The sequence below is a fragment of the Musca domestica genome, unplaced genomic scaffold (genome assembly GCF_030504385.1).
Source record: "Musca domestica strain aabys unplaced genomic scaffold, Musca_domestica.polishedcontigs.V.1.1 11, whole genome shotgun sequence".
Lineage (NCBI taxonomy): Eukaryota > Metazoa > Arthropoda > Insecta > Diptera > Muscidae > Musca > Musca domestica.
The window spans coordinates 12757350-12901528 of record NW_026712133.1 but is presented as its reverse complement, the minus strand read 5'-3'; the positions used below and the strand labels follow the sequence as shown (position 1 = coordinate 12901528).

At 36.2% G+C, this 144179-nt stretch overlaps 12 protein-coding genes and 2 long non-coding RNA genes across 17 annotated transcripts; 7 read left to right on the top strand and 7 right to left on the bottom strand.

Moving 5' to 3' along the window:
* The first annotated feature begins 21307 nt into the window (after positions 1-21307).
* Positions 21308-30242, top strand: LOC101887482 (probable cytochrome P450 6a17). Its single transcript, XM_005175852.4, has 3 exons — positions 21308-21488; positions 26736-27842; positions 29369-30242. Exons 2-3 carry the CDS (start codon positions 26897-26899, stop codon positions 29797-29799), a joined length of 1377 nt encoding a protein of 458 aa, XP_005175909.3. The 5' UTR covers positions 21308-21488; positions 26736-26896; the 3' UTR covers positions 29800-30242.
* A 269-nt stretch (positions 30243-30511) lies between these two features.
* On the top strand, positions 30512-31952 carry LOC101900412 (derlin-1). The gene is made up of 3 exons (XM_005175842.4): positions 30512-31207; positions 31264-31374; positions 31440-31952. The coding sequence occupies exons 1-3, from the start codon at positions 30705-30707 to the stop codon at positions 31585-31587; spliced, it is 762 nt and encodes a 253-aa protein (XP_005175899.1). The 5' UTR covers positions 30512-30704; the 3' UTR covers positions 31588-31952.
* Positions 31953-36046: 4094 nt separating this feature from the next.
* Positions 36047-43625, bottom strand: LOC101887316 (uncharacterized). The gene is made up of 5 exons (XM_011295778.3): positions 43398-43625; positions 43046-43220; positions 42716-42971; positions 37400-40892; positions 36047-37339 (listed from the first exon to the last, which is right to left on the bottom strand). Exons 1-5 carry the CDS (start codon positions 43456-43458, stop codon positions 36930-36932), a joined length of 4395 nt encoding a protein of 1464 aa, XP_011294080.1. The 5' UTR covers positions 43459-43625; the 3' UTR covers positions 36047-36929.
* A 2536-nt stretch (positions 43626-46161) lies between these two features.
* On the bottom strand, positions 46162-47698 carry LOC101900241 (peptidyl-prolyl cis-trans isomerase E). Its single transcript, XM_005175841.4, has 4 exons — positions 47378-47698; positions 46905-47309; positions 46664-46836; positions 46162-46469 (listed from the first exon to the last, which is right to left on the bottom strand). Exons 1-4 carry the CDS (start codon positions 47576-47578, stop codon positions 46325-46327), a joined length of 924 nt encoding a protein of 307 aa, XP_005175898.1. The 5' UTR covers positions 47579-47698; the 3' UTR covers positions 46162-46324.
* A 1272-nt stretch (positions 47699-48970) lies between these two features.
* LOC101900066 (uncharacterized protein KIAA2013 homolog) lies at positions 48971-52264 on the top strand. The gene is made up of 5 exons (XM_005175840.4): positions 48971-49266; positions 49676-49967; positions 50367-51473; positions 51538-51662; positions 51730-52264. Exons 1-5 carry the CDS (start codon positions 49104-49106, stop codon positions 51915-51917), a joined length of 1875 nt encoding a protein of 624 aa, XP_005175897.1. The 5' UTR covers positions 48971-49103; the 3' UTR covers positions 51918-52264.
* Positions 52265-53427: 1163 nt separating this feature from the next.
* On the bottom strand, positions 53428-69888 carry LOC101899900 (aspartate aminotransferase, mitochondrial). Its single transcript, XM_005175839.4, has 4 exons — positions 69728-69888; positions 54799-54955; positions 54386-54736; positions 53428-54317 (listed from the first exon to the last, which is right to left on the bottom strand). The coding sequence occupies exons 1-4, from the start codon at positions 69811-69813 to the stop codon at positions 53622-53624; spliced, it is 1290 nt and encodes a 429-aa protein (XP_005175896.1). The 5' UTR covers positions 69814-69888; the 3' UTR covers positions 53428-53621.
* Positions 69889-74004: 4116 nt separating this feature from the next.
* LOC101899566 (pre-mRNA-splicing factor CWC25 homolog) lies at positions 74005-76042 on the top strand. The gene is made up of 3 exons (XM_005175837.4): positions 74005-74159; positions 74217-74433; positions 74496-76042. Exons 1-3 carry the CDS (start codon positions 74142-74144, stop codon positions 75992-75994), a joined length of 1734 nt encoding a protein of 577 aa, XP_005175894.1. The 5' UTR covers positions 74005-74141; the 3' UTR covers positions 75995-76042.
* A 12-nt stretch (positions 76043-76054) lies between these two features.
* LOC101899728 (phosphoglycerate kinase) lies at positions 76055-77706 on the bottom strand. Its single transcript, XM_005175838.4, has 2 exons — positions 77521-77706; positions 76055-77460 (listed from the first exon to the last, which is right to left on the bottom strand). Exons 1-2 carry the CDS (start codon positions 77580-77582, stop codon positions 76275-76277), a joined length of 1248 nt encoding a protein of 415 aa, XP_005175895.1. The 5' UTR covers positions 77583-77706; the 3' UTR covers positions 76055-76274.
* A 4690-nt stretch (positions 77707-82396) lies between these two features.
* Positions 82397-98368, top strand: LOC101899394 (multiple epidermal growth factor-like domains protein 8). Of its 4 annotated transcripts, none has more exons than XR_002194987.2 (8): positions 82397-82958; positions 83025-83610; positions 83678-83911; positions 84421-84603; positions 84670-85262; positions 85318-91562; positions 91683-93098; positions 97607-98368. XR_002194987.2 is itself a non-coding variant. In XM_011295757.3 (8 exons), the coding sequence occupies exons 3-8, from the start codon at positions 83227-83229 to the stop codon at positions 92912-92914; spliced, it is 8871 nt and encodes a 2956-aa protein (XP_011294059.1). In that variant the 5' UTR covers positions 82397-82679; positions 82787-82958; positions 83025-83226; the 3' UTR covers positions 92915-94183. The 4 variants fall into 4 exon arrangements, 3 of the variants coding, with proteins under 3 accessions (XP_011294059.1, XP_011294055.1, XP_058987248.1); XM_011295757.3 differs by lacking the exon at positions 97607-98368 and having other exon boundaries at positions 82397-82679; positions 82787-82958; positions 91683-94183; XM_011295753.3 differs by lacking the exon at positions 97607-98368 and having other exon boundaries at positions 82397-82679; positions 82782-82958; positions 91683-94183.
* A 12913-nt stretch (positions 98369-111281) lies between these two features.
* LOC131806699 (uncharacterized) lies at positions 111282-111648 on the top strand. Its single transcript, XR_009344143.1, has 2 exons — positions 111282-111418; positions 111475-111648. It is a non-coding gene; the product is annotated as an uncharacterized LOC131806699 (long non-coding RNA).
* LOC131806700 (uncharacterized) lies at positions 111377-111967 on the bottom strand. The gene is made up of 2 exons (XR_009344144.1): positions 111672-111967; positions 111377-111599 (listed from the first exon to the last, which is right to left on the bottom strand). It is a non-coding gene; the product is annotated as an uncharacterized LOC131806700 (long non-coding RNA).
* A 569-nt stretch (positions 111968-112536) lies between these two features.
* On the top strand, positions 112537-114044 carry LOC101899215 (probable ribosome production factor 1). Its single transcript, XM_005175835.4, has one exon. It carries the CDS (start codon positions 112685-112687, stop codon positions 113924-113926), a length of 1242 nt encoding a protein of 413 aa, XP_005175892.1. The 5' UTR covers positions 112537-112684; the 3' UTR covers positions 113927-114044.
* A 1596-nt stretch (positions 114045-115640) lies between these two features.
* On the bottom strand, positions 115641-116984 carry LOC109613467 (uncharacterized). Its single transcript, XM_020038311.2, has one exon. It carries the CDS (start codon positions 116569-116571, stop codon positions 115846-115848), a length of 726 nt encoding a protein of 241 aa, XP_019893870.1. The 5' UTR covers positions 116572-116984; the 3' UTR covers positions 115641-115845.
* A 6712-nt stretch (positions 116985-123696) lies between these two features.
* LOC101899046 (peroxisomal biogenesis factor 19) lies at positions 123697-126400 on the bottom strand. Its single transcript, XM_005175834.4, has 4 exons — positions 126217-126400; positions 125865-125973; positions 125499-125802; positions 123697-124477 (listed from the first exon to the last, which is right to left on the bottom strand). Exons 1-4 carry the CDS (start codon positions 126266-126268, stop codon positions 124073-124075), a joined length of 870 nt encoding a protein of 289 aa, XP_005175891.1. The 5' UTR covers positions 126269-126400; the 3' UTR covers positions 123697-124072.
* Positions 126401-144179: the final 17779 nt, after the last annotated feature.

Here is a 144179-nt window from a genome sequence, read left to right as displayed (position 1 = left end):
ATTTAGAGTTCGTACAGTCTATGGCAGAAAATTGTCTATGCAGGTCCAGGCCTTCGTACAAGCCCCATATATCAGTACCTCCCTATATTCGGTATTTTGATGATTTTAGTATTTCAATATTGTAATGGCTTATGACAAAAGTTACCTATGCAGGTCCACGTCTTCGTATAGACCCCAATATAACCGCTATATTCGGTATTTTTAAGATTTCAACAGAATTTTTGGCGAATGTTATTTTTTTAAATTTCCCAGATCGTTCCAAATGGTGGAAAGTCGGCCCGGTCGAACTTACTGTTTTTTACTTGTTTTGAGCTGCATTTCTGTTGCTATTAGAAGGATTCAAGGTAGCAATACAGCTGAACCTACATTCCGACCCGTAAGAATCGTAGCCTCAATTAAATTATTGTGTAGTTTTTTTACTATTAGCCTAATACCATTGCAAAGGCGTGGGGGTCTATATTTCCTAATAAAATAACATCCAAACCTGAACCGATTTTAATATAATTAAAAAAATAGACAAACGTCCGTCACACATTCCATACTTCATTGACATTTGACACACATAACATGTTCCGTGCATCAAACACATGAAATCGGCCGAAGAAATATATGGAGCTATTTCCAAATCTGCACCGATTTCAATATAATTTGGCAAAATAATTTTTGTGCCAAATTCCGTTACAGATTCGAAATTTCATTGAAATGGGGGACACATATCGTATTTAGAGTATTAAATACATGAAATGGGCCGAAAATACAGGGTGAGATAAAAAAACTGCAACAAAGTCAAACGGTATAATTTTTACATTTTTTAAAAAAAACTTTATTGAATGAATGCAAAAAATGTCGGAAATAGCATCAAATTTTAGAATAAGTTTAGATTTGTTCGAATTAGTCACCTTTTGCACGAATTATGGCCTTCTAACGGCCAATGAAACCGCCACAAGCTGTCCGAATGTTGCTCTGCGGTATTTTGGCCCATTCCCGGCGAAACGCTTGCTTGAGGTGATCGACACTTTGGTATTTTTTTTGTGCCAACCTTGCTTTCCCAAATACTCCAGACACAACGGATCGGTATCCGGAGATTTTGGTGGCCATTGTGCGCTGAATCCTGTTGGAATGTCCAAGGTCTGCGGCAAAAGGGTTTGCGTGCCCAAGGCTTTAGTACACCCACCAGAATATTTTCGCGATAATATTCGGCATTTTTTCTGATGCCACGGTCGATTAATACGAGCGGAGAGTGACCATCGGCTGTTAGGGCGGCCCACACTATCACCGGCCGGCCGGCGCTTGAGTTCTAGTGGCCAACCGAAGGTACACATTTTCAGCTGACCTCTTGGCAAGTAAACACAATCATTTTGTTTGTTTACAAACTGCTGGACAACGAATGTTTTCTCATCGGAGAAAACCTAATTCGGCAGTTTACCACTTTCGGCCAAGTCTATGTTCTTTCTGTTGCGGTATAAGTTCTTGCACATTTTGGAATTTCAATGGCTTTACCCCGAACTCATTTTTCAATATTTGCCGAATGGAATATTGCGATATGTTCAGCTCACGAGCCATTTTTCGGCCACTGCCACGCGGGTTTCGATCAAGTCGCTTCTTCACTTTTCGAACCATTTCTGCTGATGTTGCTCTTTTCTTCCATCCACTTCCATGACGTCGGGCTACGCTACCAGTATCACGGTAACGAGCGATGGTACGAGACACAAAATATTTATTCACATTTAAATGCTGGAGTGCTCTAACGATATCCACTTGTGGTTTTCTAACCAAATATAAAGAAATCACACTATCACGATTGAATTCCATCACTAATAACTTTTTTACTGGAAAACTCCCACCAAAATGCTTTTGTACGCTTGTAAACAATATAATGAGCTGTCACTGGAATAATTTTAACAGCTGTCGGACGAGTGGCTCAGAAATGGCAGCAGTCTGAAGTTGGTTTCAGTTTTTTCATCTCACTCTGTATATTCTAAAAATTTTGCGAATGTGAAATTGCACTATTTTTTCGTATTTTACGTATTAGCGTTAACGTTTTGAGAGAGCCTTGCCAAGTGTATGCAACTCTCGATTAATCAAATTTTAGTTTTGAGCTGTCGATTTTTCATTACAGCTGACTCGCTTTGTGACAATCTCTTTCACAAGAAAGTTTATTTATTTCTATAACACCTAAGATCCATCCAAAGATAGCCAAACTAAGAAAAATAATAGCACTTGAATCTTGGATATTAATCAATAAATAATATTAATACCGGAAGCCGGAGTTGAATTATTTTTTTCCGACTCAGACTCCTATACTCCAGCAAAACTGTTCTACTCGGATACCCTGATATTAACTTATTTCGCAAGAATACACAATAAAATTTTATCTGTTTTGATTATAGATCCTATTCAGCATGCATTGAGATATTAAGGTAAAGAAATTTAAAAGTCTAAAAAACTCGTCAAAATGTCATTACCAAATTATGCTTCATTTATTTGCATTTTACCAGAAGTTCGCTTTCTATTTTCATATTAAACCAACAATATCCAACTTACCTTTTATATCTATCCAAATAATTATATATTTTTCCTTGAAATATAAATCCGATTGATATTCGTTCGAAAGAAAACCGGAGATAATCCTTATTTATGAGAGACATTCGGCTTTAGAGCCTCTCACTTATGTGCATTCGTATGTACATAAATGTATTTCTTTAAGTCGTCAACAAGTCAAACGAACTCGTACCGTTCTTAATTTCGCTGAAATAAATGCAAATAACGACATTAACGGCATACGCTCAACATCTCTTTCTCTGAAGCATGTTATTAATATACAAAGCACTGCGCCTCAAAGCCCAACTCATTCCATCACCAACATAAATATGAGTTAATATGTATAAATGTAAATCGTTGACACACACGCTTAGATGATTTCACATCTAGTTTTGATTTCGTTTCACATTTGTTTTGATTTATTGAGCCCGATTCCCACACATACATTATCGTGCTCACAAAGCACAAATTTATTTGTTGGCTAGTCTTTGTGTGAACTATTGTCACTCCATTTCGTTCTCCTTTTCTCGATTTCGCAATGCCAAAGGATACAAAATGCGGAATAAATCGCCGTTAATTTGAACCGCGTAATGACAATGTCAATTTTGATATGTAAATATTTGTTGCGATACGTCAGGAGACAGTCGAATGCAGCAGAGAATTCTCAGAGAATTTTCTTTACTCAGAGATGGCGCCCAACGCAAATGTAGGTAGGTAGTTTTCCTTTTTGTAGAAATAACAACAACGAATCATCATCGTCCCCACGATACCAAACAACTTCGTTAAATAGAGATGGTGTGTTGAATGTGTGCGTGAGTGTATGTGTGTGTGGAAGGCTAACTTTCTCCCATTTGTTGTTGACGATGCGGCTGCTTACATTATCCTTAATTTCATTTGGAGCAAAAAAGGTAACACAACGTAAGATGTCAAATGCAAATATAAGGATATGTGCGTGAATATTTGTCGAATGTGCCGATTGAGTAGTAATTCCATTTGTGTAACAAGACAAATGTCAATACATGAGAATATTATTCCCTATTGATTGTGTGGTTAATGCTGTGGCAGCTGCTTTCTAAAGAAATCTTTTTAAAAAAAGATTACATTGATCTACTTCTTTGGAGCCTACCTCACTAACAATCATATTTTGGAAAAGAAAACAAATTGAAATTAATCAAAAATCAATGAAAAAAAAAGGATTTGAGATTCACTCCTCATGATTCTTCCCACACAAAGGACTAAGGTCTACTCAATTTGGTATACCTTACACATGGTTGAGATTGTGGTGTTTTAAACATATAAAAACCGAAATGGGGTAAACACCTCGGACGCACAAATTTTAGTACCTTACCTAGAAACATATTTTGCATAAGACCCTACAAAACTATAAAATGTTGGAAGCCCCTTAGGACCAGATCTATTCCCGGCACAAATTTTAGTAGGGGTATTTAAAACAATTACACACGAAAATTGTGATTCATTTTATCCGATAAATATAATCCAATGGTTATAAATAATCCTAGACTTCTGCCCTGTCATTAACTCTTTCCTCATGCAAAATTCTATGTCGATTGATTTTCAGTTGTGACCTGAAGAGCGACTGCAATATCAAGAAAATTTCAATTTTTTGGTCCATTTGAACCCTTAAATGTACATATTCAAAAACAATAGACTTCAAGTCTAACCCTAACCCTACCTCAATGCAAAATTTCGTGTGAATCGGACGATAATTACGACCTATATGTAATACCCCTAAACACAAAATCAAATCAAATTCAAATAATCGCATGTGCTATTATCCTAGGTTCTACCCTTTTCTGGCAAGAGGCCATTGCAAATTGCAAAAAGTTATGGTTTACTTTACCCGCTGGGCTTCTGCCCAGCCCTAAACCATAACTCGATTGATTTATAATTTGGGATCATACGCGATCATCTCCAAAAACAATAGGTTTCTATTCTAACCCTAACCACACCTCCATTTTCTGTTTCACAGTTTTTATAACAGTTAAATCCAAACAGTTGAACAAATTTCTACCTGAACCTGGTTTATGCAGGCCACGCACGTCTCTTACTGCCGAACATATTCAATTTAACCATTAATCGTCTTACAAACGAATAACGTTTGCAAATCGTAGACTTTGGACAAAATGCGTGCTCTGTTAAGAAAGTCGATCGCACTCTTCTTTCACATATCGATGAAGCTCATTTTTGGCTCAATAGATACGCAAATAAGCATGATTTTCGATTTTGTAGTGAGGATCAGCCTGAGGCATTGCAAAAGCTACAAGTGCATCCAGAGATTATATCCAAAATGTAACAGCTTGACTTACATGGCATGTGATTTCAAAAAGACGGTGTCACATGCCACATTAAAAGGCGAATTCGGTGAACATTCTATTTCATATTCGGTCAATTGACCTCTAGATGGTCATGGTCTAGATGGTCGTGCGATTTAATATTCGGTGAATTGACGCATTGGAGACAACATTTGGCTTAGCGGGTTGAGCATTTAAGCCGCAGTCGCGGTCAACATTTGCATGAAATAATTTTTAAACATGAAATCAGGAGATGGTAGCCAATATTTTGATGGTTAGCCTCTTTTCTGTCATGCGCGAATTTGCAATAATGTTACGAATTTGCAATAATGTGCCTAGAATCATTAAATTACCGAATATTTGGGGGTACCTTTATACGGGGGCTATAGGAAATTGTGGGCCTATTTAAAAAAGTTTCTTTCCAATAGGTTGTTAACCATTAAGGACTTTAAATACCAAATTTCATACAATTCTGTGGCTACAACTATCAAAATACCGAATAAACTTGGATTTCCAAATTAATTGGCCCTCAAAATGCATGAAACTAAGAGTATTTGAGAACTCGGACAATTCCAATGCAGGAATACCAGAAATATTGTGCAGAGCACAGATTTTCTTCTTCTTCTCTTTAATTTTTTATTTTGTGTGGGAGTTAAATCTGTTTCGAAAATTACCGTTAAACCTACCAAGTCAGACCCAACAAACTATATATATTCTTGATCAGCGTAAAATTCTAAGTCGATTTAGCAATGCCCTGTGTCTGTCTGTCTCTTTACATCTTTGGAACGAATTGAGATAGAAGTCTAAATTTTTGCACACATGTGTATTCGGTCAGTAAGCATGTTAAGTTCGTATATCGGTCCACGTTTTCATATAGTCCCCATATAACGCTACCTCCCAATATTCGGCACGTTGATGATTTTAGAGATATTTTTTACCGAAATTGTTTCAAATTTCGAAATTAAAGTTCGTAATGGGTGCTAGAGCCTATGACACAAAATTACTTATGCAGGTTCACGTCTTCGGATAGCCCACATATAACAGCACCTCCCTATGTTCGGTATTTTGCCAGAATTGTTTCAAATTTCGAATTTAAAGTTCGTAATGAGTGCTAGAGCCTATGTCAAAAAATTACTTATGCAGGTCCACGTCTTCGTATAGCCCCCATATAAAGATACATCCTGATATTCGATATTTCAATGATTTTAGTGGCATTACTCACCGGAATTGTGTCAAATCGGAACTATAGCCTATGACAAAACAATTACTTATTAAGGAGAGGTAAAATTTGAAAAGTATTTTTCTACGATTTCATGTTCCTTCAAAATGGTGGAGGATTTAAAAGTTCGGCCAAACGGAAAAGGAAAAGGTACCAGTTTATATGAGCTATTTCAAAGGTGACCCGATAAATTTCATTCTCAATCCCAAACATCGTAGGAACAAACGGATATGAAATGGTGTTTCCGACAAACATTTTAAGATTTTACAAACGGAATTACTAACTTAATATAGCCTCCATTTTATTGTGGAGAGTATAAAAAAAATTAAGGATCAAATTTTACTCCAACTAAATCTTATAGAATTATATAAGGGCACTTGCTTCCAAATTCAGTTTCAGTTTGGTTATCAGGAAACCGTTTAGCATGCTTCATAATTAACAGAGTCGACCGGTATTGAATACAATGGCAATTTTCCTCATTTTCCAATCAGGATTTCATTGGGTATAAAAAGTTCCTTGCAGAACTTTACCAATATTTACTCTTATCCATATCCTGAAGGAAAATTGGTTATCGAAGTAAACAATATTACATTCTTGCAGTTCTGGAATGAACCTATTTATTCCTCCGTTTGATGTATGATATTATCAGTTTTTTTTCTCCTTCAATAACTGCTCCAAATTATTATTTATCATTTGTCAAATATTCTAGGCACTTTTGGGACCATTTGAGCAAAAGGTATTTGCTTGACAAACTTTTTATCAACCCAACAGCGATTCAGTATATTATATGTTGCCACAATTCGCATAACACTAATACACTTCTCTCAAACGCATCCTGCCGACGGCATAATAACAATTTCGAACCGTCAACGGCGGCATTTCCAACATTTCAATCAAAGTTACGTATAAATGGGAAATTTCTTCACAACAGCGGAGTTTGGCGCAACAAAAAGATACCCAGAGTACAGAATTGTACTATTGACGACCGTACACGTACTCCTAACTACTGCTGCTGTTGCTTGCTGGGTGGGAAATCAAGGAAATCAAAGCACAAATCAGTTGTCGTAAAGAGTAATGGGAGACGCGAAATTAAATGGTGAGTAGCAAAGCAATAACAACACAACAACAATACGAAGAACAAAATACAGTTACAAACATGAATGGACGTCAAATGTCAGAATATTGAAACGATACCACCCCAATTCGCTCAAATTACAAAATGATGCTGGAGCACAGCCGAACACACACACACGCACGCACACATGACAAATTGGTCAAGCATCTCTTTCACACATTCCCCGGGAATGCACAAAATTCACGCTCTCTCTCTCCCCCAATATTTGTGAACTTATCTTCTCTTTCTCACTACTGCTGCGCCTTTTGGTCTTCTCCTTAATGGAAGGGGTGTTTCTTTCTCACAGTGGCAACAAAAACAACAGCAACTGTGTGATTCTGTGAGGAACCCATGTTCTTGCTCTGTGGCATAAATTGCATCATATGTCTGCCATCATTAAGAACAGTGGCTCGCTCGCTGGCTGGCTGGTTGATGTTCCGCTGTCCTTGTTTGTTGTTTTTTTATTTGAGGTTCTATTGCTCATTGTTCAAGAACAGCCACCGTTCAGTCAGCAGCCATCACCTTTCGAATGAAGGCATGGAATATGGGTTGTATGGGTTCGTTTCAGGCGGCCACTGTTATCGTCATCGCACCTCAGCACCCAACGGCACCCATTACTTACTTATTCTCAAAGTATGCGCCGCTTTGCTGGCGACAATGATTTCAACCATTTTGCTGTAGTCCGCGTGTTCCCCCTCTCACCGTCGTAACCCATTACTCTTCGATGCTTTTAATTCCATTCTTTTTTTTTTTGTCAAGCTTTTGTTTTCCATCCACAGCACAGTAGGGTTTGTGTGCACATAGGTGTGTACTTATGTACGTTCGTACGTTTGTGTGCTTCTTTGCACATATTTGTATTGCAATTTAGTTGATTTGCTCCTTTTTTCGGTTCGCTTCTTATTTGCAGGTGGTCTCTCCTTCGTATTTGTCGATGGCACAGATGGGTGCAGGGAACTGACGGTCGCAATGTCTACACACTTGGGCTATGTGGAGGACACTGACTGGCTGGCTGCCTGGTCGACTGCTGTTTGGTAATGTGGCATTTTATGTTTCGCCATACAATAGGCCTTTTGTGTTCTCGTCCTCCATTAGTGTACCTTTCTGTTGGGTTTTATGGTGATAATGATGGGTTCCTTTCAGGTCCAACTGTTGAAGGGAGTAGCGTATGTATGTTTGCTTATAAAAATAAACAAATGAAAATGTCGGTGTATCACCGGGGAGTTGTTGGTGAAGAAAAGTGTATGTGAAGCTTAGCTCCGACTCCATGGAAAAAAATAAATTTTAATGCATTCTGTTTAGTATTAAAGATTGGAAATATAAAACAGCCCGATGAAACCTACCTTTAAGTTGACAGAACAAATATCGAAGTTAAATTTAGGGATGAAGCTTACACATTTGGTGCACAATGAACTTGGAATCGGAAAAAGATGTGTATTTTTAAAATCTGGACCGATCATGACAGAATTTGCCAAAACGTTTGCGGGATGTATTTTATATCTTGGGTACTAAAATTTCAAATAGGGTGAAATATATATGGGACTACAGCCATACATATCTAGACTGATTCTTACCAAATTTGTCATATTTACTTCTAGGCTTAATACTGTTGTATGCATCAAAATACTGACTGATATAACACACATGGCGCACAATAAAATTGAAATCGGACGAAGATATATTTGGCAGCTACATCGAAATTTAAACCGATTATTGGTTACAAACAAATACAAAATGCAAAGACATAATATCCTATAAAAGCATGAATGCTGTTCAGACTTCGACTCCTAAGTAGAATTTGTAGTTGACATGTTTTGTTTATAACTCCTCGAAATACTCATGTTCAGGTGGGATTACATAAATCGCTTATTTGGCTGGCTTAAGTCATCGGTTGACTTCTTCATAGAGAAACAAAGGAGTTTTAGGGAAACTTAGTTCAAATTTGGCCCTAGGCTACTTTGTTCATTTCCGAAGGCGCTAGCCGATGACATAAGCCAGCCAGCCTAAGTCGATTTAACCATGTCCGTCTTTCAGTCTGTCTATAGTAATTACGTTATTTGGAAAGAATTGATATAGAAGGCTAAAATTTTGCATACATGTGTATTTTTTAAGTAGGCAGGTTAAATTCGTAAATAAGCCATGTCGGTCCACGTTTTCGTATAGTCCTCATATAACGGTATTTTGATGATTTTAGCGACATTATTTACCGAAATCGTTTCACAATTCGTATTTAAAGTTCGTATTGGTTACTACGGCTTTTGACAAAAAATGTCGTTTGCAGGTCCAGGTCTTCGTATAGCCCCCATATAACGGTACCTCCCTATATTCGGTATTTTGATGATTTATGCAACATTATTCAGTGGAATTGTTTCAAATGTCGTATTTGGAGTTCATTATGAGTATTACAACCTGTGACAGAAATTTGCCTATGCAAGTCCAGGTCTTTGTATAGCCCACAAATAACGATACCTCCTTTACTCGGGATTTTTATGATATTACCAACATTATTTAAAGGATTATCGTATTTCATGATCTTAATGTGTGCTACAGACTACGACAAAAAATTACATATGCAGGCACAAGTCTTCGTATAGCCTCCATATAACGATACCTCTCAATATTCGGTATTTCTATGATTTTAAAGACATAACAGACAGTAATTTTTTGTAGTATCGTATTTAAAGTTCGTAGTAGGTATCGCATTTAAAGTTCGTAGTCTAAGACAGCAAATTGTCTATGCAAGGCCTCATCTTTATATAGCCCCTATATAACGGTTTTCATTTAAGAAGAATTTTTTGAAAATTTTCAAATTACTTCTAAAAGGTGGAGGATATTCTTTACTTGTTATTTTGTTTACTTGTTATGTTGAATAAATCCAGATTAAGCAATAAATTCTGAAAATGTGGCTTAGATAGGTAGATAGAAAAAATGTTGTATCTAAACACGCTATTAGTGATAAGTGACTGACTGATTCATTAACGTCCAGGCGAAACGGCAGAAACTATGATCTTAATATTTACAATATCGGTTAATAAAAAGTAGTAAAAATTAAATCCATTGTATTTGCCAAACGGATGCGGCTAGAATTCTGAAATGTTAGGGTCGTGTTGGGATGTGGGATAGATGTGCCAAAGATTTTTTTCAATTCGAACTAAAAGTGTATGAGTAAAGTTATTTAATATACATTCACATAACTTAAAAGTTTTCTATTTGGGATACCAATGTTTAAAGAAGATTGTAATCTGATTTCACATTTTATTAGAGATATTATTGTTCATAATTTTACCTTTTGGTACAAGAAGCAGTGTGTGGAAAGGTGCGAAAACATTATCTTCATCTTCAGATTGATTTTTGATTTATTATTCGAAATGTTGACCTTTTGCGGTTGAAGTACAGATATGAGTTTTCGATTTGCTTGACTGATTATGTTTTCCAGACTCAAAAACATATAATTCTGAATAAAACCGGCGATTTTACAGATTTACTTACAAAATTATTTATAAAATAACGGTAAGACACCTTTTAACTGGCCAGTTGTTTTAAACACATTGATTGACTTCATATTCCAAATCCTTTGTGTAGGCAACGTTTTTAAACTCCGGGCAAATCATTTAAGTAATCTGTATTTGGTAATTGACTTTTCTCCAATATCGCCGTTCTGGGTGGAAACAGCAACAGACGCACTAAGAGCTCAAATAATTTGTCCACACTCTTGACGTATTTTTTCTCTTTTTCTCCGTTAAAATATTGCTCGGCAGGGTAATTTCTTGTCGTTGTGCGGAACAACCAGGTCAGTTTTCGGCACTTCCTTGGATGATTGATACACTGCCTGAATATCTTATTAATAACAAGTAAAAAAGCTGTAAGTTCGGCCGGGACGAACTTTGAATACCCTCCACCATTTGGTACAGATTTGGCAATTTTCAAAAAAAAAATCCGTTAAAAATTCTGTTAAAATCTTAAAAATACCGAATGTAGCCGTATATAAGGCAACTTTTGTTATAAGCTATTACAATATTCAAATGCGAAACTTGAAAAAACTGTTTATAATGTAGCTAAAATCATCAAAATACCGAATATACGGAGGTTCCATATATTCAAATGAACTCGCGAACCTGTACAGACAGTTTTGTGTCATATGCTGTAGTATCCATTACAAACTTCAAATACAAAATTTGAAATAATTCCAGTAAATAATGCCGCTAAAATCATCAAAATACCGAATATGGGGGCTATTCGAAGACCTGGACCTGCACAGACAATTTTCTGTCATAGGCTATATTATTCATTACGAACTTCAAATAACAAATTTAAAATAATTCCAGTAAATAATGTCGCTAAAATCATCAAAATGCCGAATATCGGGGGTATCGTTATATGGGGGCTATACGAAGACGTGGACATACATGGCCCAATTTCTGTCATAGGCTGTAGAATTAATTACGAACTTCAAATACCAAATTTGAAATAGTTCCGGTAAATAATGCCGCTAAAATCACCAAAATTCGTGGACATACATGGCCCAATTTCTGTCATAGGCTGTAGAATTAATTACGAACTTCAAATACCAAATTTGAAATAGTTCCGGTAAATAATGCCGCTAAAATCACCAAAATACGTGGACATACATGGCCTATTGTAAATTAGAATAGAGTCCAATCTCCCTCTTCGATTGTCAACTCTATCCCTTTTTCTGTGAGAAAAGAAACACGACCGCTTCGTTAGGGTGTTATTTCAATTTTGATTTTATTTAAGAAATATGTTCCTTACGTACTACTGAAACTAATCTAACTTAACCTAGTCGCAGCCACACAATTGTTCTTATCTATTCCAATATTGAATGGAGAACATTGCAGGGCTGCTTGTAATTTCATTCAAGTGGTCTTGCGCATGTACTGAGCGCATTGATATCTGTGCCTGTGGGTCATAACCTTTATTATCTCACACATTATCGTATGCGTCAGCGCACAAGATCACTGAATTCTTCATATGTGATATTTTATGGCGGCTGGGAAATATTTAATTTTAGACCATTTATTTTTATTACTACTTTTTCCCAGCGCCTCAATCGAACTCAAAAGTATGTACAAAGTATTTTGTACACCTATTTTAAACCAAAAGTAATACATAATAATATATATTTGAGTAAATTTTTATCAACTTACTAAATTTCGTTCGGAAGCTAGAGTGATTTCCACAGACAGACGGACGGACATTGCTAAATCGACATAGAATTTTATGCTGATCAAGAATATATGTACTTTGTGGGGTCTAAAATGTATATTTCGATGTGTTACAAACGGAATGACAAGCTTAATATACCCTCCATACTATGGTGGAGGGTATAAAAACTTGCGAAAACCCTCAATTTTATAATTTCCTTTACTGCCCTCTATGAGAGTAATGTCCATTTTCGATCATTGCATATGAATTATCTAAATATTACGATGTGCCAAGTTTGAACTACAAGTACTCCATTCGCTCAATAAGAAATTAATATTTTATGCCAAATCTTGAGAGGTCCAGAAGAAGTAGGCCGTTGTTGTCCATCTCCAAACTCGGATTAAGTTTGGTAAAAATATTGGCACAAATCGGAGTACTCTTCGAAAATTTTCGTCTGCACGTTAGTGTTAAAGTGCCTCACATGCGTAATATGCTCGACCGTGGCATCAGAATAATTGCCGAAAATGGAGGGTGTATTAAAGCCTTGGGCACACAAACATTTTGGCTGCAGACCTTGGACATTCCAAGAGGTCTCAGCACTATCGCATTCAGCACGCGCCGCCAAAATGAGGTTCCTCGCTTTATTTCCAGCGTACAATGGCCACCAAAATCTCCGGATACCAATCCATCCATCTCCAAACTCGGATTAAGTTTGGTAAAAATATTGGCACAAATCGGAGTACTCTTCGAAAATTTTCGTCTGCACGTTAGTGTTAAAGTGCCACACATGCGTAATATGCTCGACCGTGGCATCAGAATAATTGCCGAAAAAGGAAGGTGGATTAAAGCCTTGGGCACACAAACATTTTGGCTGCAGACCTTGGACATTCCAAGAGGTCTCAGCACTATCGCATTCAGCACGCGCCGCCAAAATGAGGTTCCTCGCTTTATTTCCAGCGTACAATGGCCACCAAAATCTCCGGATACCAATCCGTTGGACTATTGTGTCTGGAGTATTTTGGGAAGCCAGGCTGGCACTTAAAAATACTAAAGTGTCGATTACCTCAAGCAAGCGCTTCACAGGGAATGGGCCAAAATACCGCAGAGCAACATTCGGTAGCGTGTGACGGTTTCATTGGCTTTTTAAGGCCAAAGGTGACCAATTCGAACAAATCTATACTTATTCTAAAATTTGATGCTATTTCCGACATTTTTTGCTATCATTCAATAAAATTTAAAAACAAATGTAAAAATTATGGGGTCTAACTTTGTTGCAGTTTTTTTTATCTCGGAAATAACATTTCGTGTGAAACTTTTAATACATTTAAAATCCAGACCAAGCCAGAATGTAATTCAAATACGAAACTCTCTAAATTCAACCATTTTATTAATTTATACAAAGGTTTTTGAAAATCTGAAACAATATTTCATTAATAACTCTATAGTCAATTAAAAAAAAATCATGTAATTTAAACTCGGTATGATTTCAAACTGAGATTTCAATTTTGAAAAAAGGTTATTATTTGGGTACCATGGTAAAATCTTGGATTTGTCAAAATGTTCACACAATTAACAAAGTGTTCACAGGAAATCAATTGACAATAATTACCAATTAAAATTTCCCATGATATGGGCAGACATACATATGAATACATACATACATGTATACATACACACATACGATTGTCTGTAACGTAATTATTTAAAAAGCAGCAATTAAATAAATCCTGCAGGCCATAATATGCCAAGATAACCTAATTGCTCGATTGTCAAAGTTCACTCAAAGTGGCTACCGCGCCAGGCGACCAGGTGTGAGAGTAACATTCTTTAATTTGTTTATACAAAATAGCAATTGTTCTTCGCGCTCTCTCTCAGAAACAAAAAAAACATAATGCATTGCCAAACAATCGGGGTATTGAGAATCCATAACAGCGCGCCAAAACTAATCGAAAACAATTTCAACTTCTTTTCAATTCTTAAAGCGGTTCCAAGTCAAATGACTTCCTTAAATGTTTTGAATACCGCAACACATTTAAGAAAACTATTGCCGACTTCTGCCATGCTATGGGCATGTCGTCGTCATCGTCGTCGTGGCATGTGAGAATTAAGATCCTGTAAATATTTAATATTTCCACAATGTAGTTCTGCTTTTATCAAATATTAAATAATTGTTCTTTTCTTCATTGTTCGCCACCACTCGACCAAGTCCTCCTCGACTACATCACCAGCCATCGCTGTCGTTGCTCTTGTTATTCTCTCGTCCCCATTATTTTTCACAGTAGCGAGTGCTACGAATTAAACAAATACGATCCTTGGCCGGGATAAAGGCATCGAAACGCACACTCACTCACACATCCTTGCTGGCATACGGAACAATGCGAAACCGAAGCAACAGCAACAACACCAGCAGAGAAAATTAAAAATTTAAAACACCACAATTGGTACAGCAGGGGGGCTGAGACGACGGAGAACAGACCCATCAACAATGGCCCACTGAACAGGCAAAAGTTGGTAGAACGTAAAAATTCCAACGTCAAGAAGCCAAAGAGGGGAAGATGCGTAACCGCCCGCCCTCCCGGCCAGTTATTCAGAACGAATATGAAAGGATTGCTTGGGATGTCGAGGTTGTTTTGTTTGGTACCTCTAAAGTAATCATTAAATCTACAGGAATTTTTTGCAACAGATATTCTCATTCAAATGTAAAACTGTTGGCAACGGGAACGAAGCCAAGAACACACGCACACAAACGCACGCCAAGATGGCATGGATACACCAATGGAGAATTGTTGTCGAACAACAATGGATTCCATTTGCAGAAACGAGGCATATCAAACACACGCTCGTTAGCATAGATAGGATTTTGTTTGGATGTAAATATGTGGACAAGGAGAGAGTTGCTGTGAATATATTTAAGCCATCAAGAGGGGCCTAACAAAGCACAGGCCTTATTCCAGAAACAATGGTGGAGGAAAACTTCACTGGTTTTGAGATTTTCTGCAGAAGTTGTGAAATAAAAACTATTGCGAGATATTTTTTTCTAAATTCTGAATTTTGGAAGAAAGTCGCTGATGGAGTGCAGGATAAATGTTCCAAAGGGTTTTCGGAAATTCGAACTTTAAAGTTGCGAACATTTCTAAAGTGACAATAAATCTCTAAAATTGTATTACTGGGTATTATATGAACAGATAAACCTAAAAACTTGAAATTTGATTTGAGAATCAAATTTGAAACTTAAAGTTGAGAATAGATAAAACTTTTTTTTGGCTGTCTTAAGTCATCGGCTTCTTCGGGAAAAGAACGAAGAAGATAGATGACAAAGTAGGGCCAAAACAAACTAAGTCAACCTTATATCAGTCAAAAAAGCACTATATGCCCTCTCACCTTTACAAGGCACAGGCCTTATTCCGGAGAATATGGTGGAGGAAAACTTCATTGTAATTGAGATTTTCTGTAAAGATTTTGAAATAAACGTGAAATTGATTCAGAGATAATTATTTCTAAATTCTGAAATTTGAAATAAGAGTCATGGATAGATGTGCCAAAGGAATTTTGGAAATTCGTACTTTAAGGGTACGAAAAGTTCAAAAAACTTCTAAAATGGTAATGGAAATTAGCTATGAGAACCAAGAGAATAAATAAAACGCATTTTTGAGTGGCTTAAGTCACCGGATGGCATTTTCGGAAAATAACAAAGGAGCGTAGGGCCAAAATCGAACTAAGTCAACCTAAAACTCTACGACTTAAGCCAGTCAGCCAAAGACTTAAGCCAGTCAAAAAAGCGTTTGTATGTATTGTTACCTTAAAATTGGTATATGAAGGTGGTTTTGGGGATTTGTACTATATTTGAACGAAAAGTACCAAATATACCAAATTTACCAAATTTGATATTAGGTGACAGGGCTGAAATCCTAAAATTTGATATTGAGGTCTCTCTTGGTACTACAAGTACACAAAAAGTTCTAAATGTTGCATTGAATGAAGGAATATAACTGAAATCCTGAAATTTGATATGGCGACATCTATGTCTGTGGTTGAGAGAAGGAGCTCGTTTTGGATATGCGTACTATAAATGTACTAAATCTGGTACTGGGGAAATTAGACAGCTGATATCCGGAAATTTGATATTTTGGTCTCTGTTGGTATCTGAGATTGAGATATGGAGATTGTTTTGAAAATGCGTATTATAATTGTTCGAAAAGTACTAAATTCTAGTAATTTGGTATTAAGCTGGAATCCCGAATTTGATATTGAAGTCTCTGTTGGTATTTGGTATTGAGATAAGTCGATGGTTTGGGCATGCGTACTATATTTGTACGAAAGGTATTAAACAGTACAATACAGGGTGAGATAAAAAACTGCAACAAAGTCAAACGCCATAATTTTTCCCTTTTTTTAATTTTATTAATTGAAAGCATAAAATGTCGGAAATAGCATCAAATTTTAGAATAAGTTTAGATTTGTTCGAATTGGTCAAACGGTTCAAACGGCCAATGAAACCGTCACACGCTGCCCGAATGTTGCTCTGCGGTATTTTGGGCCCATTCCCGGCGAAGCACTAGCTTGAAGTGATCGACACTTTGGTATTTTTTAGTGCCAACCTTGCTTTCCAAAATACTCCAGACACTATAGCCCAAGGGATTGGTATCCGGACATTTTGGTGGCCATTGTGCGCTGGAAATGAAGCGAGGAACCTTATTTTGTAACCATTCTTGGGTAACGCGTGCTGAGTTCGATGATGCAGAGTCCTGTTGGAATGTCCAAGGCCCGCGGCCAATACGCCCTCCAAAATATTTTCGCGATAATATCCGGCATTTATTCTGATGCCACGGTCGATTAATACGAGCGGAGCGAGCGACCATCGTCTGTTGTGGCGGCCCACACCATCACCATGGCCGGCGCCTGACTTCTGATGGCCAACCGAAGGTTCACATTTTCAACTGACCTCTTTGGCAAGTAAACACGATCATTTTATTTGTTTACAAACTGCAGGACAACGAATGTTTTCTCATAGGAGAAAACAAAAATCGACAATTCACCACTTTCGGCCATTTAAAGGAATCTTTAGCTCTTTTGAGTCTGTTTTCTTTCTGTTGCGGTGTAAGTTCTTGCACTTTTTGGAATTTCAATGGCTTTACCCCGAGCTTATTTTTCAATATTTGCCGAATGGAATGTTGCGATATGTTCAGCTCGGGAGCCATTTTTCGGCCACTGCGATGCGGGTTTCAATCAAGTCGCTTCTTTACTTTTCGAACAATTTCTGCTGATGTTGCTGTTTTCATCCGTCCACTTCCTTGACGTCGTGCTACGCTACCAGTATCAAGGTTACGAGCGATGGTACGAGATACAAAAGATTTATTCACATTTAAATGCTGGAGTGCCCTAACGATAGCCACTTGTGGATTCCAGCCAAATATAGAGAAATCACACTATCACGCTTGAATTCCTGGAAAATTCTCACCAAAATGCTTTTTGTACGCTTGTAAACAATATAATGAGCTGTCACTGGAATAATTTTAACAGCTGTCGGACGAGTGGCTTAGAAATGACTGCAGTCTGAAGTTGGTTGCAGTTTTTTCCATCTCACCCTGTATTTGATACAATTTGATATTGGGAGAAAAAATAGAGTTGAAATCCTGAAATTTGATAACTATTTCACTGTTATTGCCTATGATAACGATTGGAGGTAATTTTGGAAATATCCACCATAATTGTTCAAAAAGTACAAAATTTTACTTAATTTGGTCTTGAGTGAATGTATAGAGCTGAAGTCCCGGAATTTGATATTGAGGTGTTTGTTGGTATCGTGGTTTTTGAAAATGCGTACTATCTTCAAAAAGTACTAAATGGTACTAATTTTGGTTCACTGTTGGTGTCTAGGATAGAGAGATGTGAGAATACATAAAACGATTTTTTGACAGACTAAAGTCAACGGCTGGCTTCTTCGTAGAGGAGCAAAGGAGTTTTAGGTTGGCTTAGTTCGATTTTGGCCAAACGCTCCTTTGTTCTTTTCCGAAGAAGTCGTCCGATGACTTAAACCAGGCAAATAAGCGCTTTATGTATTCCCACCTTAAAACGCTTTTTTGATTGACTTAAGTCATGGGCTGGCCATCTCGTAGAGGAATAAAGGAGTTTTAGGTTGACTTAGTTCAATTTTTCCTACCGTCCTTTGTTCTTGACTTAAGCCAAAAAATAAGAGTTTTATGTATTCTCACCTTAAGAGTGCCCGACTTCTGCCAATTTTGTGTATGTATTTGTTTTTAAAAATAAACTCTTTTCAAAATCAATGATCAGAAGAAACGGAGATTACGGGGCGCGCATTGGTTCTAATAACGAACTTTGCCGTGGAATTGAAAGAGTGAACAGTTTACATCATGTTTTTGACAGAAAATGCAGGCATTTCATTCATTTTTTTAACTCATTTTAAAAAATATCAAATAAATGAAAACAACTTGTTGCACATAATTTTGAATAATTCTCACATTCAGCGGGCTTTAAGTATCAAGCTGTTCTATCTCCTTATTGTGCCATGATTAATAAGGCCCTACTGAACGGCATTTTTTCAAGATACCCCTCTGCCCACTAACGTCTGTGCGTAACGTCAAACATTACTATGTCAGTAATTTAGGATGAAAAGGATAATGGAATGTTTGCATACAAAATCTAAATTCACAGAAAAATGAAAGGTAAAAGAATAGTAAAACATACTACCGGAACAGAGATGAGAACGTAATAGCATGACAATGACAATTCATATCCAGCAGGGTTACCACAGCTACAGTCAGTTGCATTTACGCTTTTAAAAATGAGACAGCAGAAAATTTGCAAACTAATTAGTGCAATTAACAGTCTACCAAACACGGTCGCACAACACCTGAAGTGCAACTACGACTAGATTCCACATGATGTAAGAGTCATATGTAAATGACTTTTTCCGCAATTATCATTAGCACTATTTATAGCATATTTCTAGATGCTTTCCAGATTTTTTAATCTAAAAAGAAACGCTTTAAAACATATTATAAATCAATATGAATATACTACAGGTATAGAATAAACATGCTACAAGTGTATTAACATGGCATAGCGTTACATTTAAGTTTCTTCAAAAATTCTTGGGAGCTCCCTAAAGTATGCTATAAAAAATATAAAATTCCTACCTTACCTTTTAATTTTATCATGCTTCTAACATACTTTTATTGGTTAAATTAGAAAACATATACCAACATATATATTTATTGCTGGTTTCACCCTGTCATTATTCTTATTGGAACGAGTTTGTGACACATGCATTCTTTAATGCCAAATCTAATTAGGACATACAATAGATTTTCCAAATATTGACTGTAAATCTTATTTGAAATATCATCGATCAAATTATATACTCTTCTCTAATTGTAGTAGAATTTCAAAGACTTAGGGTGCGAATACCTAAAACTCATTTTTGACTGGCTAAAGTCATCGGCTGGCTTCTTTGTAGAAGAACAAAGAAGTTTTAGGTTGACTTAGTTCGATTTGGTCCTGCGCTCCTTTGTTCTTTTCCGAAGAAGCCAGCCGATGACTTATTCCAGTAAAAAATGCGTCCATCTGCTTTGTTCAGTTTTGAAATACTCATTTAGGCCGGTATCTCGCAAATGAACGTGAGAATATACAGAACGCTTTTTTACTGACTTAAGTCTTCTTCGTAAAAGAGCAGAGGAGTTTTAGGTTGACTAAACTCAACTTCTTTTCTTATTTTATACTACGTTCCTTTGTTCTTTTACGAAAAAAGCCAGCCAATGACTTAAGACAGTAAACAAGTACAAAAGCAGATAAGTTCGCCATTTTGAAAAAACTTGAAACATTTCCAAAAAAAATCCCGTCGATCAAAGGAACACACATTAAGAGCTTCAAATACGAAATTTGAAAAAAAAAATGCCGGTGAATAATGTCCCAAAAGTCATAATAATATCGAATATGGGGGGAAGGCATCATTGTATGGGAGCTATTCGATATCGTGGACCTATATAGACAATTACCTTCCAGAGGATAAAGTACTCAGAAGCATTGAAAAATTTGGCTACAATAATCAAAATACAGAATATCAGGAGGTACCGTTATATGGGGGTTATACCATGTCTCAATAAGAAAGGTTTCTCAACTTCAAGAAAAAAATGCAACTCTGTGCTGGAGTCTTAAGGTGAAGGTACAAGGTATAAGGAGAAACGACGGCAGGATTCGAGTGCGGCTCTGTAATCCCTTTATGAAATGTCACAAAATATGCCTAGCCATGACTTCAAGCTTCTTATGTACTTACACCTTTATAATGTCAAATAGACTTTAGACTTTTTTTCTATTGAATAATAGACAATACAGTTTTATAGAGGAAGTTTTTTTTCTCTGCTTAAGTCATCTGGCTGGCTTCTTCGTAAAAGGAGTAAAGGAGTCTTAGCTTGTTCACCCTACGCTCCTTTGTTCTTTTACGAATAAGCCAGCCGATGACTTAAGCAGAGAAAAAAAACTTCCTCTATGTGTTCTCACTTTATGTTACCCTATACACCAGCATTGATGCATATGTAAAATTTCAAGATTCTAGCTTCAGTCGTTTCACTAACCCACTGAAATATTTCTAAAATACATGTTTCGAAATGAATACATGTTTCGAATATGAAGTTTGCAGAGACAAAATCGGTTCATACAAGTCAACTTATTTTCATATGCCAGGCTGACACTTGTCTTAAGCGAGTAGTAAACAGTGCATTCACCCAGTTCACATGTTGTAATTTAAATCTAGTTCAAATCTTAAAGTCATCCTCCAATTGTCATAATACAACCGACCCTATTAACAACAATAATTTCATTTAAATATACCAATTAACCTACACACGTACATAAGTACGTATTTGTGTCACGTTCTTCTCGAATATTATAATTAGACAAAATAATGACAACAAAAATAATAACTTTTTGTTTGTTTTATTTTACTTTTAGCTTTTGCTTCGTTTAGACCGACCGGTTGCTTGATCGGCTTGGCTGTTGTTTGAAATTATTGGCAAATTTAAATGTGTCGCAACAAAGAAAAACAAGTGCTGACTAACCGATTTTAAGTGTGGTACATTTGAGTGATTGAACTTTGGCTGTCAGTTGTTTTTGTTGACATTAGATGGTAAATATATTAACATATTAAAAACAACATTTAATGTTTTGATCTCAATGTTGGTTAGTAGGTCAAATTTGTGTGTGTGTGTGTGTGTGTGTGTGTGTACATTAGGGCGGCTGGCTTTTATTCGTTTGTCTATATCTTTAACTACGTGGAATTCTAATATAAGAATTAAGAGTTTTGAATCAAAAGACACAAAAATAGAAAATCAGAATATAAAAGCTTTATGTCGTTACATCCAATCTTTAAACACGAAACAAATCGTTATTCCCCGGCAAAAACCCGTTAATGTCTAGAATTTTTATCGCGCCATTAATTTTTTTTGTTTTATTTCGATGACATTGAATTGTTAGATTACCTTTCCTTTTTCTCTGATAACAATAATCTTTTGCTGCAATAAAAACAAAAACAGCAACATCAGCTAACGATCATTCGATATTTAAATAAACAATTACCAATGACGTGATTAGAGCGCACGCCCATTGTAGAAGAATACAGGTAGATGCAATAAGGCTTGGGAACATTGATATATCAAAATTTTTTAAAATGTTTCTTTTTTTAAAAAAATTAGTGTATTTTTATATGTTTTCTTATGCGACGCCAATCGGAGTTAGTTATGATGTACCTTTTCTAAAATTTTTACAAATTTCAATAATTTTTCATTCAAAATTCGTTTGACAATTCATTGTTCTAGCAGCCGTGTTGATGTGAATACCCGTATTCTTCTACCATGTACACGCCGTTAAAACACACCAGGTTCTTGTTCTGTGAAAATTCTTCAAAAAATTATCTGTTCGAGGATATGCGAAGATGTTTTTATAATAAAAGAGAAGAACGGGGCTACTTAGTGTAGAAGAGACAGAGAGAGAAATAGAGTTTTTTTTATTAAACTAGCATCTGGTTTAATGTAGTTCTCATTAAAAAGGATAAGAAAATGTGGTGAATAGAACTTGGAGTCAGTTGAAATAAATTAGACAGTATTTTCCGTTGCTACAGGTGGTATGTATGACTGATAAGCTTATGTAGCATCTTGGCTTGCCACATGTGAGATAACTATACGTGGACCTTCATATCGGAAACCTTCAGAAAGAAGGGGTGAGACTTAAGTCCATATTCTCAGGAGGACGATTCGGTTGAATGCCACTAACGAAATTCGAGAAAAGGCTCAACCATGGTACAATGAAGAGAAGGTAGGTCAACTTTGAAAAAATTGCAAGTATAGAGGTCTACCTGTTTGGCTTGTAATGTCAGAAGTACTATCAAAACAATAAAAAAGCAAACAACTTAAAACCACGAAAACTGAATGAATGGTCAAAATTTCTTTTCAATATCATGTTCTATATATCTCTTATTTCGCGACAAAAACTGTAGATTTTGTCGATGCATTCGTTGCAATAAGCATTTTGAAAACACCCGAATTTGAATATTTTCTGGACAATTTATTTGTTATTGAAAAGAAAACACATACATAAACAAATAAAGATGACATATTAAGCCAAGAAAATAAAAAAATTAAAATCATATGGTATCATAGCCCTACCTTGATATCATTGTACCATGGGCTCAACCATGTACTGGAGTCGTACAATGCCAGCAATGAAGTTAGACACAGGATGACGGAATAAGAAAAATTATTTTCTATGGCACAAATTGAAAGAAAGGTCAATGCAAAAAAAATTGCAAATTTGATGCTCCTATCTAAAACACACGGCAGATGTGCAATGCAGGACTACGCTACTGCACTTGAACGAAATGAACAAAGGAGCCTAGGGCCAAAATCGAACTAAGTCAACCTAAACCTCCTTTGTTCATTTACGAAGAAGCCAGCCAGATAAGCGCTTTATGTATTTCCAGCTTTAAGTCATCGGCTGGCTTCTTTGCAACAGAACAAAAGAGCGTAGGATGAGCAAGTAGAACTTATGGACCGAACTCAAGACATTAAAAAAGCTCATTATGCACTTGCACCATTATTTCCAAGGTTCCAAAGTTGTTTTCGAGAAGGGTTTCTTTAAACCATAAGAGGGTCTGCAACTTCATGTCTAGAAGGAAGATATACTGAACAAAAACCTTAGTAGTAAGCCAAAAGTAACTTACTAGATAACACGACGAATCACGAATTTTAACAACGAAATCCTACACATATCTACAGGTACCTCTGCCAGATCTACGATCTAGATAGATTACTTTATCTGTAGCAAACCGCTTGCCTATATACTGAATGTGAATCACTTATTCACCCTACGCTCCATTGTCCTCTTACGAAGAAGCCAGTCGATGACATAAGGTGGAAGCACATAAAGAGCTTTTCTGATTTGCATAAGTCATCGGCTGGCTTCTTCGTAGAGGAGCAAAGGAGTTTAAGTTGACTTAGTTTGATTTAGGCCCTGGGCTCCTTTGTTCTTTTACGAAGAAGCCAGCCGATTACCTATGCTGTATACCACCTTTGAGCCAATAACAAGATTTCTATGTACGTGCATCTTTATACTTGCGCCATGGTTCCGAAGTAAGACATCCAATAAAACGGGGTCCACATTAGTTAATTGCCTTCCTTTCTTATAACAAAAGTTAGCGATTGTTGGTAAAATTATTCATACGCATTCTTAAATATCCAGTACAGCAGTCTGAACACGGCAACCCTTTTACTCATATAGTTACACACCTATATCTCCTATATCCATCATCGCCAGCTCATCATCATCTCCTGTGTACATACGTGAACATTATAAAGTATTTACAGAGCAAAAATAAAGAACCCAAATGAACGAGCAGCAGTTATAGTTTTGAAATAAACGGAAAAAATGAACAAAAGAAGATGAACAAGAATCTCTCTACATTGGCTTTCAAATGACAAACGTCATTTCAGAAAATGAAATTGTTCACTACAAACAGTATCCCCCTCCACCTCCTTCCGTTATTTAAAATATACCAACACATACATATACTATTATGTATATACCTACCTACTGTGAATTATAAAAGTAAATAGTAGCATCAAAAGAACAAAAGAGAAAGAGATATCAAGTGGCTGGCATTTTGTTGCAAGAAAAAAAATTTCTGTTGAGTAAATAATAAAAGGCGTGTTTATTTATCTCTCTCTCCCCGGTCCGTTATTCGTCAGGGAGAGTGGCAATGCGATTGCCTTTTGACATATAAAAAAAGAGGGGAAATCAAGTGTAGGAGGATGCGCATTAGGAATTTCTATGTCTCTCACTAACACTCTGTGCAGTTTGATAGATGTGATCAGAGATGGATAGCGTGAATTTGACGTTGAAGGTCAATTTAAAGTGCAGGTTCATAAAGATTTTTTTTATTGGCTTAAGTCATTGGCTGGCTTCTTCGTAAAAGAACAAGAACTCGTAGGACGAAAAAGTATAAATAAAGGACCAAAATCGAACTGGTTCAACCTAAAACTCCAGTAAAAAAAAAAAAAAAACTATGGCTGGAAATACATAAAGCGCATATTTGGCTGGGTGGAAATATATAAAGCGCTTATCTGGCTGGCTTAAGTCATCGGCTGGCTTCTTCGGAAATGAACAAAGGAGCCAGCCGATGACTTAAGCCAGCCAAATAAGCGCTTTAAGCTGGGAATACATAAAGCGCTTATTTGGCTGGCTTAAGTCATCAGCTGGCTTCTTCGGAAATGAACAAAGGAGCCTAGGGCCAAAATCGAACTAGGTCAACCTAAAACTCCTTTGTTCATCTACGAAGAAGCCAGCCAAATATGCGCTTTATGTATTTCCAGCCTTAAGGTGGAAATACATAAAGAGCATATCTGGCTGGCTTAAGTCATCGACTGGCTTCTTCGGAAATGAACAAAGGAGCCTAGGGCCAAAATCGAACTATGTCATCCTAAAACTCCTTTGTTCATCTACGAAGAAGCTAGCCGATGACTTAAGCCAGCCAAATATGCTCTTTATGTATTTCCAGCCTTATGTATTCCCAGCTTAAGTCATCGGCTGGCTTCTTCGTAGATGAACAAAGGAGTTTTAGGTTGACCTAGTTCGATTTTGGCCCTAGGCTCCTTTGTTCATTTCCGAAGAAGCCAGCCGATGACTTAAGCCAGCCAAATAAGCGCTTTATGTATTCCCAGCTTATCTGTTCTCACCTGCACCTTTAAGGTAAGAGTACATAAAAGGCTTTTTTGACTTGCTTAGAGGTGGGAATTCATAAAGCGCTTATTTGGCTGGCTTAAGTCATTGGCTAGCTTCTTCGTAGAGAAACAAATGAGTTTTAGGCTGACTTAGTTCGATTTTGGCCCTGCGCTCCTTTGTTATTTTACGAAGGCAGCCGGTGACTTAAGCGAGTCAAAAAAGCCTTTTATGTATTCTCACCTTTAAACCCCAAATCGGATAAAACATATATACGGGAGCTATAGCTATATTTGTCAAGATCGGTTTAGATTTGGATACAGCTTCCATATATATCTTTATTCCGGTTCAGGTGCCCCAAATGGCTAATTCAGCTCAAACGGACTGAATTTTGGGGCTTCCGACGGAATTCAGCCTAGAAGCAGCCTAGAAGGTGAAAATCGGTTCAGATATATCTAAACCTCCCTTATATATTTTTCATCCGATTTGGCGTTAAAGTCCCTTAATATGCACTGCTGAACAATGATATTTGATACCGGACAACAGATACAGCTCGAAAATACATATGCCAGATTTCGAGATCCGGGCAGATTTTTATATACCGTCGATACACATCTTCATCCGATTTTACTGTTACTGCCCGCCATATATGTAATATCAGCCCAAATTGGATAGATTTCTTCATATTCAACCGAATTTTTCCATTTGGTGAAACTCGGCCCGGTACATCTATTGATCCAATAAAGATTTTTAATGTAATCCTGACGATGACATATGCTACTCAAAAAAGCGTTTTATGTAATCTCACCGTAAGTCAATGGCTGGCATTTTCGTAAAAGAACAAAGAAGTTTTAGGTTGACTTAGTTCAATTTCGACCATACGCTCTTTTACGAAGAAGCTAGTCAAAAAATATTTTATATATTCTCACCTTTACAATGTGTTCCTCAACTTTACAGTGTTATAATAGAAGAACGACAGGGTTTGAGCCTCGGTCACTCTAAATCAAAATACCCAATATTCGCCTTGGGTATTTTAGTAGCATTTCGTCTGCATTTCTGATGCAGAGATCAATGCTGGCGCCCAATGTAATCAGACCATATACCACTCTTAATTTATGCCCATTACCTCGCAAATAGTTTAGCCTAAGATATTTTGTAATTACAGATAAGGCAGTTTTAAACAATAAAATCGCAATGGGAATAGCCACGACTCTTTTAATACTGAGTTTATTTTTGATCCTCTTGTTAGTGGCTATAAATTACTGTCGCATTTTACTTTACTGGAGACGACAAAATGTAGATTCTTTCAGTTCCTTGAAAATTAATATGGAATCTAAAAAGAGGCACTTGGGACTGGTCCTTAGTGAATTCTATCACGTCATGTACCGGGAAAAGAAACCCCTCATGGTTTCTCCATCGTTTTTACTAACAACGGTAATGATACAAGATCTGGATATCATACGTGACCTCATGATGACCAACTTCGAATATTTTTCGGATCGAGGAGGTTTTGTCAATCATCAAGATCCCTTAAGTTATACTATCGTAGCCCTGACCTACAATGTGTGGAAACCAACAAGGCAAAAACTTAGTCCAACCTTTACGCCGGCTAAACTAAAAACGATGTTTCCCACATTGGTGCAGATCGGTGAACAATTTGTGAATGTTATTCGAAGCCAACTTGATGCCGGTGTTGAAGATTTAAATATTGATGATTTGTGTTCGCGTTTCACCACAGATGTTATCGGCAATATTGCATTTGGCATTGAATGCAACAGTCTGGTCAATCCTTCCACGGAATTTCGCTTGTATGGCGAAAAGGCAACCGACTTTAATATACATCCCATATTCAATATTATCGGTGGAAAATATCCCACATTATTTCGTCTCTTAAATTTGAAAATGTTCAATAAGGAAATGACTAATTTCTTTACACGAATTGTACGTCAAACTATAGAATACCGAGAAGCTAACAATATTCGCCGAAATGATTTCATGGATTTATTAATTGAATTGAAGAAATCGGACGATGGCAGTGACGGATTTGCCCTTTCGTTGGAAATGATTGTGGCCCAGGTGTTTTCATTTTTTATAGCTGGATATGGTACGAGTTCTGCCACGTTGTCATATGCCCTTTATGAGTTGGCCAAAAACCCGGCGGAACAAACAAAGGTCCGTCAAAATATTGAAGAAGTCCTTGTCAAAAGTAAAAATAACACAATAACCTATGATGGTCTACAGGAAATGACATATCTGCAACAAGCTATTCAGGGTAAGTAGGAGTAACTCGATGTTGGTATAGTATTGTCATATTTAAAATTTGCGGCTTTTTTAAGTGGAAATAGATTTTTTTTTTGCTTAAAGATGAGAATACATAGAAGGTTTTTTTTTTTTTTTGATTGGCTTAAGTCATCGGCTGCCTACTTCGTAAAAAACAAAGGAGCGTAGAATGACCAAGTATAAATTATGGGCCGAAATCGAACTAAGTCAACCTAAAGCTCGTTTGTTCTTTTACGAACAAGGCCAGCCGATGATTTAAGCCGGTCAAGAAAGCATTTTATGTATTCTCACCTTAAGAGTTAATTTCAAACGCTAAAGCTGAGAACACATAAAACGCTTTTTTGACTAGATTAAGTCATCGACTGACATCGTAAAAGAACAAAGGAGGTTAAGATTGACTTAGTTCAATTTCTGTCCTTAATCTATATCTGTTCGCCCTATTCACCAAGAAGCCAGCCGATGATTTACGTCAGTCAAAAAATCGTTTTTAGGTGAGAATATATAAAATGTTTTATTTTTTTTTTTTTTTTGGTGGCTTAGGTCATAAGCTGTCTTCTTCCGAAAAGAACAAAGGGGCGTAGTGTTACCAAGTATGAACTATAGGATGAAATTGAAATGAAAAAAACGTTTTTTGAATTCTACCTTAAGGTGGAAGTACATAAAGAGCTTTTTTGACTGGCATAAGTCATCGACTGGCTTCTTCATAAAAGAACAAAGGAGCTTAGGGCCAAAATCGAACTAAGTCAACCTAAAACTCCTTTGTTCCTCTACGAAGAAGCCAGCCGATTACGTATGCCAGTTAAAAAGTTCTTTATGCACTCCCACCTTTGTCATCGACCGTTTTCTTTGTAAAAGAACAAAGGAGCGTAGGGTGAACCAGTTACGGGCCGAATTTGAACTAAGTCAACCTAACACATCTTTGTTCAAAGACATAGAAGTATAAAGATGGGACAAGACAGAGTCAAAATATGGCAACCCTGTGAAAATACATATCTTGTTATGATATCGTAACAACATAGTTAGCAATGTTACGCGATTTTAACCGCTTTGGCAATATGCAATTAATTGGGAAGGTCTATGGAATAGAATATCTAAACCCAATATTTGGAATTTTCCAACTTTTATTTGTCATTTGTTTCTATAAATGTGTTTTTTATATTAACATGGTCCTGTCATGAGCTGTTATTCCAGATATTATAGACATAAACCATCTGCTCAGAATGCATTTTGTCTAGTCTTTACCATTTTAGGTCTTTGCTTTGTTATTTTATGAAGAAGCAAGACGATGACTTAAGCCAGTCAAAAAAGACGTTTTATGTATTCTCACATTTATGCTGGCTGGCATCTTCTTTTTAAAACAAAAGAATTAATGCACTTGAGTCCTCTGAAACGAAAGAGATCAGTAAAGAAGTGAATGGGCAATCAGACGTGAACTTGACATATTTTTACCTCAAACATAATGGATGATGTTTTGTTTTCTACTTACTACGACAAACATTTTTATTTTCTTTTTTACAGAAACTCTGAGAAAATATCCCATCGTACCCAATCTGAGACGGATGTGTCGACGCCCATGCACATTGCATGATTCCAATGGCAGAGTTGCGTGTGAAATTCCAAAGGACACTTTTATTGGAATATCGGTGTATGGTATACATCACAATCCAGATTACTACCCACAACCGGAAATCTTTCGACCTGAACGATTTAGTGATGCAGAGATAGCGAAACGACCAGCTTGTTCATATTTACCATTTGGAATCGGACCACGAGCATGCATGGGTCTTAGATTTGCAAAAATGCAAGTTGCATTTTGTCTGGCTTTACTATTGACCCACTTCAAATTTTCATTTTCCAACACCACACCAAAAGATCTTAGTTTTGATCCAGGAAATCCCGTATTTTTAACCGTCAAGGGTGGAATAAACTTAAAAGTAGAAAAGTTATAATTAATTAAAAATAAACAATAAGAAAATACTTTAGTAATATAAAGTCGAATAAAAACAACTTTAATAACAATTAAAAAGTTTCTTCAAAACATACATAGAACCATGGCTCAATAAGAAAAGTTGCTAAACTTCAAAGAAACCAGAAAAATGCAACTCTGTGCTGGAGTCTTATGGTGTCAAATAGACTCTTAAATATGCAACAGTTTCGGGCTTCTGTACACAAATGAATCAATGATAGTAGTACAAGATTGTTTTATCCCAAAGTATATATTTTGCTGTCCGTTAACGTGGAAAATATGCATTTCTGTTGTTTCTAAATTTAAAATAAGAACCTTCATAATCTCCAAATTAAACCTTGGCCTAAAATATCCTATTCGCTTGAAAGCTGTATTGAGTAGTAAAGACTAGACAAAATGCATTCTGAGCAGATGGTTTATGTCTATAATATCTAGAATAACAGCTCATGACAGGACCATGTTAATATAAAAAAACACATTTATTGAAACAAATGACAAATAAAAGTTGGAAAAATCCAAATATTGGGTTTAGATATACTATTCCATAGACTTTCCCAATTAATTGCATACTTTGCTGAGTAAATCGTCCCGGGAAGAGTTAACATTTTATCCCGTTTTAAGTTTTTACATCTGGCAACTTGAATTCTCCAATGTCACACTAATCGTAATCTATTACAAGTGTCAAAAGACACGTAATGTTTATGTTTTCGTTGTGAAATGTCAAATCATTCTACCAGGACGGAGACCGCAAGAGACTGATATCAATAGAAAAAGAAAACACAATATTGAATAAATTTTCACCTTAAATTGTTAATATTTTTGAGCGGAAGTGGTGACAATTTTTCTTCTGGCCATTTAAGTCGTGTCTATTGAAGAATAACATTCGCAATGGCTGATGCTGGGCAATGGTTTAAGCAACTGCCAAGATTTACCAGATATTGGCTGGCGGGCACAATATCGATGAGTCTTTTGACACGATTTGGAATTCTACCCCTGCAACACATGTATCTGGCCCGTGACTTGGTCTTGGGCAAATTACACCTGTGGCGCTGTGCCACCAGCCTGTTTGTCTACCCCTTGACACCATCAACAGGCTTTCATTTCTTAATCAATTGCTATTTCATTACACAGTACAGCGCACGCTTGGAAAAAGACCAGTTTGGTCGTAGCCCGGCTGACTATTTGTACTTGCAGTTGATAGTTTCGACCTTAGCCGTGTTGGGTGGTCTTGTTTTTAATGTAGCTTTTCTAATGGATTTACTGGTTGTTGCCGTCACTTACATTTGGTGTCAGCTGAATAAAGACGTGATTGTTAACTTTTGGTTTGGAAGCCGTTTTAAGGCTATCTACTTGCCTTGGGTGTTGGCGGGTATGGAACTCATTTTCCAGGGGTAAGTTGAGGAAATTCAATATTGAAACTCGTAACTAACTATTTTCTAAATTACAGATCCATTGCCTCATTAATAGGCATTTTCATAGGTCATTTTTATTATTTCCTCAAATTCCAATATCCCCAAGAATTGGGTGGCAATGCTTTCCTAGAAACACCAAGCATACTGTAAGACATTTTTTCTAATACATGCTTCAATTAAATACAATTGTCAATCATTTATTTTCTTGCAGCAAACAATATGTGCCCGATGTAAGTGGCGGCATAAGCTATTTTGGTGTACCACCAGCAACTAGAGCTCAACAAAGACCAGCTGCTGCTGCTGGCGGAGGTGGTGCTTTTCCCAATGCCTGGGGTCGTGGCAATACATTGGGCCATTAACTGTATATAAAAAGAATCTGTTACAACCTCTGGTACGAGTACTAAACACCAGCATGCATACATACACATATATATTTTTCTATAAACTGTTGTATATTGTACTGAATTTGTAATTTAATATTACTATATTTACTTTAGTTTCTCCTCTTACTGTGCGAATAACTTTATATAAATGGCATTATGTCTTTAAACTAGCATTTCCAACAAACAAAGGCCACGAAAATGAATGATGTGAAGGTGTAATTTGTATAAAAATATAATTAAAAAAAGTAAAACTATTTTCAAATAGGGTTAGGGTTGACCATAACTCGAGAGCGAGAAAAATTAGTTTAATTCAAATAAAAATAAATTAATTATAAAACCTATTTGTTGAAAATGTTCAAAGAATTCCTATTTTGAAGACATACGTAAAAAATTAAGCACAAAAAAGGATTGTTTAAAAGTTCATATTTTTAATTTCTATATATTCTTCATCCGTGTGAAATCCTATATTGATTTTGCACAATTTCAGCCGAGGTATTTCTTCATGTTAATCTCTTGCAAAAATTCAATCCAGCGCTACTATACAGTACCATCAGATGTATGAGTATGAGAAGGTTTCACACTCATTTCCCAATTTAGCGACAGAGAATATAACCCCACACTTTTGAAAATTGTTAATTTTCGAAGGTTTCAGTATTCGTTCCTCAGTTCTCGTTTCATTAAAATTGCTCATTTGTTTATTATTTGTCTACAAGTTGAGATAACCCCTATGCAATAGTACGGTGCTAATTTAAGTGCTTTTGGTTCGAATTGAATAGAGAACAATCTTCACAATTAAAAAAATTTGAATTTTCCATCATTGATTGTGACCCAGAACTGACCATGAATTTCTACTTTATAAAACTTTTTCTAAAGACAAAATTTCAGATTTAGTCAAAAAACGTAAAACTTGTTTTGCATTTGTTTAAGTGTCATTAGACCTTAGGTATATGCCTTGGTCAAAACATTAGACGTATTTTTTGTAAAGCGGACTTGCTCCATCCTGACATGGGACATGGTCCATCCGCTGAGTCCAGTCTTGGCCGATATCTCACGAATCCAATGGGTTAATTGAAGTGGGTTTTAAGTGGTTTAAAGTAGCCACTCAAAAAATAGGCTAAAAGCGTTAAATCGCACGACGTAAGTGGTCAATTATCGCTCCCGAACTTGAAATAAAATGTTCACCGAACTCGCCTCTCAATAAGTTCATTGTTAAGCGTGATGTGTGGTATATGACATCATCTTGGTAGCGTTCACGTTACGATTGACAGCATTTTTGCAGAAGTATCGACAATTTTGCTTATTTACGTATCCAATCCATTGATCCAAAAATGAGCTTAGTCGCTGAATACAAGAAGCGAGCGATGAACTTTCTTAACGGAGCACGCATTTTGATAATAAAAGTTTGTAAGACGATTCGAGGTTAAATTATAGACCAAACTGAAGATTTTTGACAGTGAAACAAAACACGAAACGTGCATGAGTTGTTTAAACAAGTGTTGGCAAAAAGATAATAGCTGAAAATCACACTTTTTCTTAAGAGTGTTTGGATCCGAAAAAAAAAACATTTGGAAGAATTTAATCTTTTTTAAACATTTGCCTTGTCTGACTTGAAGATACGTACGGAACATTTTACCACAGTGGAGAAGGTAACTTTCAAATACAACACTTTCATTTTCGTCGCTAACGTACCGACATGGTAGAAGAATACAAGTAGTCGCATCGACACAGAAGTTACCGAGGAAAAATACGATTTCTTCTTCTCTCGAGAGAGAAAAAAATTCAAAAAGTAAATGAACTGCATCCTGAAAAACATTTGTAAGATAACAGTTGATTCATCAAAACAACTTTGGCGCAAATCTTAACAGCAAATATATTTTGATGCAGTCATTTTTACATTTTTATTGCAAAGATGTAAAAAAGCTGTAATTTCGGCAGGGCCGATATTTGAATGCCCTCCAGCATTTTGGCAATTTTCAAAAAAAATCCGTTAAAAATTTTTAGACCCGAATGTATTAGGGTCTATACGACGACGTGGACCTGCATAGGCAACTTTTGTCATAAACCATTACAATATTCAAATGCGAAACTTGAATAAAAAATCGGTGAATAATGTATCTAAAATCATCAAAACACCCAAAATCGGGAGGTACCGTTATATGGGGGTTATACGAAGACGCGGACTTGCACAGACAATTTTCTGTCATAGGCTGTAGCATCCGTTACGAACTTCAAATACTAAATTTGAAAGAACTCCGGTGAATAATGTCGCAAAAATTATCAAAATACCGAATATCGGGAGGTACCGTTATATGGGGGCTATACGAAGACGTGGACCTACATCACCCATTTTCAATGCCAAAAGTCCAGCAGACATAATGCACATTTGAGTAAAATTTTATCAATCTACTTCATTTCGTTCTGAAGCTAAAGTGGTTTCCACAGACGGATAGACGGACGGACATCGCTAAATCGACATAGCTGATCAAGAATATATGTACTCTGTGGCGTCTAAAATGTATATTTCGTGGTGTTACAAATGGAATGACAAACTTAATATACGCTTCATACTATGGTGGAGGGTATAAAAACAAATTAATAAAAAAAAACAAACCGTTTCTATGCACAAAGATACCGTCTACAGCAAATACCTATTATTCCAGCAACTCCAATTGATTTGACACCTAAATGAACAAAATACCTAACCATCTAAGCCACCTAATGTGGTGTTTCCACTGCATTTGATTCGCTCTCTATTCGTTGTTTGACCCTTAACCATAGACAAATGAAGGTATAGACTAAAAAGTTTTAAAAATTTCCCTTGTTGATCTTGGGCCAGTCAAGTCACTCAGGGCTAGTGAAGTCACTCGACTCCGAAAACAATTTATTAATTTTTCTGCTATTTAAGTTCTATATTTCACGACATATTTGGATAATGTAAAAGTAAACAAAGTCGATGTTTCGTTTTTAATTGATAAATAATAAGGAATCATAAAAATATTTAATATTTTGAGAGAATTGAGTGAGTCTACTGAACCTCCCTCACAGCATGAACGACATCTATTGAAACACTTTCTTCAGAGATAACAGATGAGACAACTTTTTAGTCTATACCTAATTTGTCTATGCCTTAACTATGAAAAACTACCTAATTCTTCACACAAAATTTCCTGAGCGAACACTCATATTTGTACATTGTTCAAATCAGATCACTCTCTGAACAACGAAAAAATATGTCCCATCCCTAACAAATGAGAGCATTTATCGAAAAAATAAATTATGACATTTAAAAATTAAAAATAGAAAACTTTTATGAAATTGTAAAAATTTTTGGGAAGACTGAAAATTATGAATGAAAACTACAATGTTGAATGGCGTATGTACATTCAAACGAAAGTACATTTTTTTCTCTCATTCGAGGTACTGCAAACAAAAAAGGCAATATTTTCAAAATGTTTGTATCGGCAGAAAAAATGTTTGACAAGTGTCTCTCCAGCAGAATTTAAAAATAGAAAAAATACAAAAATATGTTCAAAATGTCAACATTTACACAAAAAGTTGAAAACGTGAGTGAAAATTGTAAAATTTATGATATAATAAATTTTTGGGAGAAAAACAATAATTTCTTCTATTCATATTAGTGAGAATTTCATGTATTTTCGTATAAATTCCCATTAAAATCAACAAACAAAACTTTTGAAAAAAGGAATTATTTTACTATGAATTACGAATCGTGCCGTATGAACGGGTTAATTCGTGTACCTAATTCTGAGAGCGAACAACGTTGTTCGGTTTTCAATGGAAACATGCTATAAGCTCTTAAATTATTTATTTTTCATCTTTACTTACATTTTTGCATAACGTTTTTCTTCAAAAAAAGATTGGTTGAATTTGTTTGTTTACAAAATAACTGATTACTGAACAGCTGATGTTACTGGGGAAAATTTCCCAGTAAGAATGTGCTAACTTTTAGTAACTCAAACAGCTTCCAGTAAACAATTGTACATATTATCGAGTAAACGAACCCTCCTATCATCACCGACCATATAAGGTCGGACAGGAAGACTGTAATTTCTGTGAATTTCAAATCACAATTATGTATTTTGACAGGATACTTAGTCATAAGATGGACTTACTGGCTGAAATTATATTTCTTGGTTATTATTGAAATTTCATAAAATTTTTCAAAATTTACAATTTGACCCAAAAGACCTATATGCTAAAGAAAGAAAATATTGCCTTGTTTTTTTTATTCAACTTCAAAGATATTTTATTTATTGAAAAATCCAAGAAAACAAAAATTGCAATTTTTTATATAAATTTAATTTATATTACGTTTCTTTTTTGTTTGTTCTTTTTTATATATAATAAAAGATGATAATAATTATAATAGTAATGCCAACCAACAGTGTTATATGCTAAAGAATTTACTACTAACTTAAAGAAGATTGTGGTTTTTTTATTTATTTATTTCTTGTTTTATACAAACCATTTAATGTTATGTTTGTGTAGCTAGGTTGTTGTTTCCTCTATACATACTTACAATAAAAAAGGGCGGGGGAAATAAGAAATACATATTTATGTATGTATCTATGTAAAATTTGTATTATTCAGCTATCCTATAATCTCGCTTTGATTCACATTTTTTATGATGTTGCTTCTCTTAAGATTCATATTAAGAAAAAAAATAAAGATATATTTAATTAAATTCTTAATTCATTCACAATATGCACTGCCATCCCCATCAAATAAGGATGACACGACGGCAATAGGTGAGTGAATTTAATATTAAAATGAAAAACGAAAACAAATTTTAATTAAAATTTACAATCTTATATAAAACTGTTATAATATATACAAACTTTTGTAAAGTTTTAAAATTTCATAAAACTAATCTAAATTAGAATTAAAAAAAACGAAATGAAGCAATTAATTTTCAAATCATAACATTAGATGAGTGGAGGATTAGGTGGGTGGTTGTAAAGAAATAATAAAATAAACTTTTGCCATGATGAGCAGAGCGGGTTGATAAAAGTGCATATGCAACAAAGTGATCGCGTGGTATGTTTGTATGGATATCGTAATGAATGTTAGCTAATGTGCGTTATGTTGCTGCATTACAATATCAATGAATTGATGAGAAACTATGTAACAAATGTTTTAAACGAGTATGTGTGTGTGTGTTGTCGTAAATGTAAAAAATGTTATACATTATGAAAAATGCTTGATGCGTTTGCGAATAGTTGTACAAATGAAAACAAAAACAAAACAAACCTTAAGATTATAGCTTAATATTAGAGAAAAATTATCGCAAAACATTTTTAAGGTTCAACCTGTGTACTACCACTGTTGTTGGCTTGTGTATCTTGCTGTAGCTGCTGAATTTGGGGGTTTGTTGAGTTATTTAACACTGTTTCAGTTGTAATGTTTAGCTCTTTATTGGTTTTGTGGACCGAGGTGGTGGTGACAGATGCATTTATTCCAATATTGCTGGTCTTTAGGGAGGATGATTTGGGGTTTGTGGTGCTACTAACACCACTACAACTAAGAGCTTTGGCTAAAGTTACTGATTCGGTTGATGGTTCCTTTGCTATAGATTGTGTGGATTCATAGGTTGTTGTCACTTTTGGCAACGTAGACGATGTTGACGAAGATGTGGCCAGTGTCGACGAAGTAACAGCCCCATCTTCTTCAATGTATTCTATTGCGGTGTTTTCATCGATTTCTGAAACTTTAAAAGAATCAAAATTAATGTTATATTTATTTCCAAGTAGTTCAACATCACACTTACCTATTGTTTCGTCAAATCCAGCATCTACTTCACATTCCATTTGCTGTTGACGTTGTCGTTCCGGCTGTTGTGATGCCGTGAAATTCGTTTGCACTTGTCTCTGTCTACTCTCCGACTGAATGGGAGACACATTCGTCGAACCCTGCTGCTGTTGTTCACCTACATTTTCGGCAACAATGGATATTTGTGACTTAACACCATCAACACGACCGTCATGATGTTGATAAATTTGCATATCTAAGATTTTTGGTTGGTCGTCTTCGTTGGTCCCAGATGCTACGGATTCAGAAGCGTTGGCCGCTTGTTCCACGGTTGTAGAGCAGGACGAAGTCAAATCATCTTCGTGTTCTTCCACAATGACATCATCAAAGCTATCAACAACAATAATGTTGTTGGCGTTGTTAGCTAACGCTTTCACATGTCCAGATGAGAGGTTCCTACTCGATTTCAATTCAATGGAAATCAATTCACTGTTTAGACGTTTTGCCTTATTTGCTGATGCCACACAGAGCGCTGAGGAGGCGTTCGAAGTCGATGATGTTGATATGGTTCTTTTCTGTTTAGTTGTTGTGCCGGATTTTTGGTACTGCACGGTGGCGTTATTGTTATTTGCCGCCGTTGTTATTGCCTGGTCTAATTCCATTTCCCAGTCGGTTGCACCCAAAATAACCGTTTGTTGGGTGGACGTTGACAATGGCAGGTGTTGGGAGCTACCCTGCTCAACTATAATTGGAGTTGTGGATGTGTTTGTTGAATTGCTATCTATTATATTTCCTGCGGATAATACTGTTACAGTATCTCCACCCTCACCCGTAGCTACACCTACACCTGGATCCATCACTATAGGCATATTTAATATATCCAACGGCGCATCTTCGTTCATAAACGATGAAGTGCTGCTGCTCATTTCAATTTTATTCTGAGTGAGGCTTTCTTTAAGAGCGGATGTTGATGTGCTAGAATTGGCATTTTGTGTCTGTATGGAGGATGGTCCCAAAACAACTATATTTGTTTTCGCTGCATTATTTCCGTCTGGAGAACTGACCAGTTGGGCACTTGCGGACGATTTTAACAATATGTTATTGCCCATTTTGGATAGTGTTACTGGTCGGACGACATTCGTAGTTGCTGATGAAGGCATAAAGATCATATTGCTTTTACCCGTCAGCGTTGTGGTCTTAGTTCCCAAAGCGTTTGTGCCGCCCTGAATATGGGTTGTTCCAGCTGGTGATCCCAGTGGCGCCGGAATAATTTGTACTTTTTGTATGGCAATGCGCTGACCCGTTCCCGTTCCACTGGAAACCGAGGTACCCGTTGCTGAATTGCCGGCACCAGCATTTGTCAGTATCTTGTGTGACAGGGCGGAAGTATTCATCTTCACTTTTGAGCCATCCATTAAACTTGCAGGTTGTATGACCACTTTTCCATTGGGTGATTGACAAATCTTGACACTCGTTCTCATCATACCCGATGTGGTAGGCAAAACATTCTTAAACGTTGAATTTGCTGAGCAAAGTGGTGTCACAACGGCGTTCGTTGTGCTTACATTCATAGGAGTTAGCTTTACATTGCTAATAATATGAGGAGCACCGGAAACTGCAGTTGTACTTTTGGAGGTGGACGTGACGGTGGCAACAGATGTTTTCAACAAATTTGGGGGTTTACGGAACACTGTAGCTCCGGCGCCCAGCGTGGAGAATATAGTGCCCGTAACGGTAACTGGCGTCAAGCTGTTTGTGTTGGTATTTAACACTACTGTCGAGGGAAGATTCTTAATAAATGTGGTAGTTGCAGTTGTTGTTGTGACCGATGTCGTCACAACGCTACCGGGTGTTGAACACGTTGATCCGCCGATTATGATCGGCGCATTACTTATGGATGGAGAACTACCGGAGCTGCTAACAATGTTACCAGAGCCACCGGATAAAACCAAAGGTAGAATTGTTGTTGTCAATACCTTACTCTGTGACGTGGCCGCTGGTGCGGGAACAGCGGCAGCATTATCGGGAGAGGAAGAGACAGCACCGACACCAGTTGTATTACTCTGTATTTGAATAACAGCAGGTGGCGTCTGCAGCGACGTAGCAAACGATGTACTATTCGTGGAATTCGTAGAGCTGCCACCTTGCGAGGTTTCGACGATGTGTAAAACCTGACTCTGGGTACTGGCCACATTCGCCAGCTCATGCAACGCCCCTGCATTGATTGGTGACAGCGGAGACGTTATGGTTGTGATTTTCTTATTGGTTGTGGGCGAAATTTTTGCTCCCGGAGCTATAAGCGTAGTATTCACCGCCCGTAATTTTGTAGCTGCTGCAGAAAATTGTGGCAATGCCATTATTTGGGAGGTCTGGCCGCTGGCGCTCGATACCTGTATTATATGCGTGGAACCCGAAGCATTTATCGCTGTTGGATTTTGAGAATTTTGCAGACTAACAATAGTGCCGGGAGCTGTACTTACACCCGGCTGACGTTCTTCCACAATATACTTTTGCACTGGCGTGGTAGAGATCAAAGATTTTTCCGTAGATGGCTTAATCGCAGGCGATTGGGAGGTTAATATCGTACTTATACTGCTTTGCATGTCATGCGAGGATATAACAGAAGGCGTACCGGAGGGGAAGGAAATGGGAACATGATGCTGAGTCTGCTGTTGCTGTTGCAGGTGGTGTAATTTATTATGATTTTTCGAGACATCACGCTTGGAAGCTGCAATTTGTGGGGTAGGGGTTGATGGCGGCATTAACGATGGCGTTGATGATATTAAAGGCGCCACAGATGGTGGCTGATTCGTCACAGTCGCAGGCAATACATGTATTTGAGTTTGAGCAGCAGATTGTTGTTCATCCATTAGAATCTGTTGTGGTGGCACATTCTGGGTAGCATATGTCAGAAACTGTAGATCGTTTTGTTGTTGGGTCAATACAGAATTCACGGCAATTGGTTGTGGTGATGAGGACGATGTCAGATCGATGTGCATTGATCCGCTAAGTGCTAAATTCTGTGGTTGCTGTTCGCCCATTTGTTTAAGGGTCAATTGCTGTTGTTGCTGTTCCAAAAATAGCTTCTGTTGAGCTCTTCGACCACTTTTTGCAGGCGTTGCTTGCCTCTTGTTTGCATTACTATTGGCCGCAGCAGCAGCTGCCTTCTTAGCCATTTTCTGTTTGGTCAATTGTTGTTGATGATGGAAATAACGTTGCTTTTGTAAATGTTGTTGTTGAGCAGCAGCTGCGGCAGCAGCTTGTTGCTGTTGTTTCGTCTTCTGTTCATGGCTGGTGGATGTCGTAACGTTGTTATTCACTTGAGGCGAATTCGCTGTAATATGTGGATATAGTTGTCGATTCGCCGAATGCTGATGATTCTTCTGTGGAGAATTTTCACTTATAGCTCGTTTTTTACCCGAACCAGAACCACTAATATTCTGATTTTGATCATTAATATTGCGTTTTAAATTCTTCTTGCCGGTACCGGATGGTATTTGTGGTATTTTAAACTGAAATTTAGAGAGCAAAACAAGACACGTTATTGGGTGCTGGGGTTGGTGGAAGAACAAAAATTAGGCATAGCTGACATAGGCATACTGAATGAATTACATTTTGAAAGAAGTGAAAAAGAAGAAAATCAAAGACAGGTCTTTAGGAAACAATCCGGTATACATTAAACATCGATAGACCAAAGAACAAACCTGAACAAATAGCAGAGCATAAAATGAGACTATTTAGACGCGGGTGTCAACATTCTAAAAGCAGGCAAGGAGGGAAACTTTATGTAGTTAGGAACACATAACCATTTTTGTGCGCAACATTGAAATTTTTAACCTACAACACTCTGTTATAAATTCGATTTGCCGAAAATTTTCAACTCCTAGAAATATTGAACATAGACCCAGCATGTATTATCATCATATACGAGCTTCATATTTTGCACTGGGTTCAAGTTCAGAGTATGATATAATTTTTAGGGATCATCCCAAAATTAACTTATTTTTTACTGATTTTATAGTCGCTCTACAGGTTTCAAATCTTGAACAATCGGAATATTTCTATAACTTTGTAAAGTTATCGGATAACAGTAAACGAATGAAATGCACTAAACCAAATTGCGAATATTTTTAATGCTGAAATTCATTAACCAGCGAAATTACATATACAAGAATATTAGTGTTCAAATATAGCTTTGAGTTTCCATTAGCACGAAAAGGACGTAAATGTAGGACAAATACCACGGAATTCGCATGTTATAGAGGATCCAGCTAAAACCTTACTAAATTTAATTTAAGTTTTATTTCTACATTTTTAAAATGATTTTGAAAACGTTATCCTTTTCTCTCCGTTTGCAAACAGCTGTAACAAACAGTATTTTCTAGATATTGTATTTTGTACACAACAATTTAAATGGTAGGATTAGGAAGATAACCCAGTACAATCACATGTAACCCAGTGTATATAAATATATTTTGTCACAGACAATTTATTAATTCAAATTCTTTTATTTGAGTTTAATCAGTAAGTGTAATTTTTAATATGAATTGTTGTGGTTGTGGAATTGCTTGGAGATGACGCCATAACGGCTAATTTAATAATAAATATAAATAAAAAAAATTGTGTGTCGGAACTGGGTATGCATAAGTTTACAAATAACGCTGAATCGAACAAAAAACAGGTCGCCAAAAAACCATTTCAAAAATAAAACCATGTGACAAAGGTAGTGAGAGCCAATGAACCGAACCAACTCAAATCGAGAAGTGGTTTGCAACCCTGATATTTGGAATCGTAGGGAAAATAGCCCAATTTCTAAACATGCCACTGAAGAGATATATTTAAAAAATCTCTAATGTACCGAATTTGACCATATATTAATTGTACCATTTATTTATTTCGTATTGTGTGTATAAGAAATATGTTAAATAAGTTTTCAGTTTTATGAGTTGCAATAAAAAAATAGCAACAATGCAATATGTACCCATTTTTACCCAAAATATTTTTCTCCCTCGATTCCATTCACAAAATCTGGCAACTCTCGTACTTACCCGTTAACTACTTTCCAAGTACACAAATACAACCCTGTCTTAGATTGGTAAACACCAATCTATTGTGAATGATTATCGCATAAGCAAAATACAATTGCTTTCGCTAATGTACATCAACATTTCCTAACAAATATTCCAATACATGCATTGCTCGGAATAAAACATAACAGAATGAAAAAGTTTGGTGAATTGCCCAAAATCCATCTAAATTATTTCTTAAAAAGACTTATATAACATCGGTGAGTGGGTAACCAATATGAAAGGTTCATATATATCGAAGTACTCACCGGATCACTGGTTACTATGTAGTTATTACGTTCCACTGTCTCTGTTGGTCTTTGCTTCTCTATGTGTTGCTGTTCCTCCTTGATGGCCTCGCCAGTTTCAGCGGGATACGGTAGCTTTTGGTTTTCACTAGCAGTTTCCTCCGCTACATTATTGGCTATTAAGGCTAAGGCTGTTTGGGGAGCCACACGTGGCAACATCGGATAAGGACGTCTACCTTCACGCGACCATTCTTGCCAAGTGTTTGGGCCAGATATGCTGTTAAAACAAACAGATCCACCAACATTTCTTAAGAATAGTCTACAAGAAAATATTTCATGCACTGGACTTACGCTTCAGCAATTGTAGCCAATTGTTCATCATTGGCAACACGTCTGGCTTCTGCTCGGTGTCGCTCTGTTGATATGTGAAATATACCACGCAATTCCTCTAACAATTTAGCCTTGGCTTCACTCAGACCTCCTTGAGCGCGAAACACACTTATTACTTGAGAATACGATTCCAGCTCTAAAATAGATGAAAAATGAGCAACATTATTTGTGTTTGAATGGACAGAAGGCCAGACTGCAATGTTTTATTCCATAACCACATTTCTTCCAAAGTTATCGTTGATGGCAGTTCACTTATTTTTGTTACAGTACCACTTTTTCTCATGCAGTGTACAGCACACGAACGACAACCTACCAAGTCTCCGTAAAATGCCTCGACATTCGTCTCTGGTCATTTGTAGTGCTTGCGGCCACATAATGCCTATATTCGGTATTCGTTTCCCTTAAGAAACTTGCACTTTATACACTGTTTTGTTTACTTTAATCTTAATTTGTCAAAGTTTGCAAATTGGAGCGAAAATGAAAAATTGGAAAAAATCCCACTGCTTCGTTGAGATTGGCAGCCATTAATGTTTATTTGTCAAGATTTTTAGGAAGTGTTTTGAAAAATACTATTGGCAGTGCTACCAACGTACTCACCAAACATATTGAAATTCGTTCCAGATTAAGAAAGGGACAGACTTCATGGTTGAATCAAGAAAGTAAAATCAAAAAAACATATGTTTACAATTTTTTCAAAATTATTTTTTTGACAGCATCTCACTGTCAAAATATATATTTATAAATTCAAGAAGATCCAGAATTTTATGAAAGCCTCATATACGCCAAACGTGCTTCAATAAAACGCATTATTTAGATTATTAATTTCTTATATATTTTATTTTTAAAGGAAAACATCTCATCCACTATAATAAAAATACAAATACTTACAAACGAAGTTAAGGTGAGATTATATAAAACGCTTTTTTGATTGACTTACATCTATTTCTATAAATTTACAAAGATTTATTTGTCAATATTTGAACCTAGGAAGGAAAAGTTTGTTACCATTTTTTCAAAATTGTTAATTTAACAACATCTCATTGTAAAAATGTATATGTATGAATTCATTGTATGTGTACATATCACAGATGGGAACCTGTTTTCTATGCAGTGAAAGTTGAAAAGGTAAATTAAATAAAATGTAGAGAGGGATACGCTTCTTTGGAACGACTTTAACTTCTTAATTTTACCATGCAATCAAAAGAGAATCCAAAATTACTGTAGCGAAAAAGTAAATATGCAGATACTTTGTGTTGAAAAATAAGTGTTTATACATATTGGTAAGAGTATGTTCCAAATTATTACCATGAGCAATACAGTTTTAGTTTGATTTGTTTATTTCTCAGATTGCTTTTACACAAGACTAATTACCTCCAACGATTGTTGTTACTAACCATGGTAGAAGAATATAGGTAGACGCATCGAGACTGCTGCTGGGACAATGAACTGTCAAACCAATTTTGGAAATAATAATGTTGAATGAAAAATTATTTAAAATTTGTAAAAATTGTTGAAAAACTCGAATAATTATAACCTCCGAATGACATCGTATAATAAAACACATAAAAATCTACTTATATTTGAAAAGACATTTAAATTTTTGACATATCAATGTTCCCAAGCGTTGATGCATCTACCTGTATTCTTCTGCCATTTTACTAACACATTAGCTGTGTTCCAGTACTTTTTTAGTAGTAAAACTAGCAGAAAAGAGAACAGTTCGAAATTTCATTCTCATTTAGGTGTGCTCAAAAAATAAGGGAACGGAAAATTAGCAGAAATGCGATAAAATGTCAAAATTCCAAAAGTAAACTGTCTAAATCGGACTGGTGAAACCTTACTGAAAAGGACGCCAAAATTTAAAAATGAGTATTGAAGACGATAACTTAGAATTAATAATTCTAAATGTCAAATTTACAATATGCATGTAGCTAAAACAAGCAGAAATGTGCACCACTCAGCGCCATTTTAAGAAGATTGCTGTAGCCATTGTAGAAGAATATAAGAAGACGCATCGAAACAGTTAATAGAAAAATTAACAGTGAAACCACTTTTGGAATTGAAAAAAAAAATAGCTCAATAAATGACTTAAATATCTGGATTTACTTTCAAAAATATGACCTAAACAGTTTGATCTTTCAAATCCATGGCAAAACTGGCGAATAGCTTGAATGCTCGTCCCGCAATGTACGTTTCTTCCAATCATTAAATTTGAAAATATTTTGTTTTTATTTTTCAAAACAATAAATACATACATACAGGAGTCGGGCACACTTCAAAAAATGTAATTAGCTGGTAGCTACCTTACCTTTCTATTGTACCAAGCATAAATCCCTTTTTTGGCTGGCTTCATCAGAAAAGAACAAAGGAGCGTAGGACCAAAATCGAACTAAGTCAACCTAAAACTTTTTTGTTCCTCTACGAAGAAGCCAACCGATGACTTAAGCCAGCCAAATATGCGCTTTATTTATTTCCAGCCTTAAGATGGGAATACATAAAGCGCTTATTTGATTGACTTAAGGTGGAAGCACATAAAGGGCTTTTCTGACTGGCTTAAGTCATCGGCTGGCTTCTTCGGAAATGAACAAAGGAGTCTAGGGCCAAAATCGAACTAAGTCAACCTAAACCTCCTTTGTTCATCTACGAAGAAGCCAACCGACGACTTAAATCATCCAAATATGCTCTTTATGTATTTCCAGCTTTAGTGTAGAAATACATAAAGCGCATATTTGGCTGGCTTAAGTCATCGGCTGGCTTCCTTGGAAATGAACAAAGGAGTCTAGGACCATTTCCGAACTAAGTCAACCTAAAACTCCTTTGTTCCTATACGAAGCCAGCCAAATATGCACTTTATGCATTCCCACATTTAAGCCAGTTTTATGTATTCTCACCTTTAGGCAAAAACAATAAAATGCTCACGTTGAACAGCAGTGCAATTTTATATAAAAAATGTATACATACTGTATATCATGAAATGAATTTAAATTATAAAACGTCATACCGAATTTAACACTAGTGTTACTACCGAGTCAAAATAGTTGGAGATTGCTGCTTCTCGTAATAATTATACCATGGTATCATGTCAACAATTGTTTCCTTAATTTTTCCTGTAACAGCAACAAGTATTTTATTTGGTTGTGCGTAGCACTTTAATTCTTCTTTTAGACCTTAACATATGATTTTTTCACATAAAATGTTTATAAAATGTTCAATATGCCCCTAAATATACTTCTTTATTGATTATTTTAATTCTCCACAAGCATATATGACAACTTTGCTGGCGGTAGCGCCAGTTTTTGAACCGACTTTTTCTATCTTCCGTACCACATCTGCTCCACTTATTACATGACCGAATACCACATGTTTATTATCCAGCCAATCCGTTCTGAAAAAAGAAAATAGATAACACGAAATTATATTTTGTAGTGAAAGATTAAGGCTTTTGTTAAAATTTGTAATATGTTGAAAAGCAAATTATTACATATTCTACACACAGTCTTGCCCCCAGGAAAAATATGACAAAAATGCGATTATATTGTTTGTTTACAACATTTTCGATCAAAATGTTTGGTCACTTACTTTGTTGTACATATGAAGAATTGCGAACCGTTTGTGTTTGGACCAGAATTTGCCATGGATAATGTCCCAAATCCATTATGCTTCAAATTGAAATTTTCATCAGCAAACTTTTTTCCATATATCGATTTACCACCAGTTCCATTATTGTTTGTAAAATCTCCGCCTTGACACATCTAAAATTAATGTATTCGAATCATCTCCATCAATATCGTATGTACTCTGAAATAAAAAATTCACTTACAAATTCCGGTATAACGCGATGAAAGGTACTGCCTTTGTATCCAAATCCATGTTCATTTGTACAAAGTGCTCGGAAATTTTCAGCAGTTTTGGGAACTACATCAGCTCTTAGTAGCATTACAATGCGACCCACGTCATTACCTCCTATTCTTATATCAAAATACACCTGTGGATTCCTTTTTTCACTTTTCTCTATTACCGCTGGACCACTTGAAGGCGTTTCCGGCTCGTCTGTGGGTGCCTGTCCATTAGCTGCGTCTGACTCATTTTTCTCCGCTAATGTTGCTCCAGCATGTTTCTGAAGCCAGTCATCATCGGCCCAAACTGGTTTGAAGCTACCTTCTTTGATGCGTACTGGTTTAGCCAAATTAACCCGTATTGTTCGTCCACAGAGTTCAGCATCATTCTAAATCATGTAAGTACGAAAACCATGTTTACATCACTTCCTATAAAACGATGTCATATCCAACATACCATATTATCTATTGCAGCAGATGCATCTTCGGGGGATTCATATTCAATAAATGCAAATCCTCTGTGTTTTTGTGTCTCGTAGTCGACTGGCATTTGTATATCAGCAATGTCTCCAAATGGTATAAAGGCATCATTTAAAAGCTTCTCGTTGACTTCATCAGCCAGGGAACCGACATAAACGGTGCGTTTGTCATTAGACATGTTTGAGTATCCAACTGTCCCACTGAACGAGACAATTCACGGAGCACAAAAAAAAAACAAAAAAATGCCGGGTTGAAAGCAGGGGCGGTTGAATGTCGGCGTGTAAGTAAAATTAAAAACAATAACTAAGGGCTCTATAAGAGCGAAACAATCGGCCTAATAGCTCGTTTACATTCAAATATTTATTCGGATTACCTTTAATATCGGCATTTATTTGCTTAATCCGGATATTCTCGACCAGAAAAAGCTAAGGCTGACACTGGGACAATTTTGAAATTCAAAAAAAATTGAAATTTGCAAGAAATTTTTATAAAAACAACGTTTGCTTATTAGTGAAGAACGATGGCAATATTTACCAGGGGTGAGGCAGGGTATACATATGTTTCGGAAAAAGCCACCAATCCTCATCAGTCCCTTGTTTATCGCTGAAAACATATGGATAAGGGATATCTCCTAGAAGAAACTACATATCGAATATTTAATGTGGCGATCATATACAATACGGGAAAAGAAACGCCCCGAACGACGAAATGTTTAAATAATATTTGATTGCAATAAATTTCCATTCAATTGTAATAACGACTATACCCGCTTTTCGGTATTTTGAGTAACGTGCTCTATTGAGAAGTATTCTTTATTCTTAAATAATTATTAGATTATATTACATTTCACTGATTTACATTCAATACAAAGAAAGCCATTGAAGGCCAATTATACATGTATTGGAAGATTCACTTAGATTAGTGTTAAACTATGATAGAACAGATAAATTTAAATATTTTTCCAATTCCCATTTTTTTTTTTTGCATGTGCCCTACAATAAACGAAAAGTTATGTCACAGCTCCTTTTTAAATGTTTTTTTTTTTTTCAAATATAAGTAGATGTTTATATGTTTTCTTATATTGTGTCATTGGGTGATTATTATAATTTGCGATTTTCAGCAATTTTTACAAATTTAAAAAACTTTTCATTCAACATTTATTGTTCCAGCAGCTGTGTCGATGCGTCTACCTATATTCTTCTACCATGATTACTAGGACAGTGAACTGTCAAACCAAATTTGCAATTGAAAATGTTGAATGAAAAATTATTTAAATTTGTAAAAATTGTTGAAACATGTGTATTATAATATCCTCCGAATGACGTCGTACAAGAAAACATATAAAAATCTACTTATATTTGAAAAGAAATTTAAAAAATAGTGACAGATCAATGCTCCCAAGCGTTGATGCATCTACCTGTATTTTTCTACCATGTTACACTTTATTAAATAAACCTTGCATGCGCCCAATATATCTGCCTTAAAGACTCCATTGTAAAAGTAGCATTAGCATCGCATGTCACTTTTGAATTTCACCTTCACCAAATAAGGTGAAATTGGTTTGTAACATATGTCAAGGAAGAAAGTCATATGTTTGAGATTTGTTTCAATCTTCAATCGAGAGATAAACAATGTTTTTATGAGTTAAGTTTTCGAAATAAACAGTGGTTGGATCCAAAAATAAAAATAATTTACTATAAATTATGTCGAGCAATATGTTTCGCACAGCTAAATACAAAATAGATCTTGTAAACTTTTCGTCATATCGCCGGCTTTTTGTGGTTCTATTATGTGTTTGTGTTTTCTTTTACCTGCTGCCGCCCATTTTTCGTTATCTATTTCTTGGAAGGGCAACGGAGAATAAAGGTAGGTTGTTGTTATTATATCCTACACCACTCTGCGGGGAGAATATATTGAGTTTGTTTTTGCCAAAAAGTTTGTAACATCGCGAATTGTAGAACCATAAACTAGACATAGTTCATAACATCTGGACGAGGATGTTAGAGTTGAGGACAAGAAAAAATCCTTGCATTTTGGATGTTCATCGGATTAAATTTATCATATAACGATGGTATAGCTACCTACATAAATAATAATAATATATCTAACCCAATATATCCCATTATGGCTTCGAACTCCTATTAGAATTTGGAATAGTTCATTATGGTCTAATTTCTTTCAGATCTACAAATTATGGTGGTGTAGGATTTCACATGACAATAATTTCTGCTTACATATTTTTCAATATAACTGAACTACAACAAATATTTTCCAGATCCTTTGATGCAGTGCATGGATGATCGCTTAACACCATTCTTCTTACAAAATTTCGAATATGATGCCAATATCAGACACGTCCCACCATTTGCGGATGAACGCAACATTATACCATATGTGGGCAATGGATACATTGGTTTGGAAGTGGCACATGATGCTCCGCTGAATATTAAATATGGAAGAGCTATGCAATTGCCCACACAATTTCATCCGGTTGTATCAGTGTTGCAAACTGCTGAGTCTGGTAGGGAAGCTACTGTTGTGGAGTATCTTTCAGGAATAGTATGGAGGTAAGTAAAAGGGGTTTGCATTATAACTGAAACTTAATTCCTCAAATCCATTCGCATTGTGATCCAACGCCGGAAATTGTATAAATAGCATTGGGGCTTATAACAAAGGCTTGATTTTATAAAAGGAGACTTTGTTTCATCGTCGCGTGTTGAGTTTGATGAAAATAAAAAAAATATAAATAACAAGGGCCTAAGTCTTACAAACAAAATCTCATTGAGCCAAAAAATCACATTTTAAATTTTGTTCGATGGTTCCTGCAGTCGCCATAGCTGATATTGTTTGCCTTGCATTCGTTTCCCCATTGCCAACTATTTTAGTAAACAAAAACAATTTCTACCTTCCCTGAATTGTCAATAGTCTTAATTCTAATCCCTCTCTATCTTTTATTTTTCTTTCAGATTCCAATGTTTCTCCAATATGTTCATATCATATTCTTATTATGCTCATCGCACACACCCCAGCATTCTAATGCAAGAAATCAAAATTACCAATACGCGGAATACCATGGAAGAGGTTGAGCTTATACTACCAAGGGTACATTTCCAGTCGCCCAACACTCGTACAATACAACTTGGTTCCACTGAATCTACAAAGGAGTTTCAAATTATCACTGGGACTCTGAGTCCAAATCAGGAGGACACATCTTTAGTTATCATTGTAACCATCGTTATACCGAAAGTAGCAAGAAGTATACAGCTAAAAAAGCGCGGCAGTATTAAAATCGAAATACCAATAGCAGTACACTATTCCAAGCCAGTGAAAAGAGACAACGAGGAGCAAATAAGAACCACTACTACTGAGACAGAGCAAAAGGCGACATTAGCCATGAATAAAGTATTACAGAGCTTGCAATCTAAAACGGAGTCTGCCAATGCAGCACTACACAACTTTCGACAGGCCCATGTTAATGTATGGTCTGATCTATGGGCTACAGGGTTTACGATCAGTACTTCGAAAGCAGAAAACAGTTTAAATGGTGATCGCATCAATGCCACCATGTACGCCGTCTTATCACAAACACGTAGTTATGAATTTGAGGAATATATATCAGTGTCTGCACCATCCAAACAGGATATAGCAAAGGCCTTAACATATGCCGAAGGTTGTTATGATTCATATCATACTTTACAAGCCGATAATTTATGGTTGCCCATGGATTCATTGGAAAAACTTAACAAAGTCGTCTCATCCTGGATGTTAACACTGGAAAAGCAAGGTTGTCATAATCTCATTCGAGCTGGTTCATCGGGCGTAATTCAGGCAATGGTTCTAAGTTTCGGTAGTTTTCGTTTTAGTAATCAACATTTAGAGTGCAATATGCACCCAAAATATCTGCATCGTGATTTCCACTTTCGCCGCCTGAACTATGGCAATCGGACACATGTAAATGTGACAATAAACGTAACTGAAGACAATAAGGCTGTCATAAATGTGGCATTAGATCGATCAGATCGTTCATATTATGCTTGTGATGGTGGTTGTATGGATGAGCCAGTTTTATTAACGTGAGTGAACTTATTTAAATTGCTTAATATTTCAACTTTAAAAAGGACTATTTTAATTTTCCAGTCAAAATCGCAGACAATTTCCCGTAAAACTCACAGAGCCATTGACTGCCATTCTTTATATAACCGAAGACAAACAACATATGGTTGAACTCCATCAAGCTATACATGTTAAAGAGGTTGTAGAAGGTAAGATCAATAACACAAATTGTTGGTAATTATGCACATTTAACTCTACTTGTCATTTATTATTTAGCTCCTGCGCATGAACAACATATAATATCCCTCCATAGACATGGTCACCAGCTGGGCGGCTTACCCACATTATTTTGGGTATCTGTATGTGCAATAATTATAGTATTCCATATATTTCTATGTAAATTAATAATTAAGGAATATTGCGAACCATCAGATAAATTAAGATATCGTTATAACAAACCGTGATTTTAGGTTCTAAATTATTTTAACCATTAAAATATTTAGCTTTTTTATTTTCTTTTCATTTCAATGTAATAACACAAATTTTTAGAATATAGCTAAGATTTGTATGTATCCAATATTTAGGATTATTAACAAAAGGGAGAGAAAAATAATAATGATAATATGATACCTTACTCTTAAAGCTTTACGCGAAGTAAGAAATGCATACAATTTTCTTTTTGTGAATGAGAAACCCAATGTTTAAGAAAAAGCAGACAATGTATATACCTAAAACAATTTATTTAAACTTTGATTACGCCGTATTTTTCCTTTAGAAGAAAATAAATTGATGTTGGCCTTGAGTAATAATATTTAATATGTTATTTATTGTGTGATGGATTGCGATATTTGTCTACGCGGGTATGGAAAACTTCGTAAGTGTAACTCAAAAGAGAAATAAGAAAATATAATCAGGGTACAAATTCTCGACTCTTCGATCGGAAAGGATTTGTGCATGCGCACTTTAGACTGATTATAATTAATTTTTTGATCAAATCAATTGGGATCTAACATCTTTTTTATGCATTTCGAAAGAAAATGAATGCAAATAGAATATTTTTTAATTTGCAAAACCAAACATAGAATGGTTTATTCCTTCGCAATTTTTTCCTTTCAACATACAATTACAGGGTGACATAAAAAGCTGCAACAAAGTAAAACACCATAATTCTTTTTTTTTTAAATTTTATTGAATGAAAACAACAATTGTCGGAAATGGAATCAAATTTTAGAATAAGTTTGTTCGAATTGGTCATCTTTGGCACGGCCAATGAAACCGTTATACGCAGCCTGAATGTTGCTCTGCGGTATTTTGGCCCATTCCTGGCGAAGCGCTTGCTGAGGTGATCGACACTTTGGTATTTTTTAGTGCCAACCTTGCTTTCCAAAATGCTCCAGACACAATAGTCCATCGTGCGCTGGAACGTAATTGCGCCAAAACTACCCTGGTTTGTCTGACGTTCTTCGGCTGAATTGGATGGGGGCATTACATGAGGAGGCGAAAGTCCTTCCCTTACGTCAGCATAATCTTATGCTTTCGTTACAGTACCTGCTTGGATGTTACCGTGAGAGTCATCCCAAGGAAGGACATACATGATCTAGAGAGGGAGGTTCAACGCTATGAGTAAGAACCTCTAGATCAGGAAGTCTATGAGGCAGGTTTGAGTGGCATTCATACCGATACAGTCGCACATGCTATCAGCAATTACAGAACTCCTGGTGAAACTAACTAACGTCTTAGTGTTTAAAGTCAACTTTCTAATGTTGTATAAAACATGTGTAATCCAAGGAACAAGGTGTACTGAAAAAGCACACTAGAATTGGAAAGAATTGAATTTGGTTTGTGATAGTTAATGCCACAATAACATCAACATTAATACAACATCGATGTATCTGCTACGAAATAAATTAATTCTTCAGTAAATTGCGAGAGAACGCAGATATAACAATACGGAAAAAACTAAAAGAAATCAAATATGGTTTTAACTACAAAATTAAATTTATTTATTTATTCAGCATTAAAATAGATAACAATAATTTTTTTCTGTCCATTACTGTCTTCGGTCGGTGCAAATTTTATAGAAAAATAAGTGCATTTTAGTCTTAAAATTAGGTATTTTTTACAATAAAGTAGTATATTGCATTTCAATGTACTTTTGGAAACCCTCTTTACTTGGTGACTTCGTGCATGGCCTTGGCTAAGTATTCCACATTTTTGGTAGTAACACCAGCCATTGAAATACGACCATCTCGTGTCAAATAAATGCTATATTCCTTTGCTAAGCGATCAACCTGTTCGGGTTTCATGCCAGTGTAGCAGAACATACCAATTTGATTGGTAACGTGATCCCAGGAAAGTTTCGAGCCATTCTTAATCAAATTATCCTTTAGTTTAGAACGAACACCAATAATACGATCAGCCATAATCTTGACATCCTTCAACCATTCACTGCGCAATTGATTGTCGTTCAAAATTTCTGCAACCAAACGGGCGCCATGAATTGGAGGGTTTGAGTAGAGGGCGCGAATTAAAATCTTAATTTGCGATGTAACACGGTCAGCCTCCTCTTTGTTGGCGCAGGCAACTGTGAACGCGCCAGCACGTTCACCATAAAGACCCATATTCTTGGCAAAACTTTGGGACAAACAGTATTGGTGGCCCTCTGATTCGAAAATGCGAATGGCTTGAGCATCACGATCGATATCACCAGAAGCAAAACCTTGATAAGCCATGTCGAAGAATGGATACAAATTCTTTTCCTTTATCAATTTGGAAAGTTCTAACCACTGTTCCTTGGTGGGGTCAACACCAGTGGGATTGTGGGCACAGGCGTGCAACAATATAATGGACCTGGCTGGAATTTTCTATATAATAAAATATTTGAATTACATTTGTGTCTTTGCGCTTGAAACAGCAAATCTACAATACTTACGCTAATATCATCCAAACATCCCTTAAAGTCCAAACCACATGTATTGGGATCATAGTAACGATATTTCTTAATAGGCAATCCGGCGTGTTCAAAAATGGGAACGTGGTTGCCCCAAGTTGGATTGGGAACATACACTTCGCGATTGCCATCCCAGAACTTACTTAAAAAGGCCGAACCAATACGCAAACTTCCAGTTCCACTAATACCTTGGGCCGTAGAATTACGTTTTTCATGTAAAACCTGTGAATCATTGCCCAAAGCCAATTCAATAGCCTTGTTATAGAATTCGGGAATACCTAGAATGGTGGCATATTCTTTGTTCAATTTTTTGCCAATGACACGTTGTTCTGCCTAAAAAGAGAGGATACCACTTACATTTACATCCGACTCTATAAGATTTTGTTAAAACTCACCTTAATTACACTAGGCAAAACCCAGGGATTTCCGTTGTCGTCCCTATAGGCACCGACACCCAAGTTGATGCGATTGGGATTTGTGTCTTTTTTGTATGCCTCCGTAATACCCAAAATGGCATCGGGTGGACCCATTTTCACACCATCGAACCATGATCTGCAAGTATTTGAAATTTATCAATGAAATATGGACACATGTGTTCAAAAAAAAAAAATTAAATAATAATTGTATTGTATTCAATAAACCAACGAATGTCAAGTTTGCATGTACCCAATCAAATCTACATGATTTGTATTTATTAACATGCTTTAGGTAGCATATCTTGGTACTCGGTGCACGAGAAATCCACCTTAATTGATCAACGTATGGAAACCTCTGACTTTACCTTGGCGACTTTTCTCAAAATAGAGGGAGCTATTCATGATGCTTCTTATATCATACTCTCTTCACTATACAAAGTATGAAGAGTATATTATGTTGGTCACTCGGTTTGTAACTCATTGAAAGAATCATTGGCTTAACTCTAGTTTAGTAAAAACTCTTCAATTTTTCGAAAATTTTTCTAGTGGTAGGTATTTTTACCCTGATCCCGGGACCCCAGGTTTTTGACCCCAAAGTCCGGGTTCCAAAAGGGGACCATTATGGTGGTCAACAAAATTGATGCCAAATTATAGCTGGCACTCTTACCTTTCCAAAATGCTACAATTTGTGCTAATACCTTTACTGAGTCCAGAGATATGGATCTTTCCATCCGCATAATCCGATTCTAACCAGTTCATTAAAATTATGTTTTCAATAAAAAAGGCTTATTTCACTTAGCCGTTGTTGGATTACAAAAGCACCACATTTAGAAAACTTTGGTTCGCATTAGCCGGTGTGGGACATACCCAGAGGAGAAAATCTCAAGCCCCGACCGAAGGCCGTCTATTTAAAAAAAAAGTGTCATATTTAGAAAACTTTGGTTCGCGTTAGCCGGTGAGGGACATACCCAGAGGAGAAAATCTCAAGCCTCGGCCAAAGGCCGACTACTTACAAAGGGTATCAAATTTAGAAAACTTTGGTTCGCGGTAGCCGGTGTGGGACATGCCCAGAGGAGAAAATTGCAAGCCCCGGCCGAAGGCCGGCTATTTAAAAAAAGTGTCAAATTTAGAAAACTTTGGTTCGCGTTAGCCGGTGAGGGACATACTCAGAGGAGAAAATCTCAAGCCTCGGCCGAAGGCCGACTACTTACAAATGGTATCAAATTTAGAAAACTTTGGTTCGCCTTAGCCGGTGTGTGACATACCCAGAGGAGAAAATTGCAAGCACCGGCCGAAGGCCGGCTATTTAAAAAAGTGTCAAATTTAGAAAACTTTGGTTCGCGTTAGCCGGTAAGGGACATACCCAGAGGAGAAAATCTGAAGCCTCGGCCGAAGGCCGACTACTTACAAATGGTATCAAATTTAGAAAACTTTGGTTCGCCTTAGCCGGTGTGTGACATACCCAGAGGAGAAAATTGCAAGCACCGGCCGAAGGCCGGCTATTTAAAAAAAGTGTCAAATTTAGAAAACTTTGGTTCGCGTTAGCCGGTAAGGGACATACCCAGAGGAGAAAATCTGAAGCCTCGGCCGAAGGCCGACTACTTACAAATGGTATCAAATTTAGAAAACTTTGGTTCGCGTTAGTCGGTGTGGGACATACCCAGAGGGAAAATCTCAAGCCCCGGCCGAAGTCTTGGTATTTAAAAAAAATGTCAAATTTAGAAAACTTTGGTTCGCGTTAGCCGGTGAAGGACATACTCAGAGGAGAAAATGTCAAGGCCCGGCCGAAGGCCGGTCACTTACAAAAGGTATCCAATTTAGAAAACTTTGGTTCGCTTTAGCCGATGTGGGACATACCCAGAGGAGAAAATCTCAAGCCCCGGCCGAAGGCCGGCTATTTACAAAATGTGTCAAATTTAGAAAACTTTTGTAATTCCAACGACGGCTACGCGAAATAAACCTTCTTTTACTGAAAACATAATTTTAATAAACTGGTTAGAATCGGGTTATGCGGATGAAAAGACCCATATCTCTGGACCCGAAAAAGGTATTAGCACAAATTGTAGCAATTCGGAAAGGTAAGAGATGCCAGCTATAATTTGGCATCAATTTTTTTTTTATAAAAAATCCGGGTACAAAAAATCGATAATTTGACTATAACTTCCGAACCGTGACCACATCATGTGACCACTTGTTGGATAAGTATTTTCATAAGCTTTCCAACATTACCTACGTTGTAATAGGGTCCGTGTCCAGGCCGGGTCTTGAACCCGGATTTTCGGGTCAAAAATCGGAGGTCCCGGGTTCCCGGAATCTGGGTAAAAATACCTACCTCTGGGAAAATTTTCGAAAAAATCGAAGAGTTTTTACTAAACTAGAGTTGTTCCAGGAACTTTCTAATTGCGGCGAAACATTCATGGTTGGTAAGTTAAAACAAATTCATGGCTGGTAAGTAAATTTTTGATGCAATGTATATGTTAACAAGAAAAGTTGCCGTATTTGGAGCAAAGATAATCCACACGTTGTTCAAGAATTACCAATGCATGCCGATATATACACTGTTTGGTGCCGTCCTTTTCTTTAAAAATAAAGAAGGTCGTCCTTTACCGTGAATGGTAATCGATAAAGACAAAATCATAATCAATGGAGTTTTGTTGCCAAAACTTCAAGATATGGAGGTAAATGAAATGTTGTTTCAACAGGATGGTAGAAACAATGATAAATATTGAAAGAACATTTAAGTGACAACATTATTTTGAGAAATGGACCGGGAAAATTAGCCTCTGCTTTAGTGTGATTTGATGTCACTCGATTATCTTTTGTGGGATACCTAAAGCCACGTTTTGGAAACCTATATTCAATGCGTGATTGCTGAAATACTCCCTCAAATGCTTGAAAAGATGGTCAACAATTGGACCTCCCAAAGCCAAGCCAATAAAAAAAAGCGAATTAATTTTTTTTTTTTAAAGTCTGTATCTGTAAGGCAATCGAAATGCTTTGTTCACTTCCTATTCGAAAGAAATCGAGTTGGGGCGAAAGCATTTTTCATGCAAATGTTGATGTGTTAAGAAATGTTATACTACTTTATATAACCAAGTTTCTGTTTTATCTATAGTAGTCTTTGATTTACTATTATATTACAATTCATGTTGTACATACTTAAGTTTTTCATTCCTAATAAAACTTCTACTACAAAAGGTTATGAGCCCAGGAGTCTCTGAGAAAAATAAAAATTATAAAAATATAGAACTTCAAAAATTTATGAAATGGATTTTGCTAAGCACATCAAGCCTTTGGAAAACGAAACGGACTATCCAATATGGAAACGGAAGATGCGTGATTTATTAGACTATCACGAAGGAGCAATTGACGTTATTGAAGGTAAACTAAAGAATCCAAATCCACCATCCTCTGATGCCACGAGTGAACAAAAGAAGCTGTACAAGGAAAAGTCGGACTTGTATAGAAAAGCAAACAGTTATGCAAAATCCATGATAGCAAGCGCAGTAAGTGACAATGTGTATCAAAAGATAATGGATAAAGAAACTGCTGCTGAGGCTTGGGAATCGCTAATGGTTCAATTTGAGGCTAGATCGAAGGATCAATTATTCTTCTCATTTACATGGAATTTAAGTGAAGACGTGAGCTTACATATTGCAAAACTCAAAAGTTTGTGGATAGAACTCAATAACGGATTGAAAGGACGTAAGGAAAATGAGCTCCCAGAAGTTTTATTAGTTTGCAAAATCCTTCAAATTTTACCAAGTCATTTTGATACTTTTAAGTCAAGTTGGATGCTTTTAACAAAAAACGAAGAGAAGAATTTTGAGGAAATGACCGCACAACTCTGTATGTATCAAAGAAATTGTAAAGGTGCTGATGTTAAGGACGAAGAAGCTTTAATGCTTAATAATGTCAAGAAAAAATTCCCACAAACCAATAATACAAAAACAAGCAAGAAAAATGGTGCATGCAATTATTGTCATAAGAAAGGTCATTGGATACGAGATTGCAGAAAATGGATAAGTGATGGTAAGCCTATAAAAGAAAAGAAGGCTGAAGCAATAACTCCTCAACACCAGATTTTACCTTTAATGTATGAAGAGATTAACACAATTAAGGAGGATATTTCAAAGAATTGGTGGATTGATAATGGCGCTACACGACACGTGGCAAATAATAGAAATGTATTTAAATCTTTCGAGAAGTTCAAGGAATGTTGCAAGATTAAAGCGGCCGGTGGTGAAATGTTAGATGTAATTGGGAAAGGTACAGTTGATATCAAGTCTTATGTCAACAACAAGGTAATCCAAATCACACTAACAGATGTTTGGTACGTTCCAAGAGTGTCAAGGAACTTATTTTCTGTTTTATCTGCACAAGACAAGTGTTCAAACAGTGAATTTAAGTCAACAGCAACTGAGTGTGAACTTTGGGTCAATAATAAGGTGATATTAGTTGGTCATCGGGAAAAAGGAGGCACATTGTATCTAGCGGATATTGAAACAGTCATCTCAAATTCAACAAATGAAGTAAATTTAACGGAATCTGATAACACATTGCAACTATATCATGAACGTTGGGGACACCAGAATAAACGCCATGTACAGAAGAAACTAAGGGAGGAATTTGGTATTAATGTAAAACTTGATATGCAAATTTGTGAATCCTGTATTTATGGAAAGTCACATCGATTACCTTTTGGTACTAGAGAGGTTTCTAAAAGACCAGGCGAATTAATGTCAGCTGACGTATGTGGCCCATTCCATATGTCTTTCAGCAAAAGGAAGTATTTGGTCATATTTAAAGATGCATACAGTAAATATTGTTTTGGATATTTCTTGAAGGAAAAATCCGAAGTTAAAACTGTATTGAAGGAAGTTCTAGCTTTTTCAGAAAATCAAGGAAATCCAATAAAAGAATTTTTGAGCGATAATGGTGGCGAATTCGATAATAATGAAGTAAAGCAAATTCTAAAGAAATATGGAGTTACACAGAGACTAACTGCTCCCTACACTCCGCAACAGAATGGTGCAAGCGAGAGGGAAAATAGAACTGTAATTGAGATGGCCCGTACTTTTAAGTACTCGAATAAGAATGTCCAATTTCCTGAAGCTATTTGGGCTGAGTTAGTTCGTACCGCCATATATATTTTAAATCGTACTCGCAAGACACCAGTTGATGACAAAAGTCCACATGAACTTTGGTTTGGAAGAAAACCCAGAATTACTCATTTGAGAATAGTTGGAAGTGAATGCTATGTCCATGTTCCAAGTCAGAAGAGGAAAAAGATGGATTCAAAGGCAATCAAGGGACATTTAATTGGATATGATACTGAAGAGCGTTATAGAATTTACATCAAAGAAAATCAGAGTGTAATTTTGTCAAGAGATGTGACATTTAATGAACAAATTTCAAAATGTGACGATCAAAAGCAAGAGATGAATGAAGAGTTTTCAAATAAGAGAGCTGAAGAAATAAAATTGCCATTTAAATCATATGAGATATCTAAAGAAGAAGTGTTAGAAGAAGATCATATTCAGCCCAGTACACCAAGATATATTCAAGAGATTCGTTGTGATTCAGATTGGGAAGATGAGATGTTTGAAGAATGTTCGGAAGAAAATGTATCCAATGAGAGTGATTTCCGTGGATTTGATACGATAGAAAATACAATTAGAAATCGTTTAAGAGATCGATCAACGCTACATAACTCGAAGTATGATGACTATGTTATGGCTGCTCAAGATTTTATGTGTGAAGTACAAACACCTACCAGTTTTATTGATGCTGTCGAAAGTACAGAAAAATATCATTGGATAAAGGCAATGAAGTCAGAAATGAATTCCCTCAGAGAAAACAACACGTGGGATTTGATTCAACTTCCAAAAGGAAATAAGGTACTCCCATCAAAGTGGGTTTATAAGATAAAAACTAACCCTGATGGAAGTACAGACAAATACAAAGCAAGATTAGTTATAAAAGGATACAAACAATGCAAAGGTGTAGACTACAATGAAACCTTCAGTCCAGTTGCAAGGTTGGCAGTGATACGAGCTATAATAAGTATAGCTGCAAGTGAAAAGATGCATCTATCTCAATTTGATGTATCCACTGCTTTTCTTTATGGCCACCTTGAAGAAACTATTTTTATGAAACAACCAGATGGTTTTGATGACGGCACAGGAAGAGTTTGTAAGCTTAAAAAGAGTCTATATGGATTAAAGCAAGCTCCGCGGTGTTGGAACCGAAGATTTGGAAAATATTTATTAAAAATCGGTTTTATAGCAAGTGACGCCGATCCCTGTATATACATACGAAATCAAGAAGGGAATAAATTAATACTAGCTCTTTATGTAGATGATGGTCTAGTAGCTGCCACAGACCCCGGCGAGCTGGAAACATTTTTGGAAGAGTTGAGAAGAGAATTCAAAATAACCACAAAAGATGCAAGTTATTTTTTGGGTCTGGAAATAAAGGCAAATGAAAGTGGAATATCAATCAGTCAGGAAGCATACGCAAAAAGAATTCTGGGAAGATTTAGGTTTACTGATTGCAGGCCAGTTTCATCGCCTATGCTGAAAGGAGAAAATTTCGAATCGGGGAAAGACAATGTGAAGTGTTCTCAATTTCCATACAGACAAGCCGTAGGAGCCATTATGTATCTTATGTTGGGAACAAGGCCTGACTTAGCTTATAGCATTGGATTCCTTTCAAGAACATTAGAAAATCCATCCAACGAAGATATTACCCGAGTTAAAAGAGTTTTTCGTTACATATCTGGAACAATTAATTATGGAATATTTTACAACAACGAACATGCTCAAGAGCTAGAATGCTACAGTGATGCAGATTTTGGAGGATGTTTGAAAACCGGAAGATCTACATCTGGTGTTGTTGTAAAATTTGCGGGAGGGGTTGTATCATGGTTAAGCCAGAGACAAGCTATGGTAGCAACATCTACAACAGAAGCAGAAATTGTTGCAGCTTCTGAAGCAACAAAAGAAGTAATTTGGCTAAAACGTTTATATTCTGAATTGATAGAATTAAATTCCACTCCATTGTTATATGTTGATAATTCTGGTGCAGTACGTTTGGCACAAAATCCTGAATATCACAAACGCACAAAGCATATCAACAATAAGCATTTCTTTATTAGAGAAAAAATTTCTGAAAATGAGCTTCAAGTAATACAAATACCTACGCAAGATCAATTAGCTGATTTGATGACAAAACCTTTGCAACCCACAAGACTTAAACTTCTTTGCGATCATATTGGATTACAACAAACAGTCTAACATCTCTTAACAAGGGAAAGTGTTGATGTGTTAAGAAATGTTATACTACTTTATATAACCAAGTTTCTGTTTTATCTATAGTAGTCTTTGATTTACTATTATATTACAATTCATGTTGTACATACTCAAGTTTTTCATTCCTAATAAAACTTCTACTACAAAAGCAAATGGGTTTCATTAAAAATATTTATAAGAAATCGGATGTCAAATTCGGTCCCTTACTTTTGAGTTGTCAAGTGGTGAAAAAACCGCGAAATTATACCAAGTCCAGGTTAATCACGATTTTTATTCAATGTAAACATTTTTGGTGAGCTTTTTACACAATTTCAACAACATTTGGTCTGTTTCAGAACCTGCAAGATGCAATTTTCTCTGATATCACAAAGGGAAAATCTGTTATCGTAGTAAAAACAGACAAATTTTACTCAAGAAATCATAGTTTATGTTTTTCATGTAAAACCTGTGGAAGTTTTTTGCTGCAAAAACACACTTTCATTTTAGTGGGAAATCGTACTATGTAATGCCAGCCGAAAGAAACATTTTTATTTAAAGTAAGTCCTACATAAGGTCGGCCAGGAAGACTACTTTTGACAATGAACTTAGTAGTTTTTGAACTATTGTGATTTATGAATCCCTTTGAATTTCAAATCAAAATTATGTTTTTGGCAGCACCCTTCGTTGTCAGATAAGCTTTCTGGCCGACCTTATGTAGGCCTTGGTTTAAAGCATAACCTGTAAAGGGTCGGCAAGTAAGCCCATCTGACAACTGCCAAAGACAATATTGTGATTTGAAATTTAAAAAGAGTCAAATCACAATAGTGTAAAAACTACTAAATTTATTGTCAAATTGCTGTCAACAGTAGTCTTCTTGGCCGACCTTATGGAGGCCTTGGTTAAGAGAACCCCAGTCTTACTCGACTTCGAGAAACTGCCTTCGTTCAGTTTTCATTATACCCTACACCACACAGTGGTGCATTTGTTTGTAACATTGAGAAGAAAGTGAGATAAATCCATAGTTGATTTTGATGATCTGCATAAAATCACATTTTGAGTCGATTAATGTCTCTCTGCCTGCCTATGTATTTTTGCAAACAAAGTACAGGTAATATTTATTGCCCGATTGAGATACAATTTTACCCAAGAGCGAAGCCTATAAAATTTAGTGATAACCGGGCTAGGTTCACATATGCCTCCCATGTGCGTACATAAGCAACTTGAAGTCTTGGCATGGCATATTTTGTGACATATTATAATGGAATGTCAGAGCAGTACTCGAATCCTGCCGTCCTTTCCCCTTATAATTCCTGCTTATGTACCCTCAACCTTTATTCCATTCTTTCAAGTTGTTCCGATTTCAAGTCGTGCACCCCATCCTGAATTGAATGGATTTGTGTACTTACCGCCGAATTCAATCTGAAAAAAGTCAAATTTGTTAAAAATCGGTTAGATATAGCTATAGGTCCCACATATGCTTTATCCGATTTAACTCCCCGTAAAATGCAACTCAACCTCATAGAAATTCCTCCGCCACATTGCATAGAGGTCGGTTCCGATTATTGTGCACCAAAAGTGTAATATCTACTCAAATATGATGGATTTCAGTGAAAAGCGGATCAGATATTTTTTTAGTCCAGATATAATGTTAAAGTTCTCAAAGTCGAGAGATACTAATGCCTCCGTCAAATTAAGTGGAAATTGATTGATTTGAATAATACTCACATATATTAGTTCCATTTGTTGTTGCAAAATGGTCAGGATTAATCACTTTATTGCTGTTTTTATAAAAACAACGTTTGTTTATTAGTGGAGAACGATGGTAGTGTTTACCAGGTGGTAAATTTAGCAGGGGTTTCAAATTATAACTGCTCTAAAGCCACAATATGCATTTAAAAATGATCATGATTGGTATTATTTACTTCACATAAATGTCCAATATAAACATTTATATGTTATGGTTAGCTCTACTAAATATACATGGCGGTGTAGGGTACCTTCTTTACTGGTTTTCGATTGCCTTAGAAAAACTGGGCATAAATTCTTTCCAAATATATGGAAGCTAATAAATTTAAAAGTAAGGAGCTATGTTATTTGGAAGGAATTTGGATCTGCCCAGCCAGTTTTCGATCATGGAAAGTAGTACCCATTACGAACTCCAAATGTTAAAGAATTTCGGTGAAGACTGTAGCTAAAATCATCAAAATATCGAATATACTTTGGTACCGTTATATGGGGGCTATGCGAAGACTATGACCTGTATAAGCAATTTTCTGTCAGTGGAGGTAGTGTCCATTTCGAACTCCAAATACGAAATTTGGTATAATTGTTGTAACAAAATATGATACATATCAACAGAATTGCGAATATCGGCTGTACAGTTATATGGGGACTATACCTAAACTTGGACCTATACGGACAGTTCTTTGCAAAGATTTTTCACATATAGGGGGCATAATCTATCATTTTACACCAAATTCTGTTCAAAAATATAACAAAAAAACCAAAACCAACTTAAATATGGCGGTACAGTTATATGGGAGCCATATGTGGATGTGTTCCTGTATACTCCATTTTCAATTCCAACAATTCTACGGACCTAAAATGCATCTCAACAAATTTTAATTTAACCTATTTCACTTTGTTCGGAAGTTATAGTAATTTAAAGTGACATAAAATATTATGCTGATCAAGAATGTATATACTTTGTGAAGTCTAAAATGTTTATTTTGAGGAATTACAAACGGAATGACAAATTTAATATACCCTCCATAGCAAGGCATAATTAAAGAAGATAAAACAAAGGTACCTCCTAAATACAATTTGTTTCTTTTGGTGCCCTGTCAGAGCATAAACACAGTTTGTATATGTGTGTGTATTGTTTTGTATAAACAAGATAAAAATTGGATTTTTTTTCGAATTTATTGTCCCTCTATCTTAGTTTCAAATTTGTGAAAACCATATCCCATTCATGTTTTGTGGATTCTCCCCAATACTTACTATTTTGTGAAATATGTAACATAAACAAAACCAATTGTTGCATGTTTAAAAGTCTACCTCACTCTTTAAGATTCCAGCACAGAATTGCACTTTCCTAGTTTATTTGAAGTTGAGTAACCTTTCTTATTGAACCATGCTCCAAAATATGGTGGAGGCTATAAAAAAAGGAAAATCTAAACAAAAACAAATTTGACTTGAAAAATGTTTTTTTATGGTTGCTTGGAAGGAACAATAAAGGAAGTCATGGCTCCAAAGTCCTAAGAATACTGTTTGCAATTGGAAATTAAATTATATTGGCAGTGAGTTCGCTTTATGTTGAATTGTTTTCTTTTCGATTGGTATTGAAATTTGAACGTCTGATTAAAGAGACGCCAAAAATTGACCAAATTCGTGTTCCGATAGATAAGTCAATAATCATACAAAGCATGTTTTATGCAAAAGATTATATATTTCTTCAGAAGCGATAATAAAAATAGCAAATGATAAAATTGACCCATAAAAAGGCACACTTATTGGTGTGTTATACGCCTTAATCCAGAGTTCATTTTATACGTCACATAAACAATGATATAATTTTTTGAACTTACAGAGTGAGATGAAAAAACTGCAACCAACTTCAGACTGCTGTCATTTCTAAGCCACTCGTGCGACAGCTGTTAAAATTATAGTGTGATTTCTTTATATTTGGCTGGAAAACCACAAGTGGCTACAGCATTTAAATGTTAATAAATCTTTTGTGTCTCGTACCATCGCTCGTTATCGAGTGGACGGAAGAAAACAGCAACATCGGCAGAAATTGTTCGAAAAGTAAAGATGCGACTTGATCGAAACCGGCGTCGCAGTGGCCGAAAAATGGCTCGTGAGCTGAACTTATCCCAATATTCCATTCGGCAAATATTGAAAAATGAGCTAGGGTAAAGGCATTGAAATTCCAAAAAGTGCAAGATCTTACACCGCAACAAAAAGAAAATAGGTTCAAAAGAGCTTAAGAGTTGCTTCGCTTGGCCGAAAGTGGTGAACTGCCGAATTTGGTTTCCTCCGATGGGGGAGCATTCGTTGTCCAGCAGTTTGTAAACAAACAAAATGATCGTGTTTTCTCGCCAAAGAGGCCAGCTGAAAATGTGCACCTTTCATTTAATTTCCAGCGCACAATTTCCACCAAAATCTCCGGATACCAATCCGTTGGACTATTGTGTTTGAAGTATTTTGAAAAGCAAGGTTGGCACTAAAAAATACCAAAGTGTCGATCAACTCAAGCAAGCGCTCGCCAGGAATGGGCCAAAATACCGCAGAGCAACATTCGGGCAGCATGCTTCATTGGCCGTTTGTGTATTTTGCGAATAGAAAACTAAATTAAAAATTTCGGATGTAGGAGCTCAATTTGGTTTGTACACATTATCAGTTGGTTAATATTAATATTTTGTCTAATAAAGAAAAAATCGAAAATAGTATTTTCAATACAATTACATTCGGACTACTGAGCGTTCAAGATAAAAAACACGTTTTAATTCCCATAAAATAAAATATGTTTGGCACGTGTTTTCTGCTCATAGGAAATAAAGTATGACAAAACATCAGGAATTCCAACATCTCATAATTTATACTACGCACATGTGTAGATATGAAACAATTCTACAACACATTGTATAATACTGTTTTATTAGATAAATTAATTTTTTGGTTAATAACGTAATATATTTTTGCGGGTCATTTACAAATTTTTACGGAATTCTGAGATTATTGATAAGACAAGTTACCTATATGAATTTCATTTTTAGCTGCACATATCATATGGGTCAAAGTCATCGGTTTAAAATTGTATTATTTTAGATTTTTTATAACTTGTAAAAAGAATTGTATAAACTAAAAAAATTTGAATATATTTTTCAAATTGCAATAGCTTTAGTACAGCGACAATGAGCGATCTATGATAACAGTAACACTCCAGACCATTAAAACTGATAGCAAATAAAAAATACGTGGTCGTCAACATGGTTCAATAATGTATTAAAAAGCAATAACAACATGATGTGACGTATGCAATATTTGCACCATTCAACTTTTGAAAATATTTTGCTGCTTTTACATAGATAATGGAATATTTATTTGTAATTGTTTTGAATGCTGTTACTATACCCTAGAAAAATGTGATAAGACGTCTTAATATTTTACAATACCAGTTTTGCAAAAATATACACAAATCTGGTAGAAACCAGTCCATAAATTTACGCACGATTTTGATTTTCTTCAGAGGAGCTCACAAAATACCGTTACGAATATAGAAATAGGAAGTACAACGTCGTCATGATTAATAACAACTATATATTGTAATACCCATATTACATCAAAGCTAATAAAAAGCAAGAAAGGCTGTGAGCAAATGAGGAAAATGTGCACAAACCCAAACCAATAGGTATATAATGTTAAATTAAAGCGTTTTTAATCTATCCTTTTAAAGTATTTTCGTTTCCTTTATTTGTAGTGTTGTAAAGATAGTTTAAGATAAGTACCACATTCTGGGAATATTTTATAGAGGAAATAAAAATATTGATGACGATAATTTTATCTTATCACAGTACTTTCATATCCTTCACAATTAAATGAAGGTTACATAATAATTGTCCTACATAAAACGTTACCTCAATTTATATCGAATAGGATGTATTATGGGATGGTCTACGTTGTGACATAAATCTTATATAGCAGTATCAACCGATTTGAGGATTTCTCAAGGTCCTGGTCAACTTGTCCAGTTAAAATCTTAAAGGGTAGAACACATCCTCCAAGAAATGTTCATTACATTTTTAAAATATTGTATATTTTTATAGAATTTGGACGGATAAAGGATATTCTAAGCGCTAACGGTAAAAAAAAATAAACTTCTAAAAGCAAATATGTATTATTACTATTGTAGACAAGGAATAAAAAGTTAAAGTTGTGGATCTGGGCACAATTAATTGAAGGTAACTTCACAATTCATCTGATCTGATTCTACTGTAATAAGAGTGTCAAATTCATTATGACGTTTTTGTGTTTGAGTCTACTATTTTGAATTTATTTAGTTTTATTTAGAGATCACTATACGTTCATGCATTTAGAAAAATTATTTAAAAGCATTTTAAGAATAAAACATTAAGTGAATTTTCATTCATGGCCTAATGGAACAAAAGGAGGTCAAAAAAATCCTTAAAATTTCCGTTTCTATATTGAAATTGTTAGTGGTTAATCTACCAACAGAAAACGCGATACATAAAATTACAGCTGAACTGGTTGTAAATTGGGGCCTAAATCTCCAAAATAGATTACTTAAAAATTCTGTCCCAAACCTATATATTTAATATATTACTGCAATAAATCACTGTCGTGATTTTAACCGACGATTCGATGACTAATTCGACACAGAACTTAACGCTGACCGTCTCCTACAAATCTTTCGAGTTGTTTCAAACGTATGCTCGGCTCCAGAACCTACAAAAATTCACTAGTTTTATAGTATTTGCATTTTTGCTTTAAAAACTTGAAACATTTTTGGTCTGATCCAAAACTTTCAAGAATCTACTAGTTTTGCATTTTTATTTCGATGTCATAAAGGGTTATCGTAGTTATCGTAGTACAAAATTGTACATTCTTGTAGTTCTGGAACATACCAATTGTTATCTGAGAAGCTTAATGTTCTTGGCACATTTTATTTTATTCATAAAAATGGCTTAACCTTGGCTATAAAAGAACGAGCTCCTATTATACATATGTATGGAAAATGTAGCTGAAACGCAGTTTAGCTACTGGAAGAATTAAATATAGGTTACCATTCTATGGTGACCAAAGAAACTAAAGGATGTTTGAAACCGCCTCTATTTGCAAAGATTAATAAAAATTTTCAGAAATAAATATTACAAATAGAGACACAGAAAATAATTATTTCAGCATCAATATACTATAATATATATACACTTCGTTGATACGTAGTATATGATTTCCAAAGAGGCACTGTGTTTCTTTTTTATTTCAAAGATTAGTAATTTTATTTACTTTTAAAAGCTTTGCCAATTGTAACACTGCCATACCTCGTCTGTACCTGGAAATATTATTAAAACAAACTTCTCTCCCTCTCCATGAAAATGTTTATCTTAAAGAATTTAAAAATAGAATGTTCTATCAGCTAAGCTTGTCTAGGAAAATTGACATTTTTATAATAGATAAATTTCCTCAATATTTATGCAATGTTTGCAATTTTGTTCCAAAACAGATCTCTATGCATCCGCTGCCCAAGTTTCCCGTCAATTTGCACTTTGAATGACCTTGTGATGAATGACCGAACACAACCCATTGGCTTATAATTTTTGTGTCAGTTCGTGGAGGAAAAAAACATACACCTTCCACTCACAACAACGTCAAATTGTTTTTGTTATGTGACAATGAATGTATGCAAAATCATCCATGTACATGGAAAAAAATTCATCTCATTAGAACATTACTTTTTTGCAAAACCAAAAGACAATTATCCAATGCCAAAAATAAAAAAAAACAATATCATAAATATCGATATCCAACCATAGAACTATTCCAAGTAGGTGTCCACTTAACTTATGTCTTACAATTAATGGGCTAAAACTTACTTGGCACGTTGGCTGCAAACGGTTGAGGTTGTAGCCCCCAATATACGATTTGCCGGCAAAAGAGTTTTCACACAAATATTGGCCATGCTATTATATTAAATGCCACCGAACAACTTAGCACCTGCGACTCTTGTGGATGTAACGTACAAACTGAAGAGGGATACATAAGTCGGATTTTGATTAATCGATGTTGAAAAATCTGAAAATTGCTAATTGTAAAAATCGCAATGCCGACTATTTGTAATCGATTTTCGATTTGGATCATATATTTTTACGTTTTTAAGTCAATAGTTGTGTTCCAGTACTTTTTTAGTAGTAAAACTAGCAGAAGAGAGAACAGTTCGAAATGTCATTCTCAATTAGGTGTGCTCAAAAAATAAGGGAACGGAAAATTAGCAGAAATGCGATAAAATGTCAAAATTCAAAATTCCAAGAGTAAACAGTCCAAATCGAACTGGTGAAACCTTACTGAAACGGACGCCAAAATTTAAAAAAAATTAGTATTGAAGACGAAACGTTAAAATTAATAATAATTAATAATCTGATTTATCATTCAGCCAGTCCTCTTCACTACTGGAATCATCCAAAAGTGCTCCATATTTTCTCTTTTTATTTTTTTGGACTACAAATATTAGTTTTTCCTTTAGTTGATCATTTCTTTATTTTTGTTATGACGCGGGAACATTGAAATGTATCAATACATTTTTCAACCTTGTTAGCCCTGCCAATTAAATGTCAAATTCACAATTTGCACATTTCTGCTCGGCCAAATTCATGTAGCTAAAACAAGCAGAAATGTGCACCACTCAGCGCCATTTTTTTCTCGAGAGAGCTGCAAGTTTTGCTAGTTTTTGCAGTACGGGAACGCGTTGTAGCAGAATTAGTACTAATTAGTACTAATTTGTAGGTTCTGGAACACAACTAATAATAACGTGTTCTCATCGTAATATTATAAATTTTGAATGAAAAATTATTCAAATTTGTAAAAAACTTTTAAAAATGCACTTATTTAAAAGAAAAAAAAACATTTTAACATTTTTGACGTTTCAATTTTCTCGAGCGTTGATGCATCTACCCATGGTACAATGATATCAAGGTAGGGCTATGATACCATATGATTTCAATTTTTTTATTTTCTTGGCTTAATATGTCATCTTTATTTGTTTATGTATGTGTTTTCTTTTCAATAACAAAAAAATTGTTCAGAAAACACTCAAATTCGGATGTTTTCAAAATGTTTATTTCATTGTATGCATCGACAAAATCTAGAGTTTTTGTAGCGAAATAATCCTTTAAAGATATATAAAACCTGGTTTTGAAAAGAAGTGTTGAACTTTCATTCAGTTTTCGCGGTTTTCAATTATTTATTCAAAATAAATGCAACAAGTTGATTGATTTTGTTATTGTTTTGATACTATTTCTGACATTACAAGCCAAACAGGTAGACCCCTATACTTGCAATTTTTTCAAAGTTGACCTACCTTCTCTTTATTGTACCATGCTTCTACCCAGCGAATAAAAATAAACTATTGGAAACGTTTGCAAACGAAACGAAACAGACCCGTTATTAACATAACGGGACTTGTTTCTTATTTTGTACTGTTTGCGTAGATGAGCGGAAACAAAAATAAAACTGAAATGTACTCGGCTGGATGACGCAACATTGGAAACGAAACAGTATAATACACATTGCAAACGTTTCCCTATATATTAACTCAATACAAATAATGTACATACTAATTTATTGGCCATCATACAATGTAAAAATGTACAAAAATCAATATTAAAAATAACAACTCCTAATGTACCAGTCATCATCTCGTACAGCAAATCTTTGCAAACGTTTCCCGGCGATTCGTTTGTAAACGATACAGCTCGGCAACTCACAGCGGCTGTGAGTTCTGGAAGAGAGCAATTGTATTATTATTTACACCCTTTAGTCATGATTTATAATATATTTTTGTATTTGCCTATTTTACAATTCAATTCATTCCCAGCTATGAATTTTCTGTAATTTACCTTGTCAAACTTCACTTCCTAAAAAACAGTACCAATCTCTGGTTTTGTGTATATACGATGGATTTTTGAATATAGATTTTGACAAACAGATGTTGACCCTTGACAACGTAGTTTAAAAAAGTGTGAGTAAATGATTGCATGACTTTACCTTCTTAGTTCTATCACAATTCAATTGAAGAGAGACACATACTAGTACCTGCAAGAATCTACTATTATTGCAATTTTCTTCGTTATCATAAAGGGAACATCGGTTATCGTTGTAAAAACTTTACATTCTTGCAGTTTTGGAACAGACCAAAAATTTGTTGGTCGATGCACAAATTATTGACTAAATATGAATGAAAATTGTTATATAAAAAATAAAATAAATCTTTGGGGAAAAACAATAATTTCGTCTATTATTAGTTGTGTTCCAGTACTATTTTAGTAGTAAAACTAGCAGAAGAGAGAACAGTTCGAAATGTCATTCTCATTTAGGTTTGCTCAAAAAATAAGGGAACGGAAAATTAGCAGAAATGCGATAAAATGTCAAAATTCCAAAAGTAAACAGCCTAAATCGGACTGGTGAAACCTTACTGAAAAGAGCGCCAACATTTAAAAAATGAGTATTGAAGACGATAAGTTAAAATTAATAATTTATAATAATAATTAATAATCTGATTCCTCATTCAGCCAGTCCTCTTCACTGCTGGAATCATCCAAAAGTGAATACATCAGTTGCTCCATATTTTCTCTTTTTGTTTTTTGCACGACAAATATTAGTTTTTCCTTTAGTTTTCAAGTTGATCATTTTCTTTATTGAAATGTATCAATACATTTTTCAACCTTGTTAGCCCTGCCAATTAAATAGTTGTGTTCCAGAACCTGCAAATTAGTACTAATTAGCACTAATTCTGCTACAACGCGTTCCCGTACTCCAAAAACTAGCAAAACTTGCAGCTCTCTCGAGAAAAAAATGGCGCTGAGTGGTGCACATTTCTGCTTGTTTTAGCTACATGAATTTGGCCGAGCAGAAATGTGCATATTGTAAATTTGACATTTAATTGGCAGGGCTAACAAGGTTGAAAAATGTATTGATACATTTCAATAAAGAAAATGATCAACTTGAAAACTAAAGGAAAAACTAATATTTGTCGTGCAAAAAACAAAAAGAGAAAATATGGAGCAACTGATGTATTCACTTTTGGATGATTCCAGCAGTGAAGAGGACTGGCTGAATGAGGAATCAGATTATTAATTATTATTATAAATTATTAATTTTAACCTATCGTCTTCAATACTCATTTTTTAAATGTTGGCGCTCTTTTCAGTAAGGTTTCACCAGTCCGATTTAGATTGTTTACTTTTGGAATTTTGAATTTTGACATTTTATCGCATTTCTGCTAATTTTCCGTTCCCTTATTTTTTGAGCAAACCTAAATGAGAATGACATTTCGAACTGTTCTCTCTTCTGCTAGTTTTACTACTAAAAAAGTACTGGAACACAACTAATGTCAAATTTACAATATGCACATTTCTGCTCGGCCAAATTCATGTAGCTAAAACAAGCAGAAATGTGCACCACTCAGCGCCATTTTTTTCTCGAGAGAGCTGCAAGTTTTGCTAGTTTTTGGAGTACGGGAACGCGTTGTAGCAGAATTAGTGCTATTTAGTACTAATTTGCAGGTTCTGGAACACAACTATTATTAATTAGCTTCATTTACTTTCGTTCAAATTCCAATAAAAATCAACATTTTTTTTTTTTTTTGAAAAATGAATTTTGTTACTATGAATTACGAATCGTGTCGTATGAACGTATTCGTGTGTATTCGTGTATCTTATTTTGAGAGCCATGGTAGAAGATACCTGTATTCTTGGCATCGATACATCTGCTGGGACAATAAACTGTCAAACCAATTTTGGAATTGACGTTTTTGAATGAAAAATTATTCAAATTTGTCAAAGTTGTTAAATAATGCATGTCATAACAACCTCCGATTGGCGTCGTATAAAAAAACATATACAAATCTTCTTATTTTTGAAGAAACATTGACATATCAATGCTCCTAAGCTTTGATGCATCTACCTGTATTCTTCTACCATGTTTGAGAGCGAACAACGTGACTGAAATTGCAATGAGAACATAGCATAAGTCGAACAGTCGACTATGAGTACTCGGTTTTCGCCCAAGTCCATAGTCGAGTTCGGCAAACTATAGTAGCAACTAGTTCCGCGCTATTTAGTGAAGATGTTCAATTTTGTCTCATTCGTAAACAACAGAGTACCCCGAGTTTTTGCTTTCGTTTATTTTTTTATCGGGTATTCCTTTGTGGCCTTCACATTCGTTTCGTTGGGACGTTTTTCATTTTTGTTTCCAACGCTCTCATAATTCGCTCTTCATTGTTGACAGTTAATCATGGGAGGAGGTGATTTGGTAGGTTCTCTTGGAGTGTAACTCTATTAAATAATTAGTTCTATCCCTATTTTGTAGAATTCCAAAAAGTCATGGCACCCACACACATTAAAGAATCAGGAACAGGTATGGAAAGCGGAACAAGCGAAAGCCCTGGAAGAGAAGAAACTAAACGATTTGAGAAAAGAAATACAACAGGAACGTGAAATGGAAGACTTAAAAAGAGCTGGCCGGGAAAGTGGTGTATTATCAGGTAGACACGAAGCAGACAAAAAATTGGACTGGATGTACAAAAGTAAATTCATAATTCATATTTTGTGATTTATGTATATTTTGCTAAGAATGCATTCTCTTTAGGCACCCACGAGCTTGTCAATAGAGAAGAATACCTTCTGGGTCGTAAGATTGATAAGTCATTTGAGGTACTTCAAGCGGAGGAACAGCAAAAGGAGAAAAACAATCTTGTGGGTGTAAAGCAACCATTGAACCATGTGGAACATGAGTGTGTTCCCTTCTCTATTAGAGCTTACAAAAATGTCCAAAGCACCGAACAAGTTGATCTACAGCGCAAATTCATGGAAGATCCATTGATGTTGATCAAACAACGCGAAATGGAAACTAGAAGGAAAATACTAGAGAACCCTGTCAAATTGAAAGAGTTGCACAAAATCTTAAAAACTGATGAAAAATTAAGGAAAGAGGCAAAAAAGTCCAAAAAATCTAAGAAGAGTAAAAAGTCCAAAAAGAAGCACAAGAAAAGAAGTAAATCTTCAAGTAGTTCTAGTTCGTCGGACAATGAGTCAAATGGCGACAGTGACTCTGACATTGATAGCAAATTAGCTAAAAAGCTTAAAGTTGGTTTACTCGATGGAAAAGATTTTCTTGAGAAAGGAATGAATTTAGATAAAATTTTGGATTCAAAATATGAGAAAATTTCTCAAGAATTAGATAAAGCAGTCAAATCAAAGAAGAAGAAAAAGCGGAAAGAGAGTAGTAGTAGTGATGACGACGATAGTTTAAAATATGAAGGGAATAAAAAACGGAATCATAAGCACAATACAGAATATCACAATCGTAAGAATAACAGGCACGAGTCAAGTGAAGATCGTCATCGTTCACCAATTAATACATCAAATAAAAATCGATATTTCAATAAAGGCCGATCCCGTTCAAGATCAGTTGAAAAGTTCTATAGAAGATCTAGGTCCACATCGAGAAATCGCAATTCAAAAAAGGTTAGCAGAAGAAGTAGATCTAATTCTGTACACAATACAAATCGCAACAGAAATAAAAGAGAATATAGATCAACATCACCACGTAGTAAACGTAGAGATAGAACCCCCACTCTTAATAAACGAACCCACAGGTCTCGTTCGCGCTCAAATGACAAATCAAACCGTAGTAGAGCTCACAAAGATCGTTCGCGATCTAGGTCACCCAGAAACAATAAGGATTCCCGTTTGACGAATAGATCGCGGAAATCCCCACGTCGCTCAAGGTCTACTTCCCCCAAAATGTACAGAAAAATATCCCCCGAGCCATCATCCGCTGCTTCTAACAACCAACGCCCCTCTGGACGTTTGACAGAGAAAGAAAAACAAGAACGATTAAGAGAAATGATGGTGAATGCAGAATGGCGCGAAGAGGAAAGAACACATGCCGTTCGAAAACATCGAGAAGACTATGCTCGCGAAGAAGAGCAGAACAAGAGCCGGGAATTCGATAAAGATTTCCTCAACAAGGAAGTTAAAAAAGCTATCGCTAATCAGACATCTGTAGGTTCTCGTTTGAGGGCCAACTTGAACAACATTCAGCGAACGTCTTCGTCTATGAACGATAACTTCATCAAGAAATAAACTCTAGTCTTTAATAAAAATGACGATCCCAGAGACAATATTATTGTATACAGATGTGTGTATGTTTTTCTTTTTTCTGTATATTTAAACATTCAATCAACAACTAGTAATGTATGTTTCATATATTAGCTTATATGTATATATACGTGGGATTCAGCGATGTCACGACAATCGGGGCAATATGCCGCCAACCACAACGTATTGTATTTCCATTTTCATATGTGCTCAACTATGCGCTTTTTTCTACTTTCGATCAATTGTATAAACCAAATTGATGGGTTTAAGCATTACTCAAAGCAGCAACACCTGGCAATGTCTTGCCCTCCAACAACTCCAATGATGCACCACCGCCAGTAGAAACATGTGAAACTTGAGATTCGGTGTTCCACTTAGCGCAGCAAGAGGCAGTATCACCACCACCAATGATTGATACACATCCATTCTTAGTGGCAGCCACAACAGCATCCATTACAGCTTTTGTGCCGTTTGCGAAATTGGGGAATTCAAAGACGCCTGGGGGACCGTTCCATACAATGATCTTGGCTCTGGCAATTGGTTCAGCAAAGGCAGCTCTTGTTTTAGGTCCAACATCCAAACCCATGTGTCCATCGGGAATGCCACTTTCAACGGTGGCCTCGCTAACGGCAGCATCTTCAGCGAATTTATCGCCACACACAAAATCTACTGGCAAATGAAGTTGCACATTGTTCTTCTTTGCTTTATCAACCAGGTTTTGTACAATTTTAGATCCCTCCTCGTCGAACAATGAGGAACCAATTTTCATATTGTTTAATACTTTCAAGAAGGTAAATGCCATACCGCCACCGATAATCATTTCATTGACTTTATCCAACAAATTTTCAATCAGTTGAATTTTGTCGGCAACCTTGGCACCGCCAAGAATGGCCAAGAAAGGACGAGGTGGATTGTCCAAGGCTTGTGAGAAGTATTTCAACTCCTTATTCAGCAATAGACCGGCGGCACGTTTTTCGAAACCTTCGCCCATCATAGAGCTGTGGGCGCGATGGGCAGTGCCGAATGCATCATTAACATAGACGTCACCGAGCTTGGCCAAACTTTCACGGAAAGCCTTAACTTTAGCTGGATCAGCTTTAACCTTGGCGCCGGTGGCATCTACACCCTTGCCTTCCTCTTCCACATAGAAACGTACATTCTCCAACAGGATAACGCTACCCTCTGGAGGATTTTTGCACTTTTCCTCAACTTCAGGTCCCACACAGTCATTAAGGAATGTAACATCCTTGCCGAGCAACTTCTTCAATTCCTCGGCAACGGGTGCCATGGTATATTTTGGGTTCTTGTTTCCATCAGGACGTCCCAAATGAGACATCATAATAACAGCTTTAGCATTTTTAGAGAATGCATATTTCACACTGTCCAAGGCAGCGACGATACGTTGATTGCTGGTGATCTTACCTTCCTTAATAGGGACATTAAAGTCCACTCTGAAAAAATACATATTTTTGCATTATTCTATTCAATAATTGTAAGTAATTTAGCACTACCTCATCAAAACCCTTTTACCAGCCAAGTCCAAATTTTCAATACTCAATTTGTTCAAAGCCATTTTAAATAGTCTATGTAATATCCGAGAAGCGATTGGAAATGATTGATTACGACTTCGTTGGATACAAAACAGGACCTGACTACCCCCAAAAGTGCAAAAATCAACGGCTGAATGTCAAGTGAAGGTCAATATACGGTTTTCGTTGTATTTAAAATAAGGGGTATTCACATCCAATGACATGTCAAAAGAAACATCGACTTATTGTACAACGATCGGTATAATCAAAATAAGGCATGACTCCCTTAGCCCTATTCACACGCGTAAAATTTGTAAAAATAAAAACTATGTTTTTGGGAGAGGGAGACGAAGAATATGTGACATTTAAGTTAACTATTTTTCCCCAAAACTCGAATTTCTGTTCCGTAAACTTTTCCCTCCTGTGGACGGAACCAAGGTATAATTATTACAGCAACTGATTTGACTCTATAGCAATACTATTGTCAAATTCTATATGACGTTTTGTGATTTAATTTTATTTCTTATACAATCGGTATACACTTTTTTAATATAAAATTTTACTGTAGGGCAATGTGAACATATTTGGTGAAAATTTGCCTAATTATAGAAATTTCGCTGGTATACTTAAAAAGGCCAACGGCAGTGGTGAGGAAACTTTTTTTGTGGTTAAGGAACAGTGACACCGCATTAGGTAACATTGAAGTATATTTCATGTTTATAAAAAATGCAAAATGTTGAATACTTTATTATATACAGGGTTAGATGAAAAAACTGCAACCAACTTCAGACTGCTGTCATTTATAAACCACTCGTCCGACAGCTGTTAAAATTATTCGAGTGACAGCTCATTATATTGTTTACAAGCCTACAAAAGGACGTTGGTGAGAATTTTCGAGAAAAAAGTAATTCGTGATGGAATTCAAGCGTGATAGTGTGATTTCTTTATTTTTGGCTGGAAAACCACAAGTGGCTATCGTTAGAGTGGCTATCGTGAATAAATCTTTTGTGCCTCGTACTATCGCTCGTTACCGTGATACTGGTAGCGTAGCCCGACGTCAAGGAAGTGGACGGAAGAAAACAGCTAAATTAGCTGAAAAGGTTCGAAAAGTAAAGAATCGACTTAATCCAAACCCGCGTCGCAGTGGCCGAAAATGGTTGATTTTCTCCGATGAGAAAACATTCGTTGTTCAGCAGTTTGCAAAATGATCGTGTTTACTTGCCAAAGAGGTTAGCCGAAAATGTGTACTTTCGGTTGGCCATCAGAACTCAAGCGCCGGCCATGGAGACAGTGTGGGCCGCCATGATAGCCGATGGTCGCTCTCCGTTCGTATTAATCGACCGTGGCATCAGAATAAAAGCCGAATATTATCGGAAATATTCTGGAGGGTGTATTAAAGCCTTGGGCTCGCAAACATTTTGAAGGCAGACGTTGGACATTCCAAAAGGACTCAGCACCAACGTACTCAGCACGGTTACAAAATGAGGTTCCTCGCTTCATTTCCAGTGCATAATGGTCTCAAATATCTCCGGATTCCAAATCCTTGGACTATTATGTCTGGAGTATTTTGGAAAGCAAGGTTGCCACTAAAAAATACCAAAGTGTCGATCACCTCAAGCAAGCGTTTCACCGGTAAAGGGCCAAAATACCGCAGAGCAACATTCGGGCAGCGTGTCACGGTTCCATTGGCCGTTTGAATGCTATAATTCGTGCCAAAGGTAACCAATTCGAACAAATCTAAATTTATTCTAAAATTTTATGCTATTTTTTGCTTTCATTCAATAAAATTTAAAAGAAAAATGTAAAAATTATGTCGTTTTATTTTGTTGCAGTTTTTTATCTCACCCTGTATATGCATTTTGATTTCAATTTGGATGGGATGTTGATTTTTCCACGATTTTCTGGAGATTACTTGAAGTTTTGAGATATTTGGACCCACAGCTAACAACTTTACATTCAGGGGAATGACATGAAAGCATTAAATTTAATTATTTTAAGAACTATTTTTCTGCATTCCAATTACAATGAACAAGGATATTTGATATTAATCTGTTAGAATTCTGTCTGTCCCGTTGGGTCAAACCAAAAATTATATGTATACCTCCATCTTTCTCAAGTTTTTACCCAAAATATTCATACGATCTACTTTAGATTTTAAGCCAATAATGGGGCAAACGGTTCAAGATGTTTTCTTGTTGAGACCTCTTTATTCGAAGACTTGTAAGTAATTGTCCCTATCCATCATTATCTCTACGATTTTTTTAAACTTTAACTATTTAATTCACTTAGATCTACAACTAAGTGTAGATAATTTCGGTGACCGTTGCCATTTAAGTTGAGAACACATAAAGGTGAAAATACATAAAACGCCTTTTTCACTGGCTGAAGTCATCGGCTGAATTACAATTTTTTTCTAAGTGTACCCGACTTCTGCCTATTTTGTGCATGTATTTATTGTTTTGTAAAAGAAAAACAAAATTTTTTTCGCCAGTTTTGCCATGGTTTTGAAAGATCAAACTGTTTAGATCATATTTTTGAAAGAAAATCAAGAGATTTAATTAATTTTTTCGCAGATTTTCCATTGAGATAGCTCCATAAATTCACTATGGGGTTTATGTCTGAAGCTGGTGTATCCATCACGTTGGGACAATCATATAACAGCCATGAGCGCAATTTATAAGCCTTGTGTTTCGGATCATTGTCTTGTGCTTCATTTGCCTTTCACCATACATAAGATCTGTCTAATGAACCAACACATTTACACATTTAATAAATCAACAAACATTTGTGTTAATACAAAAGAGAAAAAATGAGAAAATACACAACATAAAAGAAAATATTTATTAAAAAAAAAAAAAAAGGTTGATTTTACTCTCGTCCGTGAACAGCACATTCTTCCAAATTGGAAAATCTTTTGATATGTGCTTATAGGCTAACCGCAATCTTACGTCTTGATTTCTCTTGCTGATTAGTGGTTTATGTCTGGCTCTTCTTCCATTGTAATTCGACTTATGCAATATATTTCTTAGTGTTTTCCTAAAACCTTTTCAGCAATTTTTGCGAGGCTCTATGCATCCATCTGTTAAGAACCGTTTTATGATGTACTTAACTGTAGATCGGCTTCTATTAACAATCTCAGATATCTCACTTAGCGATTTATGGTATTTGTAATGTTTAATCACTAAATTTCTCACTTCAACAGTGGTTTGTCCTCGTTGTCTTCCCATTTTTTTAATATTTACGCCAGTAAATTACAAAACCAGTGGAAATTTGTAGGACTTTCCCAAATACATTTTCCAACAATCGCGTAAAGTTGGACGCAGTTCGAAACAGACTTGCCTTATAAATGTAAGCTATACGAGTTTAGCTTTTGCATAGAAATTTGGTGAGTTTTAGAATAATTGTCATTATTTTGTTAAATAAATAAAAACATTAAACTTTTGTTCTACGGCTAGTTCTAGTACCCTATACACTAATAAAATATATAGGTTTCTTCTGGAAGTGAATTTCATAACATTCATATATTGCATGAAAAAAATTGTTTGCTACTGTACCTTGTCTTCATTGTACTATTCATGCATGTGCGAAAAACAATTTATTTTCTTTTTGTTGAATATAGAAATGAATAATACAAGTGATGTGAATGTTTGTGATTGGATAATATTACTTTTTATATATTTTTAAATCTATAAGTTTTAAACAAGGTGAATATTTGATAGATTTTAACATATGGACCAGGTGTATTTGGGTAATATGGACGTACTAAAAATCGTGGGGAAGTTGTATTGTAGTATTTAGGCGCTACGTCGAACTTTAGGCAAGGATGTGATTTGGCAAATGAGATTATCTCTTCAATTTTGCCATGAATACGCACTTAAATATCCCATTTGTATCCATGTTATTAAAAATTGTTGAAGTATACTTCCTTTGTACGCCTTATGTTGAGTTTAGGGGCTATTTTCGGATTGGCCTGAAATAATTTCTACAGGTAGGCATTTTTAACCTAATTTTCAAGTTCGGGTCGGGTAAAATTTAGAAGGTAAAGTCATTTCAAACAAGCATACCCATCTCTGTATTTTACTTTGTCAAATTTCACTACGTAAAAAGTAGGTTTTCATCTCTGCTTTCTGTATATTTATATACATATTTTGACAGTGAGATGTTGTCGAATGATAATTTTGAAAGAATTGTGAACATAAGATTGCATGTCTTTACCTTCTTGATTTTAACATGAGGAGTTGTATCAAAATTATTGATTGTTTGGACCCTTAAGTCGAAAAAGCTCCCATTTTGGGAGTCCACAAAATATATGCCAAATCATAGTTGAGACTACAACCTTTCCAAAGTGCTACAATATGTGTTATTATCTTCATTGGATCCAAAACGTTTACTTCGCTCCGCTGGTGTTGGAGATACCCAGAGGAGAACAACTTAAGCCCCGCCAGAAGGGGGGGGGGCCTACCTAAAACTGTATCAAATGTAGAAAAATGTACTGTACCCATATCTCTGGATACAAGAAAGTAATAACCTTTATTAACTAAACTAGAGTTGTTCCGAAATTTCAAAGTGTAACATTTTTAACATTAGCAAAACTTTAACAAAGCTTTCTTTTTTGGCAATTTAGAAGGTATAAAAGATATTAGCATGGTGGGGTAATTTAATATGTGTACACTATATTGCATTTTTTGTGTTCGTAATCGAACGGCGTTATTTGAATTTCATGCTATTAATACTCGTATTCCACTTTCACCATACTCCATCTCCTCATTCTCACTTATTTTAAACAATTGTCTCGTCTCATTCGTAAACAAACAAGAGTTTTTAGCCATTATGCATCACACTTATTCGTAAACAAATAAACTTTTTGGTCATTTTGTTTTCTACTAATTTTCATCGCTTATTCTATTTTGTGTTCTTCATTTGATTGTGTGGAACGTTTTTAAATTTTTTCGGTTCATAAAACAAGATGGCTCTAGAGTGGAAAAGAGAGGTAATTATTTTTTCTCTCTTTCTTTGCGAATCCCTCCGTTTTTTGATCTCCAGAAACCTATTTAATCTTGAGTGGAAAGGAGAAAAATATCCCACGAAATTTATTTTTTGGATTGGCTGTCAAATCTTGTCGTCCAGGAGGAACTCATCCGGTAAGTAGCGACTTCCACGCCGACAATTTCAAGATATCTTTGCATCCAAGAACAAGCCAAGTTCGCTCCGCAACCTGACACACAATTTTTTCTTCGATAAAGAAAAGGTGCGAGACCTAGTACCGAAAAAATATTTTTGGGTTTGTTGCCAAATATTGGCGTCCAGGAAGAATTCATCCAGTGAGTAGTAACTTCCACGACGACAATTTCCACATTTGTTGGATACTAGAACAAACCAATTTCTACTGTTGGAACGCCGCGAAGCGATCCAGGTTCCAGGTAGGCCATTACTTTCTACCTCCTGCGACAAATTTTATTGTTATTTTTGTTATTTATCATTACCAGGAAGAATTGCCAGTATTTTCATACTCCTTACCCCGTGAGAATTATGAAACTTAGTTTGTGGACAAATGTTTTCAATAGAGAAGATATATGAGCAAGCATCCTATTGGACGAAGTTTGTATGGACGAGTTAAGCGGAATACTGCGTAAAACTAGTTTTAATAATCGATAAGTGTTTTTAAGAAACGCTACCCGAGTGTAATAAATGCATTTTTCTATTGAAACAATAAAATGCATCCTGTCGCTGTTCACAATCACAGCGGCCTTGGTGTCCGCCGCGGGCGGACCACAGCAACAGCAAATACATTACCATGCCCCCTGTGACAGAAGTAGAAAAGTACTGACAATGGAATACGGCGAAATTAGCGATGGACCGGCAGGATTTAACTACACACAGGATTCACACTGCGAATGGCTTATCAAGGCTCGCAACGATAGCCAATTTATAACGCTCACTTTTCATACAATGGGTACAGAGTGTTCATACGATTACATATACGTTTATGATGGCGACTCCTTTAATTCAACTTTATTGGGAAGTTTTAGTGGTCGTACCCAACCTCAACGGCTGGTAGCCCACAGTGGAAGTGTATGTATTAGAATAAATTAAAATCCGAATTTCAATAGTTGTAATTGAATCGAATTATTTGTTCCAGATGCTGATATTGATGTACAGTGATACGAATTATGTTCTGGATGGATTTCGGGCTTCTTACTACATATCGAATTGCTTGAATAATTGCCATAGTCATGGAAAGTGTGTGGGCCATCAGTGTGTTTGCCATGGTGAATGGGTTGGTCCGGATTGTGAAGACGAAATATGTCCAAATAAATGCGGTGAGGCAGAGGGAAGGGGAAAATGCATAAAAGGAGTATGTCATTGTGAAAATGTAAGTATTTGAATTAATTGATATAGAGAAATTAATGTACTCAATATAGAGTTTATGCATGCCGTTTTTATAACATTCTTCCTTGCTTAACCTACGGAAGGTCTCTATTATTCCAGGAATGAAGTCTGTTTCTTTAATAAATTATTGTGCCGGGCATTAAATATTAGGAAAAACTCTAGTTTATTAAAAACTTTCAGATAAGCTTCTTAATGATAATGTTGAAAAAATCCAAGAGTTTTTATTAAAATAGAGATAAGCCAAATACCTTTCATTTAAGAAGTATCATATATCACTGGAACGACAATATAGTATACACATGCTGAATTGACTTAATTACAATAATTTCTTTGTTGACATACGTTTGTCCTGGGGATCAATTAAAATTGTCTAGTACACAAAGTTGTTGTAGTGTAGTACGCAAACCAACTGTAGAATAAGCTAATGTGATTGTTATTGGTCCTACCCCTTATTTGGATTAAAATTAAACAAATTCGTATCTTCTCAATTAGGGTTACAGTGGGCGTTTATGCGATCTACATGAAAATCCACCCGGTGGAAATTGGAGTTGGTTATCAACAGATGCTGAAGGAATGACCGCTCGAGCTGCACACACAGCTGTTTACATTGAAGAGGAAGATTCATTGTATGTGTTTGGTGGATACGATTTAAATAATGTTATAAGTACACTGCAGGTAAGAAATTATAGTTTCTTTCATCTGATCAAAATAATCAAAAACTTAACTTAATCGTTTTTTCAGATTTATCGCTTTCAAACTAGCCAATGGGTTGATGAATGGGGAATAACATTGCAGAATCGTCGACATTATTATCATCAACCAAAAATTGATCATACACTTCTTAAGGCTGTGCTGCAACATAGAAATGAGGATGAAGCTAAACTCTGGGGACTTAATAGTGACATTTCGTTCTTTCGGAACATTCTTTACACATTGGCTGAAACTAATCCAACCAAGGATATGCATACAAGAAGAATGGTGCGAAGTTCTCCACTTCTAACAACCCTCACCGTTAACTCAACCGATGAAGAATTAACGGAATATCTGGAGGATATTTTAGAAGAAGTTACCGATCATAAACCTCATGGCCGTTACGGGCATGCAGCTGCAACAGTTCCGGGTGGATTTGTTATATTTGGTGGAAAGCAAGCAAACGGAAGCTTTTTCAATGACTTATGGTTCTATAATCGCAGCGAAAGTGGCGGAAAATGGAAGCAATTGGCAATGCAGTCGAAAGTAAAAGTGCCGCCAATGGCAAGGCATACCCTAACATATGCCGGTGACTATTTATATATTTTTGGTGGGAGTTTGGAAACGGGCGAGTTTTCCTCAGAGTAAGTCAAACACAATGTCGAGATTTGAAAATAATAATACCTATATATTTTTTAGCATTTATCGTATACGTTGGCCCATCACCAAACCTGGAAGCGATGAAGAGTCGGAGTGGGAATTTATACATCCTCGAGGTGGCAAAAAGCTAGATGTTCGCCTAGCCGCTCATACCACGGTGTACTACAAACCAACAAATTCTTTAATAGTATTTGGTGGAATTATGACCAGTCTTGCTCGATTTTCAAAACTATCAGATCGCATATTTGCCTTTCAATTGGATCAGTTTCATTGGACTGAAATATTATATCCACGTACAGCACTCAGAGATACAAATATACCGCGTGAACGTGCCTTTCATACGGCAACGGTGAGTGGCAATTACATGATTGTGTTCGGTGGTTACACGCATCGGCACAATAAGGACGAAATATGCTACGACAATCAAATGTACTGGTATCATTTGTCCTGCCACATATGGATTAATCAAGATGTACCGGCAGAGGATAATATCTATCCGAAAAAACAAGGAGTTTTTGCCCATGCAGCTGCTCTGCGGAAGAATAACACATTACTTATAGTTGGTGGATATCATGGGAATGTAAATGCAGACCTATTTGCTTATGAACTTCCTCAGGTGCTGAGAGCCAACGGTATATTTGGTCATAATCCGGAAATGGCATGCCGTTATCACACCTCTCATGCAGCATGTCTTTCAAATCCCGAATGCGGCTGGTGTTCTGCAGACAGCAGTTGTTATGGCCGTACCATTGGCGCCAATTGTACTAGCAACTTACAAACTTCAAGATGTCCTGGAATATGTCCGTCGCTGGGCGACTGTCACTCATGTTTAGTTCACGGCACGCAGTGGTCTAGGCCAGTACCTAATAGCGAAAATTACCTATCGGTCGCCAGTAAATTGGGATTAAATGAATGTTCTTGGTGCGTGCAAAATGCAAAATGTCATCATCGTGATGATAACTATGGTATTTGTGGAGAGGATACTCCCTCCCATAGTCCAGGCTGGTGGGGTGAACAAGGAACAGAAATTCGGCACCCCTCTCAGTGTACGAAAAATGATCGAAGACCCGGCTTAACATACATCAAATATCATTATCCGGTAAACCTGACAATGCCTGACTTTGTAGCTATAGTAAATGCCACAATGGTCGACTTCTCATCGCCCACTCCTACAACACAGTATGAACAGAAAATGGAAGGTGAAATGTTGGCTCGTCTCTTGGGATTTGTGCGGCCACAAAAACAATGGGAGGAGGAACCTACGGAGATACAAGTTTGTACAAGTTATTCCAATGCTGTGCTGAAAGCGGGTTTGGGTCGCGATTTGAGCTCTTTGAAGGAATTGACCAAACAAGCTTCCAATCAGTCGTATTGTAGCAACGTTGAAATTCCGAGTACGGAGCAGCCGTTCCTAATAGATTTTCAGGCACGTCGTCGCATCGGTCTAAACAACATCTATAACACGTATCAGAAAACGAAAATGGAATTGCAACACATTTACCATGGCAACTTGAATGCCTTCACTTTCGAATATTTGGAGCCATACTATTCGGGAGAGGATTGCAATCAATATAAAAACTGCTTACAGTGTTTAACTGACAATGCATGTGCCTGGTGCTCTCTTAAATCGCAATGTATGCCCAAGACAGTCAATGAAACTGAGGCGTGCAGTCTTACCAAAGTAGCCGAAAACAATTCCTCCTATGTGCTGTGGGAATATCTGGTGAATCAGCCCAGTCATTGTGCCAATTGTTCAAATTATGTTTCTTGTGAAGAGTGTGTAGACTCGCGTTTATGTGAATGGTGGGCTGAGGAGGCACGTTGTGCCCGTTTAGGAAAATCGGAGAATAGTGTACGAACGGTTAACCAATGTCCCGTTCAGTGTAGACTACGAACCAATTGTCAAGACTGTTTGAATGAGAGGGGTCGTTGTGTGTGGTGTGAAGCTAAGTCGGCATGCTTCAGTTTTGCTGTCTATACGAGTGAGTACCAATTCGGAATGTGTCGAGAGTGGCTAGACCAGTCAGTGAGTCCCCACCAAATTGAAGGAGATAATAGTGGCATGCTGACTTCAAGGTCATCCGCTTTGATTCCCATACACCATCAGGCTGTACCAAAGCAACAACAGTGCAAATCTTGTGCTCAATATCGCAACTGTACCACTTGTCTGAAAACACTGAGTTGTGGATGGTGTTTCGATCGTGACAATCCCATCGAAGGCAAATGCATGCAAGGCGACTTTAGCAGACCCTTTGGTAATTGCTCCTTGGCATTGAACAGTTCCTATATACATGATGCCGAATGGGCCTATGCTCAATGCCCGGACGTGGATGAGTGCGGACTGGGTTTGCATGACTGCCACAAGGAGGCTAAATGTACAAATACGCATGGATCGTATAGGTGTCACTGTAGGAGAGGTTTCGTCGGAGACGGCAGACAGTCGTGCACCAGAACCTGTTACGAGACCTGTGTACATGGCTATTGCTCTGATGCTCCAGATTATGTTTGTCGCTGTGAATTGGGCTGGACTGGGGCGGATTGTTCCATAAACTGTGGCTGTCACAATCACTCGACCTGTAATGAACGTGTCGGCAAATGTGACTCCTGTCAAGCGTGGACAGAGGGTGAGCGATGCGAGCGTTGCCGTCAAGGCAGCTACGGAAATGCGACCTCTGCAGCCGGATGCACACCCTGTGAATGTAATGGTCATGGCAACCAGGACCTGGGCATTTGTAATGTCAATAACGGTGAATGCTATTGTAAGGACAATACAGAAGGCGTTAAATGTGACAAATGTTCTCCGGGTTTTTATGGAGACCCCAGAGATGGAGGACAGTGTTATTACCAGTGTGAATCGCGTGGAATGTTGCGAAATATGGGTCGAAGTGGCATTGGCTCTTACAAAGCCTATAAATCGCCTTGGGGTGCTAAGTTAGAGGTTAAAGAATGCTTGTGGATCTTGGCACCAAAGACACTTCACGCAGAAAAGTCGTTACTTCAAGTTGAGTTCGAGTGGAATTCTCTGGCCATGGATTGTGATGAAAATGCTGTTTATATTTATGATAGCTTGCCCGATCTGACTGGTGTGTCTCAGCAAAATCAACTAATTTCGGTGGTATGCAATCCGTACACTTCGTCCCACATCATCGAGGCGAGGTCGAGTCATGTTACAGTTTACTACAAACAAGGTGGTGGTCTTCGTAAACATTTTGGCTTTAATGCATTGTATACGGTAAAGAATTGTGTGGCCAATACCTGTCTACATCCACATATTTGTGACGAGCAACAGCGATGTGTCTGCCCAGCTGGGTATGTGGGTCCAAAGTGTGAAATTGAAATATGTCCTCGCAATTGTAATGCTAAGAGAATGCAGGGTTATTGTGACACAGATTACGGTCGTTGCATATGTAACTTCGGTTGGGGAGGGAAGGATTGTAGTACCAGCCTTAAACTGAATCAAATTACAGTAACAGAGCTATTCAATACCATGTTGCTTTCGGAATCCTATGAACATTTACGAAAAACAATTCCAAGATTTGGCCATACTGTGTGTGCCGATCGACGAGGTTCCCTATGGATGTTTGGAGGCTATTCGCCATCACATGGGCCGCTTAATGATTTCCGTCAATTCGACACCAAAAATGGCACCTGGATGCAAGTAACGGTAGAATCAACACCAGATGACAAAATGCCCTTGGGTAGATATTTCCATGCTGCGGAGATATATCTGAAGAGACAGACTATATTTATTTACGGAGGTATCACAACAATTGGATCAACAACATCTCCAAAACCGGAAATACTCTCTGATTTCTGGCAGTTTTCAATACAAAATCAACGTTGGTCCGAACTAGATTTATCGGGCCACCGTGTCAAGCCACCAGCGCTTGCTGGTCACACCCTAACCTATACGAGAAATAATGAGCGGGAATCGTTAATTTTGATCGGTGGCATGACACTAAACAAGTCGCGGCAATTGGAATTGTGGGAGTTCAATCTGGAGACATTCAGATGGGAACAACTTTTGGCGTTGGGCGTACGCATGCCAGTCCTCTATGGCCACACCACGGTTTATCATAGCGAGAAACATATTATGTATGTGTTTGGAGGCTACTCGACGGAGCCACAAAACAAACTGTACGCCTTGCATTTACAAAAGATGACATGGACTGAGTTGCCGCCTTTCAAGGAGCTTAATCGGCCCGAGTCGTTGTTACCCAGGGCTCGATACTTTCATTCAGCTGTCACCACAGACCAGTACATGATAGTGTACGGCGGACGCAATTTCCCCTACAATGCCAGCGATGTGCTCGTCGCCTATGTGTACAATTGCAATCAGTGGATTCGTTTGACGGAGGATGTGAATATTGTGGGCCAACTGCAGATATCCACATATGCCGAAGACATATCTATAGATCATGAAAGTAACACTATTTACGTGATCGGCGGATGGGACGGCAGTGCGGCGCAAAGTCACGTGACCAAGATAAGTTTACCCAATGATATTTGTCAATTATGGAGTGCTGGGAAATATTTATGTCGCCACTACATGGGCTGTAGTTTCTGTACTGTGTCGGCCAACTTTGTGACCTCTTCGTTTTGCTATTCCCATGACACACACAGTGGAGTGTGCAATAATGGAAACGGCACCCTGGTGTACAACAATGGTGCCGCCTGCGACGATGCGTGGATGTCAAGAAGAAACTGTTCCAGTTTTACCACCTGCTCAGCATGTTTAGCTTCGTGGCCGTCGCATGTGGAAACAACACCTGTCTGTCAGTGGTGTGATGAGTGTGGCATAAAGGGTAGGTGTGTCCCAGCCGGCGTTGATTGTGAACGTCGTACGTGGTGTTCGAAAGAAGTAAGTGTTGGCCTCTTAAATTTATGTCCACAGCCTCAGTGTCACACGCTGTATTGTGAAGCTTGTATTTTAAACGAGAATTGTGAGTGGGCCCAAAACGAATTGGGAACGATTGAATGTATCACAAAGGAATTGGTGGAACAAAATCAATACAAGATAATCGGCCAATGTCCATTGCCGTGTCACCACTATACCAATTGTTCCACGTGCTTAAGTAATGACGACAGCGAACAACCCAAAGACTGCAAATGGTCCACAATGTTGAATACGTGTCTTTCGCCGCAAACACAGCCATTGCTGTGTGCAGGCGGTGTATGTGGTTTGGTGCTGGAAGCCAATGAGACCGACCACTGTCCGGAGCCTTGTAATGTGTATACACAGTGTTCGACGTGTTTGGAACATGCCCACTGTGGCTGGTGTGCCAGAGATGGGTATAATGGCGATGGCATATGTACAGAAGGATCACTCGAAAACAAACAGGAATATCCTTCATCGTCCACGTGCGATCTAATCTATGCTCAACTTCGTAATGATTCAATGCTTAAACCAACCGATGTTGTCTCATGGAACTATGTCAAGTGTCCGGCGGAAAATGAATGTACAAATGATCACCACCATTGTCATCCGGAATCAGAAAAGTGTATAGACACCCCGCATGGTTATCATTGTGAATGTGGCGAAGGATATCGACCCGAAAATGACACCTGCATACCGGTCTGTAGCCAGGGCTGCGTCCGTGGTAATTGTGTGCGCCCGGATATGTGCGAATGTGATTTTGGTTATGTGGGTGCCAACTGCAGTATCCAATGTCTGTGCAATGGTCATTCAAACTGCAGGGGACCCAATTTACTGGACGACTGTATTGAATGTCATAACAACACCATGGGACCACAGTGTGAAAAATGTCAACCATTATTTGTAGGAGATCCGAGAGAGGGCAGAGCTTGTGTACCATGTCATGAATATTGCAACGGACATACCGATTCGTGTATAGCCCATGACTCGGAGCCAACTTATTTCAACATGACTCGAGAAGAACTGGAACGCAATCTGCCCGAGGGACCGCTAGGCAATGCAACATGCCTTCGATGTGCCAATAATACAGCCGGTGAACGCTGTGACACCTGCATTGTGGGATATTTTCGCGGTTCCGAAGACCATCGAAAAGAGTGTCGTCCATGTCAGTGTCATGGTCATGGCAATGTCTGTGATCCGGTAACGGGTGAAAAGTGCAATTGTGGTAACAATACCGAGAGTGATGCCACATGTACAGCGGGCGGGGGTAAAAATTCTGCACATCTCTGTTGGAGTGTTCAATGTTCGAAATGCCGAGATTCATATGCAGGAAATCCCATTGATGGACATCAGTGCTATAAACAGATTACCGTGGAATCAAGAATGTGTTTCGATGCCAAACCCATAGGTGAGTTAGTAGGTCGTACGCGTTAAAAATGTTTTCCAATACAAGTAGTTAGTAACCGAACACGAAATCAAAAGTATAAATTTTTATAAATTAAATGTTTATTTATTTTTTTATTTTCAGAGGAATGTAAAGCCAAACCAGCAGCATTAAAGCCTGGACAAACGGTGTTCTTTGTCATACAGCCACGTTTCATGAATGTCGATATACGGGTAATCATAGATGTTACACAGGGTGAACTGGATGTTTATATGTCACCCCAAGATGATTCATTTATCGTAGAAACGAATGAGACCAATGGTTATCATGAGATCTTTTTGGACAACCGTTACAATTGGGGTCCGAAAATTAAACGCTCACACCCCTTAAATATAGCACAACCGAAATACGACAATAGCACATCGTTTTCGAAACTGGTAATGAGCGATAAACGAAACAGTTATTACGTGCCGCATATTCAAGACTGCAAAAGTCACGGTGGCCATAGTTTTTATGTCAAGGATCAACATGCCAAGGATTTGAGCACACATGTCACATTAAATCATTGCAACACCCTCCTGAGATTATTTGGCCTAAAAAATCGTTTGGTATTAACATTGCCCCAACACGCTCATAATTTAAGCGCCACACGTTTTTTCATTGCTCTGCGAGCTAGTTCTGGACCAGAACCCAGCTATGGCTCTGTTGTGTTCCGTCAAGATCAATTACACATCGATTTGTTTGTCTTCTTTTCGGTGTTCTTTTCTTGTTTCTTTTTATTTTTGGCAGTTTGTGTAGTCATATGGAAGGTGAAGCAAACAGCTGACATCCGAAGAGCACGTCGCCAACATGTTGTAGAACTATTGCATTTAGCCAAACGTCCATTTGCGTATGTATTCCTGGCGGCAAATTCCTTTGATTTGGATAGCCCACATCCCACGACATCGTCTACGTCGGCAGCGGCGAATAATCGAGTTGTTCGCAGTGCTACCGGTGCTCGTTCTAAGCATCAACATCAAGCGGCCAGTGGTAATAATCTATTGCCCGAAGTGCTGTTAATAGCAATCGAGCCAACGGCCGATAATTTAGCAGCAGTTGGTACAGTGTTTGTAAGTTTGCCTGGTCGCTATAAGGCTCCGTTGAGCATGGCATTAGGTTCTACCCTAATATCATATCCACCACGTTTATATCAAGTAAACAATCGTCACTACACCCGGGCGCCTAGGGGAAATTCTGCACCAGTGGCAAATAGTGGTGGAGGTGGTGTTGTTGCTCCAGCACCTGTCCCACCAGTGGCTGCTGGTACAGCTCGACAAAATCGTCAAGGAGTCATTGCCGATGCGGATGCATTGCCTGTATATAATTTGAATTTGTAAAACGTTAAAAAGGATAAGACAGAAAAAAAAAACATCTACGTGCAACAACAATGGAATTTACAAAAGACAAATACTATAGAAAACAAAAAAACAACAACTTCCAGGAATACCACAAACCATGGCGTTCGACATTAGTCTAATCTCTAGTGAATTGATGATAATTTTCGTGCATATATATAGAAATGTAAGTATAGATTAAATATAAAAACCAGTTTTGTATATTATTTGTTTAGTGCTAGGATATATACAATATTAGGCAACTAACTATCTCTCTTTACAGCAAGTGTGTTTAAATGAAAATGTATTTTTTCTATTAGATAAGCAATTTATTTGAATAATAATGCAATTTCGTGTTGAAGCATAGGTTTTACACATTTTTTTGATGTGTATTTTTTAAATGATCAAATATTTCGATCAGTTCACTAATCTAATCTCATACCAAGCTGCTTTTGCAAATGCAATTTGATTTTTTCAAGGCAAATGCAATTTGATGGCAACAATGCATTGTAATTTTACAATAATTTATTTTCAATACTGATATTTTGTATGAAACAAATACGTTTTCAATGTCCTAATTTATTTTTTTTTGTATTTTATTTAACGTATAAGAAATGCATTGTAATGGTCTACCATCAAAGCATTTGTATTTCTATTTCGGTATTATCCAAATTGTATTTCATTCCTTTTTTCAAGGTTTTTTTTTCTATGTTAAGTATAGGCAACAAAAGTGCAATAATATTAACATACACTAAAGAGAGCATACACACAAATATATTACACAATATTCGAATTACTTTGTAGCAACTTGTGGCAATTACAGTTTCCAAATTAAACTTGCAAAAGAAACATTTGTTTCAAAATGAATGAGTTCAAAATTAGAAAATCATATTGTAGGTCGGATATAGGGGTATTTATCGAAATTACCACAGAATGGAAAATGACGGAACACCTTTTTGGGAAATTTTCAATTTAAAAATGTTATTTCAGTATAGCTTCGATATTCTTAGAAGATTTCAGTCGCAATTTACAAACGATTCAACTGAAATATGGATATTTTGATTTGTATAAATATTTTTTTCTAAATCCACGTTTATACGACATATAATGTACCTCTCAAACTTCGGGGAAATCTGGCAAAACATTTGCAACGGAGGTTCACTATTTGATGTAGCATCGATTTAACGAGTTATCTTCGTCTTCGGTATTTTAAGGATTTTAGTCACAATTTCTCCCTCCACCATACATAGTATGGAGGGTATAATAAGTTCGTCATTCCGTTTGTAACTCATCGAAATAATAATTTTAGGCCCAACAAAGTATATATAGCGTAATATACTAAGACGATTTACCCCTGCCGTCCGTCTGTCTGTCCGACAGTTGTAATCACGCTAGAGTCAAAACGAATAAAGATAGGAAGCTAAAACTTTGCACCGATCTGTCTTTTGTCTGCATGCAAGTTCGAAGATGAACTATATCGGTCCACGATATCGTATTGCCCTCATATAACGGTACCCCCGATATTCGGTATTTTGATGATTCTAGCCACATTGTTTAATGGAATTGTCCGAAATTCTACACAAGGAGCTCTCTGTTAGTACTTTACCTTCTGAAAGAGAATTTTCTATATAGGTCCACGATATCGTATAGCTCCCATACAATGGTGCCCCCGATATTCGGTATTTCGATGATTTTAGCGACATTTTTCAATGGAATAGTCTGAAAAACCACACAAGGAGTTTCCTCTGAGTACTTTATACCCTGGAAGAGAATTGTCTATATATGTCTGCATTTTAGTATAGCACCTATATAACGCTACCCCGAGACATTCGGTATTTCCAGCATTTTCGCGACATTATTCACCGGAATTGCGTCAAATTTCGTAATTGAAGTTCGTAAAGGGTACTACAACCTATGACGGAAAATTGTCTAGGCAGGTCCACGTCTTAGTACAGCCCCCATACAATGTTACCTCCCTTTATTCGGTATTTTAATGATATTAGCGACATTATTCTCCGGAATTGCGTCAAATATCGCATTTAAAGTTCGGTATCGTTACTACAACCTATGACAAAAAATTACTTATCCAGCACCACGTCTTCGTATAGCTCCCTATAAAGGTTTTCATTTCAGCGGTTTTCAAGTTCCTTCCGAAACTTATCCGCTTTTTCACTTGTTTATTCCCAATCTATAGCTTCTTTTTTAAAAATGGTTCAAGATTGGTTTTTGTTGTGATATAAGCCTAGCCTATGTGAGGTTAAAGGACGCGTGGTTGCGTTATGGTAACCGCTCCACTCGGAGACATGCCGGGCTAGCGTGTTCAGCCTAAGTTGGAATGAAAACAGATTATCTCCCACAAGCCTGTGAGAGTTGGAAAGTGGCAGAGCAAATCATCGATTGTCTCAATTTTTTCTTCATCTTGGCAGATCCTATGGTAATCATCGGTAATATCGTCGCTACTTCATTTACAGTGTAATATTCAGAAAGTATAGATGAGTATAATGAGTGTTTTTTTTAATAACTGCCATCCGTGAATATTCCACTACTGTTGCCTACAATCATGATTTTCTAATGCGTAATATATTTAATTTGGAAATTGCTTTTAATACTCTATAGTTGAAACTCAATAACGAATCAAAAACAGAATGAATATAATCTGTATTGGAAAGTCGAAAACAATCGAAAGCAAATTATCTACATAATGTAACGTCAATTCTGTAGTAACCCAAGAAAAAAAAACAAAAACTCAACAAAACTAAAGCCAATCAATACTTGCAAAACTACAACTTGTATTACTGAAAATACACAGAAATTCAAACAATAATCTATTCAGAAAATCTCCAATATTGATACCTACCAACTATATAATAATAAAATAACATTATCCTTATGTAGTGAGTATATAAAGTTTTACAAAAAAAGCGATAATCGAACAAATGATTTCATAAGAAGGAAAAAAAGGATAATTATAAAACAAACAAATTTTTGTACAATGTATGTACCATATACTATTATATTAGAACTAAATAATTTTTTAGTTAATATAAGAACTGAATCAAATGGAAAACAACACCTAATATGCTCAAAGTCGAATATAACATGTGTATGGGTGGAAATAACATTATTTTATTCTACGCAAACATATTCTAACAACAAAAAGGCATTTCACGACAATATAGTATAGTTATGCATGTATATTTTTGATTTCTCCCTCCTAATTCTTTTTTTTTTCTTTGTTTTAACTCAAAATTGTTGTTTTTAAGTGATTTAATCTTGTTTTTGTCGGTAATGTTAGTTTACTGTATGATTTTTAGTAGTTAACTTAAATCACGCAATGTATTATGTGATTTTACAAAAATTTTCCTGCTCACAAACTCACAGAATATAACAGTCACTATTCCATCCATCCTTAATGACGGATAGCTCATTAGTCGCGATATGTGTATTTATTTAGCTAACTAATTGAGGTCGATCAGCAGGTACACCTCCGTGCATTAGGTAATCATCTTCCAAAATCTGTACGTTATATGGTTCATGTTTAAGCGTATGCACAACCATATTCGATAAAACTAATTATCTTTCACATCGGCTGGATACCCTTTCGCCTTTAAACACGACCGTTCCTCAAAACTCATGCAGGTCCAAGCACCCACAATCTATGATTCCACACACTGCACAATTTACAATCAATGTACTTTCGTGCAATTTTGAACCCCTCATTAAATGGTGCTTTGTTTTGCCTTTCCATCCAGGATAACACCAATGACTGTGTCTCTGGGGCACACATCTTTATTGTCTGGAGCGAATAAATCCTTGCCCGTTTCGATGAGCCCAGAAGAGATTTTTTAAATATTCTTTACGAACATGCAAACATAATCCTGACATTAGCAAAATAATATAATTTAAAAAGTTTGAAGGCTGAGATTACCTGAGAATTGAATTTAAATGCACAGTGGAAGCATTATAACCTGCCACCCAATATCGAGGTTGCCTATCCATTTAGTGATCTAAGATAACTCTACACCGTCAATATCGGTCGTAAGCGTTCGTATCTATTCATAAAAGAAAGCCACCGATTAGGGCTCATATATTTGTCGCTTGAATTCCTTAAATACCTCCTTAGTTACGATGAGATCAGTAGGGGCTAAAACATTTTTCGTACCGACATAGGTAAAATATATAGCCCCCTACAGTAACAGTGAATAGATAGAAAATCCTAACGACATGTGTTTTTATTTCCCTCATTGTCTCTATAAAATTTGGAGAGCATACCCACAAAAACGGTGCAATTCTTCCCTAAAAGCCAACGTTTTTGTATTGTCAACTTACAGTGTTCTTACTTTTTATTCTAAGGTTCTAACCCATTTTATACTATATCCATTTCACTACTTATTTGTAGCTATTTGTAACTTTTGCTGTTCTTTAAAAACGAAATTAATTTACAAAAAATGCATTTACACAATCTTCATTTCACACTCTATAAACACCCAAATTAAGTATGTAAATTAAATTAGTCTTTAATTAAAATATTATAAAAAAAATTAAACATATCTATAACCGTATGCGGCTCTCTATTACCTATTATATTCACCTATTTTTGGTGTTGTATAACTATTTTCCCTCTTTTTTACACAACACTAAAACAGGAAAATGATATTAAATTGTTTATAATTTTTCGAATCTTTTTTATTATAGCTGTAATTTTTAAGAATCTCATTTACAAATCTGTCTGTCTTTAAGGTATTTGGTGTTTCGTCCTTATTTTTAGTATAATGTATATTTTTGTGTATATATAAATATTTTTTTTAAAGTTGTATATTTTGATATATTTTCTTCTTTTTTGTTAAAATAAATTGTTAAAAAATATTTTAAAAAGGTTGTGTTTTGTTTTTAAAGGGATTTTCCTTATAATTTTCGTAAACAATTGCCATTTAAATATAAATTTAATTAAAACAACAATAAACCTAATTAAGTAAATTGAATAAAATAAAATGATATCAATGTATAAAAAAAAACTGAGAAAGAAATAAAAGAAAATTCGAAAAAGCTACAACAATATCTTTGATAAGCGGCAGTCTGTGAAATTTGAAATTTATTAGAATTGTATTTAGTATCCCATTCTTTCCAAATAATTCTTTTAGCCCTAAAAAAAGACAAATTTAAAGGTAAGTATAAGGCAGGAATAATTCAGAGTCCATAGATAGAATACTAAATTTTTTCCTGATTAGTTTTCGAACGATTGCGAGAGAAGAGATATTAAGGGAAATATATATTTCTCCCTTCAGGCCTACAAGCTATGAATATTTCAACACCTGACTACCGAAGTCACGTATTAAAGACTAGCAAGTGCCAGCTACTTCGTCAGCGAAGAGTCCACCTTGAAGTTTTAGATTCGTTCCAACTGCTGTCCTACGCCTATGACAAAAAATTACCCAAGTGACGAGATTGTTAACTCAATAGAAGAGGAACCAAAAAATTAAGGTAAACTAAAATTCTTTTACAAAATTTTCTACATTTCGCATTTGTTTTGTTTTTCGAATTTTACTGTTCAAAAGTACTTCAAAGTCTCCATAAGATAAAAAAACTGCAACTGGCGTTTATTTTTTTTTAAAATTCTATTGAATGAAAGCAAAAAATGTCGGAAATAGCATAATATTTTATAATAAGTTTAGATTTGTTCGAATTGGTCACCTTTGGCACGAATTATGGCCTTCAAACGGCCAATGAAACTGTCACACGCTGTCCGAATGCTGCTCTGCGGTATTTTGGCCCATTCCCGTAAAGAGATTGCTTGAGGTGATCGACACTTTTTTAGTGGCTATCTTGCTTTCCAAAATACTCCAGACAGAATAGTCCAACGGATTGGTATCCGGAGAATATGGTGACCATTATGCGCTGGAAATGAATTAAGGAACTCCATTTTGTAACCATTCTTGAGTGGCGCGTGCTGAGTGCGATGGGGCTGAGTCCTGTTGGAATGTTCAAGGTCTGCGGCCAAAATGTTTACGTGTTCAACCTCGAGAATATTTTAGCGATAATATTTGCCATTTATTCTGATGTTATGGCGGCCCACACCATCACCATGGCCGGCGCTTGAGTTCTGTTGGCCAACAGAAGGTCCACATTTTCAGCTAAACTCTTTGGCAAGTAAACAAGACCATTTTGTTTGTTTACAAACTGGTGGACAACGAATGTTTTCTCATCGGAGAAACCCAAATTCGGCAGTTCACCACTTTCGGCCAAGCGAAGCAACTCTTTAGCTCTTTTGAGTCTATTTTCTTTCTGTTGCGGTGTAAGTTCTTACACATTTTGGCATTTCAATGGCTATACCCTAGCTCATTTTTCAATATTTGCCGAATGTGATATTACGATATGTTCAGCTCACGAGCCATTTTTCGGCAACTGCGACGCGGGTTTCGATCAAGTCCCTTCTTTACTTTTCGAACCATTTCTGCTGATGTTGCTGTTTTCATCCGTTCACTTCCTTGACGTCGGGCTACGCTACCAGTATCACGGTAATAAGTGAGGGTACGAGACACAAAAGATTTATTCAAATTTAAATGCTGGAGTACTCTAACGATTGACACTTGTGGTTTTCCAGGCAAATATAAAGAAATCACACTATGACACTTGAATTCCTTCACGAATAACTTTTTTCTGAAAAATTATACCAACAGTGACATTCATATAAATTTCCGGATTCCAGCTCAATCAATTTAGTAATATTTAGTACTCATTTGCGAAACCGTTAGATATCTCAATCCTAGATACAAACAGTTATCGCAATGTACATTTTCACAGTTTCAGCTTTATCCCTTTACCCGAGACCAAATTTAGTACTTTTCGTACAATTACAGTACACATTTCAAAGACCACCCCGGCATCTCATACCCCGATTACCTTTCGTACAAATATAGTACGCATTTGAAAAAACACCTTCATATCTCAATTTTAGATAACAACAGAGGCCGCAATATAAATATTGCGCAATATTTGAGAATTCCAGCCCTAACCCTTCACTCCATACCAAATTTAGACCATTTAGTACTCTTCGTACACACATACAAAACGATCTTTAATTCTAAAATCTCCCACCAACAGGGAGCCCAATACTCAATTTATGCATCATCCGTTCACCCAAAACCAAACTTTTCCAGATTTAGTACCAAACAAAATAACAAATTGTACCAAATTTAGTTCCACTTAGTAGTTTTGGTACACATTTAAAAAAGCATTTTTAATTCTCAAACCTTCCACCAACAAACAGCCCAATACTTAATTTCAGCTTTATCCCTTCACCCAAAATTAAACTTTCCAGATTTAGTACCAAACCACCTTTATTTATAAAACGTACTTTACACATTTCTCTTAACAAAATGTAAGTTTTTACCTCTGTCCGTTCACATAATACCAAATGGTACCATTTGAGAAGTTTAGTACATGTTGGAACTTTTCGCATTTCCAAAAACCCTTTGGTACATCTATCCTCCACTCCATCAGTGTCTCTCATTCTAAATTTCAGAGAATTTCTACCTCATTCTGCTTGTCCAATAAATTTTTAGTTCATTTTAATACTGTTCGTATAATTTTTGGTGCGAATTTCCCTGGACTGACCTTTGTGCAAAATTTCAAAAATTTGGTCATTCAGTCAGTTCATTCCATTCACTCTTATATATGGAATATTAGAAATTTTGTAAAATTCAAACGAATGGGCAGTTATTATAAAAAGCCTTAAACGATTAGAACTCACACATTGGAGACAACAACTCAGTGAGTGTGTTATGGTTACCACCTTATGCGGTACTGTGGTGGGTATCCAGCTGCTCAGGGGAGCTTTTTGCTCAGGTCGGTTCCAACCCTGAGCAGCTGGATACCCACCACAGTACCGCATAAGGTGGTAACCATAACAATATGGCGCCCAAACTGAAACGATAATAATCGAAATATTCAGTGCAATAACACCGAGGCACTGTTCAATAGACCATTTAAGAAAATAGATGTAAAAACGAATATCGCATTTTTCTTGCATAGCGAATATCGCAACCGCAACTTCGTGATCGAAGTCGTGTTAAATGTGCAATATTAGCTTTAAGTCTGAGAAAAATTAGGATATTCGTTTCCAAATCGAATGGGTCAAGTGCAATAGCTCTTGTTCGTCTACTGTAACAAATGATGTATTGTGTGATGACCTGTACTGTTTACGTTTTTGTTTGTATTTAGAGTAGATTAAATAGTCTGTAGTAGACATAAGGGAATAAGTGCAATAGCCTCTGGGATGAAGTGAGTCGCAAGAGCATTGTATTTTATTACTCTAAATACGAGATCTTTTTCCTTCGCAAGAATTAGGAAATTGCCGTAATGTCTATTTACATGTAATATGTTTTGTCCACTTGTTTAAATCCACGCCTTGCAATACATCGTGACAACCTAAAAGGACACTTTTCGTAAAAAAGTTTAAAATTATACAAATCAAAACCACACACTTGCCAGACAATTGAAAACACATCCTATTACCTCATATTTTGAAGAAAGTAATATTGTTGTAATATCTGTCTAGTTCTGTTCAGTTTAAAATATATACATAGACATTTTCTTTATTTTTAGTTGATATTTTTTTTTTTTGTTCATTCGTATTTATGTTATTTATGTTTGTGTTATCATAAGTTCTTATTGTGTTGTGTTTGAATTGATTTTTATGTTATTATTATTTTTACTTATTGATAGATTTCTATATTTATTTTTAAATTTTGTGTTTTTTTTTTGATAAATAGATACTAGTTAAATTTCCGTTTTCTGTTTTAAATTTACTGATATTGTCCTTCCATTTACGGTTCGCATTTAAATAGATATTTAATTTTTGATATTGTGTTTTCTGGATTTTATGCATTTTTGATCATTCTAATGAGTGAATATACATCAGGGAAAAGACAAAGTAAAAGAAATAGAGTTTTAGCGTTTGATAGTAGCAGGTTTCTGACTCAAACACCAAAGCCGAAGAATAAAAAGAAAAGAGGTGAAGAAACAATGGAAAATAGAGATAGTACTGTTCGAGATCTGTCCGGGACTATTAATAACCCCAATAATTTGCCTAGCTCTGGTATCCAAAGGCCATTGAGCATGCAACCTGATCAAGTAAATCCGCCTAACGAGATGGATCAGCTCATAAGGGGGATGGTCCAAGAGAGTGTAAGTGACGCTCGCAATAGTATAAGGTCATTAGTTCAGGAGAGCGTAAGTCAGGAAATGGGGAAAGTACATGCTGCGATACAACATTTGAATGAAGTAATCGCCAGGCTATCTATAGATAGACCCTCGACGGATCAAACCCAGGTACCCCACGTTCCTCCACCCACTACTCAGCCTCCACCCACTACTCAGCCTCCACCCCACTTTCCTCCACCCACTACTCAGCCTCCACCTATCAACACCGAATACCAGACACACTCAAATCGTCATGCCACTGTAACACCGTCAATTTATAGACTGGGACCCAATATGGGAATAAGAATTGAAAGATTCGGATTGAATTTTTCGGGAAGGCCGAATAGTTTGTCGGTCGAAGATTTCATATATAGGTTGGAATATTTCCAGAGACACTACCGTTTAGCCTGGGAGGAGATTTTAAATGAATTTCATATCCTTTTGTCGGGACCAGCCTATGAATGGTTTTGGCTCCAGCAAAGAAATTCAAACATAGCTGATTGGGAATCACTCAAATACGGGTTAACGGAAAGATTTAAGACTAGGCGGACATGTTTCGAGGCTATGAGGGATTTATTGGAACGGAAACAAATGCCGGGAGAATCAATCGATTCATTCTTCCATGATGTGAATTTGATGCGTTCTAAACTAGAGAAGCCTGTATCAGAATACGAAATGATTTCTCTAGTAAAGAAAAATTTACGGAAAAATCTTTCTAGCATAGTTTATGCGTTGCCAGTGAATTCTGTGGAACAGTTGAGGATTGAATGTTTAGAAATAGAACGTACATTCTTCAAAAAAGATAGCGTAGCGCCACCACCAACACAATATCCGCCCGTAAATAGACCTATTCGGGTTAGTGCTTTGCAGGAAGAGGAGTTAGAATTGAATAGGGTTGAAGAAATAGATGAAGTGGTAGAAGTTGCAGCTTTTACGAGCAACCCAATTCTCTGTTGGAACTGCCAAAAACCAGGCCACGGTTTTAGAGACTGTCCTGCAACACAAAGGGGTTTGTTCTGTTTTAAATGTGGCAGACCAAACACAATAACCCCTAAATGCTCGAACTGCGCTTCGGAAAACTCCCGGAAGAACATGGTTGCGACGGGAAACCATCGTTCCACCGAGCCCTCCAAGATAGTAAACCCGCCAATAAATTAGATTCAGATTCGGGAAATACTCAGGATTATGCCTCACGAAGACATTATTTACCCTTAGAATCTAGGCAACAAAACTACGAAAATGTTAAAGCAAGAATTTTCGGTGAAAGCAATAGCGAGAACCCGAATCCGACTAAAAATACTAGCAAGAAAGAAAAAAGTAAAATAAGAATTATGAAATTAAGAAAATATCAAAAGGAAAACCGAATGAGGAAAAGGATTATATGCGATGCAATTGAGCGTTTTCAAGAGACTAAAGATCCTAGACCTTACGTTAGCGTTAAAATCGAAGGAAAAGAGGTTAAAGGGCTTTTAGATTCAGGTGCAACTGTTAGCCTATTAGGAAAACAGTGCCGTGAAATCGCCGAAGAATTAAACCTGCAAATTTTTCCATATGTTTCAGCGATAAGTACAGCTTCAGGGCAAAGACATAGAATTTTAGGCAAGATTGTAGTGAACATAGAGTACAAGGATAAAACAAGAGAAATTATTTTGTATTTGTGTCCCGACCTACAGCAGGATTTATATTTAGGGACTGATTTCTGGAGATTATTTGAGATAGCCCCAGAAATCTTTTCATTGGAAGAAGTCAATTTAGACCTCCAAATAAAAATTCATGGGGAATCCAAAAACGCAAATACCAACATGCATGACCTAACTGAAGACCAAAAAATCAGGTTGTCGGAAGTTGTAAGCAAATTTTACACATTCGAGGAGAAAGGATTAGGATGCACAAGTCTAGAAAAACATGCCATAAAGTTAATTGAAGGCGCAAATCCTGTAAAGGATAAGCATTATCCATTATCGCCGGCCGTGCAGGATATTGTGTATAAGGAGATAGACAACATGCTCGCTCTAAAGGTAATTGAGGAGAGTGACTCCCCATGGAGTAATAGAACAACGGTGGTTCGAAAACCCGGGAAAAACAGATTTTGTCTAGACGCTCGAAAATTAAATGCGCTTACTATAAAGGATGCGTATCCTTTGCAGAATATTGATGGGATATTGAGCAGAATCGACCAAACGCACTATATTAGCAGCGTCGACCTGAAATATGCGTTCTGGCAAATTGAGCTCGAAGAAGAAGCCAGACCATATACAGCTTTTACAGTACCAGGTCGCCCTCTATATCAGTTTAGAGTAATGCCGTTTGGACTTTGTAATGCGGCGCAACGTCTTTGCCGTCTAATGGATAAGGTTATTCCTGGCAGATTAAAGTCCAACGTATTCATTTACTTGGATGATCTTCTAATTATTGCGGATGACTTCGACAATCATTTAAGACTGTTGAGCGAAGTGGCCGATTGTCTGAGAAAAGCTAATCTTACGATCGGGATGAAAAAATCATTATTTTGTTTTCGCGAACTGAAATATCTGGGCTTTATCATTGGAAATGGATGTTTGAAAACTGATCCGGATAAAATCAGTGCGATCCTGAATATACCTGTACCCAGAAGTCCACGAGAAGTAAGAAGCTTCTTAGGAACCGCCGGATGGTATCGCAGGTTCATTAAGAACTTCGCGTCAATATCTGCACCTCTAACCGATACCCTCAAAAAAGGACAAAAGTTCAATATAAATTCCGAGGCTATGGAATCTTTCAAAACTTTAAAGAAATCCCTTACATCAGCACCAGTGCTCCGCCACCCAGATTTCCGACGGGAGTTTTTTATCCAATGTGACGCATCGGAATACGGAATCGGTGCGGTATTATTCCAGAAGGATGACGACGGCGGAGAAAATCCCATTGCTTTCTATTCACAGAAATTAAATTCTACCCAGAGAAATTATTCTGTGACGGAAAAAGAATGCTTGGCAGCGGTATTGGCGGTGAAGAGATTTCGACCATATGTCGAACTTATGAAATTTACGATCATTACGGATCACGCCAGTCTTAAATGGCTTATGTCATTAAAGGACTTGAGCGGACGACTAGCTCGTTGGTCCTTACAGCTCCAAGCGTATGACTTCACCATTGATCACCGTAAAGGTTCGGAAAATGTAGTGGCGGATACTTTATCAAGGATGCCGGTTGACTCTGATGTCGTAATTGAAGAGATTAGTGAGGAAGAACTCTTAGATTTCGAGACCACAGCATTTGAAAGTGAGGAATATGTCGAGTTGTTAAACACCATAAAGCAAAATAAAGAAAAGTTACCAGATCTCCGCATAGAAAATGAAAAAGTCTATAAAAGAACTAAGAATTGCGATCCAGACATTACGGAATTTGAGTGGAAGCTTTGGATACCGCAGGAAATAACATACGCACTAATCGAAAAATCGCATAACTTTACGGAAGCTGTCCACGATGGCATATACAAAACCCTAAACCGCTTAAAAACATTTTATTATTGGCCAAAAATGATATCTCAAGTCAAGCAATATGTAAATAACTGCCAGATTTGCAAGGAAACAAAACCATCCAATCAAAATATGCGCCCTACAATTGGAAATGAAGTAGTGACCGACAGACCATTTCAGAAGCTGTATATTGATTTCCTAGGCAAATACCCTAGATCAAAGAAAGGAAACTCCTACATATTTATAGTAATGGACCATTTTACAAAATTTATTTTCCTGCATGCAATGAAGGAAGCAACGGCCGAAAACGTCATAAAATTTCTGGAAGATCAAGTATTTCATACATTCGGAGTGCCAGAAATAATACATAGTGATAATGGGAAGCAGTTTGTGTCGAAAATGTTCGAAGAAATGATCAAAAGATACAAAATCAATCACATAACAACGGCTTACTATTCTCCCCAATCAAACGCGTCAGAGCGAGTAAATCAGTCCGTACTGGCGGCGATAAGGACCTATGTTCAATCGGATCACCGTGATTGGGATCTGTATCTTTCTGAAATTGAACAGGCTTTGCGTACTTCAGTTCACTCAGCAACCGGTGTGAATCCTTTCTTTGCGTTGTTTGGCTATAATATGTTTACGAGCGGAACAGATTACAAATTAGCTAGGCGGCTCCAATCATTAACTGACCATCAAATTTTGCAAATGAATAAAACAGACAAATTAAAGCTGATGAGAGAAAAGGTCCAAAAGAATCTACATAACGCGTACGAAAATAGTGCAAAACGGTACGATCAAAGAGCCAGACTTGTCAAGTTCCTACCTGGACAAGAGGTTTATAGACGGAATCATATGCTCTCTGATTTCAAAAATAACGTAAATGCCAAATTTTGTAAGAAATTCCTAAAATGCAGAATTGTTAAACCCATAGGTAATAACATGTATGAGTTGGAGACTCTGCAGGGAAAACCCCTTGGTAATTATCATGCCAAAGATATTAAGGTGTAGGAAGTGTGCAATAAATCTGTCATATAATAATAGTGCAATATAGATTTATAATTTTGTGTCGTAAACGTCCAATTTTATCAAACTATATGACTATTTGTAATTATATCTGGAGTTTATTGACTCATTTCATTTATACCATAAATTTTTTGTGCTGTGAACAGTCCCCTTTTTATATAGGTAGTATTCTGACTATGATTATTTATGCTTAGAGATTATTATCTTGCTTACAATTATGCAAAAGAAAGTAAATGTTTTATCTAACGACCAATGTCTTATATTCTGATTTAGCACAGAATTGAATGCCCGGCTAATGAGACTTCAGGGTGTGGGAGTTCCCCACGTTGAGCTACTGAAAGATATCTCCAACTCCAGCAAACCCTTATGTTTATGATCAACAACTCAAATAATTCTTAAATGAGATTATTTTTTTTATATTTCTTCTATTACCCGAGAGCCCATGAATGATTCTGAATGCCAATTGTACAATCTAGTTAAAAAAAAAATAGAATAATTTACAAATTATTCCTTTCGGTGAACGTTAGCAAAATATTATAAATCAATTATAGAGATGGAATACCTGAATTCCAAAACACCTTTAAATCAACCTCATTCCACAACTAGCAACTACTTCGCGTATTTTTTTTTGAACATAATTGCTTCTTTTATTTTTTTTTTTTTTTAACATTCGGCTACTCTATGTAATTTTTTTTTAAACAATTACGCCACGTAATTGTTGCCTAAAACTAAATGCTCCACGCATCTTTTTTATTGGCAAAATGTTTTTAATAGTATTTTTTATTTCTCCTTGCATTTCCCGCAATATTTCTAACTCACAAAAATAAAAAGTAAACAAGACTTACCTGAAGGTTTATGATCCACAGGGGAACGTTGTTGTGTGGCGATGTAAAAAACTGTTCCTCCATACTGGCACATTCATGGTAGCACACACTGGTTTCATAGCATTCAATTAAAAAAGGAAAATATACTGAAATAGAAACGCGGGGCCCTTAAGATATTTAACGATTATTGGACATAAGGGTCAAGGTTGGGTGGGCCAAGTGTGGGTGCAATTTCCACCAAGCACTCTTGTCACCGGTGTATGCAGTGTTTGTATTTTTTGTTTGTTTTGATGTTCGTATTATGTCCCCTTTTTTTAATTGTTAGGCCCCTTGGACTGTTGGTGTCAGGGTTGGAACCGACCTGAGCAAAAAGCTCCCCTGAGCAGCTGGATACCCACCACAGTACCGCATAAGGTGGTAACCATAACAAGTGTATTATTCGTTTGTTTTGGCTCAAAACTTTGTAACGTCTCGAAATTTTCATTTTCTAATTATTATAGAATTCGGTTGATCATATGAATCAAATGAAAGAGATTTAAATATAAAACGACTTATATTAAATTGAATAGAGTTAGTTTTTATATATACGACTTTAGCTATAGTTCCATTAGGGTCGGAACTAAGATCTTGAAACTTGTGGGAAGTTGTTTTACCTATATTAAACTCGTTTGCATGCGCAATGTTTACGTTTACTTGGACAGTAACCACGGCCTCTTCGGTTCATAATTTATTTGACTGTTCCTTGACCGGAAATGTCCTTTCAAAAGGACAATGAAATAATAGCAAATTTATCTTGTCTGTTTTTTCACTTTTTCTAAAACAGTACTTATTATATAATTGAATAACTTGTATTTTATTAAATATTTCAGCAACATCTTAAACAACATCATATATTTGAGTACATTTCACATTTGGAGAAGAAAGAACGCAATCAAGCTGATAATCGGAAAATGTATAAACAACGGTGCTGAAGTAATCACCTCTTTGTTCTACTGACAAAGTATCACCCTCCATCGAATAAGTTGACTGCACTCTACGTCCATCCAATGCTACTTCATCCATTGTCTCTCCTAACTTGAAAGACGAGTTGATTGTCTTGATTGTTGTAGTTGTGGTCAAAGTATAGATTTCGTCATCTCTCTTTAATTCAATAGTTGGATAAGAATTACTAAGTACCTTTCGTACCATTAAACCGGTGCCAAGATCCTTAAGATATTCATCGTAGTTGTCACTACACCGCAATTTGTATTTTTTTCCTTCCCAGCAGACCATTGTAGGATATATAAATATAGATCATAAACTTATGCGGAATTAGTAACGAAAATCTAATATCAGCTATTATTTCAACGTTTTCTTGTTTTTCAATTACTATTTTGCGTTTGTTTTTGTAAAACGAGTGGTTTTAACTGTTATTCAGAGCAAGACAAGGAAATCTAGTACTTTGTTGTTTTGATCGCGAACTTAAGCATATAGAAACAAAGAGAATAGGGGTTTCCGTGGAGTTTTTGACACAATAGTAAATGGAATAGGAAAAAATTAAGCTATATAAAATTGGAAGAATTGAATTGGATTGATTAAGTTATAATGTGTCAAATAAAACAAGTGAAAAGAGATTTAGTGTTGCAGGTTCGAGATGTTTAAAACGTGAAATTAAAAATATGTTCTAAGGAAGATTTCGAAATCCTGAAATACCACCTCAAAAACTATAGCTTTTGCGATTTGAAATTTTAAGACAAACCCACACAAACCTATTTAGATGTTTATACCAATAATGGACATATTCTATAAGATACATAGGTATGTATTTGTTTTGACCCGCGACCTGTTGGGAATTTTGATTTGTTTTCCCCTTTTTAATTAACCGATCCGGTATCCAACTTGTTCGATCGCTATTAAACATGATTGTTGTTTGAATATATGAGCCTAATTTACATCAAACATTAAACGTAAAATTAAAGACGAATCTTCGTAAAACATGTAATTTAAGAGTTTGTGTGAAGCAGGCTTTATAGATATAAGCCTTCAGATTCTGCATCAACATCTAATAGTATTTTCGTTTTTCTTTTGTTTGCGGACGTTGATCGGCGAAATCACATTTGGAATGTTCTAGTACAGGAAAAATGTAAAAATGCTTACTACGATAACCAATGTGCCCTTTATGATATCGAAACAATTCAAAACTAATAGATTCTTCCAGGTTCTGGAACAAAGCAAGGAACAACTATAGTTTTGTAAAAACACTTCGATTTTTTCGAAATGTTTCCACAGGTAGGTATTTTTACCGATAAACTATATTTTTGGGGGGGACGGACCCAGTTGAACGTACCCAGAAGAGAATATCTCTAGACCCAGAAAAGTTATTAGCACAAATTGTAGCATTTTGGAAAGGTAAGAGTGTCAGCAATAATTTGGGATCAATATTGTTGGGCCCTTTTCTGACTTTTTGGGGGGGGGGCTTATAAAAAATCCGGGTACAAAAAATCGATAATTTGACTATAATTTCCGAACCGTTAAGTTAAGCCCAAAGCAATTGCTTCATGAGTGTTTTTTAACTTGCTGGTGCAGAAATGATGGATCACGCAATTTTATGTACCTCCCACTTTTTTTATCTTACTAATAATATATAGCATGGTAAAATTAAGAAGGTGAAGTCATTTCAAATAAGCATTTCCATCTTTGCATTTTCTGTAATTTACCTTGTCAATTTCACTGCGTAGAAAACAGTTTTCCATCTCTGATTTGTGTATGTACAATGGATTTATAAATAAGTATTTTGCTAAGAGAAGTTGTCAATGAATAATTTTGAAAAAAAATTGTAAACATATGATCGCATGACTTTACCTTCTTAATTCTACCACGTATAGCAGTAATATATCACCTTTAAATTTTAAAACTCAGCATTTGCAAAATAAATTGCATATACAAATTTTATGAAATAAACGCCTGTATATTGTTTTTAAAGTTGAATGAATTTTGTAGTTCCCCTCTTTTTAAACAAATAGAGCACAACTAAAGATTGCATATTCTACAAAGGTCAATTATATTCTTCTAAAGCTTTTGAATCATTTACATTAGCTTAAAACGTATTTTTTTGCGTTTGCTATTTTGGTAGTAGCTTTAGGTATTTATTCTACATCTTTTAAGATTATGCGGCTATCCCTACAATTTGGAAAATTGTTTAGCTTGTTACTCTAAATAAATTATTTTGCGAAAGTCTACCTAATAAACCCTACTTTCTATTGGCCACATTCGTAAACAAACTGTCGGCCAAGGTAGATCTAACAGGTAACCGCATCGGCGAATTGCTACAACAAAGTAACCAAGGTAGATCTAACAGGTAACCGCATCGGCGAATTGCTACAACAAAGCAACTTTTGTGGTCCCCTCAAATGTCAAAATTGGCATCTAAGGCGAAAAACATAGATTCGCCATGACATTTAAAAGTTGCGGCAAATTTGTTTCAACCAATCAGAAACGAGGTGTTTGTTTACATTTTATTTTGTGTCCCTCTCGTCGTAAACGAACGTCGCAATAAAAGTTTTTATTGTAAAACAAATAAGACTAACAGCCTGTTCCACGATCTCGAAAGAAAATTTGTGCGAACGAAGGCAACTCACTCACTTTCGCATAAGAATGCGTTCCACTAACTTTCGTTCTTTCTTTCGCATAGCCTTACGTGATTCAGTGTTGCAAAATATTTTTTGGCAAAATTAATCGCGAAATAAGGCAAAAAAAGCGCCAAATGTCTAATTTAAACGCGAAAAAGCAGCAGTGGCTCTGTCTCAACTGACAGTTCAGTTGTAAACAAACAAATTGTAAATAAACAAACAAAATAAAATTTCTAGTGATTGTGTTTAGATTATTTGTGTTCTTAAAAAAGAAAAAAAAATGAATATTTCTGTAGCCCTATTTTTTATGGATGATGAGGAGGAGGTTCAAATTGTGCCACGGAGGCATTTAAGAGATGCTTCGAATTTATTTGAAGTACCTAACAACCAGTAAGTATGATTGTATTTTTACATTTTTGAAATAATAAAAAAATGATTTTTTCTAGGTTTGTGTCTTCCAGTGGTCTTCATGGGATTGCCTGCTGCTTCCAAAAATTGGCACTCCTCTGGCGAACTTAGGATTCTCCCCCATATACTCAACTAGTGCCCGCAGCTGTGTAGTTTTTTCGTGCTGGAATTGAGAAAATAAAAAAATATATATTTGTTGTTCACAGATTAAATTGCATTTATTATTTTTACTTACATTTTTCTTTCCATTTTCAATCAAGGAATGTTTATGTTAAAACAATTTTCCTTAATTTTTATCATTCGACAGCAAACACACAAGTGACTGATTTTGACATTTGTGTTCGCATGCGTACGAAAGAAAAAAGATAGTGGAACGCAAAATTACACTGAAACGCTTACGTTTTCGTTCGCTTTGATTTTCGTGCAAATTTTCGTTCTGATGGATTTTAGTGGAACGGAAATCAGCTGTTTGTCGTGTAAAAGTTGTGCGAACGTGTTCTTTCGACATCGTGGAACAGGCTGTAAAATAAGTATTAATTGTAGTATTGCGATATTTTTTAAACAAAGAAACTTATAATGACTATATTTTACTGGTTTAAACCGAAAGTTTTCCGGAACTGCAAATGACAAGAGTCTAATTCTTGCACTACTTCCCGTGATGTGCTTTGGGAATCTTAGATGTTGAGGCTAACTTAATTCTTAAAGCTGCACTCCATTCTAACCTCCTTCCTTCATGTTCTTTTAATTTTTTACTGGTTTCACTCTTAACTTACTCTTAAATTATTTGAAATATTATAAAAAGGTACTTTTAGGGAAGACAACATAAACAAATTTGTTGTTGCATTCATTTAGGGCGAATTCTTCATTACAACAATTCGTTTTGACATTTAATGGTGCCGTCAGCTGGGCTGATGCGATTACCTAGTACATCTACCTTGCTGTCGGCCTTCACATATTCAAGTCATTCGTAAATAAATGTTTTTGTTCATTTTGTTTTGAGTTTATTCTTCGCTTGTTTTCCAAGGTTGTATTGTTTGGAACGTTTTTAAATTAGCTTGGTTTAAAAATAAGAAAAGTTCCGCGCCGTCGGCCCATATCATAGAAGAGCCGGCCAGAGAAAATCAATCGGCGTCGTTATCTTCTCCAACACGTGCAACATAAATTTCTTGCTCTACGGATAACATTGTAAATAAAAACTTAAGTTCTTGTGGAAAAATACTTAAAGCAACTGGTATAATCTTGGCAAAAATGAAAAACAAGCAGAAAAAAGTTGTTCAGCCGGATAGTGACAGCGATTCAAGTATGGACGAGGAAGTCGACAGCAAGCATAATGAATTGGAAACAGATTCAGATGATGATCAGGAGGAGGTTGACCAAAGCCAAAATCAAGCAATGACTGATAGTTCTGGTGACAGCGATGATGGTGAAATGGATGAAGATAAACCCACAACAAGTAAAAACTTGAAGAACCAAAAATCCGCTGACGTAGATGGCGCAGAGAATTCCGACGATGAAGGAGACAACGACGACGAGGAGGATGGCGATGATGATGATGACGATGACAACGAACCTGAAGTAAGAATGCCAGTTTTAAATCCTCTTAGCTTGATGCGCAACAAGGAGCAACGAATGGCATTGTTTCGCAAAATGAAGAAGGAAAAACACAAAAAGAAAATGCAAGAGCGCAGAGCAAGACGTAAAGCAGGCGTACCGGCCAATCCCGGTCATACCATAGAAAGTTTGAGGGAAAAGGATCAAACGACTGTAACGAACCTTGATGACTCGGACAATGAAGAATTGCGCAAAGAATTACAATTGGATGACTTCAGTTCATATTTCGAGCGTTCTTACGAACCCAAAGTTCTCATAACATTTGCCGACAATCCCGTTACGAAAACACGTAAATTTGGCTTGGAATTGGGACGAATCTTTCCCAATGCTTTGGTAAAGATACGTAACAAATCCTCAGTAAAGAACATTTGTAAATCGGCCGTAAGAGAAGAATACACCGATGTTGTTATAATAAACGAAGATCGTCGCCAACCTAATGGTTTATTGGTAATACATTTACCCAATGGACCAACAGCACATTTTAAAGTATCCAATGTTAAACTTACCTCAGATATGAAACGTGATCACAAAGAAATTACAAAACATCGCCCAGAAGTAATTCTAAATAATTTCACGACGCGCCTGGGTTTGACTGTGGGTCGGATGTTGGGTGCTCTTTTCCATCATGACCCTGAATTCAGAGGACGTCGTTCTGTTACCTTCCACAATCAACGTGATTACATATTTTTCCGTCACCACCGTTACGAGTTCACCAAGGATGGCAAACGCGTTAAGCTTCGTGAATTGGGCCCACGTTTCACCTTGAAATTGCGTTCTCTGCAAGAGGGGACATTTGACAGTAAAACAGGTGATTATGCTTGGATTATTACCAATAAGAGACACGCTCTGGAAGCGTCCAGACGCCGTTTCCACTTATAGATACACATATTCTTATACCAGCAACGGTCTAGTTTTTAAGCTATTAATTCTATTAAAAAAATGTAGTGCGTGTGTATACATCGTTTTTTAATTAATAATATATAGAAGAAACTGAAAATGTTGTTTTATTTTAAAGTTGTAAAACAATTTATTGTTGTGATCCATAAATATGCGCATATTATTGTCTTTTTTGCAGAAAGTTTTAAATTGGTTATTTGAGCAATTTTGCGGGGTCAGTAATATATAACACATTTAAACTATCAGGACTTCATTTGCATTTTGGACAATTGTTGGGCAGAAAGGTTAGACTGCAAAAAAGTCAAACGCAATAATTTTTACATTTTTTTTAACTTATTGAATGAAATCAAAAAATTTCGGAAATAGCATCAAATTTTAGAATAAGTTTAGATTTGTTCCAATTGGTCACCTCTGGCACGAATTATGACCTTCAAACGGCCAATGAAACCGTCACACGCTGCCCGAAAGTTGCTCTGCGTTATGTTGGCCCATTCTCGGCGAAGAGCTTGCTTGAAGTGATCGACACTTTGGTATTTTTTAGTGCAAACCATGCTTTTCAAAATACACCAGGCCCAGTAGTCCAACGGATTGGTATCCGGAGATTTTGGTGGTCATTGTGCGCTGGAAAGCAGCGAGGAACCTCATTTTATAACCATTCTTGGGTAGCGCGTGTAAGTTCTTGCACTTTTTGGAATTTCAATGGCTTTACCCCGAGCTATTTTTTAAAATTTGCATTCGGCCTTTGCGACGCGGGTTGCGCTCAATTCGCTTCTTTACTTTTCGAACCATTTCTGCTGATGTTGCTGTTTTCTTCCGTCCATTTCCTTGACGTCGAGCTACGCTATCAGTATCGCGATAAGGAGCGATTGTACGAGAGACAAAAGATTTATTCACATTTAAATGCTGGAGTGCTCTAACGATAGCCACTTGTGGTTTTCCAGCCAAAATGTACAGAAATCACACTATCACGCTTAAATTCCATCACGAATAACTTTTTTCTGGAAAATTCTCACCAAAATGTTGTTGTACGCTTGTAAACAATATCATGAACTGTCACTGGAATAATTTTAACAGCTGTCGGACGAGTGGCTTAGAAATGACAGAAGTCTGAAGTTGGTTGCAGTTTCTTCATCTCACCATGTATATAACACATTTGAACTATCGGAATTCCATTTGGGATTTTGGACAATTGAAAAATCAAATTAGTTTGTCAGAGAAGTTATCTCGTGAATCCAAGCAATTCCGGAGCACTTTATGTTGGGTAAAACAAGTCGTGTTCTTTGCAAGAGCTTGGTGCAAGGCTCCTTGGAAGTGGTAAAAGATCAATACATTTAATTGTCGAATTTGAATTACGTTTTTTTTTAAATAAATCTCAAATTTCCATTTAGGTACTTGCATTATTTTTTTTTAAGAAGATGTCAGAGTTAGTAACACCATTGTAACCGATGCTGGTGTCGCTTTAGATGCTGTTGTTTTTGCTGCTGGTGGCACTGCAAATTCTCCTACATCACTATTACCTTATTAGCACATAGACCAATCCATGGTAGAAGAATACAAGTAGATGCATCAACGCTTGGTATGTCAAAAAATTGTTTTTTTAAATATAAGTAGATTTTTATATGTTTTCTTATACGACGTCATCCGGAGGTTATTATAATTCGCATTTTTCAAAACAAAAGCATTACACAAAGGTAGGTACATTCGGAAAACCAGACATTTTTTTATAACTTTCAAATTTCAATAAATCAAATATCTGTACAATAAATATTAATTTTAAATTGCAACAAGTAAAATGCTATATATACCAAGAAATAATATACTTAAACTATGTCTAATTGATAGAATATTTCAATTCAGTAAAATATACAAATGTCTGAGTATTGGAAATACCTATTTTCTTTCTACAGGTTCGAAGTGCGCTCACAAGCGGATTTGATAAGTCTTGCAACAATAAATTTCAAATCATTTAGTATGTTGAATTTTTTAATTAATTCCTCAATGTTGGCATTGGTGTTTTCGTATTTGTAGCGTCCCGTTAACTGAAATAATCGCTGATTTTCCCGCAATCTTTCTAGTATTTCGCTTTCCTGTAATCGCTTCTTTGAAGGCAATTCTCCACTATCGCTAAGTATTACCGAAAGTAAGGCTGCATTTTCTTTCGACAAGTGAAATTCTGATTGGGGTATTGGTGCTGCCTGCGGCATAAGTATGTGATTGTTCAAGTTATCTTTGGCTTCCTCCATTAGGGTGCCTTCTAGCGGAGGGTACTGTTCGAAGTCAATTTCTTCCACATTAAATTTCTTCTGGAAACCAATCTCAGTTCTTTGGAAACTGGGATGTAGATTTAGCAGTTCAAGTAACATATATTCTTCCTCATTAAGATCAAATTGGAATATGTGTTTTAACACTCGGCTTACGAAGCGTTTACACAAACGTTCCGGAGTGTAATTGCCATATTTATCCATGTTTTCTTGTCGACACCTGTGGAAATCTTGCCAACATTCAGATTCATCGATAAACAATACTCTATGCGGTTGTAGAGCGTATCTTATTTGAGCCCAATCCAATTCGTACCGACTTTCGTCGGAACTTGCACTGGGGGGATCGTTTTCACCAAGGTTTTCCATTAGGTAATTATAAGAGTTATGTCGGTCCGATGTACGATAGATCTGCTCGATGTTTCTTTAATCACAATCCACGAAAAAGGACTTAAATTTTAAAGGAAAGCTTTTTTCTACGAGAAATTTCTTCAAAGTGTTTCACAGTTTTATAGAAACTGCTTTCATAAGTCAAAGGAGAATGTCAAATTCTTAAACATTTCTTTATAGTTTTTGATTAAATGTGAGAAATATACACAAAATAAATATTTAAAATATCAAACGTTAAGCCGGCACCATTCACTAGGATTGTTGACATTTAGATGTTTGATTGTGTTAGTATGTTGTGTTATTTTTTACATTGTTGTAAAAACGCGTATTCAATTTAGTAGTATTACGCATGACATACGTAACAATGCAAAGGTTATCGTAACGATTGAGTTCCCCAGTGGCAGACTAACTAATTTTGGAAAAGTGACGAAAGGACAAGATTTGAAAATAAATAAAGTTTTTTCATAGTAGAACAATGAAGGTAACTTCGTGCAATCCTATGATTACAAAAATTATATCTTTGACAACATCTCATTGAGAAATTGTTTTTTTTTAATTATATGATTTTAACTAATGTTATGAGGAACTATTAAAAAAATTATAATAAAGCCATGGTACAATAAAAAGGTAAGGTAGAGTTCCCAGCTGATTACAATTTTTTCTAAGTGTACCCGAATTCTGCAAATTTTGTGTAGGGTAAGTGTACCAGAAGTCGGCACTTTTAGGATTTTCGTGTTTTTAATCGCTCACCATTCTGAGTGGAACATTTTAATTATTACAAAGTTAATTTATTCAGATTCGAAATTTTGTATAGTTTTTGCAATAATAAATAAATTTTTAATTACTTTTTATTAAATTTCATATATTTGTAGTTTTATTAAAACAATGCTTTTTTGCCAATAGTCGGCACCACTTGCCAATTGTCGGTATGGCATGTTCCAACAGTCGGCATACCAATTTTTTGTAAGAATAATTAATAATAATAATAATAGATTAATTCATTAAAATATATTTTTGCTTAGGTAAACTGATTCGACGTCTTTATTGTACTTTTCTTAAGAATATGAATTGTTGAGGACCTTCACAGACAAAAATTTAATTTTTATTAGAATAAATCATCTTTTCTTAGCGAAATTGTGCACAAAGATAGCTGGCAATATATTTGAAGTAAACAAAATACATTTAGTTATAATAGTTTCATTTATTTGAGCTTAAAAATAAAAAGTACCGACTACTGGGACATGCCGAACTTAGGCACACTTACCCTATGTATTCGTATTTTTTTTGTGAAAAATAAAAACAAAATATTTTCAAAATAAATGACTGGAAAAACATTTAGGATCATATTTTTATGAGAGCATCAAGGCATTGCATTCATCTTTAGCGCTGTTTGACTTTTTTTAGAAAGGAACAAAAATATCAAATAAATGAAAAGAACTTGTTGCCTATAATTTTAATAATTCTGACAGGAAGCGGGCATATCCTCGGCATATTGAAGCAATCCGAAACATTTTTATACCCTTATCCATATAGCTAGATTTGCCACGGCCAAAACGTGCCTCATTGAAATAACGATTTTAGGCCTTAGGTCACTTTGGACCAAATCCGTTTCAGGACATTCGGTGTCGATCTAGCGATGTCCGTCCGTCCGTCTGTCTGTCTGGCTGGTGCGCACGATAACTCTCGAAGGGAGTATCCGATTTGATACAAACTTGCTACATCATAATATTATTGTCAAACTTAGATAAGGTTCGGAGATGGGCAATATCGGTCCACTCCTGCTGGTACCTCCCCCACAAAATGTCAATATTCTCAAAGAAAATAATTTACTGCAGAGAAAGAGAAAGGATAATCCGATTTTTCTCTAACTTTGCCAATCCTAATATTTGCATCAGTGCTAGGTCACGTGTAAAATAACGGACAATATCGGTCCACTCCATTAAGAACCTCCCATCAACATTTAAAATATTTATAACCCTTTAAAGTGTGATGTAAGAATCCGATTGTCTTCAAATTTTTATTAACCCAAGGTCTGGTGTGAAGATGGAATATATCGGTCCACTCTTTCCGGTACCACCCCCCACCAAGGGTCAACATTTTGAATATTCATGAAGCTCATAGAACACAAAATTAACATCCGATTCCATTCAGACTTGGCAAATCTCAATATTTCAATCAAGACATGATATGTTGTATATATGGTAGAGATCGGACCATTCCTTCTGGTACCTTCCCCACAAAGTGTCAACGTTTTGAACAACAAAAACGATCATAAAATCCAACATAATCAAAATAATCAAATTATACACATCACAATATTTTTATTAACCCAAGGTCTGGTGTGAAGATGGTATATATCGGACCATCCCTTCTGGCACCTCCCCCGCAAAATTTTGAGTACCCGTGATGTTCATAAAACGGGACATTAACATCCGATTCCATTCAGACATGGTACATTTCAATATTTTATAAAGATGGTAGAGATCAGATCATTTCTTCTGGTACCTCCCCCACATAGGGTTCAAGATTTTGAGAAACAAAACGCTCAAAGAAAGTGAAATAAGCATCCAACTCTCTTCAAAATTCACACATACAAAGATTTTTGCTAACACAAGATCTGTTGTGAAAATGATATATATCTGCAAACCCCTTCTGGTACCTCACCACAGGGTCACAATTTTCAATACTTTTATCTGTCATAACTTGCGAAACTGGTCAGCGATTCTTTACAACTTGCTATATCCAAACATTTCTCTCAACCAGAAATCTGATTTGAATATGAAATTGATCGAAATTTATTTCGCATAATATTGGATAGAAATGTTCGATTTCCCCCAAATATTGCACATACCAATATATTTTCTGATCAAGTATGAAAATGGAATATTTCGATCCGCTATATGTGTTATCTGACGCATATTTCCAAATTTTTATATGTCTTAGGTCATATAAGAATTGGTCAACTTCGGAACCTCCCCATAAAGGGTCAACAGTTTGAATAATCATAACTCAGGGTTGGGGGTATACATCTGTCGGCAAAACCGACTGATACTATTTTACTTGTTAATTTAATGTTTTGGATCAAAAATTTTTTGAGACAATGGCTTGGTACACTGGTTCCCCTCTTTGCAGCCCTGGTTGTCATGATATCATAGAATAGAGTCACCAAACGAAAATATGTATTTAAGTCGTAGCTTAATCTACATATTGTTTGTACCATGGTTCCAAGCTTGGTAGAAGAATACAGATAGATGTATCATGCTTGGGAACATTGATATGTCAATAATTTTTAATATTTAATCAGAAGATTTTTATAAGTTTTCTCATACGACACAATCGTAGGTTGTTATGATATGCATGTTTCAACAATTTTTAAAAATATGAATATTTTCAATTTCAAAATTGTTTTCACAGTTCATTGTCCCAGCAGGTGTTGTTGTTTGTAGCGTAGTATGTGTGTGTTGTGTTCTGCTAATCTGTTCAGCTCCGTTTAAATTGCTACTTTAACGGCTGTACAAGATCCTTGAGGGTGGGTAGTTTGCTGAGCAATTAAAAGGTGAGCGTAGTGCGGGCCTGTACACAGCCGGCAGGCTCAGCACACTTATCAATTCGTGCCCAATACGAATTGAGGCGACTACACCATCCTGAACGTAATTGCGCCAAAACTACCCTGGTTTGTCTAGGCAGCTGACGTTTCTTCGGCTGCAATGGATGGGGGGTGGACTCCGAGGACGGCATTCACTTTGTAACTGCTAATAGCATCCGCGACTGCATCGGTGTGAATGCCACTCAGACCTGCCTGATAGGCTTCTTGATCTAGAGGCTCTCTCTTGTAGCGCTGGACCTCCCTCTCTAGATCATGTAATGTCCTTCCTGACACGCCTGGGTGGGGGAGAGTTATCCACCATGTGATGGTTGGGATGGCTCTCACGGTAACACCCAAGCAGGTACTGCAACGAAAGCATATGATTATGCTGACGTAAGGGAAGGACTTTCGCCTCCTCATGTAGATGGTCCACTGGTGTCATGAGAGGCACCCTGTCGCAGTTCTCAGGGCAGCGTTCTGGCAGGTCTGGATATTCTTCCACTGCGTAGCACTAGTATTCGCAGACCACACTGGAGCCGCATAGTTTGACCACAGACCGACCTATCGCGTTATAAGAGGTCAACAAGGTTTCTTTGTCCGCACCCCAAGAGCTGCCGGCTAGCGCCTTGAGGACCTTGTTCCTACTTTTCATCTTGTCGCAGATAGCTGTGGCTTGCGCGGACGACTTGAACATGCTGTCGAACGTTACCCCAAGAATCTTGGGGTAGTTCGTGGTCGGTATTAAATTCCCCTCGACCTGAACATTCAGCTGTGTTCTCATCTCCGCAGACCATGTGGTAAGAGTGTGGCCGTTGATTTCGTGGCGGATATTTTCATATTCCTCGCGTGGAAGTATGCGGCAAGCTCCGCGAGATAGGGGTTCAACCTTTCGCATATGTCATCGACCACTGGACCCGACGCCATGATCGTACAATCATCCGCATACGTTACGATCTCAATGCCGTCTGGAGGGCGAGGAATTCCGGAAAGGTAGAGGTTAAACAGTTCCGGAGATATCACCCCACCTTGGGGAACTCCCTGTTTCACTCTACGGGCTTTGGACTTCTTGTTCCGGAATTCCACGTACGACTGGCGTCCACACATATAGTTGATTATCCAACGTTTCAAACTTGGCCGGAGGGGTAGTTCTCTGTACGTCCTCAAACAGTGTGGCATGATTGACCGTATCAAATGCCCTTTGATAGGTCAAGGGCTACCAACACTGTTCTGTCACACGGCCTGTTCTGGTTTAGTCCCTACTAATATGTGTGGAAATGGCGTGTAATGCTGTTGTGGTACTATGTTGTGGACGGAATCCATGCTGGTGGTTGGCAACTGCATAGCTTCCTCTAATGCTGGGGAGGAGTAAAGCCTCAAGAGTCTTTGCTACTGGCGACAAAAGCGAAATCGGCCTGTACGATTCGCCTTTACTGGCATCCTTGCCTGGCTTCAGTAGCGGGACCACCCGGCCCATTTTCCAGGTTTCGGGCACTATGTAGGTGGCTAGCGACAAATTGAGAACTTTTGTTAAGTACTCGACTCCCGGCGTATCCAGCTGCTTCAACATTACCATTGAGATTCCGTCCGGGGCCCAACGCTTTGGATGACTTAGCGTTACGGATGACATTTGCAACATCACCCATCGTAAACTGTGGTGGTTCCTCCTCGGCGGGAAGAAGATCTGATACGACGTAGTACTCTTTCGCTTCGCCCTATCACTCTCGGGGGTGCTCGACAAATTGTCGGTTAAAATATTCCGCGCACCTCTTCGGATCAGTCACCGTTACGATCGTTAAAAGTGACTGAGGTCCTATCATCCTTTTTTCCAGGTTCGAGAGCGACTTAACCGTTACCCACAGCTTACTCATATCGGTTCCAATGTGCAGCACTTCAGATGGTCTAGCCCACTTTTTCCTCTTATGCTCCTGCACCACCGGTTGACTTCCACTGTCAAAATCACTGATTCTAGGATCAGTAGGGTTGGTACGACGGAGATCATCACGCTCGTTTGCTAATCCCGCTGCCTCTGCTGGGAAGTTTGGTCTTATCTCGGGTAGTCGGACCAGCAGGTATATAGCGAGCGGCTGCAGCTCTGATGATGTTTCGGAAAATCCTTTCTCGCTAACCCGAACATCAGAAGGGTTGGGCAGTTCTCTGAGCGGCGGTTGGTGAATTCTCTGAAACTCTGGCCAGTGAGCTTTCCCATGGTTAAGGAAAGTGCGGGCGTTCAGAGGTTATGAAATCGGGCGACCTGCTTATGGAGACGATTATCGGGAGATGGTCTGAGCCAAGAGAAATGACGGGTTGCCAAGTCACGTCATTTATCAGACCGGGTGACCACTATGGTTAAAATCTTGCGAACTGTGACACTCTCCTCTTATTCGGTGGGGGGGCATCCTCGTTAACCGTGCAGAATGTGGAGCAGTCAATCTGCTCTGCCAGCGCTGATCCCCTCTGGTCATTACCTAGGACGGAATGCCACAACTCATGGTGGGCATTAAAAATCCCCTAGTACCAGGCGGTTATTGCCTACCAATAATGGGCTAATATCAGGGCAAATAACGTGGTTCACAGCTATTAATCGGCGGATATTACACATTAAGCACCTCTACCTCGGCAGTTCCACACTTGACTGCTACCCCCCATACATTCCATGTATGGGCACTAGAGACTAGCTCAAGCGAGATAGGTCTGTACTGAACAGAATGGTGTAACAGGAACGCTATCCCCACCTCCCTTCTGGTGCGATCCTTCCTTAGTACGTTGTAACCATAACAACGTTGTAGGCTGCAATTTTCATTCAGCTTGGTTTCCCTGCACCGCTGCGATCTTATAATTCCTTCCGACTCAAAATTCCACTATCTCTCTATTTTGCCTCGAAGTCCGTTGCATTGAATGCAAGAATGATGCACAATCCGGAGTTGGAAACAGCAACATGTGCGTTAAGGTGCTGCGGTGTTGGTTGCTGTTCTGGAGACTGCGGTGAGTGCCATACTCCGACGACGTCTCTGACGAGGGACGACGAAGAAGAGGACTCGCTGGGGACTACGTACTGCAGCAAGTCGCACATAAATATCCCTTTCGCGGTAGTCATCGCAAACGCCTTAATCCGGAACAGTTCGTGAAGTGCACCCACGCTCTGCATCCATTACATCGCACCGAGACAGATCTGTGGTGGATGACGTTCTGACAAACCGAGCAGAACCAAGGTCCGGGGTTTTCCTCAATCCCGCACGACCAATAAGTATTCTTATACCATGGTTCCACGATAGTATATTTGGTTCCATATTGACAAGAATGTGAAAAGCCACGATAAAAAAGATTATTGAAAGGATCCGAAATTTAGGAGAATTTATTTAAAGAATTTGGTAAATTCAAAAGTTTTTTCCCCAAGTTAAAATCTCCCAGCCGGTCGCAGTCATCACAAGTAGTAATGAAATGATACCCAGAAACTGATGGTGAAGAAAAGCATGGAAGACTCTAGGATTAAGTCCAATTTTAAAGAATATTATTGAAAATTTGTAAAATGACTACTGTTTATTATAATTCATTTTCTTCATGTGTAACATTGTTTTCTTTTCCAACAACGGTTATAAATTTTATGCGCCATTTTTTGGTAATGCACAAATACATAAATGCATAACAATGCATTCTTTATGCCACGTATAAATAATTTATATAATTGATTATCATTAATAAACAGACAGTATAATCCGTGGCCAAACTTAAGTGAAAAACAAAATAATAGAATAATAAAACAGACAACCAAGGACCCTGTTAAATTTATCAAAAGTGTTAACTAATACTACGAATATATATATTTTAAATAAAGCACATTTCAAATAATATAAGGATTTGATTTTCAAATAAATAGAGTCAAATTTAGAAAATTAGCTACATCATGGGACATTGAGGATTGCCAGCAGCAGCACCAGCAGCTGCGGGGTCAAGTACTGGCAAATCACCAGCGGTTTCTGCCAAAATTTCTTCTGGTGGTTGACCATATTCCTGCAATTTACGCATATCATCTAAAACCACACGGAATTTGTCGCGCTTTTCTTTGGCCGAGTCATTGGGATTTTCAAGTTCTAAATGTCCTTCAATAATTTTGTACAATTCCAATTGTTTCTCGTAACGTTCCTTATCTTCGGCAGATAATTTGCTTGCATTTTCTTCCAAATATTTGGGATATTTTTCCAAGAGTTCCTTAATGCTGGGCAATAGAATTTCAGCTGAGAGCAGAGATTGCATCATGCCCTCCATGAATGGCAGGAACATGTTACCGTCATCAGAGGCAGCCTAAAAGAAATTAAAAAAAATTATTAGCTTTTATTATAATGTTATAAATACAAAGTACAAGTACAGTCATAAGCTAACTCAGGAAGTCACAAGACAACTAGATTTTCTGATTAGTTATTATTGATTTTTGCAAATCTAATAAATAAGAAAATAATAGAATAGAAATTCAATGATAAGTAGCGATTGGGTCAAACCAAGACCTAAGGATTTTAACTCAAAATATGTATTTTGATAGCAAACAGTTGTCAGATGGGCTCACTGGCCGAATATATATAGGTCATGGGTCAAACCTTGCATTTTTGCCATATTTAGTCATTTCAATTAAATTTAGATAAAATTGAAATATTAAAATCAATTTCGACCGAATTTTAATGAGAGACTTTTTTCATCTCTCTGAATTCTTGGAAAAAGCTATTTTTTCAAAACAAATATTTTGCGGAATAGAAATGGGCTTTGGAATGTGCGTAATGTGGACCAGTTCATTACTTTGCCCTTTACATTTTCTTTGCATACCATTCGCTTATCGTTGCACAATGTTGAATCTTATCTTTAATAAAACGTTTTGGATTAAAGATAATCTATACTAAATTTCTGTATACTATAGAGTTACATACATAGTTATTTTGCTTATATGTATAAATATTGAAAAATCAAATAATAATAATTAAAAAAAAAACTAGCCAAAATGAAAATTAGATATTAGATATTTCATGACATCGTTCAATATAAATGAGTTATGTTTAGATTGACAGCTTTTTGTTAATAGATATTATTTCTAAATAAGAATTTATGGCCCCAAATTACTGGTGAATTGGCCTTTGCTATTAAGGATTACCAAAGTAGTGATCAACCCGAATCGGAGTAATTTGTACTGAATGCTATCTGAATACTATACTATCAAACATTGGCCAATTTGGTTCCTTAAGCCGGAAATGGATTCGGCCCAATTTAGTTTCTATATGGAGACCATTTATTTGTGCAATTCTATTGTTTAATTTAAATTGCATCTATATATACTTACATTTTCAAGACTCAAACCGCCGAACATATTGGCTACATCATTTTCTGATACGGGAGCAGCGAGATTGTCTGTGCCTTCTTGCAGTCCCTTCAAAGCTTGTGCTATGCTGTCGGAATATTTGGCAACTTCTTCATCGCTGGCAGTATTTTCACCCTGTAACGTTTTGGCGGCGGCTTCAGCCATTTTCTTAAAACCAGCCATAATTTGCTCGGGATCTTGTGGCAATGGTGCAACATCACCTGTGGGTGTGTCGGGACCACCGAACAATGTGTTCATACGTTCTGCCAACAGCTTGGCCTGTTCTCTATTGCGGCAAAATGCAAACGATGAAAATAAATATCAATTAATGAATTGCCATAGACTTACAAAAAGAATTCCTCCGAATCAGGATTGCCTTCGGCACCATCTTGGGCAGCATTGGATGCATCACCATTGGCCGCTTGTTTGTCGTCCTTTACGAAATCTTGCAGGGCATCTTGAATACGAAAGAAATTTGTATTTATTTAATATTGCTGATGATTACATAATTTTCATTCATAATTCAAATTCTGGTGTTTGTTAATGATTTTTTTTTTGTCGCAGTCGCATTCTATTCGTCTGCCCCATTTGCACAAAATCATCAGCAGCATTGTGAGCGATGTGATCATTGGACTGAGTGTCTTGTTATGTTATGACACACTGCCGACACATTCTTGTTGTTGTGATGTTCTTAACTTACTGTCCAGCAATTCGTTAAGCTCGTTGTCATTGGGCTTTTGTTGATCGGCCATTGCACGTGACTATTTGGGAAAGGTTTTAAACAATTATTTCGAAATACAAAAATAGAACTCTTCTTTCCCAGCTGCTCCAAGATTCTCCACAAATGAAGAAACTCAACGTGAACTAGAGGTGGCAAATAATCACTACCATCGATTGTACTTTATCGATACTTTATTTAAAAGGGCAGTATCGATTGATAGTTTTTACTATCGATATTACCGGACAAAATGCTATTACTACACAACAACAGAAATAAAATGCTAATTTAAAAAATATTAAATTAATGAATATAGTTTAATGAATATAGTTTAATGAATATAGTTTTTTTTAGTTAGAGCAACTACTTTCTACGACACTCTACAGCGAAACAATTAACGGTATAAATATCGATAGGTTGCCACCTCTGACGTGAACTACGATGTAATTGTCAAAGGTGTTTTTCTAGATTAGGGTTGCCAATACGCAAGATATTTTAATAAAAATTGATTTACGTAAATCTTAGTAAGATTTTTAAGACAGATGTAAAAAGCTTTAATTTGACTAGTAGGTGAATGTTTAATATTATCCGTTAAATTCCCATTAATCCTTAGCACAGCGGATGCTATTCTATAAAAGCATATGCCAAAAATAACAAGTAAAAGAGAAGCTAAGTTCGGCCGGGCCGAACTTTTAATACCCTCCACCATTTCGAAGGAGATTGAAAATTAAAAAAAAAAATCCGAAAACTACCATTTAAAAGACAACCGTTATATGGGAACTATACGAAGACGTGGACCTGTATACGATTTTTATACCCTCCACCATACTATGGAGGGTATATTAACTTTGTCATTCCGTTTGTAACTCCTTGAAATACTCATATCAGACCCAACAAAGTATATATATTCTTGATCAGCGTAAAATTCTAAGTCGATTTAGCGATGTCCGTCTGTCTGTCTGTCTGTCTGTCTGTCTGTCCGTCTGTCTGTATGTCTGTTGTAATCACGCTATCTTTCGAATGAATTGAGATAGGTGGCTAAAATTTTGCACACATGTTTATTTTTCCAGTAGGCAGGTTAAGTTCGTAAATGGGCCATGTAGGTCCACGTTTTCATATAGCCCCCATATAACGGTACCTCCCGATATTCGGTATTTTGATGAATTTAGCGACATTATTTGCCAGAATTGTTTCAAATTTGGTATTTGAAGTTCAAAATGGATACTACACCCTAAGACAGAAAATTGTCTGTGCAGGTCCACGTCTTCATACAGCCCCCATATAACGGTACCTCCCTATATTCGGTATTTTGATGATTTTAGCGACACTATTCACCGGAATTGTTTTAAAATTGGTATTTGAAGTTCGTTATGGGAACTACAGTCTGTGACAGAAAATTGTCTGTGCGGGTCCAGGTCTTCGTATAGCCCCCATATAACGGTACCTCCCTATATTCGGTATTTTGATGATTTTAGCTACATTATTCACCGTTTATTTCAAGTTTCGAATTTGAATATGGTAATGGCTTATGACAAACAATGCCTATGTATGTCCACGTCGTATAGACCCCAAAATAACGGCTATATTCGGTATTTTTAAAATTTTAACAGAATTTTTTAAGGATTTTATTTTTTGAAAATTTCCAAATTCGTTGCAAATGGTGGAGGGTATTAAAAGTTCGGCCCGGCCGAACTTACTGCTTTTTAACTTGTTTTTTTATCATACCATTACGAATATCAAATACGAAATTTATTACAATTACGGTGAATGATGTCTCAAAAACCATGACAATACGGAGTATCGGGAGGTACCGAAGACGATTTTCTGTCTTAGGTTGTAGTACCCATTATGAACTTCCAGTAGGAAATTTGAAACAATTTCGGTGAATAATATTGCAGAAACCATCAAAATACCGATTATCGGGAGGTATCGTTATATGGGGCTATACGAAGACTTGGACCTGCATACAAAAATTTCTGTCATAGGCTGTAGTACCCATTAGGATCTTCCAGTACGAAATTTGAAACAATTCCGCTGAATAATGTTGCTGAAATCGTCAAAATACCGAATGTCGGGAGGTACCGTTATATGGGGGCTATACGAAGACTTTGACCTGCATACAAAAATTTTTGGCATAGACTGTAGTACACATTACGAACCTTAAATACGAAATTTTAAATAATTCCGGCAAATAATGTCGCTAAAATCATGAAAATACACGAAAACGTGGACCGACATGGTCCATTTACGAACTTAACCTGCCTACTGGTAAACTATGTATGTATGAAACATTTTAACCTTCTTTCTCAATTCGTTCGAAAAATAGCGTGATTAAGACAGACAGACAGACAGACGTCTTAGAATTTTACGCTGATCCAGAATATATATACTTTGTAGGGTCTATTATGAATATTTCGAGGAGTTACAAACGGAATTACAAAGTTAATATACCCTCCATAGAATGTTTTCTCACCTTAAGTTCGGCATGTCCCAGTAGTCGGCATTTTTCATATTTAAAGTAAAATAAATATGAATATTTATAACTAAATGTAAAAAAAATATTTGTATTAGTTTTGAATATATTGTAACATTTCGCTAAGAAAAGATGATTTGTTCTATAAAAATTTACATTTTTGTCTCTGAAGTTCATTCAGCACAAAAAGACTCGTAAGTTAAAACATTTTCAACAAAGTCTTTTTGAAACATTAAAGAACTATCAGAAGAACTATTCAGACAAGAATATTTAAAAAGGAAAAAATAATATTATTGTAATTTTATTCAAGATAGAACTTTTATTATGCCGTATTTAAGGTACAGCCCACACACCCCACCCCTATAACGATCTTGCAGTTTAAAAGTATTTTGGACGTTTTCACAATCTCAGACAATATAAGTACACTATTTGATAGGGTCCCAATAAGCAGCACGTCTTGATATCTTTGTAAAAAGGAAATTTGCTATACAAATATGAAGGTCCACATATTACTATAAGCGCCATACAGCTATGTGCTCAGTTTATGATCGAAGTTACAACTACCATATTGTTGTGAACTAATATGATTTTCTTCTTTTTTTTAAACGAATTCAAAAACAAAACAAAAAATATTACAAAATTTACAATTCAAAATAGAAAGTCAAATTGAAACAAGTAACAAGATAAAAAGCAGTAAGTTCGGCCGGGCCAAACTTTGAATACCCTCCACCATTTGGAACGAATTTGGAAATTTTAAAACAATAAAATCCTTAAATAATTCTGTTAAATTTTGTATTGGGGTCTATACGACGTGGCATTGTTTGTCATAAGCCATTACCATATTCAAATTCTAAACTTGAAATAAACGGTGAATAATGTAGCAAAAATCATCAAAATGTCGTATATAGGGAGGTACCATTATATATGGGAGCTGTGCGAAGACCTGGACCAGCATAGACAATTTCTGTCATAAGCTGTAGTATCCATTACGAACTTCAAATACGACATTTCAAACAATTTCGGTGGGTATTGTACCTAAATTCGTCAAAATACCGAATACAGTGAGGTACTGATATATGGGAGCTATACGAAGACCTGGACCTGCATAGACATTTTTCTGTCACAGACTGTAGTTCCCATTACGAACTCTAAATACGAAATTTGAAACCATTCCGGTGTATAATGGCGCTAAAATCATCAAAATACCGAATATCGGGAGGTACCGTTATAAGGGGGCCATATGAAAACGTGGACCTACATGGCCCATTTACGAACTTTACCTGCCTACTGGAAAAATGAACACGTGTGCAAAATTTTTGCCTTCTATCTCAATTCGTTCGTGATTACAACAGACAGACGGACAGGCAGACGGACATGGCTACATTTTACGCTGATGAAGAATATATATACTTTGTTGCGTCTGACATGAGTATTTCGAGGAGTTACAAACGCAATGACAAAGTTAATATACCCTCCATAGTATGGTGGAGGGTATAAAAAGGCTGTACGTTCGGCCGGGCAATTTGGCAATTTTCAAAAAATAAAATAAAATCCGTTAAAAATTCTGTTAAAATCTTAAAAATACCGATTATAGCCATAATATTAGGGTCTATACGACGACGTGGACCTGCATAGGAAACTTTGTCATAAGCCATTACAATATTAACATACGGAATTTGAAAAAAAAATGTATATTTTTTGTAACACCTCACAAACGGAATGAGGCGGAGGGTATAAAAAGCCTATTTTATTAAATATATTATTGAAAAGTGGTGATGACTACTTGCAAAAAAGGGGAATCTTCATAGAATCACTATTTGAGTCGATTTATGCATGTCAGTCCGTCCGTCCATGTATTCTTGTGAACAAACCCTATTGAAATTGGTGATATTCGGATCAGATTTAGATATAGCTCCCAAATGAGCTGTATTTTGGTACATCCCACCGAAAAAATTTAATAAAATTGGGACATATAGCTCTCACATATACATTTATCCGATATCAGGTTTATTGTGCACCAAATGGCTAATATAAGCCCAAATGGACCGAATTTGGGCAATTATGACTTAATACATATGTTTCATTCGATTTGGGGTTTTAAGTCTCTCACATGTGGAATATGCACTCCAGAAGAATGATATTTGGTACCGAATATCAGATACAGCTCCGAAATAGGTTATCAAATTTTGTCAAGATTGGTTTAGAATTGGTACCAGATATCTTATGAGGCTCGGAAATACCTATTTATCGGAAACGGCAAAGATATATATCTCCCATATATATCCTTAATCCGATTTCAGGTTTATTGTGCAAATAATATCAAATAGTTTGCAGGTTTTGGAACAGAGCAATTTTACAAAGTGATTCAAACGATGTTTAATATTCCAAAAACTAAACAAAATTTCGAATCCGAATAAATTAACTTTGTTATAATAAAAAAATCCACATAAACTTGTGAAGGATTGAAGAAGCGAAAATCTTTACTTTCCGAGTAAAAATTTCGGAGTAACGTGTTTCTCACTTACAAATCTTGCTAAAAGATGTCGAATAACTTTCAGTAAAAAGAACATTTCGTAATAATTTTTACAAATTATATGTCTGTCTGGTTACTTTCCCTAGAGGAAGTGTCCAGCTACTTTCTTTCTGAGAGAATGATATATGTGAAAGTTTTTACTACGATAACGGATTTTCGCATTATGATATCGAAATGAAAAACTAGCAGATTCTTGCAGGTTCTAGAACAGATGGAATAGTTTTACACTTTCTTTGCATAAAAAATGTGGGCGTACAGAAAAAGTTAGCGACGTTTGCCACGGAATGAACAATAAAAGATGTTTTCTCAATTTTTTCACGATTTTTGGATAATTTTAAAAATGAAGAAAATCATCAAATCAAATAAATTAAAAAATGTTTGGCGGTGTAGAGTAAAAAAAGGACACAGTAACCACGTTTTTACATATATATATATATATATATATATATATATATATATATATATTGCGTCAATTGTGAAAATCATCCAAAGCTATCCTGCCAAGCGCAAAAAATCGCCAAAACCAAGACGTACAAAGGATACATTAAACCGATATAAACGGTTTTTGGACACAGCAAGAAACCTCCGAATAATTCCGCAAAACTATGAATGTGGCTAAGATTTGAAAGGCAATTGCAAACCCAAGCGAATTAAATTCGTTTCGTTTGGTTTGAAATGCTCTCTCGACTGGAGAGCAAAAATGTCAGAATGTGTCAAGGTTAAAAGCCGCAGCGATTAACGAACAATTATCACCCAAAATATTTACGATCATTTGCACATCTTTAGGGAAAAGAAGACACAAACATGCACACACATACACTTACACAAATACATACTGACTAACATCAACATAACACTCATTGTTTCTTCTGCGAATCTTGCATTGAAATCCTTGATCTGCCATCAAAGGTGGTGGTGATAATGTCCAGCAAGGACAAGCACCTCGCTGTGTGTGTATGTTTCGATCGCACAGTGTGGGGCAACAAACTGCCGCGACCACAGCGACCAGAAAATCATGAAACCACGTAAGTAATTCAACAAGGACGGTAAAATAAAAAAGGATAGCATATGTCTGACATGCGGGTGTGTGACAAGGATAGAGAGATAATGCCATTCAAAGAGCGCCCAAGGATCTTAAGGAAAGAAGGCACTAAAAATAACACAACATAATACATCTACAAGATGGGAGTATGGTTAGCTTAACACGCATGTCGAAGGTCAATGAATCCTGTGGCGATATATCAATGTTACCACAGTAACAAATTCCAAAATCGCTGTATTAGCCATACAAATATTGTTATAATCGTCGTCCTAAATAGTTCCAGAAAACCGCCACAGCCACCGCAGCGACCACCAATAGTTTCGAATTCTTTGCCAAAAGATAAATTCGTAGACCCCTGTCTGTGTGGATTTTGGGTTTTTGTGGGCAACCCATATATGACAATATACGATCAGCTACAAAAAATTTAGATACGCTTAATTTCAGCATTGAGAGAAAGAGAGCGAGAGAGAAGAGAAAGAGGCAGTGGGGGAGAGTTTACGGTTCCATGAGGTGTGTTAATTTGTCAAAAGTAAAATGCCATGGTTACTAAATGGTCATAATACATCTTTTTTTGGAGTACTGTGGGTAGGTATTTGTTTTGCTAAATATTCCAGAAGCATATGGTATGGTCTACTACATTACACAAAATATTGAAAATATAACCTTGGATTTTGTTAAAAATATGCTATGTTCCAGAACCTGCACGAATCTACTAGTTTTGCAATTTTTCTCGATATCATAAAGAGAAAGTCGGTCATCGTTGTATAAAATTTTACATTCTTGCAGTTCTGGAAGAGACCGAAAAAATTTTAAAAAAAATCCAAAAAGTTATATATATTTTATACTGTAAATAGAGTACCGAAAATAGTTTAAATCTAGATTTCTATCACGGAAAGGTCAAATGGACCATATTGGTAATCTTCTTATCTTACCTAGTCTACCAAATTGTCGCAGGATGGTTAAAAAGAAGAGTAGCAAGTGAGAAAAAGAAGAAATTTGTCCGGCTTGAATGGGCAAACTTAAATCTCTTCTTCGATTCGAGCATAGTACAATTACCAAGGTAATATCACGCAAACCTTCATTGTCAAATGTATATTTTGTAGTTCTTTCTTAAATATGGGCGTAATGGTGGCAAGAAATTTACATTTATTTCCGACCAAATATTTTGTTATTTTCACTACTGTTAGAGGGCATAAAAATCAAGGAAGAATATAATCTCATGGTACAATTAAATCAAGGTATGTAATAATATCCAGCTCTGCATTTTTCTGTGATTTTGTTGTTAAAGTTAACCCATGGTTGCCATCTCTGATTTATGTGTATACAATGGATTTATAAATATACATTTTAACAAACATAAGATAACGTTACCTTCTCAGTTCTACTATGTATAATTATAATTAACACTACAAAAAGATGTAACATAAACATGACATAAGTCATGTAAGACTTGATTATATAGTTTTTGGCTATAATACTGGTCATAATAAAATTAAAAAGGTAAAGTCATTTCAAATAAACATTTCCATCTTTGGATTTTCTTTAATTTACCTTGTCAAATTCCACTGCATAAAAACTAGGTTTCCATCTCTGATTTGTGTACTTACAATAGATCTATAAATATATATTTTGACAATGAGATGTTGTCAAACGAATCATTTTAAAAGATTCGTTAATTTCTTAATTTCATCGCAGAAAATTGTCTGCGTATGATTTCGTTTTAGTTTAGAATTCATAATACGGTTAATACGGGGTTTTGATCCCAAGAGACTGACTAAAAATAAAACGCCATTCGAGGACTATACAAGAACTAACAGCACCTCGAATGTTTCCTTAAGATGAAGATTTTATTTTTATAAGTTACCAGACCAGATAAATAAAATTCGTCTTGCCAACATATGGTATGGATACTTGCCAAGGAACGTCGACAATAATACATTATTTATTTTTTTATAAAATATGGCACTCGTCATAAGTGAATATTACAGATAGATATCTTTAAAAATTCAAGATTGAGTTCATCTGAAATGGGTTGCCATACTCGATTCAGTAAATGAGTCTACCTCTGTTGTAATGCCTGGATTCCACGGAGAAATTTTGACAGTTCTTTCACTAAGAACAAGGCCCATGGCGAATTGTCTTAAAATCCGCTGTTTTACTTCTTCGAACAGTCAAAATTTCTTCTGAAGCGAATAATAATTCGCCATTGTTTATCTTTTTTGTGGAGAATTTGTAAACATCTACGAGGAAAAAACAAAGTAAAGCATACGAAACAAAGCACACGAGCATAGTAATAAAATTAAACAGAAGGCAAGACGTTTCAATGAAAATACTTTTGGCGTACTTTGAAATGGAGAAAAAATCGCATTTGCAGTCAAGCAGTCAGAATAGAATTAGGTGTGTTTGGTAACAATAAAATTTTTAACAATTTTTACTTTTAACACAAAAGTTCTGCAAAAGAGAGTTACTCGAGAGAGGAATTTTGACAGTGCTTTCATTGAGTGTTGCAAATTATTTCTGAACAAATTTCTTCTTGCAATCATCTGGTATTCTTCTCCTTCCGGTGATTTGTGTTTGGGTAAGCACATTTAAAAAATATTTTTTAGTAAACTCAAGCCTAATTGTATAGTCTTCCGGCTTAATTTAAATCTGTTTGTACTTCATTTCTTTTTATTGCTTCGTTTTTCATAAATCAGCTGAGAAAAAAAGAGAATAAAACTCTCAGAAAGAAACAGACAGGCCTATTGTATAATGAAAGCTTGTCACTTTTTTTTGGCGAATTTCAAATATAAACAAATGTATTTTGACGGAATGGGTGAAATCAGCTGGGCTAAACGGACGACATATTGAATGGGCCTTGACTCAGTATTTGTAATAATAAATAATATTTTATTTTTTGTCACTGTCAAGCAAGGTAAAATTAAGAAGGTAGTCATTTAAAATAAGCATAATCACCTCTGCATCATCTCTGATTTCTGTGTATAGAATGAATTCACAAATATACATTTTGACAATAACATGTTGTCAAATGAATAATTAAAAAAATTCATAACATATGATTGCATGACTTTACATTCTAAATTCTACCATTCTATCAAGGAGGAAATTTTAATTTTGAGAGCAGGATGTTCTCAATGAAAAATTATGAAAAAATTTCTTATGTCATATGTTGGCGCAAGATCTCTTGATGTTTTATGGTATTTCCATTGCCAGCTAACGACTTAAGCCAGTCAAAAAAGCGTTTTATGTATTCTCACCTTTAGACTTGGTTGATTTCCGTATTTGCAAATCATTGAGCTGTCCAACAATTCAACTGATACTGAAAAATTACATATCGGAATAAATACAAATTATTTTCATTCACATTGTCTCTAGGATTCATCGCAATATCCTTTTAATTACATCGTTATTTTTTTCTCTCGAAAATCATTTCGTAGAATTGGCATCTAACAATGAAGCAAAAAACCCCAACACATTTGTTAGTGTAAATAACGGCTAGGTAAAAAAGGACTTGAGAGAGGACACGCAAATGTAGTTGTTATTGTTTGTTTCCTTTGTCATGTGAGGGTTCTTCCGCATAATATGCGCAACATTAAACAGTTTTCTCGAAAAACATTTGTTTTGCCTAATGTTGTACTTATGACTCCCACCATTGTCTGGCATTTGTCAGCTCATTTATTTATAGCGCGTCAATTTCGTGAATGCCTCGGGTAATAATTATCCTGCCGTTTGAGATTGTGACGAGTGCAATACATGTTGATGAGGACGGTTTGTGGTGAGCGAGCACAAACACTGTAAATTTTTTAAGGATCCACTTAATGCAAAAGAAATTTGATATTGTTGACTATATGCCGATTAGACCGTCTTTTTGTTTTTTTTTTTTTATAAAAATACTTAGCACGTGACAGATTGGAAAATTAAAGAAAAATATTTGTATGAGGACATATTAAAGGACAATGTGATATTTCCGACAATCCACGTTTTATAATATCGCGGCATGGTTATACATCTTGGACATTTGCATAACTTCACAATTTAAAATTTGTAACTAATTTTGTAATTTGAAATAAGCATTTTCTATAACTTACCTTGTCAAATTCCACTGTATAAAACCAGGTTCCCATCTCTGATTTATGTGTGTACAATGGATTTTAAGTATACATTTTGACAATGAGATGTTGTCAAATGAATAATTTTGAAAAAAAATTGTAATCACATGATTGCATAACTTTACCTTCTTAATTCTACCATGGTACCTACTTGACATAATGAATTTCCCTATTGTTATATTATATGAATGGTAACTCTATTGATTTTTATGTGTATGGCAACATTGCATTCATGTTTATCTTTTGTTATTTGTGTCCCACTGAATTAATTAATAAAGCTTAAAATTTATTTTATAATAAATATTGTGAAAAATAGTTTTTCATTTGTAATAATATATTGAGCTGAGCCTTAAATTAATTTCCATTTGGTGCCTGGAAGGAGTTGATGCAATTCTATTAACTCTATTTTTATTTTGGGAATATTGGGAATTTAGACGACATAAGCGTTTTTACGTTTGAAAACGGTAAAAAACGGAGGAATTTTGGAAGTAAATAATAACGGAGTAACATCTGCAATATAAGAACCTAATAACTTGTGCCTCACTCAGCATAAAATTGTTAAAATCGAAGATATAGGCAAAGAGGAAAATGTTTTCTCCATTGCTGGTAAAGAAATATACAATCTGACATCTCTTTTTTGCATCAACAGACTCCAAAAATTGAATATATATTGGTCTGCTGATATTACCTTTTATAAAGTGATCCAATTAATCAATAATGATATTCATAAAACAAAATATTTGTTTGCGTTTTTTTAGACAACAGCTACATTTTTATATCGCAAATTAACAATGTCGCAAAATAACTTTTAACCCTCAGACGAATTTAATTATACACCGTCAAATAACGTCACTACTTGTAAGTAAACACTGATCGACTGATTAACTATCTTGTCTATAATTACTCAAAAATTGAATTTGCAGTGCAAAATGTGTACGTACCCCAATCTGAAAATAACAGTTGTGTTCCAGAACCTGCAAATTAGTACTAATTAGCACTAATTCTGCTACAACGCGTTCCCGTACTCCAAAAACTAGCAAAACTTGCAGCTCTCTCGAGAAAAAAATGGCGCTGAGTGGTGCACATTTCTGCTTTTTTTTGCTACATGAATTTGGCCGAGCAGAAATGTGCATATTGTAAATTTGACATTTAATTGGCAGGGCTAACAAGGTTGAAAAATGTATTGATACATTTAAATAAAGAAAATGATCAACTTGAAAACTAAAGGAAAAACTGATATTTGTCGTGCAAAAAACAAAAAGAGAAAATATGGAGCAACTGATGTATTCACTTTTGGATGATTCCAGCAGTGAAGAGGACTGGCTGAATGAGGAATCAGATTATTAATTATTATTATAAATTATTAATTTTAACTTATCGTCTTCAATACTCATTTTTTAAATGTTGGCGCTCTTTTCAGTAAGGTTTCATCAGTCCGATTTAGGCTGCTTACTTTTGGAATTTTGAATTTTGACATTTTATCGCATTTCTGCTAATTTTCCGTTCCCTTATTTTTTGAGCAAACCTAAATGAGAATGACATTTCGAACTGTTCTCTCTTCTGCTAGTTTTACTACTAAAAAAGTACTGGAACACAACTAATATTTTAAGTTTACTAATGGAAATGTGTAGTGAAATAGCTTCATTAAAAACAGGAGTTGTAGACTTAAAGAAAGAAATTAAGGAATTGAAGATTACTGCTTCAGACTACTACTCCAAGCGCCAATTTATTAATTTAATGGAAGAAGTTGTTGTCGTTAAGTTAGAAGCTCGAAAACAACATGGTTTAGACATAGTAGTAGACGAACTTAATGACACCCAAAAATTGCCGTTCAATGAAATAAATGATTTGGATGCCTCCGATGATTTGGTGCAGAATGATACAATACAATATGTAAGTATAGAAAATTGGGTCATTGATAACTATTTAATTAACTACTTAACAAACTAACTATAAATATTTATATAATTTTCCAATAAGCTATTTCCAGAAAGAGTTTATTGCCAAAACCCCCGCTGAAGGATCCGCACAATTCTTCCGGGCTGCAGTTTGAAAGTTTTTTATATCCAATATGGAGGGTATAATAAGTTCGTCATCCCGTTTATAACTCATCAAAATAATTTTAGACCCAACAAAGTATACAGGGTGAGATGAAAAAACTGCAACCAACTTCATATTGCAGTCATTTCTAAGCGACTCGTCCGACAGCTGTTAAATTATTCCACTGACTGCTCATTATATTGTTTACAAGCGTATAAAAGCATTTTGGTGAGCATTTTCCAGAAAAAATCGTGTTATTCGTGATGGAATTCAAGCGTGATGGTGTGATTTCTTTATATTTGGCTGGTAACCCACAAGTGGCTATCGTTAGAGCACTCCAGCATTTAAATGTGAATACATCTTTTGTGTCTCGTACCATCGCTCGTTACCCTGATACTGGTAGCGTAGCCCGATGTCAGGGAAGTGGATGGAAGAATACAGACAAAATCAGCAGAAATGGTTCGAAAAGTAAAGAAGCGACTTGATCGAAACCCGCGTCGCAGTGGCTCGTGAGCCGAGCATATCGCAATATTCCATTCGGCAAATATTGAAAAATGAGCTTACCCCAAGCTCCATTGAAATTCCAAAAAGTACAAGAACTTACATCGCAACAGAAAGAAAATAGACTTAAAAGAACTAAAGAGTTGCTTCGCTTGGCCGAAAGTGGTGAACTGCCGAATTTGGTTTTCTCCGATGAGGCCACCAAAATCTCCGGATACCAATCCGATGGACTATTGTGTGTGGAGTGTTTTGGAAAGCAAGGTTGACACTAAAAAATACCAAAGTGTCGATCACCTCAAGCAAGCACTTCGCCGGGAATGCGTCAAAATACCGCAAAGCAACATTCAGGCAGCGTGTGACGGTTTCATTGGCCGTTTGAAGGCCATAAATCGTGCCAAAGGTGAACAATTCGAACAAATCTAAACATATTGTAAAATTTAATGTTTTTTTTTGCTTTCATTCAATAAAATTTAAAAGAAATGTACAAATGATGGCGTTTGACTTTGCAGTTATTTTATCTCACCCTGTATATATCTATATATATAAAAATCAATTGTTGTTTGTTGGTAACGGAATCAGTTGAAAACGGCTGGACCGATTTGCATAATTTTTTGTACAAACGTTTGTCATACTCAGAGTTAGGTTTTTAAAGAAAAAATATTGACCACGCCTCCTTTTACGCCCACTATTTCGATTTATCTAAAATCCCAAATAAACAAGATATTGGTTTAAAAATTATTACACGAGATACTGTTGACCTTCCCTCCAACCCTAAGTATGTGTTTGGGGGCTGAGGAACTGACCACGAATACTTTTTAATCTATCTATACATCTATATTTATAGATGAAAGTTGTGTTAGTTACTACGCTTATAACTTAAGAACCGCTGAACTGATTTTAATGATTCATACAAATTCGGAATTGTCTCTTATTCGAAAAGGATAATATCCAAAAAAATCGCGTAAAAATGTGATATGTTAACATTTTCATTTTGACTTTTGAAATGTACAATAGTAATGTTTTATTTTGCATGATTTTTTTCCATTTTGACTTACTTTTTTCTAATGTACATTTGTAGTGTTTTTTTATATTTTATTTTTGAATTCGAATATTAATACCAATTTATTTAATTGACTTGATTTCTTGGGAACTGAAATTGATGGCGGGTTACATGGAAGTGTAGTACCGAATTATGTGGTGGCGAAACGGAATATATGATACCGAAATAATTTAATGCGGTCACACCAAAGTTAAAAGATAATTACTATTTCAAAATCGTTAAAAAAATCAGGAAAAAGAGATCTCATTGCAACAATTCTCAAAACGGGAAAATATCGAAAAAAAATTCCAATGGAATTGAATTTTAAAATAAAAGTACATTCTATTGACAAACTTTGTAAGGATTTTTAAACAGTTGCTGTAAAACATCAGCGAACAAGTTGAAGATTTTTTCAATTTTTTATTCTTCTTTTGTCAATTTTTTTCAATTTGTATAATCATATTGAATTCAGTGGATTATTTGTGAACAAAATAAAGAATAATTTTTCATTATATACAATTTTTCACCAAACAAACGAAATAAGTGCGAAATACGATGGTAACTGACATCTATCTTTCAACTCCAGGGCCTACATCGTGCTTCAGCTGGAAGATGCGCAGACATTTAAACAAACAAAAATGACCGAAAAAGACTAATGGGGCTTATTTCAAAGCGTGGCCCTACTTCTTTCATGTGACAATAACCCGTCCATTGAGAGCTCAAAATGTAAAAATTTTTGGCAGTACAATCATTAAAATACCAAATAAAAAGGGTGCAAAATAATAGAGCGAATAGGACTTTTAGTAAGAAAAGGATTTCTATCCTTCCAAAAATTCTTCCTGAACATTTCAGATACCTTATATCGCTTTTGCAGGTCATGATATCGATCATAAATAACCATCGTATGATTTAAGCCATTTTTGGAGTCTTCGCCACTTTCTTCTATTTTTGGCCCTTATTTAGCATCTTTGTTTCTAAGGGGGTAGAGAACCTCTTCGCCTGAAATTTTCGGAGTAGGGCCCATATTGATCTTGACCACTAAAAAATTGTATTTATGCTACCCTGGGGTAAGGAACCATCGTACAGATAATTGTCACATAGAAATTTATTCATGTGAAGTCCCCACATTGGAGTCTCCCCAAGTCCACTTTCACATCTAATGTGTGGTCAGAAAAGAAAAATTTGTATTCTATTGAATTTGTAACCCCCAAGAGAATATTGGTTGGGAACGTAGATTTGGGATATACATCTAAATGAAATAAATTGTGAAAACGTGAACAAATTACAAATATAAGAAAATAGCACGGGACCGAATATTTGTTGAATCGTCATTGAATTATACTATGATAAAAAATATGGACTTTATGGGGCCTCCAATTTACAATTTAAAAGACAAATAAAATTAGATCCCATATTAATGGGTGTAAAAATAGTATTTATATTAGACTATTCTGAAATCAGTCTGACCTCAATTATGAGGTGGATAAAAGTATTTTTACTTATTTAAATCACGTGATTTTTTTCAGTTTGACATGCTATGCTGTTCTGATATATTTTTGATTTGGCCTCTATTTGTCATCTTGGATTATAAGGGGTGAAGAAAGTTTTCAATGTAGGTCGATGTTTCGCATTTTACCATATTTCAAAGGATTTGGCTAATAATGCGTATTAGGGGGGTGAAAATCTTACACTAAAATTTCAACATATCTACAAATTTTAGAATTTTCTCCATGTAATAGTACCCCCTCAAGTCCACCTTTTGGGGGACAAACAGACCGACACGGTTAGGGGGACTTATGAGGACTCTAATGCACAATCTGAGGTGCTAATGAGTTTAAAAAAGTAATTAACTTTGGCTATTCTTAAATCAATTAGCCCTCAATAATGAGGTGTACAAAGTACAGTAAATTCCAAATTACTGCTCATTTGACTAAAAATTAAAAACTAATCGACCTGTACGTGAACATTTATAACATTCATATCTTTGAATAATAATGTTTTGACAAATATGCATAATCGACAAAAACTACGGGCCGGCAACGCGGACCGGGCCAGCTAGTATATATTATATATATATTTTTTTCTCCCAAATTTTTCCATGGATTTGCTTAAAAATTTGTATTTGTATGTAATCATGGGTTAAAGCTCCAATGGCGAAACATTGTATGTATAGGTCCACGTTTTTGTTTTTTACCAACCCCCCCTTATAACACTACCTCCCGATATTCGGTATTTTGATTATTTTTGCCACATTTTCCCACGGATTAACAATTGAAATTTGTAGTTCATAATGGGTTCTTCTTCCGGCAGCAGAATATTGGAAACAATACCAATCGATACTCGACATATTGATAATACTAGTTACATTTACCCAAGGAATTGTTTCAAATTTGGTATTTAAAAAGATTGGGTGGATGCCAATCCAATCCGTTTTGGTATGGTCCCCATACAACGGTCTCACCCACTTTATGGTTTTTTGAGAAGTTTAACAGCATTATCCCAATGGTTTTACTGGTATTTGTAGTTTAAAGTGGAACACGTTCGAATACAGATACTTTTATATAAAAATGTTTTCTTTACCCAAAGGTGGAGAGTATTAAAAGTCCGATTCGAAGAGTAAACTCCAATATACAAACCTCACTCTTTGAACAATTCCGGCCCCCGGCAAATTGCACTCCCATGTGAAAACGACAATATGAAATATGTGCTCTTGTTCTATTCATTTTGCCGGAAGATTTACTAGTTTTTCGGGTATGGGAACTGAGTTTAGGTAAAACGCTTTAGAAAAGTACAATATTTCATGTTTCGAATAGCTTGCATCCCTTTGACATGTTTCAAAATTTTTGTTCATCATTCTAACATTTTTAAAGTCATCTTAAGTCATTTGGTATACAACTCAAACCCATTTACATTTTCTAAAGATTTCTTCAGAATAACTTAATTTCCTCAAAACTGTCGTAAAACATAAGACGAAAAAAAAAACCCAAAAGAAAAAGAGTTAATATCCCTCAGTCAAGGTTGGATAAAAGTCAGACATGTGACAATTAAGACCAGAATTGTGGCAATTTCTGGGATCGCATTAAATGAAAATTATTGAGAATTCTTTTTGTGAGAATTTCCAAAAGAGTTAAATACGCTAGTCAAGGTGAACATCGAACCCTTTTCGTTTTTTTTGACTGGGAAATATGTGACGAAAGTCGAAAGTCAAATTGCTGACCGTGTAAATGTAAACTATTTTTTTTCGCTTTGTTTTTTTTTTTTTTTGAACAATGAGCGGTTTTATTGGTTCCGCATAAAAACGCGAGCAAACCCAAATTGTATTTGGGTTTTTAGGTCATTTGCCTTAAAAAGAAATTCAAATGTTTTGACGGCGGCGTGGGAGTGAGCATTTTTATGATCCTGCCCTCGTTCGTTCTCGTTTTCCATTCTTGACTTGCTCTAAAAATATTTAAAATGTTTCAGAAATTTAGTTCAGAGAGATGTCAGGTTTATTGCTCTCCGAACAAATCACCATCATCATCGTCGTCGTCGTTATTTTCATTACATTGCATGTCCGTAAGTTCTCTGCCTGTAGGAAAATATTACCTGCCTTCTGAAGGATGTTAAAAATTAACAAATTTCAAGAGAAACGACCTTTTTTGCTTTGGTTAAAAACATTTTTTTCGCACCGTCATAAAGTCATTTTGTTAAGTTTTGTACAAAAGTCAGAACATTATGGCATCATAAATTTTACTTCCTTTATATCCTGAAGGAAGGAGACACAGGGGAAAAACATATTTTCCGTTTTGTCTACTCTCAGTTTTTTTCATTCTTTCTTCTTCGCTGTGAAGAACTGAAAATGCTGTGATTTCACGGTCACTGATCGCGTCATAATATTTGGTTGTTGGTCCTTTAGAGGTAACAAGTCTGGCTTTTCTTCCTTTTTGTTTTCCTCACATTTACAAAAATAATCGCCGTATTTATTTCCTTTGACGTTCTCAGAAAATTCAAATAACAAATATCCTTTCGTCGTTCTATTCTTGTTTGGAGTATTTGTCGTATTTGCCTTTCGTGTTTACCTGCCCCGTTTATAGCTCGGCTCATAATTCGTCGATCAATATTTTATGATGGCATCCTTTTTGAGAGATGGTCTTAGAAGTCGCGCTTATTACGCGCGGATATAAAAATTATTCCGAGTCGTTTGCTTGTAATTATCTTGCCCATTGTCC

What these genes read in the sequence shown, in the direction of transcription:
- LOC101900241 (XM_005175841.4), bottom strand. Translation starts at nt 47,578, where the DNA reads ATGTCTAATGACAAACGCACCGTTTATGTCGGTTCCCTGGCTGATGAA. An exon ending in CTGCTGCAATAGATAATATG is followed by an intron (nt 47,310 to 47,377) that starts GTATGTTGGATA and finishes TACATGATTTAG; the next exon opens with AATGATGCTGAACTCTGTGG. An exon ending in ATCGCGTTATACCGGAATTT is followed by an intron (nt 46,837 to 46,904) that starts GTAAGTGAATTT and finishes CATTAATTTTAG; the next exon opens with ATGTGTCAAGGCGGAGATTT.
- LOC101900412 (XM_005175842.4), top strand. Translation starts at nt 30,705, where the DNA reads ATGGCTGATGCTGGGCAATGGTTTAAGCAACTGCCAAGATTTACCAGA. An exon ending in ATGGAACTCATTTTCCAGGG is followed by an intron (nt 31,208 to 31,263) that starts GTAAGTTGAGGA and finishes TCTAAATTACAG; the next exon opens with ATCCATTGCCTCATTAATAG. An exon ending in CTAGAAACACCAAGCATACT is followed by an intron (nt 31,375 to 31,439) that starts GTAAGACATTTT and finishes ATTTTCTTGCAG; the next exon opens with CAAACAATATGTGCCCGATG.
- LOC101899728 (XM_005175838.4), bottom strand. Translation starts at nt 77,582, where the DNA reads ATGGCTTTGAACAAATTGAGTATTGAAAATTTGGACTTGGCTGGTAAA. An exon ending in GGTAAAAGGGTTTTGATGAG is followed by an intron (nt 77,461 to 77,520) that starts GTAGTGCTAAAT and finishes GTATTTTTTCAG; the next exon opens with AGTGGACTTTAATGTCCCTA.
- LOC101899046 (XM_005175834.4), bottom strand. Translation starts at nt 126,268, where the DNA reads ATGGCCGATCAACAAAAGCCCAATGACAACGAGCTTAACGAATTGCTG. An exon ending in GCTTAACGAATTGCTGGACA is followed by an intron (nt 125,974 to 126,216) that starts GTAAGTTAAGAA and finishes TTCGTATTCAAG; the next exon opens with ATGCCCTGCAAGATTTCGTA. An exon ending in GCGGTTTGAGTCTTGAAAAT is followed by an intron (nt 124,478 to 125,498) that starts GTAAGTATATAT and finishes AATTTCTTTTAG; the next exon opens with GCTGCCTCTGATGACGGTAA.
- LOC101899394 (XM_011295757.3), top strand. Translation starts at nt 83,227, where the DNA reads ATGCATTTTTCTATTGAAACAATAAAATGCATCCTGTCGCTGTTCACA. An exon ending in GAGTATGTCATTGTGAAAAT is followed by an intron (nt 83,912 to 84,420) that starts GTAAGTATTTGA and finishes CTTCTCAATTAG; the next exon opens with GGTTACAGTGGGCGTTTATG. An exon ending in TTTCGATGCCAAACCCATAG is followed by an intron (nt 91,563 to 91,682) that starts GTGAGTTAGTAG and finishes TTTTATTTTCAG; the next exon opens with AGGAATGTAAAGCCAAACCA.
- LOC101899215 (XM_005175835.4), top strand. Translation starts at nt 112,685, where the DNA reads ATGAAAAACAAGCAGAAAAAAGTTGTTCAGCCGGATAGTGACAGCGAT.
- LOC101887482 (XM_005175852.4), top strand. Translation starts at nt 26,897, where the DNA reads ATGGAATCTAAAAAGAGGCACTTGGGACTGGTCCTTAGTGAATTCTAT. An exon ending in TCTGCAACAAGCTATTCAGG is followed by an intron (nt 27,843 to 29,368) that starts GTAAGTAGGAGT and finishes TCTTTTTTACAG; the next exon opens with AAACTCTGAGAAAATATCCC.
- LOC101899566 (XM_005175837.4), top strand. An exon ending in ATTGGACTGGATGTACAAAA is followed by an intron (nt 74,434 to 74,495) that starts GTAAATTCATAA and finishes CATTCTCTTTAG; the next exon opens with GCACCCACGAGCTTGTCAAT.
- LOC101899900 (XM_005175839.4), bottom strand. Translation starts at nt 69,813, where the DNA reads ATGGCCAATATTTGTGTGAAAACTCTTTTGCCGGCAAATCGTATATTG. An exon ending in GTTTGCAGCCAACGTGCCAA is followed by an intron (nt 54,956 to 69,727) that starts GTAAGTTTTAGC and finishes AAATACTTGCAG; the next exon opens with ATCATGGTTCGATGGTGTGA. An exon ending in GATGTTTGGATGATATTAGC is followed by an intron (nt 54,318 to 54,385) that starts GTAAGTATTGTA and finishes TTTATTATATAG; the next exon opens with AAAATTCCAGCCAGGTCCAT.
- LOC101900066 (XM_005175840.4), top strand. Translation starts at nt 49,104, where the DNA reads ATGTCGAGCAATATGTTTCGCACAGCTAAATACAAAATAGATCTTGTA. An exon ending in AAGGGCAACGGAGAATAAAG is followed by an intron (nt 49,267 to 49,675) that starts GTAGGTTGTTGT and finishes AATATTTTCCAG; the next exon opens with ATCCTTTGATGCAGTGCATG. An exon ending in CTTTCAGGAATAGTATGGAG is followed by an intron (nt 49,968 to 50,366) that starts GTAAGTAAAAGG and finishes TTTTTCTTTCAG; the next exon opens with ATTCCAATGTTTCTCCAATA.
- LOC101887316 (XM_011295778.3), bottom strand. Translation starts at nt 43,458, where the DNA reads ATGTGGCCGCAAGCACTACAAATGACCAGAGACGAATGTCGAGGCATT. An exon ending in TTGGCTACAATTGCTGAAGC is followed by an intron (nt 42,972 to 43,045) that starts GTAAGTCCAGTG and finishes TTGTTTTAACAG; the next exon opens with CATATCTGGCCCAAACACTT. An exon ending in TGGATTTGACGAAACAATAG is followed by an intron (nt 37,340 to 37,399) that starts GTAAGTGTGATG and finishes ATTCTTTTAAAG; the next exon opens with TTTCAGAAATCGATGAAAAC.
- LOC109613467 (XM_020038311.2), bottom strand. Translation starts at nt 116,571, where the DNA reads ATGGAAAACCTTGGTGAAAACGATCCCCCCAGTGCAAGTTCCGACGAA.